We start from the raw sequence: 144,179 nt of genomic DNA, 5'->3' as shown, positions 1-144,179 counted from the left end.
AGTTATTGGCTGATGATAATTATGGCAAAGTGAGGAGTTTTTTTATAAACTACAGTAGATTCCAGTTAATTGGAACAAATTGTGACCAGTACATTTTAGCCCAATTAAGTGGCCGCCCTAATGAGATGGTTTCATGGAAATAGTTAAAAATCTATTTTTTTAAAAAAACAAACTTAGCATTTAACTGAGTAACAAATTATGTCTTTTAGTGAAATACAAAACAAATTAGAACACAACCAATACTACTGCCATACTATCAAACTTCATTATTCTTATCGATGGAGGAATTTATCCAGTGTATGCTGCTGTGTTCTTTTGATTGACTGTAAGAACAAAATCAGTGCAGACACCTAGTGAAGATAATGGACTGCCTTCATATAATGCTTTTGACAATTGCATCCTCCTAATCTTCATATTCATTGTAACATTCAAGATGATTGTCGATACTTCAAATCCTTAGTATTCCTAAATTGTTGAAGTTATGAAATCATTTCACTTTCACTCCGAACTGTTTCTAGCCACAGTGAGCAAAACAGTTCTACATTGTCTAAACTGCTTATTTCTCACTATCAGTGACAAAAATCATTTTGAACACAAATGCACACAACTGACACTATTTAAAAACTGTTTGCCCTAAGTATGATGTAGTGTCTAACAAACTCACAACTTCATGTGATAGTTAGAAACTGTTTGGCAACAGTCTCCTGCCCCCAATTAAGCGGCAAAATGTCCCAAATAAACAAAGAGAATTCCGGCTGTTTTCTTGATTATTTTTTTAAGGGTTAACCCAAATAAGCAGCTGCCCCGACTAACCAAAGACCCAATTAATCAGAATCTACTGTATAGCAAAATACTGTAACCACTGTATAACAAAACAAATAATAAAATAAAATCTCAGCGGACTTCCTTTGTGTGGAGAATGTGCCCCAGAATATTGAAAAGTAATTCATATGCATCCAACCAACCCCCTCCCCACTCCAATCCAAATACATTTTATTAAGTGATAAAATATTGGATATACATAAGCTTTGTTTTCTAAAATATTGCATTATGTAAAACACTGCACTGGGGAGAAATGCCATAAGTTTCCTCACAAAGATATGAAGGAAATGAGCTGTTGAGATGAAGATTTATAGACATCTGAATGGAAAGCTAAAACCTATTTGGAAATATAGATGTGATTTGATGTAGTTTAAAAGCTTCTCAGAAAGCAATAAGAAATTTCAGTAGATGGAATCCTGCCAGTTGAATCTACTGCAAAAGTGTGCGGTGAAACCTCAGAAGGTCAGAAATGGTGTTTTGTGTATGGAATATATGGGTTAAGGAAGACAATTTCTGAGATAGGTAGATGTGAGGACTGTAAAATGTGAAGACACTCAGACCTTTAGTAATGGAAAAATAGGACTTGGAGCTGTGTATGTGAAGTACTGCAACAGGAACAAACCATGGAAGTATTGTTGGTGGTGGACATGGTGTGGAGATGGAGAGCCCCAGGTGGAGCTAAAACGAATTGGATTTCACATCCCTCTCCAGCAAATTTCTAGCTTCTTGTGGTTTATTCTGGAGTTATGGTGGTTGTTAATTAAAATGAGAAACAGTCTGCAGGAAATAAAACATGTTCGCAATTTAACTGATCCTTTAAGTTTATCAAAACCAGTCTTCAGATATGATTCTAAAACCATTGCAACTACACAGACAAACACAACAGATAAAGATTTATAAACAAAAGAGGTTCTGTACTTGCTTGAAATCCAGAGCAAATGCGGGAGAAACTCAGCAGGTCAGGCAGCATCTACAGAGAGAAGTAAATAATTGATGGTTTGGGCTTCAACCCATCATCAGGACTGAAAAGGAAAGAAGGAGCCAGAATCAGAAAGGGCGGGAGGAGTACAGGCTGGCATATTATAGGTAAATCCAGGTGAAGGGTAAGGTGACTGGAGAGGGGGTATGAAGTTGGAAGATGATAGGAGGAATTGGACAGGAGAGGACCATGGACCATGACAGAGAGGGAAGGAGTTGGGGTACCAGAGGAAGGTGAGAAGAGAAAGAGATGAGGTGAGCCAGAGTAGAGAATGGCAAACAGAAGAGGGAGGGGAGAGAAATTACCAGAAGTTAGAGAAGTCCATGTTCAGGCCATCGGGTTGGATGCTACCCAGATGGAATATGAGATGTTGCTGCTCCAAACTGGTCTCATTGTGGCAGTAGAGGAGGCCATGGACATGGATGAAGATTATTTCAAGAGGTGGTTATAGGTGAGTTCATGGAATATGTAAATTAACCATCTCCTATATTAGCATTATTTAAAACATATCCTGCCATTTAACGTGCTATTCAGGACAGGTATGCTGTTTTCACTTAATATTCTGGAAGCCATACCTAAATACAGTAAGAGGTCTATTTTAGGTGAATGGATTTTGCTCAAACTCTTTGGACCACCTATCAGTATTTGAATATTCAAATCACTATCACTGTAAATGTGTAATTCTGTAAAGTTACTTGCCTAGACCGTAAGACAGGAGTAGAATTGGACCATTCAGCCCATTGAGTCTGCTCTGTCATCCCATCATGGTTGATTAATAATAATATTAAGTACATTATTGATCCCAAATGGAAAATTCTTTCATTACAGCAGCAGTATTGAAAAACACACTTAGCATTGTGCAGACTTAACTAATAATAATGTACTGATTAATAATATACACAATAATAATGTACCAAGTCAAGTCAAGTCACTTTTATTGTCATTTTGACCATAACTGCTGGTACAGTGCATAGTAAAAATGAGACAATGTTTTTCAGGACCATGGTGTTACATGACACAGTACAAAAACTAGACTGAACTACATTAATAAAAAAACCAACACAGAGAAAGTTTCACTGGACTACAGACCTACACAGGACTGCATAAAATGGACAAAAACAGTACAGGCATTACAATAAATAATAAACAGGACAATAGGGCCAGGTGTCAGTCCAGGCTCTGGGTATTGAGGAGTCTGATAGCTTGGGGGAAGAAACTGTTACATAGTCTGGTCGTGAGAGCCCGAATGCTTCAGAGCCTTTTCCCAGACGGCAGGAGGGAGAAGAGATTGTATGAGGGGTGTTTGGTGTCCTTCATAATGCTGTTTCCTTTGCAGATGCAGCGTGTAGTGTAAATGTCCATGATGGCGGGAAGAGAGACCCTGATGATCTTCTCAGCTGACCTCACTATCTGCTGCAGGGTCTTGCAATCCGAGAACAAAATAATAAAGCAGAGACTATTATGCCATGTGTGTGTTCTCCTGCCGCACAGAGATGAACTGTTGTATGTGCTTACTGCATTTGGTAGAAAAGATTTTCTGTAATGATCCTTGTGACAATAGAGCTGAATGAGTCTTTTTGAAGAGGTACTCTGCTGCTGATTCAGTAGGTCATGGAGAGGATGTGTCAGATTGTCCATAATCAATAACAGTTTGTTTAGTGACCTCCTCTCCACCACTATCTCAAATGAGTCCAGATTGTAGCAAAGGACGGATCCAGCCTTTTTGATGAGCTTATTTAGTCTTTTTGCATCACCAGCACCAATGCTGCTCCCCCAACTTAAAGCAGCAAAGAAGATTGCACTTGCTACAACAGACTGATAAAAGATCTCCAGCATACCACTGTAGACACTGAAGGATCTCAGCTTCCTTAGAAAATGGTCTGCTCATGTCCTTCTTATAAACAGCCATGGTGTTGGTTTACCTGTCAAATCCGTGGTCAAGATGAACACCCAAGTATTTGTGCTCCTCCACCACCGCAACCTCTTCTCCCAGAATGTGTATGGGACTCGTCACAGCCCTCTTCCTCCTAAATTAATCACCATCTCCCTGGTTTTGGACACGTTCAGGAGCAGGTGATTCCTCCTACACCACTCCACAAATTTGCCCACCAGTCCTCTGTACTCCGACTCCTGCCCATCTGTGATACACCCAATCATTGCAGAACGATGAGAGAACTTCTGCAAGTAACAAGACTCAGATTTGTACTTAAGTCTGAGGTGTACAGTGTGAACAGAAACAGGGACAAGACAGTTCCTTGTGGCGCCCAGTGCCACTCACCACTACCTCATATAGAGAACTACCCAACCATAAAAGCTGGGGTAATCAGTAATCCAGGAGATAGTAGATTTGTCTTCACCCATCCTTTACAGCTTCTCACCCAGAAGAAGTGGCTGGATTGTATGGAAGGCACTAGAGAAATAAAAAATTGTGATTGTCACAATGCCACCTGCATCATCCAGGTGGGAGTGAGCTCTCTTCAAGGGTAGATGATGGCATCATCCACTCCCACAGGAGGCTGGTAGGCAAACTGTAGAGGGTCCAATGAAGATCTCACCTGCGGTCCAAGGTAAGTCAAGACCAGCCTCTCCAGCACATTCACCTCATGAGATGTGAGGGCAATTAGTCTGTAGTCATTAAGTCCAGATGGGGTTGCCCTCTTGGGTACAAGAACCGAGCACCAAGCAGGAACCAAGTCTTCAATAGCACCGGCATCTTTTCCTGACTCAGACTCGGATTGTAAAGGTGCTGTGAAATACCAAACATCTGGCTCGCACAGGCCTTCAGTACCCTGGGACTGAAATTGTCCGGTCCAGCAGCCTTCCCCTGATGTAATCTCTCTAGCTATCTCCTAACCTGACCTGTAGTCACAATCAGGCAAGGGAGGGTGGTCAACCCCATAGAAGCAGGATACTCCAAGGTTGGGGGGTTTGGAGCACAAGCACTCACCAGAGGGAAAGGAGAAGGCTTCAGGGGCAGGGAGGGTGTGGTCTGGGCAAGTAGGGGAGGGGACAGCAGGCTAAATCTGTTGAAAAACAAGTTCACTTTGTTGGCCCTATCCAAGCAGCCCTCAAGCTTATGTTCCTTTAACCTTGAAGCTAGTGATCTGCCTCATGCCCAGCCACATGTCCTTTATGCAATTCTACCAGAGCTTGTACTCCAGCTTCTTCTTGTAAGATTCTTTGCATGCCCTCGGCATTACCTTCAGTTCACTCTGTCCTCACCTCAGTACTTGTCTATTTCCAGACCTGAAAGCTTTCTTCTTATTATTCAAAAGTTCTTTTGGGTCACTGGTGATCTAGGATTATTAACCCTCTCAACCCCATTCTTCTGCCTTCTCTCTGCAGGGTGTTCTGCAAAAGGACTGCCTAGTCCCTTTGCATCTAATATTTTTGGATTTTCTCCCCATTTAGAAAATAGTCTGCACATTTATTTCTACTACCAAAGTTCATGACCATGCATTTTCCAACATTGTATTTTATTTGCCACCTTCTAGTCCATTCTCCCAATCTGTCTAATCCTTTTGCAGCCTACCTGTTTCCTCAACACTACCTCTCTCTCCACCAATCTTTGTATTAGCTGCAAACTTGGCAACAAAGCCATCTATTTCATCATCTAAATCACTGATATACAGAATAAAAAGTGATCCCAAAACCGACCCCTGCGGAACACCACTAATCACTGGCAGCCAACCAGAAATGGATCCTTTTAGTCCCACTCGCTACCTCCTACCAATCAGCCAATGTTCTAACCATGCTAGTAATATCCTGTAATACAATGCATTCTTAACTTGGTTAGCAGCCTCATGTGTGGCACCTTGTTAAAGGCCTTCTGAAAATCCAAAAATACAACATGCACTGCATCCCCTTTAACTATCCTAGTAATCTCCTTGTCTTAACACTCATCTTAGTAAATGTTAGTAAATAGGTTACAACTTGGTGAAAGGAAAACATATACTGTTATTTGTGTGTGATGAGAGAGTTGAGTAAAATTATAAGTTTTTTTACAATATTACAAATAAACTCTTCTCAGATTTCCAGTCAGGTACAGGTATCGATTATAACCAATGGTTTGATGACAAACTCAGCCATCTTCATCAGGGATGATGCCCGGGCATGGCTAGACCTGTGTTATTTATACCCCTGTAGTCTGTCCCTCCTGATTGGTTAGTCCTCATCTAATAAAGTTTCCTATCTCCCACCTTGTTTACAATTGAATTTCAGTTCTTTCTTAGAGCAAGACCTTCGTCTTTGTTAAAATTCTTTTCCTCCAGTTTTATTTCAATGGCTTCCCTTACCAGGCAGTCCCAAAAGCCACTGGCAGACCACAGTAGTTTTGTGCTGTCAAAGTCAATCCTATGGCCATTGCGAATGCAGTGTTCTGCTACTACTGATAACTCTGGGTAACCCAAATGAATACACTTCCTGTGCTCCTTGATGAGGGTTTCCACTGTGTGTCCTGTCTCGCTGATATACGCTGCTTCATATTCACAGAGAATCCTATAAACACCAGCCGACCCGAGTCCCAGGTCATTTTTAACCCACATAAGCTGTGAATTAAACTTCCATACATGTCTGAGGATGGTATTAATCTGGTATTTCTTTAAAGGCCCTATTGACTTCCTTCACCTTGTAGCCATTCTGTAGGAACGTTGTGCATAATCACTTTATTTCCTCAGTGAGACTCTCCGGGTCCGAAATAGTTTTCACACGTAGAAATCAAATTAGAAAGAACCACTCTATTTTGGGAGGCTTGAAAGTGGCTGTTATTATTGAGGTATAAGGCCATGTGAGCGGATTTGCAATAGACACCATGTCCAAGGCTATTGTTCAGTTTCCATTGTATTGAATATCCAAGAACGGGGAGCATCCACTCTTCTCCATCTCCATCGGAAATTGAACGTTTGGAGGTATACTATTCAGATGGTCGTAGAACTGTTAGAGTGCCTAAAGTCCATGAGGTCACACTACGGGAGATGTCATTGATGTATCTGAAGAGGCATTTGGGGTGTAAGGGCGATGAACTCAGAGCTCTCTCCTCAAAGTCCTCCATGTAGAAATTTTACAATATTGCCAAAAGCAATTATAACATCAAGGGATTAAAACTGTCAAGGGGAATAGGGAGAATACTTTGGGTGAGACTTCCTGAGCTGATCTAGTATAGCCTCTAACAATATTGTACATTGTTTTAAAGGTACTGTGATAGCTGCCTTAAACAATTTGAATGTTATTTTAACTTGTAGCTTGTTTTATGTTTAACAAACTGACAGTGACCAAATTTTGGCTAACTATTACCAGATTAACTTCTGCTTGAAATTTCACTGTAAACTTCAGTTTTAACATTACCTGCTTTATACACTAATGGCTCATGTGACCCACTTGTGACTGGTAAATTTTGCTTTGAAAAGTGTACTTTTTTTATAACTTCAAAACATTAAGCTAATTCAAAAGAAGACATGGCATTCCAAAATGTGAGTAACCTTGTGTTTTACTTTTAAGCGAGGAATGCACATATCACATGGAAATGTGGTTGACATGTGCAATTTAATATATTTTTACATTTAACCCATAATGAATTATTTAAACAAACAAGAATGCTTGATCAAACAATATATTTCAATATTGCTCAAATACTTCTGAAACATTAAATACACAACAATCCTCCCTACTTTACTATAAACTCCAACTCAATATATAATGCATCTCATCCATACTTTACAGTCCTTTACAGTCATCATAAATTTTAAATTGTTCTATTCAGGCTTAAAGATTTAGGAGGCTTTCTTACTCATGTGGGATAACAACTTTCCTGACAAAAGAGATCACTCTACTTGGCAGATGAGACTTGTGGCTGTGAAAACAACCTCAGGTTCTGGAGCTCCTCCATGACATTTGCAGGAGCTGACTCTGAGGTTGCAGGAAGTGGTGCTGACAGTTCCAGACACCTTTCTTCTTCCTTTTTCTTCTAGTTTCTGCATCTTGATATTTGGAAGGTGCATTTAGTTCACTGGAGTACTCTCTTGTTAATCCTTCTATTGCTCCCTTTATGATCTGATCTCTCCTTTTGATTTCTTCATCCACAACATCATCTGTTGAATCCTCTGATTTCCTGCCTCCATTGACTCCTTTCTTTCCGGCTTTCCATTCATCCAGCTGCACTTTGGTCTTTACATCAATTTTTACAAACAGCATTTTTTCTCCGACTTGAAATTCATGCAATAACCTTAATGCACACAGAGGCTCTGGTTGTTTATACTTACAAAAGCCAAATGTTTGCAGCTTTCCTAAGGTTCCTTGAACTCTCTTGCAGCTAAAAATCAAGCCACATTTCACAAATGATTAACATATCAGAAGCTCTCTCAGATATATTGCCTACAAAAACTTGTAGTCAGACCACTGCTTTTGTCACTTCCATGATTTCTCTGAGTAGTATGGTCCCGCCTATGTCCAATATGCTTTCCAACCAGAGGCGCAGAAGTTGGCACCAACACCTGGTTGTCCTCTGTTGGACATGGTGTTCAGCGTGGGAATAGTTGTATCATCATCCAATACCTTTCTTAATTCACTTTCAGTTGGCTTCATTGCAGGGGATATGGCATGCAAAGGGTGGTTGGATCTTCCATCCAGTTGTAGCTGTCTCAGCCATATACACCCCCGCAATGCTGTTCCTATTGTTGTATTTCACGATTATGAATGTCATTCCCACAGGAGTTATATTTTCTCCCATACAAGTTCTTAGTTGATGAGTCGGTATGGGCTGATTAAGATCACTGCTCCATGATGTTTACTTGGCTCTGTGCTGAGCCATGGGTCTCGGACTCTCTTTACAGGCTTCAGATCAGAACGCTGTTTGCTTGTGGTTATTGTTTGTGTGATCTTTTTCACTGAACATTGGGTGTTTGATGGTCTTTTATGCGTTATTTTATTATCTTATCTTCTTTTGTGCATGATGCAATCAACAATGGTTTCGGTTCTAAATGTTCCTGTATTACTTCTACAATATCAGCAAAGCTCATTTTTGCTGGATTGTTGGAACAGTTCAAATTTGAAGCAAACTGTATGCCTTTAAACCAACTACATTCAGCAAAAAGTGAGTCCAGTAGCACTCACATCTATGGTGATGAAATGCTTTGAGAGGCTGGTCATGGCTAAAATCAACTCCTGTCTCAGAAATTTACCTATTGCTGCAATAGATCTGTGGCAGACGTGATCTCAATGGCTCTCCATGCGGCCTGGATCACTTGGACAATGCAACTACATATGTCAGGATGCTGTTTATTGACTACAGTTCAGCAGTTCTGATCGAAAAGCCTCTGTAGCTCTCTCTGCAACTGGATCTTTGACTTTCTAACCAGAAGACCACAAACTGTGTGGATTGGTAATAACATCTCCACCTTGTTGACAATCAACACTGGCACACCTCAGTGATGTGTCCTTAGCCCACTGCTCTACTCTCTCTATACCCATGACCGTGTGGCTAGACATAACTCAAATGCCATCTATAAATTTGCTGATGGTAGAACCATTGTCGGCAGAATCTCAGATGGTAACGAGAGGGTGTACAGGAGTAAGATATGCCAGCTAGTTGAGTAGTGTCGTCACATTGATCTAGCACTCAACATCAGTAAGACCAAAGAGTTGATTGTTAACTTTAGAAAGGATAGAACGAGGGGCACAAATCAATCCTCATTGGATCAGAAGTGGAGAGAGTGAGCAATTTCAAGTTCCTTGGTGTCAATATCTCTGAGGACCTAACCTGGTTGCAATGTATTGATGCAGCTGTAAAGAAGGCAAGACATCGGCAATATTTCATTAGGAGTTTGAGGAGATTTGGTTTGTCACCTAAATTACTGGAAAAATTCTACAGATGTAACATGGAGAGCATTATGACGAGGTGCATCGCTGTCTGGGGATGTGGGTGCTACTGCACAAGATCAAAGTAAGTTGTAAAAAGCTGTAAAATTAGTCAGCTCTACCATGAGTACCAACCTGTGTAGTATCCAAGACGTCTTCAAGGAGTGGTGCCTCAGGAAGGTGTCATCCATCATTAAGGACCTCCACACCCAGGTCATGTCCTTTTTTCACTGTTACCATCAGGAAGGAGGTATAGAAGCCTGAAGCCACTCACTCTGCAATTCAGAAACAGCTTCCTCCCCTCTGCCATCCAATTTCTAAATGGACATTGAACCCATGAACACTATCTCAATACTTTTTTTATTCTGTTTTTGCACTACTTAGTTTATCTTAACTATTTAATAGGTATATACTTACTGTAACAGTTTTTTTCTCTTTATCTATCAATCATGTATTTCATTGTATTGTTGCCATAAAGTTAACAAATTGTACGACATATGCTGGTGATATTAAATCTGTTTCTGAAATTGGTACCTGTTTCTCATTGGCTATTTCCTTTGCTCCAAAGTACTGTTGAGTTAATTCAGTATATGAGCCAGTTACCCGTGGAGCGATTGAATGCAACAATCTTTCTGATGTAGCCAACCATTTCTGCATTTTTTGTGATCATTATCACCCAGTACTGACTCTTTATGACCCCATGAATTCCTCCACTTATTGGCTTTTTTTTAAACTTGGACTGCGTTGTTTTACTCGCCATTCCTCACTGTACTTTTTTAAGTTAGTGGGAAATCCTAGTGGATATGCAGTGTGTCCAGCTGATGTGGCACAGCTACCTTCCCCCCTGTTCCACTTAAACAGCTGAACCTTTTTACCTAACAAAAGCCTACAACTTTGCAGCTGGCACTGCTGTAAACATTTACATTGAATCTCGTTATGCCTCAGGAGTAGCACATGACAATGGGCAATAATGAAAACCATATGAGTTTCTCACCTCTCTGTAACTCCACTAAAACATATGAACTATAAACCTTTTCCTGCTTTTCAGTTACTTACTGCAATTGCTCTAATAAACCATGCGAATCAAACTGACAGGAAGGATGGGAGAACTAGAGGGAACATACAAGCTGATTTCTTTGCTAAGGCAGCAACAGCAGATTTTTATGGCCATGAGGTAGCCCAGTGTGATCAGCTTGCCAACACTTTCCAAATTCTTTTGATGAGCTAGAACAATTACATCGTGATGCATCAGAGGCTCAAAGGACTTCATGGACTAAAACTTAAGTGAAAAACTATAAAGGATAATGGGTATAATTGAAAATAAGAGATTCTCAACCGTACAAAGAAAAGTAGCAGCAACTGTCTGATTTGCCAGAGACATAATCTCAAAAGGCACTGCTGGTAGGACACACACATGCTGGAGGAGCTCAGCAGGCCAGGTAGCATCTATGGAAAAGAGTAAACAGTCAACATTTCAGGTAGAGACCTTTCATCAGGACTGGAGAAAAAGTTGAGGTCAGAGTAAGGTGGTCAGGGAGGGAAGGAAGAAACACAAGGTAGTAGATGATAGGTGAAACCGGGAGAGGAGGAGGGGTGAAGTAAAGAGCTGGGAAGTCGATTGGTGAAGGACATAAAGGGATAGAGAAAGGGATTCTGATAGGAAAGCACAGAAGACCATGGAAGAAACCTTTTTTTTCTTTACCTGCCCGTCACCTCCCTCTGGTGCTCCTCCCCCTTCTGTCCTCATATTCCCTTTCTCCAGCACTTTATCTCTTTTACCAATCAACTTCCCAGCTCTTAACTCCACCCCTCCACCTCTCCCAGTTTCACCTATCACCTACTACCTTGTATTTCTTTCTCACTTCCCCCCCCCCCCCACCTTCTTATTCCAAATTCTCATCTTTTTTCTCCAGTCCTGATGAAGATCTCGGCCCGAAACATCAGCTACACTCCTGGCCTGCTATGTTCCTCTCGCACTTTCTGTATATTGCTTGGATTTCCAGGATCTGCAGATTTTCCCTTGTTTGCTATTAGGCACTGCTGCTATCTGCCACTGCTGGGCCCTTCCGTTGTAGGTTATTGATACATCTCCAAATGGACTTTATGCAGTAACCTAAATGTATGGGTTATGATTATGCACTTGTTATCGTGTTTGTTATCTCCATTTGTAAAACTTTATCCAACTCAGAGAAATTATTCTGTAACAGTTGATAATTTTTCATTATGAGCCTGACATAACAATGAAAAGAGTGTGTAACACTTAGCCAAAAGGCTGGTATATGTCTAGGGGAAACAGAGTTCCAGCAACTCACCAACCCACCTCCCATTCACGCAGGTGCTGTGAGAATCGAGTTTATGCCTCGCGCCCGCCAACAGTATCAAACCCACAACAAATACCGTTATGAAATACACTTTAAAGAGTTTACTAAAATTAAAAGAGTGTTAGGCAATACTATATATAAGGAAAAAAACAAAAGGCGCCAACTTATCAAAGTTCAGCCTGTTTAGTGCCCTCGTTGGAGCTCAATCAATGAACCAATCGACCCATCCGACCGCCACACCGTTGCACCTGGGACCACCCCGGTGGTCTTACAAGCAGTCCAGCGCACGTCCACCTTGCTCGGTGTCTTCCTCCCGACTCCCCCCACACCAAAAAACCCGCAAAAACCCCTCCCCCAAGTTCCCAGCATCACAAGACACAATACATTCCCCATTGATTAACAAATGAATACAATTACCATATCAGCCATTCTAAAGCGAAACAACGGCGAGAGAAACACTTTTCCGACAAAGAAGCATTCCTACTTGTAACAAACCAAAGAAGCCATTTTGAGTAACATACACAGGACATTGTACAAGTGTTAAAGCACTGAGAGTGCTGAAGGTCTGCTTCAGAATTTCCTTGAACTGGGGGGGCTGGAAAGTTCAAGACCACCTCATCCAACCGAAATAAATATACTTCTGTCATCACTAGTTCCATCAAGAATGTGTTGATGACTGCGTTCTGAGAGTCTATCCTATTTTGAAACTTCCGATGAAAAGGGAGATCCACTCTCTGCTGGTCCAAATCTGAGACTTTCAGAATGGATGACCCTGTATCGTATAAGTAAGCCAAGTCTGACCTCTGCAAAGCTACATTCAGTGGCCACTTTATTAGGTACACCTGTACATTGTTAATGCAAATATCTAATCAGCCAATTGTGTGGCAGCAACTCAATGCATAAAAGCATGCAGATATGGTCAAGGAGTTCAGTTGTTCAGACTAAATATCAGAATGGAGAAGAAATGTGATCTAAGTGATGGTGACGGTAGAAAGATTGTTGGTGCCAGATGGGGTGGTTTGAGTATCTCAGAAACTGCTTATCTACTCGGATTTTCATGTACAGAGGAATCAAGTGTTCACAGAGGATGGTGTGAATACAAAACAAAATTAGTGAGCAGTGGTTCTGTGGGGAAAAATGCCTTGTTAATGAGAGAGGGCAGAGGAGATTGGCAATTCTGGTTCAAGCTGACAGGAAGGGGATGTTAACTCAAATAATCATGTGTTAATTACAACAGTGATGTGCTGAAGAGCATCCCTGAATTTAGATATTGATCCTTGAAGTAGATGAGCTACAGCTGCAGAAGACCATGAACATGCATTCTGCGGAGATACCTAATAAAGTGGCCACTGACTCTATGAAGGTTACCAAGAGAGAATACCAGATCAAGTGGATGCTAGGTGACTGTGGCAGAGTTTGAAGTTCATTATGATCTACAAGCCAAAATTGGGGATTACTTTTTGTAAGGATGCATCTCTGCCAGATGAGCTCAAAGCCATCATATCTGTTTTGATCAGGCAAATGAAGTCCCATTAAGGCTCATTTTGAGCCTGCTCCACTCCTACCCACCCACCCCATCTCAATTCCTTGCTGGCTCTGTCCATCACATCTCAGTGACAGAAGTCAAATCTGTTTCCATGAAGGTAAGCTCTCAATCTCTGGATAAACTGGGAGATCCACTCCCTTCTGAAGTCTAGATCTGCAGCATTCAATTAGATCACCCTGACCTTTACAAAAAATCAAGACATGACCTCCGTGAAGCTAACAGAGATGCCAAAATACAATACCAGTCCAAAATTAAGTGACAGATCGGTCATAGGCTGTGGTAGTTTTTACGTGCTATAACCAGCTAAAATATAGTTGGCCAGCATCACCAACAACAACACATCCTTTTCCCATGAGCGTAATACATTCTGTGCATGACTGGTATGTCACTATCCACTCTGATATTTTCAAATGCACCTGAAGACAGTCCCCATTACTGACATAAGATCAGTATTTCAGAGAGTGAACCTGCCACAATGCATTTGGCCTAGATGGTGTCCCTGGGTGAGTTCTTAGATCCTCTGCAGATTAGCTGGTTAGGGTACTTGCAGACATTTTTAACTTCTCCTTGCTTCAATGTGAGGTTTTCAACAACTTTAAGACAACCATTATCATTCCAGTACATAAGGAAAACAAGGTAATGTGTTTTAACAACTGCTGCACTGGCTATAACATCTGCCTTGATGAAGTGCTTCGAGAGGCTGGTCATGGCACATACTAACTCCAGCCTCTCCATCAACCCACTTCAATTTGCTTATTATGGAAACATGTCAATGGCAGACATGGTAACCCTGGTTCTGAACTCAACTCTGGAGTAACTAGACAGAAAAGACATCAATGCCTATAACTCCACCATCTATATTATAAATCCAAACAGACTCATCACCAAGCTCTAAAACTTCGGAGTCAATATGTCCCTCTACAACTGATTCATTGACTTCCTGACTAATAGTCTGCAGCCAATAAGGATAGGCAGCAACACCTCCACAATGATTATTCGCCACACTGGTGCTCCACAAGTTTGCATCCTTGGGAAACAGCTTAATGGCATGGTGTCATGACAATAACCATCAACTGAGCAAAACAAAAGAAATGGGCATTGACTTTGGGTGGGGTGATTTGCGCACGCTCCTGTCTTCATCAACGATGAAGTTGAGAGGTACAAGTTCCTCGGAATTGTTGTGTACAATATTTCATATTTCAGAGTATATCTGAGTATACTGTAAATATATTGTTTGCTTAAGCATTCTTTGTTTAAATAATTCATTACGGGTTATAGTTTACCTAATAGTACGTGAATGGCATACATTATCACACTGCCACATCCTGCATTAGTTAAAGTAAAATTGAAACTAAAGTACACATGTTATTTCCTAGACCCAGCATGGTGGAGTTAGTTTTATATTTTGGAGTTGCAAAACATAACAGTGGCAATGAGTAACTTTTAAACAAAACCAAGAAGACTACCTTCCTGTTGATGCACAACAAGATGTTCGAGTAAAAAGGAAAGTGCAGTGAAAAAAGTTGTTTTTCAAAAAAAAAGTACCACAGCACATTGTTCTTTGCAAGAGGGCAGACTGTTGAGTTATAAAAAAAGGCAGAACATGGACAAATTAGAAACATAGAAAACCAACAGCACAATACAGGCCCTTCAGCCCACAAAGCTGTGCTGAATATGTCCTTACCTTAAAACTACCTAACGTAGAAATACTTGGGTTTATAAACAGTGAATAGTGAGTGATAACAATCATAAATAAAAAATGCAGAAATGGCTGACTACATTGGAAAGACAGATGTGTTCAATAACTGGATTTTTGTATACTGAATGGATTGAGCAGTTTTTTAAAGTAAATGGAAGAGCCAATGAGAAATGGGTGCCAGTTTGACTGAGTGCATTGAATTTAAAGGCATACAGTTTCTTTAGAAGTTTAACTGCTAGACCAGCATGGTGGATTTAGCAGTCAAGAATATTGATTTTTTTTTGCATCTGTTGGTTAGAGCTAGACAGTAGGGCGATGTCACCTGCAAACTCTAGGTCATCAAGTTGTCACCACATAGTCCATTGGGTTCCATTTTGTTTTTCACTTGTTGTCTGTTTCATAATCCAATCTATTACCAAGAAAAAGAGGAAAGGAGCCATCAAACATTCTGCTTTTTTCTGACAGTTTTCCCACATGTATGACGACATGTAGTTGTAGGCATTCCTGATGATATTGTTGAATTTCTGCGGTATTCCATAATGTTTCATAAGTTCCCATACGGTGTTTCTGTTTAAGCTATCGAAGACTTTTTCATAGTTGATGAAGTTGACGTAGACAGAAGTATTACATTTAATTGACTGGTTTAAGGTAGCTATCTGGTTTGAGCAGGTGATTTTTCCTAAAGCCTGCTTGCTGGTCCCTCAATGTTGTGTCAATAGCTTGTTGAAGATGTTGCTAATTAATTCCGTTTAGCGCCTTTCTGATCACAGATATTAAGTATATACCTCTGGCAACACGAGTGATTCTGCAGATGCTGGAAATAAATAAAAACACAAAATGCTGGCAGAACTCAGCAGGCCAGACAGCATCTATGGGAGGAGGTAGTGACGACGTTTCGGGCCGAAACCCTTCTTCAGGAGTGCATGTGGATAAAGGGTTTCAGCCTGAAACATCGTCACTACCTCCTCCCATAGATGCTGTCTGGCCTGCTGAGTTCTGCCAGCATTTTGTGTTTTTAAGGATATACCTCTGTAGTTTTTACAGTCTCATAGGTCACCTTTGGAAACTTGATTATGTGAATTTCCTTCCATTCGTGTGCATCTCAAAGTGTATAGGCTCTCTACCGAAAGTTTAGGGTCTGCCATCAACACCCCTGGTGGTACACTGTCTCATTCAGCTGCTTTTCCTGACTTCTCTTGATTGCCTGTATGATTTTCTTCTTTGATGGCTTGGCACAGCTGACATCCAAGTCTGATAGTGCCTCTGGAATTAACGGAGATTCTGGAGGAGATGGTCTGTTCAGAAGCTCATTGAATTACTGCACCCAACATTGGAGCAGTTGACTCCTTTAGTTTGTCACCAGGTTCAGATATGGCCCAAGTGCAGAGTGAGAGACACTGAAACAAGTTGATAGTTCACAGACTTTAATGCGAACAATGTTAAACAGGAGAGAAAGCAATAAACACTAGGCCACACAGGGCCATTAACTAAAACTCTCAAATGGAAAATGAAGCCTACACTGCAGCTGAAAATAACAACTAAGAATAAAATGAATACAGCTAGTGTTTAGAGTCAGTTGACTCGACAGTCCAATTTCGCAGGCAATACGGAATGCAGGCAGTGAAGTGTTTCTGTGTCCAAGTCTCGACAAAATCTATGATGGAATGAATGGAGTTAAATACAATCACAATGAAGTAATAATTAGCTGACACGTGTGTATTCACGAGCGCAATTGCTGAATCTGCTGCGCTGCCGAATCTGTGGTTGTGACATAGGACATTTCCATCTTTATCCTCCAATTGGGTGTTCATCTGGTTGAATTCGCCAGTTAATTTCTTGCTAGTATCATATAGTTCTTTTATATTGCTGTTTGCTGAAGCTTCTTCTGCTTGGGAAATAAGGGCGTTGATATACTGTCTCCTATTCCTCTTGGTGTTTCTCCTTACTTCCTTGTGCACTCTGTCATATTCCCTCTGTGCCTTCACTTTCTCACTCCTAGTTCTGCTTCAACTGCATTTTTTCATATTCTCCTCTTGTTGACTACTTTCATCGTTACTGATGCAATTCACTCCTCATGTTCAAGTGTCCTTTTTCCCAGCACTTTCTAACAAGTTTCATTTATTGCCTCTTTGACAGTAGACCATTCATCTTTGATATCAAGGTCTTCACGTGCCTGGAACCTGTTTGAATGTGTAAGGGCATATCTCTGAGATGTTTCTTTGTATTTCAGGTAGCTCACTTTGTACTTCGGTCACTGATTGGGTGGTGTGTAGCTTCTTTTTAGCTTCATCTGTACTTTGGTGATCAGAACATGATGGTCTGATCCAGCATCTGCACTGCATTTAACTTTTACACATCATGGAGTGATCTTTGAAACTTCTTTGAGATGCATATGTGGTCATGTGAATCCTCCACCAGGCCAATGCAAGCCATTCCCAGAGATGGAGAAGTGCTGCTCTTGGCATCTTCTAGACGTGTTGGCATCTTGAAGAGTGCACAGCAAACTTCTGGATCTGCTCATCTATCCCAGGTTACCAGACAAAATTTTGAGCCAATGCTTTCATTTTCACTGTGCCAAGATGACTGGCATGTAAAGAAGCTCCTCCATTTTAGCTCTCAGCTCAATCCCCACATACGGCAATTCCTGTCAAGGGCAAGTTCATCCTGGCTCTGGTAAAAATGGGGGAATTGTCATTTCTGCTGCACATTCCAGCCATTTTGGATTACTGTGCATACCTGAGACAGTGTGTGGTATTTTCTGGTTTCCCTTTGGATCATCCCTGCCTTAATAGGGAGGCTTTCAAATTGCATTTGGGAGAATACACCAAAATGAGTATCCTCTTCTGTAAATTTTTCAGGCAATTCCTTTTCCAAGGGTAAATGGGACTCTCCATCAGTATTTTCATGATTAATTGTCCTCTTGAATTCCATCTTGTAATTATGTCCTTCAAGAAACAGAATCCATCTCTGTATTCATGCTGCTGCTGTTAGTGGAGCACCCTCCAGTGGATTGAAAATGGATACTAGTGGTTGATGATCAGTAATGAGGGTTCTCCCGTACAATTATTGGTTGCAATATTTTACATCCCAAACCAGGCTCAAGGCATCTCAGTCAACCTGTGCGTACTTTATCTCTGCAGTGATAAGGGAAAATGATGCAAGATGATGGGCTGTTCACTCCCATCACTCGTAACAGGTGACATAACTTCACCTGTAAGGAGAGACATCACAGACAAGCTTTACTGGATGATGTGCCTGACATTACCATTTCCTTTGGTTTTTTGGAAAGCCACCTCATATTGTTTGTCCATTGCTATTTCTTCTTGATCAGTAGTAATGAGTCCAAGGGATGAAGCACAGTAGCCATTTTGGCTGGAGCCTGCTATGGTAATTTACAAGTCCTAAAAAGGATCTTCACAATAACATGTCCTTTGGCCTTAGGGCATCCACCACTGCTTGAATTTTGTAAGAACACTTGTGTAATTCTTGAGCATCAATGGTGTAACCACAGTAAGTGATGTTTGGTTTAAAGAATTCACACTTGTCATGCCATGCTCTGACCCTATAATCCTCTAATCTTTTTAACATTGTCTTCAGATTTTGGAGGTGCTCCTTGTTATTCTCACTGGTATCAATGATGTCATCCAGATAACACTGAGCGCCTGGGCAGCCTTATAGCATCTGATCCATAGCTTTCTGTCAGAGTGCAGGTGCAGATGCAAATCAAAATATAAGCCCATTATAATGATAAAGCTCTTTGTGAATGTATGTGTGTATGTATGTATGTATGTATATATATATATACATTAAAACAGTTAAATAAGTAGTGCAAAAAGAGAAATAAAGTAATGAGGTAGTGCTTATGGGTTCAATATCCATTCAGAAATCTGACAGAGAAAAGGGAAGAAGCCATTTATGAATCATTGAATGAATGCCTTCAGACTTATGTACCTCCCCCCTGATGGTCGCAATGAGAAGAGGGAATGTCCTGGGTGATGGGGTTACTTCACGAAGGATGCCACCATTTTGAGGTATCGCGCCTTGAGGATGTCATGGATACCGGTGAGACTAGTGCTGATGATGGAGCTTACTGAGTTCGCAACTATCTGCAGCTTTTTCTGATCTCCTGCGGTGCCCTCCCCCACCATACCAGACAATGATGCAGCCAGTTAGAATGCTCTTCCAACGAGTTTAAATTGTGCCTTGTGAACAAGAGGACAAGAATAGGTGACTTCACACAGGTCTGCAATTGATGATTTAAAAAAAAACACTTCACAGCAGTTTTTGGAGTTTGAATTGCACTCAATCAGTGTATAGGATTCATTAGCGAAGGTGTATAAAAATAAGGCAGCACAAGCAGTGCGGCCATTGTGTGGGTGGGGAGGCGTTGGCTTTGGCTCATCAGCCTTGGGTAAGGCAAGTTTCTTTTTTTTCTTTATTCTTCAATCCTTGTCTGTTAGGGCACAGTTAGTGCAGCAAAAATGGCTCCAGGGGCTGTGATGTGTCCTTTGTGTGAGATATGGGAATTTTGAGACATCTCCAGCTTCATGGATAGCCACTGAGCTGCAGCTCCTCAGAGAAGGTGTTAAGGAACTGAAACTGCAGCTCGATGATCTTTGGCTCATATGGGAGAATAAGAAAGTGACAGACAGGGGCTACAGGGACGTGGTCACCCCTAGGTTGCAGGAGGCAGGTGACTGGGTTACTGTCAGAAGAAAGGGAAATGGGAAGCCCATTACAGAGTACCCCCTGGTTGTTCCCCTCAATGAAAAGAATACCATTTTGGATACTGTTGGGGATGACCTACCAGGATGAAGCCACAGCCACTGGGTCTTTGGTGCTGAGTTTGGTACTGTGACCCAGAAGAGAAGTTAATAGGTCTGCAATAGTGATAGGAAATACCATAGTTCAGAATAGAGACAAGATTCTGTGGATGTGGATGATATGTTGCCACCCAGGTGCCGGGGTCAGATGTCTCAGATTGGGTCCATGGCATTCTAAAGGGGGAGGGTGTCATAGGTAGGAAAGGTGAGGAGGTCCTGAAGAGAGATTTCAAGGAGCTAGGTAGGAAGTGAAAAGCAGGACTGCCAGGGTAATAATCTATGGATTGGTGCCTGTGCCATGTGCCAGTGAGGGTAAGAATAGGAGCATTTGGCAGATAAATGTGTGGGTGAAGAACTGGTGCAGGAGCAGCATTACAGATTTCTGGATGATTGGAATCTCTTCTGGGGAATGTATGACCTGTACAAAAGGAATGGTTTACACCTGAATCTGAGGGTAGGTTTGCTAGAGCAATTTGGGAGGGTTTAAACTAGTTTGGCAGGGGGATGAAAAGCAGAGTCATAGCCTTAGGATGTGGCAGTTGGCTTGAAACAGAGGCACAGTGCAATCAAACTGCTAGCAAGGACAGGCTAAAGATAGGGCAAAATTGCAATTAATGGGATGAGTAGCAATGTGAAAGTGGGACAAAATTGAAAAGGGAAATGAATACAGGACTGAAGGTATTATAATGAATACATGCAGTATACAGAATAAGGCAGATGAATTTGTAGCAGAGTTAGAAATTATCATGTATGATGTTGTAGGCATCACTGAATCGTGGTTGAATGAAGATTACAGCTGGGAGCTCAACACTGAAGGATGCACATTTTTTTCAAATGGACAGGCAGGTAGGTAGAGGGGGGTGGGGTGGCTCTGTTGGTAAAAACTGAAATCAAATTATTAGAAAGAGATGACAAAAGATGGAAGATATAGAGTCGTTGTGGGTAGAGCTAAGAAAATGCAAGGACAAACAGACCCTTACGGGAGTCATATACAGACCTCAGAACAGTAACAAAGAAGTCTAGGCTACAAATTAAAATGGGAGATGGAAAATGCATGTCATCATCACTGTTATGTTTTGTAACTCCAGAAACAAATGGAAAGAAAAACCAGAAGCCAGATCCTTACCTACCTAGTCATGGTTGCTCATGTGAGTCCATTAACCACTATTTATTTCACCAGTGCAGAAGAATTGCAAACAAGTTCACCAATTAATCTGGTGCAAATTTATCAACTCTACTGGTGATTCAATGAGGCTCAATTTATTGATCATTTCTAACATTTTGTAGTCCTATTTCACTATTCCTGTTTTTGTGATTTTTTTAATATATGTAATTGGGATGAGTTTTTTTAGTGTGAAAATCTAATTGATTACTCAAAACTGTAGTTATCTTTGCTAACTCTAGATGGTGCAGCTTACTTTTAGCCGTATTCAAATCTTTATTATTAATCCACAAACCAATAGATTGCCTCAGTATGTCATTCCAAACAAAGAAATTAGTAAAAGGATTTTCATGATAGAGCAGCATAATGAATAAAATCCAAATGTTAAAAAGACTAAGGATAAATAAAATTAAATGTTGTTTCTTTCTGACCACTGTTTCTTTCTTCCCCTGGGGTGCACACTTTCACAAAAGTAATTAAATGTATTACACGTACTCATTTCATCCTATGAACATCGGATACAATGATGTAGTAGCAAGAAGGCAGCTAGAATGACTACATCCATCGATTCTCACACAACAGCACAGATGCATACTTTGCAAATTGGCCTAAACTTGTGTACAGTAGTTAGTATGACAATACTAACAGAAAATGTATCTGATAGCTATAAAAGCAGTTGTCTATGGTGCTGTGTTTTTTGCTTGTGATTCTGTCAAGTATTTCATTTAATTTAAAATTTATACTTTTCACTCACTTCACCCTAAACATCAATGCAGTTTGTTGCAATAGCAGTTTCCATAGGCATCAGAGTTCATCTTACTAATAATCCTAGAATCTTTCAAATCTTAAAACAAACCTTGGCTTCAGATCCCCAATCCCTACCACCTTAACAGTATCCCAATACCTTACTCTATATATGCAATCCTAACCCTGAAATCCCAGTCTTAACCATGACTCCAATGCCAGTCTTCCCAAGGATGCTTATCCCGAATTTTAATCCTGAATCTCCCAAATCCAAACCCAGTCCCTTATTCCTTACCCTGAAATTGGCCCACTATTTTAATACAATAATAAAGTGAAGTTAAGCAGATACAGTAACAAGGGTTCTTTCAAGTTTGTTGTTAATTGACTTAATGACTTAAATTCAGTGTATTAGTTTAGGGTCCAGACAAGAGGATCCAGCTTTCCTCTGTCTCGTTCAACTCATTAATAATTTTACATTCCTCAACCAAGTCACTTTGTCTTTTTTTTTCTGGAAAATTGGTGCCCAAGCTTTCTGTTAAGTTTATAGATATATTGAGTACATAAAGTTGGCATCTTTTCAGAAATACAATTAACATTATTTAATAATTTTGGATTTTGTAGAGTCTGGGAAATTTATTGAATTTTCTGAAAAGCCTTTGAGTCCTATATTAGACATGATAATGTGCAAAAGATACAGGTCTGATTGACAACTAACAGAAGTGACAATATATTAGGTGCAAAACACAAAACAAAGTATAAGGGAAAGATGAATGAGAAACTATGCTCCATGAGAATTACTATTGGGATCCATATTAAAAATTAGAAAAATTATTTATAATCAATAATATATGTGGAGGGAGCAGGGGGCATAGTTTCCCTGAGTTTCCGGTCTGCTGTAACTTTAGTGCTCCTTCCACTTTCAATAGACAATAGGTGCAGAAGTAGACCATTCGGCCCTTTGAGCCTGCACTGCCATTCTGAGATCATGGCTGATCATCTACTATCAATATCCAGTTCCTGCTTTGCCCCATATCCCTTGATTCCCCTATCCATAAGATACCTATCTAGCTCCTTCTTGAAAGCATCCAGAGAATTGGCCTCCACTGCCTTCCGAGGCAGTGCATTCCAGACCCCCACAACTCTCTGGGAGAAGTTTTTCCTTAACGTTGTCCTAAATGACCTATCCCTTATTCTCAAACCATGCCCTCTGGTACTGGACTCTCCCAGCATCTGGAACATATTTCCTGCCTCTATCTTGTCCAATCCCTTAATAATCTTGTATGTTGCAATCAGATCCCCTCTCAATCTCTTTAATTCCAGCGTGTACAAGCCCAGTCTCTCTAACCTCTCTGCGTAAGACAGTCTGGACATCCCAGGAATTAACCTCGTGAATCTACGCTGCACTTCCTCTATAGCCAGGATGCCCTTCCTTAACCCTGGAGACCAAAACTGTACACAATACTCCAGGTGTGGTCTCACCAGGGCCCTGTACAAATGCAAAAGAATATCCTTGCTCTTGTACTCAATTAAATAAAGGCCAACATTCCATTAGCCTTCTTCACTGCCTGCTGCACTTGCTCATTCACCTTCAGTGACTGATGAACAAGGACTCCTAGATCTCTTTGTATTTCTCCCTTACCTAACTCTACACCGTTCAGATAATAATCTGCCTACCTGTTCTTACTCCCAAAGTGGATAACCTCACACTTATTCACATTGCCAAGTATCTGCCCACTCACTCAGCCTATCCAAGTCACCCTGAATTCTCCTAACATCCTCATCACATGTCACACTGCCACCCAGCTTAGTATCATCAGCAAACTTGCTGATGTTATTCTCAATGCCTTCATCTAAATCGTTGATGTAAATTGTAAACAGCTGTGGTCCCAATACCGAGCCCTGTGGCACCCCACTAGTCACCACCTGCCATTTCGAGAAACACCCATTCACTGCTACCCTTTGCTTTCTATCTGCCAACCAGTTTTCTATCCATGTCAATATTTTCCCCCCAATGCCATGAGCTCTGATTTTACCCACCAATCTCCTATGTGGGACCTTATCAAATGCCTTCTGAAAATCGAGGTACACTACATCCACTGGATCTCCTTTGTCTAACTTCCTGGTTACATCCTTGAAAAACTCCAATAGATTAGTCAACCATGATTTGCCCTTGGTAAATCCATGCTGGCTCAGCCCAATCCTATCACTGCTATCTAGATATGCCACTATTTCATCTTTAATAATGGACTCTAGCATCTTCCCCACTACTGGTTAGGCTGACAGGACGATAGTTCTCTGTTTTCTCCCTCCCTCCTTTCTTAAAAAGTGGGATAACATTAGCCATTCTCCAATCCTCAGGAACTGATCCTGAATCTAAGGAACATTGGAAAATGATTATCAAATGCATCCGCAATTTCCAGAGCCACCTCCTTTAGTACCCTAGGATGCAGACCATCTGGACCTCGGGATTTGTCAGCCTTCAATCCCATCAGTTTACTCATCACCGTTTCCTTCCTAATGTCAATCTGTTTCATTTCCTCTGTTACCCTATGTCCTTGGCCCATCCATACATCTTTCCTTCTCTGCTGCTCCAGGAATGCTCTTTAAAAGCTCAAAGACAATATGTTCATCATTTGACTTGATATGTTATAACACTCTGGTCTTAATGCAGTTTGTTTTGCTCCATATTATAATATCTCCAGTCATTTGTATTTACAGTTATCTTCCCTGCTACTTTCCCAATGGCCTTTTCAACGGCACCCAGCTTAATTTGAACCTGGGGACTCATATGGGGCCCAGCTATGTCTGCCTTTTATTTGGCAATGTGGAACACTCCATGTTCCAAGTCTACACTGGGAATGCTTCTCAACTCTTTCTGTGCTACAGTAATTACTAAATTGATGTTGCTTCATGCACCCATGCTGAGGTTGTCAATTTCATCAATTTTGCCTCCATCTTCCACCGTCTTCAAATTCTGTTTGGTCCATTTCTGACATTTCTCTTCCCTTTCTTGATCTGTCTCCATCTCTCGAGACAGACTGTCTACTAATATTTTTTGTAAACCTACTGGCACTCACAGCTATTTTGCCCATACATCTTCTCATCCTTACAATCGTAAAAATGTTATTCCATTTTCTCAGTTCCTCTGTCTGTTGCATCTGTGCTCGGGACAACTTTCCATTCCAGAACATTTGAGATGTCTTCTTTCTTCAAAAAAAGGGGCTTTTCTTTACCATTGATAATGCCCTCACCCGCATCTCCTCCATTTCCTGGACATTCGTCCACACCCCATCTTCTTGGTGCTATAACAGGGATAAAATGCCCCTTGTCCTTACCCACTACCCACATGCCTCAGCATCGAGCACATTATTTTCTGTAATCTCTGCCACCTTCAACAGGATCCTACCACTAAACACATTACCCCCCCCCCCATGTGACTCCTTTCTCCATTCATCCCTCCCCTCTGATCTCCCTCCTGGTTGTTATCCCTGTAAGCAAGACAAGTGCTACATCTGCCCATTCATCTCCTCCCTCACCTCTATTCAGAGCCCCCAAACAGTTTTTCTAAGTGAGACAACACTTCACCTCAAGTCAAGTCATCACTTTTATTGTCATTTCGACCATAACTGCTGATACAGTACATAGTAAAAATGAGACGTTTTTTCAGGACCATGGTGTTACATGACACAGTACAAAATTGGGGTCATCTACCATATCCAGCACAGCTGGTGTGGCCTCCTCTACATTGGTGAGACCTCATGTAAATTGGAGGACTACTGCGGTCCATCCCAATAAGCGTGATTTCCCAGTGGCCACCTATTCCCATTCTCATTCCAACATGTTGATCCATGGTCTCCTCTACTGCCACAATGAAGCCACTCTTAGGTTGGAGGAGCAATACCTCATATTCTGCCTGGGTAGCCTCCAAACTGCTGGCACGAACACTGATGTCAAACTTTTGGTAATTTCTCTCCCCTCTCTTTTTTCCATACCCCATTCTGGCTCCCCTCTTCTCCTCATCTGCCTACCACCTCCCTTTGGTACTCCTACTCCTTCCCTTTCTCCCATAATCTACTCTCCTCTCATATCAGATTCCTTCTTCAGCCCTTTACCTTTTCCACCTATCACCTCCCAGATTTAGACCATAAGATACAGCAGCAGAATTAGGCCATTTGGCCCATCGAGTCTGCTCTGCCATTCAAACATAGATGATCCTTTTTTCTCCTCGTTGGCTCCACTCCCAGCCTCTCCCCATGACCTTTCATGCCATATCCAATAAGAACCTTTCAAGCTCTGCCTTAAATACACTCAACAACCTGGTCTCCACAGCTGCCTGCGGTAACAAATTCCACAAGTTCACCACCCTCTGGCTAAAGAAATTTCTCCGCATCTGCTTTAGATTCCTAATTCATCCATCTCACCCTCACCTGTTTTCACTTAACAACAGCCAGTTCGTACTCCTTTCCCTTCCCCACTTTCTTATTCGGGTGTCTTCCCCCTTTTTTTCCAGTCCTGATGAAGGATCTCAACCTGAGACATTCTCTCCATTGATGTTGCCTGACCTGCAGAGTCCCTGTGGAATGTTGTGAGCGATGGTCTGAATTTTCAGCATCTGCAGAATCTCTAATGTTTCTTTTAAACCTGTTTCTCCACTCCCTCATCTTGAGGCCTGGAAATTACTTACTTAGGCCTAGGTAGGCTTGTATCAGCTCTGGATGGCTTAGGTAGCATAGAAGTGGAATTTAAGCAGCAGAGGTGTCTCCACCCAGAATCTTATGGGAACCCCCAGTTCAAAAAAGCTGAAGTTGGCACTGGTGGCTTAAGTGAGTGGCATTGCCACTCCAGGATTTCTATATGGATATATGTGGAGTATCTGAAAGAGAAAATCAGCATCATTATATTGATTGGAGCAAAGGATCACAAAAAGCTAGGAAATGTACCTTTAAAAGAAATCATGAGCTAGCTTTAGTCTCCCAACACGTGAGCTGTCTGTGCCTTCCTGTACACATGGGTGCATGCTGAATAAGCAAAGCCACAATCTTCCGGTTCTTCGGGAGCAGATGACTGGAGAAACCCTGTGGTAACAGAGAATTTTAGGCAATTCAGAGGCACAAGCAAGTGGTAGTAGAGAAAACCTACCTCAAAGGACAATCATGATTAAAAAGAGCTCAATGCTTTGTTGGTAGGACAATATAGAGTGGAGCACTGTAGAGAATAAACACTGCCATCAATCTGTTTGGCTGAATGACCAAAGCTTGTGCGGTAAATGCGTTATAAACTGAATTTGAGAAGTTTTAACTGCCTGGAAGGAACTTCATTTATATTCTCTATGATAACACAATCTGAAATCCTGGAACGTGACATCACTCTTGCACCCTGAATACATTTGTGACGTTGAGTCCTTAGGACTTTCTCATTCTTGGCAAACATGCAGACATGAAGACAAAATAGGAGCAGGAAATGGGTTGTGCACATTCTTGAACCTGCTCTTCAGTTCAACATCATGGCCTGAGTTCTCTCCTGTTCAATCACCATCATTTTTACCTCACCAGTACACAGCGTTGAATATATTCTTGTGGGGTGATGGTGGGGGTGAGAGGGCGAGGGAAGAGAGAGAGAGAGCGAGAGAGGCAAGCAGAGGTGGCCGAAGATTGGAATGGGGCAGGGAGATGTGGAGAAGAAAGGATTAGGAAGCAGCCCCTAATCAGGGCTCCGATCTCCACCCCACCATCAATATCAGATCTTTATTCACCCTCTCCCCATTGGGTCTCCAAACCCCTCCCTGCCACCATTCGGATCTCCATCTCCGAGTCGCCAGTGCCCACCCGTCCCGTGAGGTAATGCGGTTCGATCACGTGACCGATGTTTGAGTGACGGTAAAATGGCCGCGTCGCGGTGGAGTTGTCATCCGGACAATAAAAGAAAACGTAACAACACACTGTGAAGAGAGGTTGTTTGTCGACGGTGAGTGGATACCCTTTTCAATTTAGTGCCAGGTAGCCGTCTTGTTCCGTTTGTGAGCAGGTTCAGTGATGATAGCCGGGAGCTCGGGGACCGGAGCAGCACTCTCGGCTGTGGTCGCGTCGCGCCCCTGTTTTTCAGAGCCATCGGGCGGTTGGCCACTCGTTTGAAAGAGGGTACGGCCATTGTGACGTGCGGCAAACCGGGGTCCAGCTGACTGAGGCATTGGGGCTTGGTCAAGCCGGGTACGGCTCTTGCAAGTTAGGGTTCGATTGGCAGTGGAAGGGCATACAGTAAAAAGCTGCTCTGCTGTGTGGATTGCATAGGAGATCTGGGAATGTGTGTATTTTACAATGTAGTGTAGTAGCAGGTGCTTTGGTGTAATTATGTACCTGAAGATTCCTCTAATTGTTACATGTTTAGAATATCCTTTATTCCACTTTTCGTATAATTGCCTCCTTGGAATAAATGATGGTATGGCGTTAAATCATTTTAAAATGAGTGGCATACATTTCTTATGAAGTAATTTTGCAATCCGTTATTCCTAAGAAAATTGTCAGCAAAAAAAGTAAAAAATTGTACTTGGCAACAACCCTGTGAAATAAAATTAATGTTTTTTTTTTGCACAAGCTGAATCATATTGAAAAAGATGGTAATTTAGAATGTAGTGCCAATCCATTGTAGAAATCATAATCTTGCACACACTTGTGTTTGGGTAGACTGAAGTAAATTAGACCTTCCTTTCTTTTGAGAAATTTCTGTTTTGTATGTTTACTGCTTATTAATAATGTTATGGCAATGTTATGGTTGCTGATGTGAAACGTAATTAGTAATTGACTTATTATTGTCAGATGCTTTGTTTGCTTTCAAGAGAGTTTGAACTCTAAGCTTACTCAAATCATGTATTTGATAGTTTAATTGTGACCCTCGGATGAAAGGGGTTTTAAAAAAAAGCAATAGTAGACTGGGCTGAAAAAATTGCAGATTTATTCTGACTCTTAAGTGTAATGTTTGCTGCTTCATGCGACATTTATCTTTTAAAAGATGCCTGCTTTATGTTTGAGACACTATTTTACCACTTTTCCTTGGTGAAAGTTCTGTGTTGATCACCTTTAATTGAGAAATAATTGTTTTAACTACAGTGTTTTGTTGGTTTTTATAGCATCTTATTCCAAATTGGTCACAAGGCAAGAGCAATCAGTGAGTTAATAAGAAAAGAATATTAAAAATTTTGAAAATTCTGAGTACCTAAACTAAAAGTTGAACATGTTGGAAGCACTCTGTATAGGACCAGCAGCAAAAATGGAAAGATAAACTGAATTATTACGATGCGTCTTTGGCCTGAAATGTTTCTCGTCTCACAAATGCTGCCTGACTTGGCTAAGTGTTTCAAGCATTTTCTGTGTTATTTCAAAAAAAAGTAGGCTATTTAATCAAAGTAGAAAATAATTTAGATTTGTTCACTGCTCTCTGTTAAGTAATTGCATGCAAGGTTGGTTCAGCCCCCTTTGATTGGACAAATAAATTTTGTCCTTTATCTGGCTTGATATTTGGCAAGCTTCGTATATGATGAATCACGGGGGGGGGGGGGGGGGGGTGAATGACTGTATCCCGTACATTTGAAAAGCCCTGATGTTATTGTCATTTGAGTAGCAATTTATAAAAAGTACTTAATGGTACTGATAAAATGAGAAAAATGTTAGACGAAATGGAAAATAAATTGCACATTTAATACAGTAAAATAACATTAAGGATGTGGGGCTGATAGCAAAAGAAAATGAAAACCAACAAAATATGAGAGATACGGGTTTTAATTAAAGACAGTCCTTTTAGGATTCCAGTGTAATATCTGAAAAGTAATTTTTCAACATCCTGTCATTAAATGTTTACAGCATTCTTACTTTTAGAAGAATGTGTTCCTTCATTTAGATGTTTAAAGAAAAAAATTCTAGGCGTTTAAATGTGATAGAGAGAGCCAAGTACGTTTTTTATGATGATAATTATCAGTTGGAATGTTGCCAGTATTTTTTCTGCTAATTATTGATTGCTGTAAGAATCGAGTTTAATATTACTAGCATATGTCATGAAATTAGTTATTTTGCAATAGCAGTACATTGCAATACATAGTAGTAAACACTATAAATTACAATAAGTATATATTAAGAAAAATTAGTGTAAAAGAGAGGGGGGATAAATACTGAAAAAATGTTCATGGGTTCATTGTCCATTCAGAAATCTGATGATGGAGGGGAAGAAGCTGTTCCTGAAATGTTGAATATACGTCTTCAGGTTCCTGTACCACCTCCTTGATGGTAGCAGTGAGTAGAAGGCAGACCCTGGGTGATGTGGCTCCTTACTGGGATGCTGCCTTTTTGAGGCATTGCCTTTTGGAGGTGCCCGGATGCTGGGGAAGCTAGTGCTCATGATGAAGCTGGCATCCTGTGCAGTGGTCCCTCCATACCAGTTGGTGATGTAACCAGTCAGAATACTCTCCATGGTACATCTGTAGAAATTCCTGAGTGTCTTTGGTGATATAATAATTCTCCTCAAACTATGTATGTTAGCTGGCTGGTGGCATAGTGGCATCAGCGCCGGATTTTGGAGCGAAGGCTTCCGAATTCGAATCCAGCAGCTCCCTTGCACGCTTTCCATCCATGCTGGGTTGAGCGTTGAGCTAGCAACACAGCCTCACAAAAACAAGAAAGCTTGCTGAAAAAAACGCCATTGTGGCGGCGTGCCGATGACTCCACTTGGAGTTAAGGGCTTTCTTCTTCTGTGTGCATTATTGTTGAAGTTGAGATTAATATGTTGCATTTTCCTTAGCTAATGTGTGCAAAATGTGTTTTGTGTGGCAAGATGAAGGGGTAAAACAGTGAATTAAAATTACATTTTAATGTCCTTCTGAAGGGTCTCTGCCTGAAGTGTCGACTGTACTTTTTTTCATAGATGCTGCTTGGCCTGCTGAGTTCCTTCAGCATTTTCTGTGTGTTGCTTGGATTTCCAGCATCTCCAGATTTTTCTCTTGTTTGGAATTAAAATTATTACTTATTTTGATCCAGATGCATTGTTTTTAGTTGGCTTTAAATTCAGGAATGGAAAGGACTGGAATCAAATCCTTGCACTAGGATAAATGTGGTATAGGGCACCCACTCACTGCTATTATGGTTAAAATATCTAAGTTTAGCTAGCATTGGCCAAGATAACATGTTGGACCTGTCATTGTCGTTTAAACTCGTAGGATGATGCTTGGAAGACGTACAGGATTTTCTTGCTTTACAAATATTTGATCCCACAATGTCTTGTTAGGGCTGGTTTTCATGACGACAATAGTTTGCCACTCTGTGCATAAGAATACATACAATAATACTGATTTTCCTGGACCATGTCAGAATTGCGAATTTTTGTTTCACAAAATGTCTTTCGGGAATGCAATCCCTTTATGAATCAAGGGATCCCTGTATTTGTCTACCTAAAATCAGTTTCTATTATTAGTTGATGGAATAATTAAGACTAAATACTTAATGTGTATTGTTTTGTCACAGTTAATTTGTTCAGTTGTTAAATTATGGGATACTAGCATTATTTAACAGTAGAGTGAATTCAAGAATTGTATCTTTTTTTTTTAGTTGGTCATAGGAGTTTATCATTGTGAATGGGCATGAAGTGCCGTTCTATAAGGCATAAAACAAACTGCTGGGGAAATTCCACATGTCAAGTGGTTACACTGACAAACAGCACATCTTGGGGATAAAGGTGGAAACTGGAGCAGCCAGAGAAAATCAGTGCAGGAGGAGAATATCCACACTCCAGCACTGGAGGAAGGACTGAACCCAGGCTGTTGAGAGGCAGCAGTATTGCCTGCTGCAGTTAGTTTGTTAGCCTTGATTAAAGAAATTTGATAAAAGAGGAAAAAAAAGGAACTTCCATTTGCACTCTCCTAATGGAGAGCAAGAAATGTCATCTGTTTATTTCCCTCTGTGGATGCTACCTAACCTGCTGGGTTCCTCCAGCATTTTGTGTCTGTTGTTCAAGATTTCCAGCATCTGCAGAATGTTTTGTATTTGTACATCACCTCTTGATGTACAAAAATATTCTGAGTTGTTCACAGTATTATCAAATGGAATTATACACTGTACACTTGCTAAACGAGGCCAAGTAGGTAAAACTTTGGAGGAAAGCAAGATAGACTGATGGCGAGGAAGGCTAAGATTTTGTGCCTTTAGGTGAAGACAGCAGGAGTCACCAGTGAAAGGAAAGTTAAATTCAGAGATGATCAGAAAGACTGATCTGGATGATTCCCATTATGGAAGAGATTTACACATGAATTTAAGAGAGGATTTGCAAAAAAAAAGTGAATTTCAAAATTGGGCCTTTGCACAATCAGTAGGTGTGGGTCAATTTTTTTCATTCTTGAATCCACTTTGTTCAGGTTTTGAATTTTATTTCTGAGTAGAATCATCCAAGTATTATATATTCTGTATTGGAATTTACAGTATAGCAGGGTTCCTTTCTGGAGAACTGTTGATAACCCAAAGAGTTCGCAAGGTGGAAATACGGCCATGAACTGTATTCCCACCCAGTAGAAAATGCCCCCAGCACCACATGAGGTGGCAAATCTATTGTAATGGTCTGCCAAGTGTTCACTAGTATGTACAACCTTAGAGACTGATTTTTATTTTATCGATTATTTTTGTGCTTTTAGGGTTATCTGGTATACAAATGTGCTGTTTGTAAGCTGAGGATGATCTATAATGACTTTTAATCCTTACTGATTAATCGTAAATGTCGATGCAAAAATAATCCAGTATTTAGAGATTTTGCTTTCTATTCTATCAAAAATGTTTCATTTTCCACTTTAGTCATTAACTTTGAAAACAAAATGTATTAAGGTTAAATCCATTTTGGGTTGTATGTGTGTTTGGAATGTCACTGCAGTTTTGCATAGTAATGAAAATGGTCTTCAAATCTTTTGTATCTTTATTGATCTAGTTTTGCTCTTTATGATCAATTTGCAGAGTGCAACTGTCAAGATCTCAGAAGCAACAAAATCATAGACATTTAAACTTTAACATAAGTATTATGGTGCCTTGTAAAACTAATCAGCCCCAACTGTTTGTTCACATAATTGAGTGTTACAACTAGGGATTTTGATCAATTTAACTGAGAATTTTTATTTGTGAATCACATGTTCCTTTTTTTTCCACAATAGAACCCAAAAACAGGGAAAATTGTAAAGCATAAGAAACTAAAAATTCAAAAATTGTAATGCCAGCAGTTGAAAAGTATTCATCCTCTTTGCTCAGTACTTGGTTAAACCAGTCTCACAGCTATTATTAGCTTTGCACAACGTGATGGAGCAAGGTTTGCCCATTCCTCCATGCAAAATTGCTCGATTTGTGCTAGGTTAATTGGGGAGTGGTAGTGGACAACAATCTTAAGGTCTTGCCAGAGATATTTGATCTGGTTAAGGTCAGGACTCTGACTGGGCCACTCAAGGACATCAGTTTTTTTTTACTTGAGGCCACTTCATTGTTGCTCAGGCAGTATGCTTTGTGGTGTTGTCCTGCTGAAAGACAAACATCCTCCCCAGTTTTAAGCTTTCTGGCAGAGGCGAGCAGGTTTTTATCCAGGATCTCTCTGTATTATGCAGCATGCAGCTTCCCATCAATCCTGACCTGATTTCCAGTCCTTCTGCTGAAAAGCATTCCCATAGAATGATGCTACATGCACTATACAGTAGGGATAGTGGCTGATGTGCTATATTAGATTTTTGCCATATATACTACCTAGTGTTGAGGACAAAATGTCTCATCTGCTCACAAGACCTTCTTCTGCACCTTTACAGTATCTTTTGAGAGATGTTTTGCAAAGTCCTTTCGGGCAAGGATATGCTTTTTTTTAAGCCAGGGCTTCTTCCTTGCCACTCTTCCATAAATACCCTTTTTGTGCAATGCCTTAGGGATTCTGGAGCCATGAACTTCATTTCCAGTTGCAACCACTGACTTCTGCAGCTAACTAACAGTGACTGTTGGCTTCACAGTAGTACCCTCTCTTACAAGTGCTATTTTTCTCTAGCAACTAAGTTTAGAGGGGCGGTTTGACTTGGGCATTGTGGCTATGGTTTCATATATTATCCACTTTTTCATGGTGGACTGCACTGACCTCTCAGGGATGTTTATTGCCTTTGGGATGGTCTTGTGCCCTTTCCCAGATTTGTGCTTCTCTTTTATCATTACCCTGACTTGTCTGGAATGCTCTTTTGTCTTCATTTTCGTTTGGTCTGTTGAAAATCGACCATACTGTTGGATGAGGGAGATATGTGAATTAGTTGGAAACAGGTGATCTTCCAATTTTCTGCATCAACAAATTGGGCCAGTTAGATAGATGCTTTATTCATCCCAAATGAAATTTACAGTGTCACAGAAGTGCAGATGTACAGATATACAAATTTTAAAAGAGAAAAAAAAGAATTAAAAAATGTTGCCTCTAACAGTCTAGTGGGGGGGGGGGGGTCATCATTTCCCCAAGAAGGTGTTGACTCATTATAGAGCCTAATGGTCGAGGGTAAGAATGGCCTCCTCATATAGCACTCTTTGGAGCAGCGCAGTTGTCTTAGTCTATTACTAAAAGTGCTCCTCTGTTCTGCCAAGGTGGCATGCAGAGGATGAGAAACATTGTTCAGAATTGCCAGGGTTTTCTGTAGGATCCTTTGTTCTACCACAGCCTCCAGTGTGTCTAGTTTGACTCCTGTAACAGAGCCAGCCTTTCTAATCAGTCTACTGAGCCTGTTGGCATCACCTGTGTTGATGCCATTGCCTCAGTACACCACTGCATAGGAGATTGTACTGGCAACAACAGACTGGTAGAACATGTGAAGGAGAAAGCTGCAGATTCCAAAGGACCAGTCTCCTTAAGAAGTAGAGGTGACTCTGGCCTGTCTTGTAAACGGCCTTTTTATACTGGTGCTCCACACAGTCTGTCATCCAGGCGCACCCCCAGGTACTTTAGATCCTCACCACATCCACGTGCTCACCATCAATGGTAACGGAGCAGTTTAGTCTTCCTAAGGTCCATAACTGTCTCCTTTGCCTTACTGATGTTGAGCTGCAGATGATTCAGCTTGCACTATTTGAGAAAGTCCTCCACTAGGGCTCTGTATTGATCCTCTCATCCTCCTCCTTACACTTGAGGAAAGTAATTTCAAAGGGGATGAATATTTTTTTTGCTTCATAATTTTGGTTTTTAATTTTTCGTCAATAGTTGACAGGTTTTGGAATTTTTCATTGAATTTAACACAGTGTTTTCTAGATTAGCTCAAAAATCTTACTTCAATATATTTTAAATTTAGAAAACAAGACAGTAAAATATAAAAATAGTTGTGGGGGCTGAACACCTTTTCAAGGCACTATATAGTTGGGTACAAATAAGACTGAATTCCTTGCTTGATCAATTTTTCTTAGGAATAATTTGCCAGTAAAGTAGATAATGTAAAAGCTGCATTTGTGGTTTTGTCTTTCTTCTATTAGAGAGGAAACCACATGAGCTGCAGGGAAGAATTGAAGTAATTAGTAGGGTATTGCAATCAGCCTTGTTCATATATTATTAATTCCTAGGCTGAATATTGCATTGCAGATTGGTACAATATTAATGATCTGCTTTATTTGTTTTGTCTTTGGACATTGTGTTGTCTTCAATGATTTTCAAGGAGTGGCTTGAATTAATGCAATTTAAGGAGTGCCCATTTTCATATGGTTTGAAAATCAAAATGAATTTTATGTACTATATGTGTTCTAATTTTCTTTTAGATTCTGGGAAACCTTGGTCTATGTATAATCATGCAGTTATCCAGGTTTATTGAAAGGCTTCTCATAATGAAGAGGTTGTTATAACTTGTCCTGACATCCAGTAAGCATGGTTGCACAAAAATAATAGCTTCAGTGGTATATGAAACGGGGAATGTGCTGTTTAAATAATTGTTGTTAGAGCTGTTTATTTCTTTTAATTAATATACAACTTTTTCATAATCATGATTTTATTTGTCTGACATGAAAATGTTTCAATTTCACAATTGCCATAATTCCAATCAAATTTGCAAATTGCAACAAAACACAATGGCAGTGTCAAATTGTAGTGGAGATTGTGTAGTGATATAAAGAGAGTTGCATTCATCTGCTAAAGATGCTTTTTGAGATGCAAATACTAATTTTTAGAAGTTCTTCAGTGCAGTGGTACTCTGGGGCTTATGCTATATTTATTTTTAGCATAATTTATTTATAATTTATTTTTAACGAGTTTCAACAGTGCTGTAGAACAGCCTTTCACTTTGGAATAGTGTTTCAAATTCCCCGATATGACTTGTCTAAAATATTGAGTAATCAATATAGGTACTTGCCAATCCTGTGAGGATCCCTACAGAGAGTCAGAACTTGCTGAAAAATAATAACATATTACTGACTGGCACAGTAATTAATGCACAGATGAAGAGAGCTATTGTGAATTTATAAAATCTTCATGATTCAAAAGTATCTTGCCCTTGGCCTCCAAATTATTTTTAGAACCTGCTGAATTTGCACATTAATTATCCATTAAACTCAACAGAAATTTGAGCTTGGTTGTTAATGCCTAAATTTCTGCACTGATCTTAATGGGCAAATAATGTGCATTAAAAAAGGAGCACATCATGACTCAAAAAGGAGCAGTTTGCAAAGTTCAATACCATAGTTTTTAGCTATATTTAATTTTCTGTATTAATTATTTTGTTACATAATTTTCCTCACCTTCATCCTCCCCCATGTAAGATAAAACTTTATTTAACCTGATGAAAATTATTGAACTTCTCATCTTTTGTTGATTAGAGGCTTGAATGGCCTAATTCCGATGTTGGTTAATACTTAAGTTCTATAACTGTGATGGAAAATTTGTGATTGTGGATGTAATGTTGGCAAATTAAACAATCTTTTGACTTGAAGCAAGTTTTTTTTAAATATGTGAGAAACCTTACACATCTATTTCTTATTTATGCAGTGTTTGGGCTGCTGAGGAGCATCGGGTTAAGGATCTTTACCCTGGAAAAAATAGGCAATCGGGCAAGTATAAATTTACTGTTATGTTTATATAAATTAAATTTTAATATAAGGGATGGTAGAAAGGTGCTAGAGAAAATAAAAAAATGGAATTTGGAAGAAATTATCTTCAGAAAGGGAGATTCAATCTAAACATGGTTGTGCTCATTTAATTGTATCATTTAGCCAGTCAACTTCTTTGATTTAGTTTTTCACCTCCCAGGAACTTCGTCAAGCGTTCACTTACTTTGGTGTCCATTTGCCTCTGAATTAATTAGTCTTTCTTGATCTTGAGATTATAATTGCACAATCCTGAGCAACCATTTGGCCAGTCTTTGTCAAACTTTTTTTGATGTTAATTTCATGGACTCTCTTCATTTTTAAAGCTTTTCATGCACAACAGGCTTTGCCATATCTAGTACAATATTTCAGTATATTTTAGTGCTGTTTTATCACTTGTTCTATTCCCATCCTCTTCCTGGTAACAGATCTACCATTCAATAATTAAATTCTGTTCTTACCTTTGTGCTTTTTGTTAATTCCTTCCCGACATTCTCCATATTGCAACACGAGTGAATCTGCAGATGCTGGAAATAAATAAAAAACACAAAATGCTGGCAGAACTCAGCAGGCCAGACAGCATCTACAGGAGGAGGTAGTGACGATGAAGGGTTTCAGCCCGAAACGTCGTCACTACCTCCTCCTGTAGATGCTGTCTGGCCTGCTGAGTTCTGCCAGCATTTTGTGTTTTTTATTTATTCTTCATATTCCATCTTGCTGTTAAGAGACTGTCTTTATGAGGAGGATATAAATAATGAAGAACGATTGCTGACATTCTGTAATTATCTTTGAGCCCATGCATAGTGATGTGGAGTGGAGTGGGCAGTGTAAACTGTAACAATTAATCATATGTCTCTGCACAATGTTGTCCAAATTGAAATGACAACTCTTGACGGCAGGTCTTGTTGGCTGCTGAATGCCGATGCTCAATATCGTGAAAAGGGATTGCTATATTAAATGCTTTCTGGAATAATTTGTGGTGAGGTATTCCATTTAATAATGAGCATTTGAAAAGTTATTTGCTTTCCACCTATTTAAGGTCAAATCAATCTGATCATAATACTAATTGAGAAGTTTCTCTAAATGAATATAGGTTGAGCACCCCTTATCCAAAATGCTTGGAGCCAGAAGTGTTTTGGATTTTGGATTTTTTTTTGGATTTTGGGATATTTGCCTATATAATGAGATAGTTTAGGGATGGGACCAAAATCTAAACACAGCATACATTTGCAATACATATACCGCTTATAAATATACTCTGAATGTAGTTTCATACAATATTTTGATAATTTTATGGATGAAACAATGTGTACATTGAACCATCTGAAAGGTGAGATATCACTACCTCAGTCTCCCAGGTGGACAGTCAGTGGCTGTTTGGCATCGCCATCATTTCTGACTCTGAATTTGTGCTACCAGTAAGCAGGTCTTTGTCTTACACTTGGTCATCACACGTGCACTTAACAGGAAAAAAAAGTTACATTCCTTTCATATAATATATAGTATTCATTTCAAGAGGTCTAGAATACAAGAGCAGGTATGTGATGCTGAGGCTTTATAAGGCACTGGTGAGGCCTCACCTTGACTGTTGTGAACAGTTTTGGGCTCCTCATCTAAGAAAAGATGTGCTGGCATTGGAGAGGGTTCAGTGGAAGTTTACAAGGGTGGTTCTGGGTATGAAAAGGTTATTATACGAGGAACGTTTGATAGCTCTGGGTCTGTACTCGCTGGAATTTAGAAGAATCGGGGGAATCTCATTGAAACTTTTCAAATGTTGAAAGGTCTAGAAACAGTAGATGTGGAAAGGATGTTTCTCATGGTAGGGAAGTCTAGGACAAGGGGGCACAGCCTCAGGATAGAGGGGTGCCCTTTCTAAACAGAGATGGGGAGAAATTTCTTTAGCCAGAGGGTGGGAAATTTGTGGATTTTGTTACTGCAGGCAACTGTAGAGGCCAGATAGTTGAGTGTATATAAGGCAGAGCTTGAAAGGTTCTTGATTGGACATGGCATCAAAGGTTATGGGAAGAAGGCTGGGGAGTGGGGCTGAGGAGGGGGAAGAAAGGATCAGCAATGATTGAATGGTAGAGCAGACTCGAAGGGGCAAATGGTCTAATTCTGCTCCTATGTCTTATGGTCTTGTATTGAAAGTATAATGTGTGCTGGGTATCAAAAACGGCACCGAGGTATCACAAGAATACCTGAATCAGCTGTTGAAGAACAAGCAATGGCAGGCTTTCATCTCCACCTAGGATGTCGTATTTTGATTAAAAGGTTACTGTACACTGTATTTGTATTTTACTTTTTTAGGTTTTATGTAAGCTGTAAAAACAAAAGATTTCAATGAAAACTGGGAAAAGAAGTCAACGTTTTATTTTTAATGCAAAAATGACGCTGGTCATGTTACACTCCAACATGGGATTTTAGGTGGGGTTGAAATTCAGATTTCATGCAAAAATATGTTTTGTAGTTACAAATAACTATGATCTTTGCTTATCAAAGAAGATAAATGTAGCACCAAACACTACAACTACATCAGGTCTGAGAAACTTGAGCTAGACGGTACATCATTGTTGACATCATTCTGCGGAGGAACACCAGAAGCAGTTGATGGACCTGGAAGCGTATGCTCTTGGGATGTGGAGGCACTGTGCTGAATAACTTCTTAAATGTTTCTTTCAGTATCATCTGTCTCATTAACAAGCGTTTTTGTCATAGCAATCTTTCTTTGATTTTATAAACTGATTTCTGTTCTGTTGTGAATACATGTTGCTCTAGCCCTTCAGTTTTTATGCTGCTTTGTGATCAGCGATGCTTTATCACTACAAATCTTTAAAAATGTAATGCTAAGCCATGCCCTTAAATTTCTGCAACTAGCCTGATGAATATTCAATTCTCGGTTCATCGTGATAGATCTTTGCTTGTTTCATGATTGTATTCTGTTAAGTGGCATACATTCACACCGTTGACAAATCCACTGTTACAGTACACAACTGAGATCTTTGTTTTTCGCTTTATGCAGTGTTTTTCTATTTTTCGTTAACTTCTGCTTCTTACTTTTAGCATGGAACTTTGACAGTTGGTCTTTCTGTTTCTTCAGGTCATAGATGGTGGTCGTTGCAGCACCATTCTCCTCAGCCAGTCTGTCTTCCACTCTGTCTTTTTGTGTCTTCTCACTTGCCTATTACCTTCCCCAGGGTCTCCTCCTCTTTCCCTTTCTCCCGTGGTCCACTCTCCTCTCATATTGGATTCCTTCCTCCTCAGGCCTTTGTCTTTCCTATCCACCTGGTTTCACCTAAAACCTTTGAGCTATCCTCCTTCCCCTCCCCCCACTTTATTATTCAGGTGTCTTTCCCCTTTCTTTCCAATCCCAAAGAGGGGTCTGTCCTGAAATGTCAACTGTTTATTCATTTCCACAGATGCTGTCATACCCACTGAGTTCCTACAGGGTTTCATGCATTCCTCTGTCAGATGCCTCACACTTCCATTGCTGTCAAGCTTTTCCAACAACTTGACTTTGCGTTATACAGTTGCAAGAAAGAGTTTGTGAACCCTTAAAATTATCTACTTTTTTCCAATAATTATAAAATGTGGTCTGAACTTCAACTGAGTCACAGTAATAGACAAACACTATCTGTCTAAACAAATAACACACAAAAGTTTGTACTTTTCATGTCTTTATTGAACTCATTGTTTAGTTATTCACAGTCTGGGCTGGAAAAGGTATGTTAACCCTTGTATTTAATGACTGGTAGAACCTCCTTTAACAGCAATAACCTCCACTAAATGTTTCCTCTAGCTGCCGATCAGATATGCACTATGGAGAGGAGGAATTTTAGACCATTGCTCCATACAAAATTGTTTCAGTTCATCAGTATTTCTGGGAAATCTTACATGAACAGCCCTCTTCAGGCCATGCCAGAGCATCTCAATTGGGTTAAGGTCTGGACTTTAACTTGGCCATTCCGAAACACAAAATTTCTTCTTTTTAAACCATTCTGTTGTTGATTTACTCTTGTGTTTTAGATCATTGTCTAGTTGCATCATTCAGCTATTAAGCTTCAGGTGACAGACCACTACCCTAGCATTCTCCTGTAAAATGTCTTCATGCAACTTTTGAATTCATTGTTCCCTCAACGATTACAAACTGTCCAGGCCCTAAGGCAGCAAAACAGTCAAGCATCCCCAAACCAAGATGTTTCTTCCACCATGCTTCATAGTTAGTTTGAGGTTTCGGTGTTGGTGTGCAGTGCCCTTTTTCCTTCCGACGTAGAGGTGTGCATTTATGCCAAAATGTTCAACTTCAGTCTCATCTGTCCACAGAACATTATCCCAGAAACATTGTGGATCATCCAGGTGGTCTTTTGCAAACTTGAAATGTGCAGCAATGAATTTTTTGGAGAGCAGTGGTCCCTCTGTGGTGTCCTTTCATGAACACCATTCTTGTTCAGTGTTTTTCTTATGGCAGACACTTTAGTGAGTTCTAGAGATTTCTGCAGGTCTTCTGTTGTTTCCGTTGGATTCTTTTTCACCTCCTCCAGCATTCATTGATTGGAAGACCTGCCTCCAAACAGCTTTTGTTGAAGGCATTGCCCACATTTTTTTTGTAACCTAGACTGCAATTGTTTAAGTGTTCTTGGTACTGACTAGAAAAAGTACAATTGTTTGTGTGGTATTAGTTTAGGCAGATTGTCTTTGTTGATTATTGTGACAGATGAAAATCAGACCACATTCTATGAGGAATTAATGCAGAAAACAAGTTAATTGCAAATGGTTCACAAACTTTTTCTTGCAACTGTAGATAGACCTAAATGCTTCCTCTTTTTCTTTTCATTATTACTCATAGGGGTAACTGCAGGCCTTTTCATATATTCAACATATCTTCACAACACGGAGCAGAGGGTAAGTGCAAAAGATACAATACTGAAGAATGTATGAAGATCTGACTATGATGACTGCTGAAAACAGACTGCCACCAAGAGGTCCCCATTCAGGATGTGTGAAGTCACTTCTCAGAACTGTCTGTGTTGAGTAGAGACCTGTGTATTGCCTGGGAAATTTCCCAGCGCCTTGTGAAATTGTCCATTTGTAGCATCATGTCAGTGCTCAAAAATTTGGATTTTGAAGGATTTTGGATATTCAGATAAGGGGTGCTCAATTTGTAGCAAAGTAAATATTTTTGGTAGGTGAAATGTATTGTTGAAAAATCAGGAAAATTTCTTATGAATATAACTATTTGGTGTAGGAATACTTGTTGCTGTCATTGGGTACATGAAATTAAAATTGTACTCCTTTACTCATACTTAACATCTGTTAGTATCTGCTTTTGTTGATTTGAAAGTGAGGTAAACTTGTGTTAATATTGTTAGGTGCGGTCAAAAGGCTGCATTTGTGAGAGATTGTATCACAAATGGCCACTGTCACAGCTCAGAGCTTATTAACCTATATTGAAGAAGAGAATGTCAGTGCTTTCAAGGCATTGCTGGAGAAGTACAAGGATGTCGATGAAAGAAATGAGGTAGGAAGTTGATTATACTTAATTGAATTTGCTGCATGTGCATTTTATTTCATATTTTCAATTAAAAGGTAAAGAATTTGATATTCACAATTGATCTACAAATAAATTAGGGAAGAAAATGCTATTCCTTTTTTGTTATTATTTTAGTAACGCTAATACTAGAAATTGCAGTTACTTTGACTCCCTTAGCTTGACTCCCAACAGTCAAGTGAAGATTTGTCCCAGTTTTGTTTTGTAACTGTTAAATTGAAGATATTTGAAACTTTCAAAGGACATGTTTTCCTCTGATTTTATTTTTTTTCCCCCTCTGCTCTTGCATATATACTGTAAGCACCTTGGCTGCTTGATGACTCCTGAGACCTAAATTGAAATCTACATTTTTTTCTAATTTTGGTTAACGGTACACTTTGAGTTGAAACCTTTGGATTTCTGAGTGATATAATTATCCAGTCATATGGCTGTATCCACAATTATAGTTTGCTTTCGGACTGGAGCCTGAGAGCTATGCCACACATTTGGTTGACTGACCACTTTCAAGGAAAGTGTGGCAAACTATACAGTTTAGTAGGTTAAGAAGAATTTTGAGATCATGTCATTAATTGTTTTCCTTCCTGAACTCCAACTTCCAAGGTTAGGGTGGTATTGAGAAATGCTTTTTTTAAAAAGTGAGCTTTAAATTGACATGGTGCTTTGCATTTTCAAGGGTGCCATTAATCATTCTTAATCAAGTACATGCTCAGCCATGCTCAAAAATGTATTCAAGCTGAGAAAGCAAATCTTAATATCCAAATTCGCTGAAGAGGTAATTGGTTGTTTTGATTACTTTGTTACATGCTCTTAAAAAGTGTAAGATGCCTGCAGAATACAAGGTGGTGCTCTTACCTTATAATAAAAATACTTGAAGTAGCTTAAATCTGTCAGAGTTGTGTTCATTTTTGACAATAAATTGAATGTTGAAAATATTTGATACTGATGAACAATTCTATCTGCAGAGTGGGCAAACTCCATTGATGCTGGCAGCAGAGCAGGGAAATTTGGAGATAGTACAGGAATTGCTCAAGAAAGGAGCCAACTGTAACCTGGAAGATGTTGTAAGCACTTCTTGTATCTAATTTTGATAACCAGTTTTTTTTTTTGCTTAAGTGGTATTTTCAAAATCACTTTCACTTGAGATTGTTTCATTTTTGACAGGATAACTGGACAGCTCTTATTTCAGCTGCAAAAGGAGGTCATCTAGAAATTGTAAGCGAACTTATTAACTTCAGTGCTAACCTGGAGCACAGAGATATGGTGAGTGTAAAATGAAACTCCTTTCCTGTTTTTCAAGTTACATGTTTGATCATGGATTACATTGAACAGTACAGTACTGTTCAAAAGTCTAAAGCACATATATATAGCTAGGGTACCCAAGACTTCTGCACTGTACTTGTCAATGTGGAGTGGAGAGCATGTTTCTCAATCTGGCGTGAGAAAATGATGTTGGTAATGGTGAGTGTGGAATGCTGTTGGAATGTTTGGGACAGGTGGCAGAAAAGGAGTGTTGGGGGGTGGAAATGGCCTGGGTGCATTCACACTAAGCCCTGAGGCACCAGATAAGGTAATTTGTTTCCAAACAATTGGTTTATTGATCATTACAGAATGTCTCTCTGGCATTTTCCCTCTCCCTCCCCACTCCCTGCTGCCTTCCCACTCTCAGTCCACACTAAAGGGATTGGGCAGGCTAGATGCAGGAAGATTGCTTCCGATGTTGGGGAAGTCCGGAACGAGGGGGTCACAGTTTAAAGATAAAGGGGATGCCTTTTAGGACCGAGATGAGGAAAAACTTCTTCACCCAGAGAGTGGTGAATCTGTGGAATTCTCTTCCACAGGAAACAGTTGAGGTCGGTTATTGGCTATATTTAAGAGGAAGTTAGATATGGCCCTTGTGGCTAACAGGATCGGGGTATGAAGAGAAAGCAGGTACAGGGTTCTAGTTGGATGATCAGCCATGATCATACTGAATGGCGGTGCAGGCTTGAAGGGCTGAATGGCCTACTCCTGCACCTATTTTCTATGTTTAGAGACCCATATCAGTTTGTCATCACTCACATAAATCATGAAATTTGGCAGCAGCAGTACAGAGCAATACATAAAATGAATATAGTTCTGTGTAAAAGTCTTGCGCATCCTAGCTATATGTGTGCCTAAGATTTTTGCACAGTATAGTATATGAACATAGCAGTTTGAATAAAGATCAGAATAACTTGTACTGACTGAGGTTAATAAAGCTTATCATTAAACAAAATTGAATGTTGAAATAAATTTGTAATTTCATACTTAATTCAAACTGGCTAGATATTTCAGTAATGAAAAATCTTTCCTTTGTATATAATTCATGATTAGATTGAGAATACATGAGTAGTGCTATCCTTCTCATGCACCTCATAGAAGATGCTTTTAATTTTGTTGTGGAATGTAAACCATGCTTTGGCACCCTATGTTGGATTGCAAATTAACAGTGAGTGGGATACAAATTTATTCAGTGAATCTAGTGTTTTAATCTTGGTTAGCCATTCTGAGGTGATGGTAGGTGGTGATTTGTCCTGATAACTGGCTCTGAAACAGTTATTTGCCTGTTTGCTTCAACTTTATAAATTATGTTGGCAAAAGGAATATAAAAAGAAAATTATGTTTATATTGCAGTCTTAAAATTGAAAATTGATCTTGGGGTAACTTGTGCTAGCTAAATGCACAATGTATAATATTGCTTTGCTTTCAATGTTTGGTTCTGTTTAAGTCAGAGTTTGAATTTCAGAGGTGGAATGAAGAACTGTTGCTTCTGTGTGTAATATTTGTTTTAGCACCTTAGGCTTTGCATAAATTTCTACCCTCGTATTTTTCTGTCAACCCGAACTTAAATATAATGTGTTTTTTGTTTTGGCAAGTTTAACCAGCAGTACTTATTGAAAGAGATGCATAGCTGTTTAATACTCAAAAACAGCATATTATTCAGAAAAAATATATGTAGCTTTAAATTTTGAACCAAACAGATGATTATGGCCATTGTTATAAAAGGTGAGCAGAGGACCAGTGTTTGGATTGAATTTGTTTCATATGCTTCTAATCTTAATAATTAAATGTATATGTGCAAATTTGTTTTCTTCTTGCTGGATGTGTTTTTTAGATGGAGAATAGGAATAGACCTATAAACATTTACAAATTGCTCTGATTTTTACATTATATCTTGTAGGGTGGTTGGACTTCCCTTATGTGGGCAGCATACAAAGGTCATACGGAAATTTCACGACTATTACTTGAGAAAGGTGCAAACCCAAATATTACTGGACAGGTGAGTGATTTTTTTCTGAACAGTGCTGGAGGCAACCACATACATACCTTGATATCAGTTCTCTTTGGTATATTTGACTTGGGCTTCTCCCTGCTATATTACACCTTACGAACTGTGTACCCATAATGGGCATTGGAAAATCAGTGTTTACATGTTATTGATCTAAATGCTGCTATGTATAATCAGTTACAAAACTTTGAGATTTATTACTTTATTTACTGTTGTTCCTAGCCTTGTGATTCTCAATGGCGTTTTTTAAAGTAGTAACTTAGTCATTTTGGTTTTGTCAGTCGCATACAGTTTGAAATGGTATTTTATAGACTTTGGCTATTTTATGTCCTACATTTTGTATACGATAATTTTTTTTGTGTTCTCACATCTCAGCATGTTTCAAAAGCAGTCTTTTAATCTACGTGTTACTTTAATCCACAGTATAGTGTTTACCCTATCATATGGGCAGCTGGACGAGGACATCATGAAATTGTTAAACTTCTACTGCAGCATGGTGCCAAAGTCAACTGTTCTGACAAGGTAAATATGTAATATAGAATTCTTCATATAAGCTTATGCATTGGAGTGTATCAAAAATGTAGTTCTATCAATTTGATCAACAGGAAATCCTATAAGATTTTTGTCTGCATGATTCAAGAGTGACATTTGAGATTTATCGAAATAAACTTGAAAATTACAATCAATTACAAAATTACAGATACCCTTTCCAGCAAGGGGGAAGACTTGATGTTCAAATTAATTCCTCTCTCTAAATGATATGCTAACAATCTGAGTTGTCTGCTTTTTGTATTTCTTATTTTTTGTTTATTTGGAAGGTACATGAATGCAGTTGCAACATTTTTCTTCTGTTTGTTTTACTCTTTGTAAAATGACTTTGTTCTCATCTGGCTTCCTAGCAGAGACTTTTAAAGTGACCTGTTAGCCAGAAACTTAGATCAGTAATATATCCATTTAAAGGAGAAATCGATTTTAGAGGTGCACCCCGGGGAGGGTAAAAGTTAAAGGATGATTTCAGGAACTTAGTTTGTGATATTGACTTATAAGGATAGTGCATGGTCATGAATATTTGTATGAGCGTTCAAATGGTGGGGGGGGGGGGTTGCTCTTGCACTAGCTTTTTTTTAAACCTATGTAAGCTGCTTTTTTCTGGCAGATCCATCATTGTTTGATTTTTCCATTATATGGAATATAAAGCACTGGAGTTGGATCCATTTCAATTTTTTTTTGCTTTTTATCTTAAATTTTATTGTAAAACCCAGCCTGTTTCTGTCTGCCATTCAATACTGGAGTGCTGCAATTTCTAACTTCTAGTAAAAAAGGAGTACAATGCAATAATTAAATTACTCAAAGACATGGGACAAAAATGCAATGTGAGTTTCAACCTTTAAACATATTGATGTTCTACTCCAATATGCACTGGTATATTCTCAAATAGAAATTATTTACAAACTATCAGAAGAAAGAATTCAAGCCCTGTTTTGCACTGTCCCAGAATAATATAGGCTTGGTTGTTATTCTTGATGATTCACAGTCTGAACATTGTCTGCCGCTGAGTAGTAATGTGAGGTTTTGTGTCTCAAGATATGGATTGTGTTTAATTTGTAGACAAGAAGGAAGTAATTCAGTCCATCATGTTGATACTAGTTCTGTGAGAGTGCTGCCATTTATTTATTTTTTCCTGTTTCCTCTTTATTTTTCAATTATTTGCTCAATTATTGTCCTAAATTGCACTACTTGTAACATTTTTATGATCCTTGTGAAAGAAAGTTGATTGTTACTGGGATATTTTCACTTTTTATGAGATGTCTTTTGCTTAGCAATCTGGAATAATTTTGCAATAGCTGAGGTTACTTTTAACTGGAAGAATGAAGAGCAGCTTCCTAAATAAATAGTACAAAGTTTGTAATAAACTTGCATCAAGGTATTAAACAGTTTTTAGTGATAAAATATACTTGGAATTGAAGAATTGTGGTGAAATTTTAGCTTTTTTTTCCCAAAGTAATTTGTTTGATTATTAAATGAAGGGTAAATTATTTTAGGAGGATCTTGATCTAGAATTTTATTTAAAATTTAAGTAGAAAAATAGCAGTTAATAAGTTTTGTTTGTTTATAAAGATGATATAGCATAACTTTATCATTTACAAAGCACTGATTTTCTAAGAACTTATGCCAAAATTGTGTGAAGAATTTAGTAGACTAAGAAAACATAAATTGCTATAACCAATGTATAAATAACAAAAGCAATGATTATCAAAGTGTTTGACTTTTTTTAAAAAAAAATTCAAATGCATGTTTAATTGTTATTTGTCTTTATGTGAATAAGAATTTTATCGTGCCTTCAGGAAGGAATTGCTGTTGGTTCTGAAAATCATTTGGATAGATATTCGTAGATCATGAACAACTTGTTGCTCAATCTGAAATATAAAATCCGTTGAAATAATATTTTTGAGATTTTAGTGTGTTTTCTCAAACGTTTATCTTTCTTAGTATGGGACAACTCCATTAATCTGGGCTGCACGGAAGGGTCATCTCGAGTGTGTGAAACACTTGTTGGAAATGGGTGCGGATGTTGATCAAGAAGGAGCTGTATGTATCTGCAATGGTTTTTGTTTAATGTAAAATGGGATTTTAAACAGGTTTAGTAATTTGAAGTCTAAATAAAGTATGTTAATATTTATAATGCATAGTGAAATGCTGTTGATTTTCCGTTTTAAGATGACGCTGGTGAAGTATAGATCCACAGGGACCTCTGCTGTTTATGATGCATGTAAATGTCTTGGATGAAAATGTAGATGGGTGGGTTAGTAAGTTTGTGAAAGATGCCAAGATTGGTGGAGTTGTGGGCAGGGTAAAAGACTAGCAAAGAATACAGTGAGGTATACACCAGTTGCAGATATGGACAGAGAAATTGGAGATGGGGTTTAACCCAGATTGAGGGTTGCACCTTGGTAGGACAAATGCAAGGAGACGGTACACTAGTGGTCACCAACCTTTTTAAGACCAAGATCCCCTACCTCGGCCTTAGTGAAAGGCAAGGTCCACCCCAGATCGATTAGTTACACGCATGCGCACCGGGGCAGAAAAGACCAGAAGTAAAACCCTGCAACCCAGAAGTAGAAATAATGTATAAACACCAGAGGTACCCACCCTTTTTTTTGCACCGCGGACCTGTTTAATATTGACAATATTGCCAATGGGGGGGGGGGGGGTGGTGTTAAACACGACTGGAATACACTGATACGCGAAGCAGGTTCCTTATGTCCAGTCTATTCTGCAATTTAGTTTTTGTGGCTCTCGGCACTTAGCTTCTGTCCCGCTTGCTCACGTTTTTTCCACTCAAAAAACTCAACTGATTTGTCTTTAAATGCAAGTTGCTTGGACTCAGGGTACTGAAGCAGTTCTGAGGGCTTCATTGCCTCATTAGACAGCCTCCCACCCGCCCGCCGCCAGATGCCTTGGCCAGGTGTGGCTGGTCTTGGGTGGGGTGAGAGGACAAGGTCAGGGAAGGAGGTCCCCGTGCTGGTGCCGCAGCGGTCGCAGTCTGGAGGGAGCGACCGAACAAGTGAGGAGTGCGGCAGGACACGCACCCGTCCCCCCTTGTAGGATCTATTGGCCGACAAAAGTTTGCTTCAATAGATCGCAGTGGGGTAGCTGCTCTGCTACTTACCAAATCCTGATCCAGTCGTCTGCGAATATTTTAGCACCGGCTTCCCCACGAACATTTGGTGTGCTAAACAGGTTTAGAGGCGGCGCCCATCTGTCTGCGCTCCAGGCCAGTAGCAACGGCATTTCCTGCTGGCCGCGTGAGGGCGTCACTGCTTTCAGGAGACTGATGACCTCGTGTGGGTTCAAGTTCAGCAGTGGACGTGACAGGGACTGAGGAAAGGTGCAGCTGACTCGTATCGTTTCCTCATGGCCCGGTGGTTGGGGACCACTGAAGTACACTGTGTAGTGTGGGGGAGCTACATGCATGCACACTGGGCAGAAAGAACGGCACTAAAACCCCACAACCCAGAAACAATCTCTCAACAGTATTTGTGTATTTATTTTTCTTTTTTTTTTGGGATCTGCTGGGAAAGTCAAAGATCGACCAGTCGATCACGATCGACGGGTTGCCAACCACTACGGTACACTTAAAGGCAAGATTGTAAAGTGTTGCAGAGCAGAAAGACTTTGGGATCCACTTTCATAGCTCCTTGAAAGTGGCTACACAGGTCTGTGTAAGGTGGTTAAGAAGGCATATGGAATGCTTGTTTTTATTAGTCTCGGTGTTAAGTTCAAAAGTCAAGAGGTTATGTTGGGATTTTATAAAACTCTGCTGCACTGGAGTATTGCATGTTGTTCTAGTCGCTCCACTGTAGGAAGGATGTTGAGGATTTGGAGTGGGTGCAGAAGAGGATGCTGCCTTGTTTAGAGGGCATTTGCTATCAAGAGAGGCTGGATAAACTTGGGTTCTTTTCTCTGGAGTGCCAGAAGCTGAGGGGAGATCTAATAGAGGTTTATAAGATTGTGAGAGGCATAGATAGAGTAGACAGTAAGTATACTTCCCAGGGTTGAAATGTCTAATACCAGAGGGCATGCATTGAAGGTGAGAGTCGGTAGGTTTAAGGGAGATGTGAGGATTAGGTTTTTTTTACTCCGAGTTGTGGGTGCCTGGAATATGCTGCCTGGTATGGTGGTAGGGGCAAATACATTAGAGGGATTTGAGAGATGTTGGGACAGGCACACAGATGTAAGGAAGATGAAGAGATAAGAACATTGTGTCAGTAGGAGGGATTAGTGTTCAGGTGTTTTTGATTTGCTGCTTAGTTGGTTTGGCACAATATTGTGGGCCAATGGCCTGTTCCTTTGCTGTACTCGTATATGTTCATCACACATTTGTCCTATATATGTGCTATGTAATAGAATTCTTTAGAACCTCAAGAAATTTACTTTGCGGGTTCTTTATTTTTGCAATAGCAGAAGCTTGTGTCGTTGCTCCAAACAATCGAAGAAATAATTTCTTATTAGGGCTAATGTTGCACTAAGCTTTTCACAATTGAATAAACTACCTTTCTATGTTAAATTAATAGTTTTTGTTTAGGGATTGTATTACCTTTCAAGCTTCTGCCTTCTCTAAAGTTCAAAGGTAAAACAAATTCCCTACCTGTTTTTGCCTTTTTTTTAATTTGTGGAACTTTCAAAGCTAACAGCAAGTTGTTTCTTCATTTATTTGTTAACCTTTTAATCTTTTTTAAATATTATCTTATTGTCTTTTGCAAATAAATAAAACTCAATTTGGTCACTTGCTGTGCAAGGAGTTAGATAACTTCCTGATTCACTCTATCAAAATGTGTTGCTTCACCTTTGTAGAATTTTGTTTGTCAATATTTACAGATTTTTGGGACTGTATTATGTCCATCTATACGACGTACATTCTCCTTGTACCCCAAACTCTCCAGAAGTTCATTGTAATGTACAAATATATCTGTTCCATTTTTCTTTTCTCGCTTCACTAATGCTCTTCATTCCCTACATATACTGAGTTTAAAACCTAAATTAATATATATTAGCTATCTCCTCATTAGGGGAATATGAGATTGTAGACAAACTAAAGTTAATAATATTAGAAAAGTATTATTTACGCTTTTTTAAAATTAAACTTTCTTTGCCCATGCCTTTTTGTAGAACTCCATGACAGCTTTAATTGTGGCTGTTAAAGGCGGCTACACCGAAGAAGTGAAAGAATTGTTAAAGCGCAACCCAAATGTCAATTTGACTGATAAAGATGGAAATACAGCTTTGATGATTGCTGCAAAGGAAGGTCACATTGAGATTGTTCAGGATCTGTTAGATGCCGGTACTTATGTCAACATCCCTGACAGGGTTTGTACATTTTTCTTTCTTTTGCAGTGGTATGTTTTAAGAAAATTTTAATTGAAGCTAACCACATCAGTATAAATTTTCTTTTTGGTGTTATAATCTTGGGGAAAAAATGAGAATTTTGCAACTTTAAGCTTCCAGCTGCTTGTAACTAGTAATGTATTATTTGTATACTAGTTGAAATATAACATTTGTTTATGATTTTAATTATAGTTTGATAACAGGATTTTTTATTGTTATTGGAGCTTTCTGTTAAGAGGTATTGCAATCTTAAGTTCATCTTAGACTGTCTTTATTTCCTTCTCATTTTTTAAAATTTTCTGTTCACACTGTCCCTTACCAAACTAACTGCCTGGGCATTTGTATCTTTTATAGTTGCCCCCTCCCAGCACCAACACCCCCCACCCCTTACATGAGTGTGCACAAGTGTAACCATCAAGATTCATAGAGAAATATAGGTGCTTTGGCCTATCAGCCACAAAGCACCCATTTACAATAATTCGAAATTATTTCCATTTTGTTCTATCCTGCATTCACATCAGCTCTTCCCAGAATATACTATACATTCATCTACAAATTTGGAGCAACTTACTGTGGCCAATTAATCTGCCAACCTGCATATTCTTGGCACATGGGAGAAAGAAACCCATGTGGTCACAGAGAGAATGTGCAAACTCCACACAGAGACACCGAGGTCAGGATTGAATCTGGGTCAGTGGAGCTGGGAGGAAGCAGCTCTGGGAGCAATTTCATTATGAACCATCACCATGGTTTGGGGTTTAACTAATTTTTTTTTGCCTGCCAAAGGCTTAAACTGACTTAAGTTTGACCTCTTACAATGGAATTCAATTGCTATGTTCAGTTCTGCTTTTATATTCTAATTCTTATTGATGTGAAATTGTATGTGGGTGAATTCTCCATAAACATTTTTTTTCCAGAGTGGTGATACCGTACTAATTGGTGCCGTTAAAGGGGGCCATGTAGAGATTGTGAGGGCTCTGCTGCAGAAGTACGCTGACATTGATATAAAAGGAACGGTAAGTCGAAACATACCTGTAGGTTGTGATAATTAATTTCAATAATGGTAGAGCAGACAGGTTTTACACAAAATTGGAGATCATGACTGTAAACTGATCACATGCTTTCTGCAACAGCATTGATTCTCTACTCATGGAGAAGGATATTCTGTACAAGGCAATGGGTCAGAGTTATGGAATGTGAACAAAGAAAATATTCTAGATTTTCATCTGCCAATTACTGACTAGAAATTATTTCTACAGTGAATTATCTTGAAGAAATGTACTGTAATACAGCACAGAAATAGGCCCTTTGACCCAGCTAGTCCATGCCTACTAAGATTCCCATCTAAACATTTTCACGTTTGCCCCATATCCGTCTAAGATATCTCATGTACCTAACAAAGTGGCCAGTGAGTGTAGTTTCATGGTCTTCTGGCTGCTATAGCTCATCCACTTCAGGGCTCGATGTGTTGTGTAGTCAGAGATACTCTTCATATGCTTTTTTATTTGAGTCATTGTCACTTTGAATCAGTCTGGCCATTCTCCTCTGACTTCTCTCATTAACAAGGCATTTTTGCTGACTGGACCAGTTGTTTTTTGATCCTCGCAGTATTCTCTAGACTTTACAGACATTTGTGAGTGAAAATCCCAGGAGATCAGCACTTTCTAAGATACTTAAAATCTGCCAAATGGCCTACCTCTGGTCCTATGTCTTATAGGAGGTAAAAAGGGATTCAATCATGATTGAATGGCGCAGTAGACTTGATGGGCCAAAAGGCCTAATTTTGGTCCTATGTCTTGTCTTGTGGTCTTAAACCACCCCATATGGCACCAACAATCATTCAAATGTTAAAGTCACTTAGATCATCATATTTCTTCCCCCATTATGATGTTTGGTCTGAACAGCAACTGAATCTTTTGGCCATGCCATTGAGTTGCTGCCATATAATTGGCTGATTAGATATTTGCATTACCAAGCAGGTGTTCAGGTATACTTAATAAAGTGGCCACTGAGTGTATGTTTAGTTTTCTGAAAGATTTTGTCTTGGCTTGTACCAAAAGAATAGGTACTAGAAGATATTGAAGTAATTTCCTAGTTCAATTTTGAATGGATGCTTTAAGGTGCAATATAAACTAGAATTGTGAGATGGAGCCTGTACTAGGGTATAGCATTTCAGGTTAGTGAAAGGGATTTCAAACTGGAGTCATCATACAACAAAGAGTCTGAGCATGTATTGGCCATCAAGCATCCATTTACGTTCATCCTATGTCGATCTTAATTTTTCCCCTGCATTTTGTTAACTTCACTAAAATTTTACCACTCACTACACTGTGGCAAATTAATGTACCGACGTGCCTGTCTTTAGGATGTGAAAGTAAACTGGAATATCTGGAGGATATTCCAATGACAACATCAAAGGTCAGGATTGGTTCTGGATCATGGAAGCTGAGGTAGCAGCTGAACTAGCTACACTACTGCATAAACACATTTTAAAATAATTATCTGTATTCAACTTTGTTGATTCAGGGAAATCAATGTTTGTTAGAATGCTGGAGGAAAACGTGCAATTTTTATTATTTCCTTAGTTCCTGCCTCAAAATCAATGATATTTGAATCACAGCTACAGCCTTAATGTTTTTAAGGTATTTAATGGCAATAAAGGAGTAAACAAGGCACTTATTACCACTTCGTAACAATAGATTTTATCTGAAAAGTAATTAATGTTAAGGGAAAAAAGTGCTCAAATGGAACACAAGTTCTTCACAATGTTGCAATAATGACCAAATAACATTTTCCAGTAATGACTGGAAAATTCTGACAACAGATAGAATTAGACAATTCACTTTTGAGTGTTATAGAATGATGGATAAATATTCTTTGCTGTAAAGTCAGCCTCTGAGCTAATTTTGACATAGATTTGAATTTTGATTTGCATGGTCCAAAGAAAGTGGAAGCCCTTCTTATGACCCCACTTTCAACAAAGTAAATATTGAGTGATACTGAATTTTAATTAAACTTTTGTTATCATTTCTTCTCACAATGTGTTTAGGATAATAAAACAGCTCTGTACTGGGCTGTAGAGAAAGGAAATGCAACCATAGTAAGAGATATTCTTCAGTGCAACCCTGACACAGAAATCTACATTAAGGTATGACTAATTATTTACCAGAATTGTTACAGTATTAAATAATTTTGATATTTCGGCATTTTTTTTCTTTCAACCTATTCCAAGAAGGAATAGTTCAATTTGCATACATCTTGTCCTGTCTGATGTAGTAAATTTTATTGTGCAATGGATCTTTTTCCCCAATTTGCAGTTCTAACTTGAATGATGACTTGAATGGTATTAGCAAATTTGAGATGCTTGTTTTTGCTTCCCACTTGTGAGACCTTTATTTGTGAGGCTATGTCATTTCTGGTATTAGTCAATTTATTTTTAGGCTTTGATTAACAGATTTTACTTAATGTATATTTACTAATTTGTATAAAAATCATTGCAGTGAGAAATTATTTTGTGAATTATGAACCAGCACTTGTTGCTGGCCAACTTAAGCTGCTGTATAAACAGTTTCATAAAAATGATACTTAATATTGTCTTAGTGAAGTTATTACATTTGCTCATTTATTCTTCATTGAATAACTGACAAGAAATTAAATGACTCATTCTTAAAAGGCAGTGTGCTCCTTTTCCCTCAATGTGATACTGTCTGTAGCTTCCAAACAATCTCTTGTCCAAAAAAAAAGGGTTTGGACTTGCTATGCCGAATTTGCCCATTGTTCTGTAATAATTCAATATTTTTTCAATTTCTTAATTTCTCCTGGCACATTTCATATGCCACTGAATTTATTCTTGCCTACTTCTCCTTTCTACTTCGTACAGCTGTTGTTTATTTCTCAATCCATAAAACTGGATAAAGAGATGTTCTATTTATTTTGTTTACTTCCTCAGAGCTCAGGATTCTTCAATGTACTCTTATAATTTGCAATTCTAATAACACTTTCAGAAATTTAAATATGCATGGAAAACATAATTGACTGGATATATCACAAGATCTGCTGTGTTATTTCATTTGGGTTTGACCGATCTCTTTCTGCTGGTAAAATACTCCATTCTGTGCCATCTTTGATTGTACTGAATTTTTTTAAAAACAACTTATTTAGTTGTTAATAATACTAATTCTGATTCCCTGTCATTTTGATGTTACGTTACACTCAAACCACAGGATAACATATAAGGAAATTGAACAAATGCCTTGCTGCCTTACAGGAATGTCCCATAAATTATGAGAAGTGTAAAGGAAGCTTTACTTGTGCTTAGCTTGTATAATCCCTAGCCTGGTTAGCTCTGGGTATATTAACTGGAATCTTTTATTTTCTTAATATCTCTAAATGATATTTGTCATCGCCATTTTGTTATTTGAATTTTGTCATCTCTAGTATGTGATATTTTGTATTACAATCTTTGTAAATTAAATCTTTAAACTGGAGTTCAATTAGTCTATTATTTCAGTTTTTGATCTCGTAATTGGTGGTTGCTGGGAAGTTACTTAGAATAAGATCCTTGACAATTGCCATAAAAACTTGCTTTATGGCCATATTCTCAACAAATAGAGTGGCGTTATTTGTTAGGTTATAGAATTCTTCTGGTACTGAACTTAAAATTAACGGGTTATTTGCTTCACTTTCAGGACGGTGAAACACCGCTCATTAAAGCAACTAAAATGCGAAATATTGAAATAGTTGAACTTTTATTGGACAAGGGTGCTAAAGTTTCTGCAGTAGATAAGGTAACAATTGTTCTCTGCAATTGATAAGTAAAATTAATACTGTACCGTATAGCCTACATTATAACAAGGAACTACTTTGTTGTTGTAACACATCATTGCATGAGCTATTAGGTGCATATGGATCTGTATATGTGTGTGTTGAAGTTTGGACTCTACCAGTAAAGAACCATCAAATTTAGTTCCCATCTCCAGTGTTGTTATTAATAATATAGTTGTGTTAACAGGCCACATGCACAACAAATTGGCGACGAGAATTATGAGCCTACATCTTATCAGAACGCTGTGTCTTAGTTAATAACGACACTTGGAGGAGATGGGAGATGAAAAGGAGTGACATGTGCACCTAGATGGAGTGCACTTGTTGCGCTAGCAAAAAGGCCACGTGAGTCAAGTGAAACGTGTAAAGTGTTTGACATCACGGTAAAGGGATGACCAGTGCATGGTAACACACTGCTTACAGTCTTCTCAGCGAGGAAAGAGCAGTTGTTAGTGTGTCAGGGAACACTAATGTGTGGTTCACTAACTGTGGATCCTCCCAAGCTACGCACCAGAGTGCTGGAGGAACTACATAAGGGGCACCTAGGTACTGTGAAGATGAAAAGTCTTGCCCGTGCCTATGTGTGGTGGCCAGAAATCAATAAACAAATTGAGGACTTGACCAAGAACTGCTCTGGATGTCAAAAGATCCAGAACACACCACCACAAGCCCCTCTCCATCTATGGGAGTGGCCCTCATCACTATGACGAATGCACATCTACTTTGCTGGACTATTCATGGACTCTATCTTCTTAATCGCCATCAATGCACATTCCAAATGGCCAGAGGTCATCAAAATGAAGACCGCCACAATGGAAAAGACCATTACAGTTCTGAGGGCCATGTTCGCCAGGAATGGCATACCAGAATAAATCTGCACAGACAATGGACAACAATTTGTCTCTGAAGACTTCCAAAGTTTTGTGAAGAACATGGAATCAAGCACTTCCAAATGAAATTTCATTCCAAAGGAAATGAACGCTGCCTTGTATTTAATTGTGTTTTATTATTTATGTAACCTAGCTGCATTTGCTGTTCTTAACTTAATTTTTTTTCTAAAATTAAATCCCAAAAATAGAATTTTTTTTACATTGTTTCATTTTTATAATCAGGTAGGTGAATTAATTCATAGTAGAATGTTATCTTTGAATTTTATTATGAATGAGACAACTATATAAAACACTTAAAAAGGATTTAGATCAAACCTTGCAGACACTCAAGCAAAGTGTGATTGCAGATTTTCCATAAATGGGTACAGAACAGAGATTGGGTAGAAAAATAGGGCCCTGAACCTGTCAAGATTTTGAGTGTGCTTGAGTATTATTTGGGAAAGAATAGGAAAGTTCAGTTGGCAGTATATGGAGATTTCCTAAATGAATGGGGACAGATTACTGCTGCTTTGATGCTTTGTTTGAGAGAGTTAATTGTGATTGATACACAGTATATACTAGTAATTCAATCTCTATTAAGACCAGCAAGTCCTCATGGAAGTGGCAGTTTCTCTGCAGCAGCAAAGAAATTTGTCAGGCTTCTCATTCAGTCTTAATGTAGCCTATTAGTCATTCCCTTTGGGGTTATTTGAGGAAAATATTATTTAAAGATCAATTCCTCAGACCTTGCACAAAACTCATGCGTTGCCAGGAAGTGGAGATTCCTGCTCTCCTGACTTGCTTACAAGATTTTTAAAGTAAATCCATATCAATTAGAGAAGAATTTTGAAATCATCTGCATATAACTTTTGCATGACTGGCATTGAACTTCTATTTAGTGAGAACTGAGTAGCCTCACAGCTCAAGGACCCTGTGCTAAACCCTGACCTTAGGTACTGTCTATGTAGAAAGTGTACATTCTTGCTGTGACTAGATTAGTTTTCTCTGGTTTCCTCACACATCCCAGCGACATGCTTATAGATTAATTTTCCACTGTGAAGTACCCCTTATTATCAAAAAAAGAGTGGATGGATGTGTGTGTGTGATGATGATTTTCAAAAGATGCAAAAGAATGGGTCTTGTGGTATTGCTCCACATTTTTCAAGAGAGTTGGAAATTCAAACCAGGTGAGTTTAAAAGGGAGTGGTAAAAGATCATGGTGAGTTTCCAATTTTAAGTTTCAGTTTGTGCTGCACTTACAGTCCACACTTCTGGCTTTTGTTCTGGAACAACAAGGGTGCCAGATGCCAAACCATCAGGATTTTCAACCAATTGAATACTGGATTATTTGAGTTATTGTATTTTGAATGTCTTTAATGCAGCCTTCTTTAAATGAAAACATATGATTAGAAAAAGATTTATCATCAATGCTTTCAGAAAGGGGACACTCCACTTCATATAGCAATCCGTGGACGAAGCAGGAAATTGGCTGAATTGCTCTTGAGAAATCCTAAAGATGGACGTCTTCTATATCGACCTAACAAGGCAGGCGAAACACCATACAACATAGATTGCAGCCATCAGAAAAGCATTTTGACCCAGATATTTGGAGCAAGTAAGAACATTTCTTGTGTGTATATATAGTTATTAAATTAATATGTCACATGTACAGTACCAATGTAAAGCACTTGCCTTCATACCATTCTTACAGATCATTTCATTACAATAATGCATTGAGATAGCCCAGGTAAAAGAATAACAGTATGTAGAATGAAATGTTGTAGTTACAGAAAAAGTAGGGTGAAAGGCTGTAACAAGATAGATTGAGGTCAAGAGTCCGTTTTAACATGTTAGGGAATTGATCAGGAGTGTTGCCACAGTAGGATAGAAACTGTCCTTGAGCCTAGTGGTATGTGCTTCCAAGCTTTTGTACTTTCTGCCCAGTGAGATGGGAAAAGGGAGAATGCTTGGGTAGGGTGCAGTCTTTAAATACGTTAACTGTACATAGAGGGGAAGTTCATTTCTGTGATGTGCTGAGCTGTAACCGTAACTTTCTGTAGTTACTTGCAGTTGCCATACCAAACTTTGATAAATCCAGATAGAATGTTTCCTATGGTGTGTTGATAAAAATTGATGAGGGTTAAAGGAGATGTGCCAAATTTCTTTATAGTTTCATGAGGACACAAAAACACTGAATTCTCTTGGCTGTGGCATCTTGTGGTAATATATGTGTATGTAGGAAAAATGTCAGAGTTGGGTAATTAAAATTATATGGCTTCTCTAATGGTATTGGCCTGTTAGAGCTCTTTGCTGTACGGATAAAATTGGTCAGTGCTATGTAAGGCATCTGAAACACAATTCTACAAAATTATTTGGTTTAGTTAAGGTCATGTAGAAGGAAAAGAAGCAGTTCCTCTTCCTGATTGCTATTAAAGGGAGTTTATTCCTTTATTATTAAATAATAAAAAGACGAGTCAAGAAAGACACAGAAAGGCGTCCGCTCCTGCTCCAACAGGCGGTGCTCCTTGCCCCACCTGCGACCATATCTGCGCTTCGGACTTCGGCCTCAGAAGTCATATTCGTGCCCACAGACATTGATTGCGCAACACATGCATCTTCCTCAGACTTCAAGAGACTACTACTACTTCTATTAAATATACTCTCTCTGGTCATGGCTTATCAACAATTCTAAAAAGTTACATTTTATGATGCAGACATTGGGTGGTACCATTATACCTGCAACAGTCTGTGGATTAAAGGAGAAGGAAAAACAGACAGGGGCTACGCCTTTTGAGGATATTTCCTTACTTTAGGTGCATTCTGAGAATCTACCCAATCTAATGAGGTATGGAAGCTTGAAGGGTTAACTTGGCTGTTCATGTTGTAAGTGTTCACGGAGATGAGGCTGCCAGAATATATTGGTAAGCTTGACCTTTGAATTTGACATATTCTGGTTAGTTCTCCATGGATTTAGCTCCCTGTAAATTAGACCACCAATTTGGGTAACTGTAGGTGACCTAAACACAACTACAAGTAAGCTCAGAGTTTGCTAGGCTTTGCAGAATGCCTTTGTCTGTTTTGTTTATCTCAGATCAGATCAATGTGGTGAAAAATATCAATTTTCTGTTGTTCCATTAATCCATAACAATTTGTTTATGGATTGACAGATTAAGCCTGAAGTAAAAATGCCATTGTTTTATTTAGCTAGTCAGCATACCTGCAGTCAAACTAGCATCAATATTGGTTACAGTGGGAAGTGCAAAAATAAAAGAATGCATCTGTAAAATTGAATATATTGTAGTTTCCTCATTTCAAGACTATCATGATTCTGATCTTAATATCAAAAGTCTCTTCTGGCAGATGGGGCTCATCAGCCATGGTTAGCAGCTCATTTAGGAGAAGGAAAACTCTGATCTTAAAACTCCTCTGCTTTGTAGCTACAGCCATTCATGGGGAATGCTTTGGGAGTAAACCCCGGCGGGGGGGGGGGGGGGGCGGTGGAGGGAATCTCAAGCTGGAGTCGCATTGTAACTCCATTGAGTTAAATGCTGATGGGCAGTTCCTGCGACGGTGCTGATGCCAAACTGTATCAGTTTCTGCAGTTCCTTTAGACTTAGCAGCTGCATGGAGAGCTTCCTGCTTAATTGAGCAACAGCTTGCTTTGCATATGGTAACACCTTGGCTTTCATATCACAGACAGCTAAGATGCAATATCCATGGTTGGTTGACTCCGGCAAATGGAGGGCCTCATTGGTGACAAGAAATGGATAAATCTCAGTTGGTAATATCTAAATTAAATTTAATAAGTATTATAGTCCCTATGATCATTGACATTTTGAATCTTTTAAAACAACATCCAAGGTTAAAGTTATCTTGGACTGTGCCATGCTTTAGAAACAGAACCACTGTTCACCACTCTTCATCAGTCACCTTTGTTACCTTCTCCGAACTCAATCACGTTAATAAGATATGGCATGCCCCACACAAAACAATGCTGATTATCCCTAATTTTTGCCAAGGTTTTCCAAAAGCTGGGAAGTGTTATCTCTGTAAGAATCCTCGCCAATAGCTGCTTTGCCACTGACATAGACTCACTTGTCAATGGTTTCCAGGACCTTCTCTATTTTATTGTCTTTTGAATTATGGACTAGCTACATGACAGTTTTTGGACCTTGCCTATTGCTAGAGAGGGCAGGAAAATTTTGGTCAAGGCCTCAACAATCTCATCTCTTGCTTTTCGCAATACCTTGGATATTCCCATCCATTTAATGTTCTTTAAGAGATGCAATACTACTTTGTTTATCTCAAAATGTGTTACCATATTAGCATGCTCCATACTGACCTTGCTATCCTTCACACCATTCTCCTTAGAAGATATAGTCTGGAGCCTTTTCTCTCCACGACACTAGGGCTGTGAGACTGCCCCTGGCTGCTGTGCTTCATGTCTGCGAGCTTTGCAGCAATTTGCCCCACTAATATGATAAACTGAATACAGGCAGTCCCTGAGTTACGAAAATCCAACTTATGAACAACTCGTACTTACGAACGGAGAGAGAAGAACTCCGTCCGCCATTTTAAGTCTTTGTCATTAACACTGTTGAGTGTGTAACTTTATATTTGGCTTAAGTATTTCTTAGCAAGATTCACCCTGAACCCCCTTTTCCAGTCAGCACTGCCCCTACTTGTCCTAATTAATCTGGCTCAGTGTGGGTTGAATTTAGGACCCAGGGGAGCAGAGAACTTGCTGCCTGCGGCTGCTGCTGAATCTGCAGTTTTCTGTTCCCTTGACGGAAAACGATCGCGATTGAAAAAGTGGAAATAATAAAGTGATCGGAAAGAGCTGAAACGCCATCAGTCATTGGAAAAGCGTTAGGCAGCAGTCGGTCAATGATCGGAACAATTTTAAAGGATAACAGATAAAGTGAGAATGGAGCATGTGAAAGGCCCTGCCCTGATGAAAGCTACAATTATTACTAAGCAATGTAGTGGTTTATTTATTGAAATACATATGTTTCTTAAGTGTTTTATATGCATAGAAAGGTAATATATACTCTATATACTAAGGAAAAACGTTTGACTGACGCTGAATAATACCAGATGTACCTGTTCTGACTTAAGTGCAAATCCGACTTAAAGACGGACTCAGGAACGGAACTCATCTGTAACATGGGACAGCCTTTTTCTGAGGCTTTGGGCCTACTCCAGGCTGCGCCAGGGATTTGGATCGAGGGACTTAATTTGGTTGAAATGCTGCTGTTGCTTGCTTCTATTATTTATATATTGTGCTATTTTATTCTCTTTCTCTGTGGACACTGGGGGATTGGTCTTTTTTTAAATGGGGTAAGCAAACAAATCTCAAGATTGTATAATTTGTACACTCTTTGATAATAAATGCACTTTGAGACTTGAAACTTTGAAATATCAATGCAAAGTACCTTGCCCACATCCTCATTTTCAAGCACATGTTCTCTCGTTTATCCTTGAGTGCCCTACCTCTCCCTAGTTATTGTCTTCAGCTTTGTGTGTATAGAATGCCTTGGGATTTTCATTCATCCTATTTGTTGAGGACTTTCCATGGCCCTCTAAGGCTTTCCTAATTCCCATCTTGAGTTCTTTTCTAGCTTCTTTATAACCCTCAAGGACTCCATGTGATTTTAACTTCCTAAACCTTGTGCATTCTTTTCTTTCTTGACTAAGAACACCATCTCTGTCATCATCCAAGGTTCCCTTGTCCTTCTTACTAGAACATAGTACCTGTTCTATACTCTGCACAGTTGGTCTTTAAGTACCCTCCACATTTCAGATGCAGATTTGGACAAAAACAGCTGTTCCCTATTAACTCTCCCTAGTTCCTGTCTAACACTTTTGCAATGTACCTTGCTCCTATTTAACACTCTCCCACAATGTCTATGCTTAACTATACTCAGCTTCAAATTTAAGGAGTGTCTACAGGTTCTCTCTCTGTTAGTCAATTGGCCAGGCTCTTTCCCAACAAAGGGTCAAGTATGGCTACTACGGTCAGTGAACTATCTACATACTAATTCTTGGATGCACAAAACAAATTCTGCTCCATCTGGATCTCTAGCAGTAAGGAAGACCCAGTCTGCATTAGGAATGTTGAATTATCTGCAGTAACAATCCTGTTGCTTTTAGACGTTTCTCTAATAATTCTGCATTTCTGTACCTCAAGTGACCTGGTGGCTGTTGTGGATGGGGTGTCCATAGTAATATCCTAACAGAGTGAGCACTTTTTTTGAGTTGTACTCGTATATAGATCCATATGTTGATGAATAGCCATTGTGTCCCCTCTGAATGAAGTTGTGATATTTTACCCCCTCCCCTTCCCCCTTCTTTCATTCCCACTCTGGCTCCCCTCTTACCTATCCTCATCTATACTTATCATCTCCCCCTGGTGTCCCCCCTCCTATTTCTCCCATGATCCATTCTCCTCTCCTATTAGATTCCCTCCTCTCAAGTACTTACCTTTTCCACCTATTACCTCCCTGCTTCATCCCCCCTGCCCTATGCACCTGGCTTTACCTATCATTTTCTATTTGTACTCCTCCCCACCTCCTTATTCCGGATTCTTTCCTGTTCCTTTCTAGTTCTGATGAAGGTTCTTGGCCTGTCGTCCATTTGTTCACTTTTATTGATGATTCCTGACCTGTTGAGTTCTTCCAGCATTTTGTGTGTGTTGTTGCTCTGGATTTCCAGCATCTGCAGAATCTCTTGTGTTTATGATTTACTTCCCTCTCTACCTTTTGAAAAACCTCAAAACCCTAAAACATTAAGCATTTTGAGTGGTAAGACTGGAATCAGAGCAAAATATAAAACAAACTTTTCTCAAAATCACAAACAAGAGAAAATCTGCAGATGCTGCAAATCCAAGCAACACACACACTTTGCTGGAGGAACTCAACAGGCCAGGCAGCACCTATGGGGAAAAATAGTACAGTCAGTGTTTTGGGCCAAAGCCCTTCGGCAGGACTGAGGGGAATAAAAAAGAAGATACGAGTAGATTTAAAAGGTAGGGGACGGGTGAGAGAAACACAAGGTGATGGGTGAAACTGTGATGGGGAGGGATGAAGTGAAGAGCTGCGAATCTGATTGGTGAAAGAGATACAGGCTGGAGAAGGGGGAGTCCAATAGGAGAGAACAGAAGGCCATGGAACAAAGAAGAGGGGAGAGGAGCAGCAGAACTTGGTGATGGGCAGGCAAAGAGATGAGGTGAGAGAGGGAAAGGGGGATGGCCCATTACTGGAAGTTCAAGAAATCGATGTTCATGCCATCAGGTTGGAGGCTACCCAGATGGAATATAGGGTGTTGTTCCTCCAATAGTGTGGCCTTATCACAACAGTAGAAGAGGTCATGGATTGACATATGGGAATGAGAAGTGGAATTAAAATGGGTGGCTGCTGGGAGGTCCCGCTGCTTCTGGCAGACGGCGCGTAGGTGCTTGGCGAAACAGACTCCCAATCTATGTCGAGTCTCACTGATATACAGGAGGCCGCACCAGGAGCACCGGACACAGTATATGACCCTAACAGACTCACAGGTGAAGTGTCGCCTCACCTGGAAGGACTGTTTGGATCCCTGAATAGTAGTGTAGAGGCAGTTGTAGCACTTGTTCTGCTTGCAAAGGTAAGTGCCAGGAGGGAGATCAGTGTGGAGGGACGAATGGACAAGGGAGTTGCATAGGGAGTGATCCCTGCAGAAAGTGGGGGGGGGGGGAGGGAAAGGTGTGCTTGGTGGTGGGATTCAGTGAGAGATGGTGGAAGTTCCAGAGAATTATGTGTTGGATGTGGAGGCTGGTGGGGTGGTAGGTGAGGACAATAGGAAAGTCCCTTTCTTTGAAAAAAGAGGACATCCCCTTCATCCTAGAATGAAGAGCCTCATCATGAGAGCACACGTGGCAGAAAAGGAGGAATTCTGAGAAGGGGATGACATTTCTACAAGTAACAGGGTGGGAAGAGGTATAGTCCAGGCAACTGAGAGTCTGTGGGTTTATAATAGAAATCAGTAGATAAACTGTCTCCAGAGATAGACAGTGAGATCAAGAAAAGGGAGGAAGTTGTTGGAAATGGATCAGGTAAATTTGAGGGCAGGGTGGAAGTTGGAGGCAAAGTTGATGAAGTCGATGAACTTGGCATGGGTGTAAGAAGCATTACCAATGCAGTCATCGGTGTAGCGTAGGAAAAGTGGGGCGGCAGACACCATTGTAGGCTTGAAACAAGGCTGTTCCATGTAGCTGATAAAAAGGCGGGCATAGCTGGGACTCATGCAAGTGCCCATGGCTACACCTTTTGTTTGAAAGAAAGAGGAGCCAAAGGAGAAATTATTAAGAGTGCAGACAAGTTCCACTAGACAGGGAAGAGTGGTGGTGGAAGGGAACTGGTTGGGTCTGGTGTCCAAAAAGAAGCGGAGTGCTTTTAGGCCTTCCTAGCAGGGTATGAAGGTGAAGGGACTGGACATCCATATTGAAAATATGATAGGGGCCAGGGAACTTGAAATCATTTTTTAAAAATCTAGAACATGTGGAGTGTCACAGATGTAGGTAGGAAGGGACTGTACTTGGAGGGGGATAAGACAGAGTCGAGGTTTGCAGTTATGAGTTTAGTGGGGAAGGAGCAAGCTGAAACAATGGGTCTACTTGATCAAGCAAATTTGTGGATCTTGTGTAGGAGGTACAGTAGAAACAGGATGTGTGGGGTGTGGTAACTATGAGGTTGGTGGCTGTGGATGGGAGATCCCCAGAGCTAATGAGGTCAGTGATGGTGTGGGAGGCAGTGGCCTGGTGTTCCTTCATCTCAAAATCAGCTCTGTTACTTACTAACAGTGAATAAAGCATTGAGAATGCAATAGTTATCTGTATAACCCCCGTCTCTCCATTGTGTCCATAGAGTTGCATATTATGAATTAAAATGGTTTCTTCCTTATTGACATTTCTAAATGCTTCTGGTATTTCAGCATTTTGTACATTTATCAGTTTATTGTAGTTTCATTTCCATTCAAATAAATGAACGGGTTTAATGCTTTTGTTGTTATATGCAGTATTAACCCAAAATGGCAGAAACATGGAAGAAAAATTCTTAAAGCTAGCTTATTGCAAATTCTCTATTCCCATCCCCCTGAAATTGTAATTCCCTTTTAAGTGCATAATAGAAATGCATTTGAGAGTGCAGTTAAATATACTTATATCTTTAGTGTATAATTTTTCATTGGCTTTGTATTTTAAAAATTCTTTTGGTTTTATAATTTTCAGCAAATAAACAGAGTACTGCAAGATCACTAACCAGGTCAGAACAGGAAGATTAAACAGAATAAATAAACAACAGAGCTATGAAATGTTTTTTATGTTCCCCCCTCCCAACAAAAAAAAAGTACAGGCAATGAAGCATGTAGTTCTGAATGTATAATAAAGAGAATTAATCAAATCTCCCAGTTGAGTGATTTGTTATTAGTTATGCAAGATATCTAAGAAAACAGGGTGGTCTGTCAAACATTCACTTAAACCAGTCAGAGAAAGAAGAAAAGAGGGTGGACAGCAGTAGCCGTAACAGAAAGGGGAATGAGAAACTGATGATTTTACTTGCAGTAGTAAAAACTGCAGTAGGCACCAGCTACTCTTCCAACCCAAAAAACATTTTGTATGTATTTGTACAATTATACATTTACAAAAATTTGCCAACAACACTGGGGCTTTGTCTTGATTTGGCTAGAACAAAATTTTCATTGATGACCTGCACTTTTATAAGGGCAACTGGTTCCAGAACACATTAAAGCCATTGAGTAGGTGTGAATTCCAGAGATGCCTTTGACATTAACACTACATCCACACTAAACTGGATAAATCCTTAACCAAAGCTTTTTCTCTTTGTTTTGACCCTCCATCCACACTGAAATGGCATTTTCCTCCAACAAAAACAGAGCTTTTCTAAAACGCCCTCCAGAGTGCATAATTTGAAAATGCCAATTGGGCGGAGTAGTGTGGATGAGGGAACCAGAGATTTTTAAAAATGCTGTCGTGATGCGCCGGAACAGATGATGGCAGCAGTGCGGCATTTCATTGTTTTCTTGAACGCAACCCCCCCCCCCATGCAGAAGAAGCCAGAAGAATTAGAAATGTACTCACCAAATACTTTGACCCATAACTTACTGAATAAATAAATATACTCACTTTGCCCTGTTTTCTGTCCTTGCTTGTATGAAGGTGGTCTGCCTATTTATGCAAGTACTTCTCTGACAACAGATGTGTAACAGCCTAACGTAACATTGTATGGAAATACAAGATTACACTGATGCAGGCATGTTTTATACATTTAACAAGGTGCTTTGTTAATGCAACAGAGTTGGTCAGTTTTTCAATGTTCATCGTCAGCCAGGTCATACTGTTCATGAACTCCCTGTCGGTTGCCTCCATATGCTCCAGTATTTGTGCTTTTTTTAAAGTTTTAAGTCCTCCTGCGCGAGAGCCAACAGCTGTCCGTCATTTGGCAATTTCCTTTTAAGTTTTTCTAGTCTGTATCTGCACCAACGCGCACTTTCACAGCGAGATTCAACACCAAGCATGTCGCTTGTTTTCTGTTGATGTGTCCTGCGCGTGCCCAGTAGGAGGAGATTCGCCCAAATACCCATTTTAATGTGGATGGAGGTATTTTCAAAAACGCTCGGTGTGGATGTCTATAGTTTTTACACGAAACCGGTGTTTTCAAAATTATCTGGTCTAGTGTGGATGTAGCCTAAGACAGCATTTGATCTTTTGTTGAATTAAGGGTATCAGTAGAATTGAAATCAATAAGAAACATTAAAAAAAACTCTGCACTGGATAACTCCATTTGCATCTCAGATGGTTGAATTTCTAGCATCTGCAGATTTTCTCATTTGTGCCAGGGTATTGCTGCCTGTGTTTCCCAGGGCAGTGTTTTCAGTGTTTCCATTTCAATTGCCTCTCACTTTATCAGAAGAAAAGTGGACATAGTCAGTCAGTCATTGCATGGAGTTTGGTTCCATTTGTAGTTTCTCAGCCAATGAAAGCAGTAGTGTTGCATGCAACAAGGTCTGATCACTCTTGGGCAAATCAAATGGCAAGTAATGTTCACACTGTACAATGCTAAGCAATGACAACTGTTAATAAAAGTGTAACCTCCACCTTCTCTCTCATAATAAGTAGCATTATCATCAAATCTGCCATCAATCTCATTAGGTTCACCAGTAACCAGAAATTTAGCCAGACCAGCCAGAGAAATATTGTGAGCAGGTCAGAGTGCTGTATCTTTTGATTTTCCTCTGCTTTTGCACCACCTGCAACCTGCGTGTTAGGTGTGTGCTCAATTGCCTGGATAGGTAGTTCCATTGATGCCTGTAAAGATCAACATCATCCAAGATAACTAGGATACTAAAGTACCTCATCCATCTCCGTAAATGTACCATCCTTTCATCACTAACCCACTAAGGCTGAAGGATATGCAACTGAAACATATTGCTGGATTACATTTGTTTAGACAGTTACCTGTTTACATTTCATAAGCAGAACAGGTTTGTGTTGTGCTGGAAAACAAATTCTTTACACTTGGGTTTAGAAAGCAGCTATAATTTTGTTACTTCTATCCTATATGGAAAATAAGATATAGAATGTTTAAATAGAATGGAACGTGTGGTTCTAAGTTTCCTGACCCAAGTTCAAAAGTAGCATGTAACCATCATGCTATGTATTTCCCTGAGAAGCAGAAGTTTGAACAGAAAAATAACTATCTTTTGAAAAAGCAGTGAAAGGGAAGCAAAGAGCAGTATAGAATGTAGCATACAAAACATTGTGTCTGGATTTCTTGGCTGTTGAGTGTGTGAGTATCCGTCCAAGGGTATGTCAGAATCTTGCACAAGTAATTTAAAAATTATTTTAAGATTTGTTGCTTTGATTAAATATGGCCAACTGCAACATTTGTGCTGGTTATGAAACTAAGGAACTATGAGATAGTAAAATTTGCATTGTCTTGCTCTTGCTAACATACAAACTTATATGGATTAGGAATAGGCATAAGATAATTGATCCTACATAATTTCACTTGATGGGATGTTTTGCTCAACTTCACATTCTTGGAAAGTTTCTGCTCTTTTCTCATCAAAAATATATTTTTGCCTGAAAAATGTTCAAGCACTACTTCCAATTCCCTTTAAGGAAGATAATTCTATAGAATTCACTGAGAGAGTGAAAATGACTATCACAAGTGATTAATTTTTATATTTTTAACAGATCTTTTAGTTTTATATTTATCTTTGCATAGAATGCTTGGTATTGCTTTCACTGAACTAACATTTAATGTGCTGTTTATGGTGGCCTTCAAGTAATGTCAAAATGGAGCTATTTAGGTTGCTCAGTGTGATGGTCCATAATCCTCAAGCAAAGATCAATGCATCTACTACTTGAGGGTCATAAGAGTTCCAGATTCCCACCACGCTTAAGTGATTTTTTTAAAATTTTGCCTTCTGGTCTCTTCTAATCCAGCTACCAATCAACTTTAATCTCTGCCCCATAGTTAATAATTTTTGTCATGGAAAATAACAGCCTGTTCTCTCTGTTACTGCCTCTCATAATTTTGCACACCCTGATAAAATATGTATATGGCATAATTTGAGGGTTAAGTTTGATCTCCTTGTTCTTATATTCTGTTTGTTTATGCCTACCTTTGGCATACACACCAAGATTCCTCATCTCTTCAGTTCTTACTTTCCTACCATTTATCATGTAATTCCTTGCCTTATTTGCATTCTCCCTAATATATTGCCATTTAATTGGCACCTTTGTGTTTGCCTATCTGTACCATTGAAATTTTCCTGCAGTTATTCTTCCTCACCATCAACCACTTGGATAACTTTGGTGAACTGCAGTGTATTAAGTCAAGGTCAATATAACAAAAAAGGACCTAATATTGAGCCATGAGGAACCCATGGGGTTCCAGTCTTCTCTTAGTTCTTTCCTCATGGAACCAGTTTTAATTTTTCATGCCTCTTGGATCTCATAAGCTTTTTATTTTAATCTGAGAAATTGTCAAATACTTTGCTGAAATCTGTATAGACTAAGTCATTGTGCTATCTCATTCCTCCTCCTTGTTATCTCTGCAAGATTCATTCATTTCTGTTTAATGTGACCTTGCCTTAATAAACTCATGCTGACTAATCTTAATTAATTTGTACATGTTCGGCACAGCATTGTGGGCCAAAGGGCTGTAGGTTTTCTATGTTCTACATTCTTACATCTTTATTTGTCTTTTGGAATTTTTATCCCTTTTAGCGTCTCTGGGCTATAGATAATTGGGCCGTTAATTTTCTAACCAGCTGTGTTATATTTGTCATGTTTCTCCATACTTTTAGCCAGAGATTTTAAAAAAACTACGATCAGAGCTAGCAAGTTTTTCTCCTGTGGAATGAATTTTTATGGTCTGGCAACTTAACAATTTTAAGATGCTGAATCATTCTCCCTTCTTGCTTATTATTTCTGATACTTCACATTTTTTCCTTTATTTGTGTGTCAGTATTTTTGCCACCACCCACTCCACACTCAACTATTCCTCCTTTTGAAAGCATATGCAAAGCTACCAACAACAAGCTCCCATATTGTGCTTCATAGAGGCTACTCATTCCTTTTGTTATCATGCATTTTTATACTACTTTGGATTCTTCCTGTCCACATTTTCTCATGCACCTTTGTTGCTTAAGAACCCTTGTGAGCTAAAGAATGGACTTGGGAGAGCTTGAAGGGGGCATGAGAAGGCCTTGGCCTGTAGGATTATGGAGAACCCCAAGGCGTTCTATGCGTATGTGAAGAACAGAAGGATGACAAGAATGAAGGTGGGGCTGCTAAAGGATAAAGAAGGCAGCATGTTCCTGGAGGCGGAGGAAGTTGGGGGGGGTCCTAAATGAATACTTCACTTCAGTATTCACAAGTAAAAAGGACCTTGATCAGGGTGAGGTCAAAATAGAACAGGCCTGTGTGCTGGACAGTATGGAGATTAAGGAAGAAGTAGTGTTGGATCTTCTTAAAAACATCAAGGTTGATAAATCCCCAGGGCCGGATGTGATATATACAAATACTTTATTGTCACCAAACAATTGATACTAGAGCATACAATCATCACAGTGATATTTGTTTCTGTGCTTCACACTCCCTGAAGTACAAATCAAAGTAAATATAATAAAAATTTAAATTATAAATCATAATTAGAAAATAGGAAAGGGAAAGTACGGTAGTGCAAGTCAGGTTGCTGTGGGAAGTGAGAGAAGAGATCACTGGAATAGTAGCTATGATCTTTAAATCCTGTTTGGCTGCAGGGGAGATGCCGGAGGATTAGAGAATGGCAAATGTAATTCTCTTGTTTTAAAAAGGTAATAGGGAGAATCCTGGGAGCTATAGACCGGTGAGTCTTATGTCGGTGGTCTGCAAAATATTGGAAAGAATTCTTAAGGATAGGATCTATGAGCATTTGGAGAAATACAGTCTACTCAAGACTACAGTCAACATGGCTTTGTTGAATGGAGGGTCATGCCTCACGAACCTAATTGAGTTTTTTGAAGAGGTAACAAAAGAAATTGATGAGGGTAGAGTGGTAAATGTGGTCTACATGGACTTTAGCAAGGCATTTGACAAGGTCCCCACGAGAGACTCATCCAGAAAGTCATGAGGCATGGGATTAGTGGAACCTTGTCTGTTTGGATAAAAAAATTGGCTTACAGAAAGAAAGAGGGTAGTAGTGAAAGAAAAGTATTCTGGCTGGAGTTCGGTGACCAGTGGAGTGCCGCAAGGATCTGTCCTGGGACCCCTGCTATTTGTGATTTTTATAAATGACCTGGATGTAGAGGCGGAAGGATGAGTGAGTAAGTTTGCGGATGACACAAAGATTGGAGGAATTGTGGATGGAGCTGTAGGTTGTTGAAGGTTACAAGAGGATATAGACAGGGTGCAGAGTTGGGCAGAAAAGTGGCAAATGGAGTTCAATCTGGAAAAGTGTGGGGTGATGCATTTAGGAAGGACAAACCAGAAGGCTGAGTACAGGGTTAATGGTCATTTACTTAAGAGTGTGGATGAACAGAGGGACCTTGGGGTTCAAATCCATACATCTCCCAAGGTCGCTACACAGGTTGATAGGATAGTTAAGAAGGTGTATGGGATGTTAGGCTTCATTAACAGAGGGATTGAGTTCAAGAATAGCAGGGGTCATGTTGCAACTCTACAAATCTCTGATGAGACCACACTTAAGAGTATTGTGTTCAGTTCTGGTCACCTCATTATAGGAAGGATGTGGAAGCTGTGGAGAGGGTGCAGAGGAGATTTACCAGGATGTTGCCTGGATTGGAAAACAAGTCTTATGGGGCAAGGTTAGCAGAGCTGGGACTTTTCTCTTTGGAGCGTAGAAGGATGAGAGGGGACTTGATAGAGGTCTACAAGATTATGAGAGGTATAAATAGGGTGGATAGCCAGTACCTGTTTCCCAGGACACGAATAGCAAACGCCAGAGGGCACATGTACGGAGTAAAGGGAGAGAAGTTTGTGGGAGACATCGGGGTAAGTTTTTTTTTACACAGAGGGTTGTGGGTGCCTGGAGTGTCTTGCCTGGGATGGTGGTGGAGTATTAAAAACATTAGGGGTATTTAAGAGCCTCTTGGACAGGCACATGGATGATAAAACTAGAGAGTTACGGGGTAGTGTGGGTTTTAAGGAATATATGGGTCAGCAAAACATCGAGGGCTGAAGGACCTGTACTGTATTCTAGAGCTCTAGTGCTTTCCTCTTTTCAAGCCAGCTTGTTTCAAGCTGAAGATGGTTGGCTATTGCCCTGGGAAACTCCTTATGCAATGTCTGGGGGTGCACATGATTTGCCCTTATTTGTCTGGCTGCAATTTATCTAGTAGAATTCTAAAAGATGTCCTGCTGACTTCTTAATACAAAACAAGATCCAAGTATGGCTCAATATCCAAGAGCAGTTGCTTGCTTCCCCCTGACTAGAGTGCAGCCAGCTCTAAAGGAACTGAAGTGATCTCTGCCCCCAAGTCATCTTGATCTAAAGTGAGTGTGATTGTACTGGCCTCCTAGTGAGTAATGGATGCTTGCAATACTTCCCATCATTTTGGTAACTGGGGTTAGACTGACAAGACAGATTTGTCTATGTGACATGCTTGGTAAATCCCTTTGTGTTAATTGGATATTTGTGTTTACTGGATTAGCTTGGTTAATTCTTGTACATTAGTTTTATACACTCAAACTGGGTGTTATTTCTGCTACAGTGAGCTATTTTTGGATGATTTATGTAATTTTCTTTTGTGATCTTAAGACCTCTTAACTATTTATTTACTCCTCTCTTCTAACCCATTCCTTTTCCTTCCATCTCTCTTGCTATTGTAACTGTTCCTTTCCACTGAAATCAATCTTTTATTTGTAAATTGTGGAAGACTAACTGACATTGTTCACTGATCCCTGCCTTTACTTTTGGTATTTATATGATAAAACTAATTTAATTGATGGTAAATGTTCTGGTTTATAACCCCCTTTTTAAAAATGATCATAGGACATCTCTCACCTTCTGAGACGGATGGGGATATGCTTGGTTATGACCTATATAGCAGTGCACTGGCTGACATCTTAAGTGAACCAACTATGCAGCCACCTATTTGTGTTGGACTTTATGCACAATGGGGAAGTGGAAAATCATTTCTTCTGAAAAAGCTTGAAGGTAAATGATGATGATACTTCTATAGAAGGTTGGTGATTTATTAGTTCTGGATTTTTGACTTTCACAAATGTGATTTCTGCCCACCATTGAAACAGTATGTTTTTTAATTTCTTTGTTCCTGTCTCAACAAGTTGGTTTGATTTTTTTTCTTGTATTGTCTGGAGCTGAATAGCATGTTTTTCTATTTCTCTGTATGCAGCTTCGTTAGTTATATTCCCTTCAGCCTGATTATTCAAATATTGTGTGAGGTCAAGAAAGTCTAGAAATATTTAACCCAAGTTAAACTATGCAGGGCATAAACAAAGGTTGTGTTACAAGAATGCATGACCACTTCTGCAGTATTATGTGCATCTCTGAGTACACTATACTTTTATCATTATGATTTCACTTCAAGGGAAAAATTAAACGACAAAAGCAAAATTAGATAAATGTTATTTGTATTTGCTGGAATTTGAAAGTTAAGGGGTGAAATTATTTAATATGTATAATAGTTTTGAGCATCTGATCGGGTGGATAAAGCATATATCCAAAGGTTGAGGTACTCCACACCATGTGATGTTAGTGTAAACAAAATTAAATCCAAGCTTTTCAGGAATGAAGTTTTAAAATATTTTGATATGCATAAATTTGGAGAAATTTAATTTGTCCACAGTGCCAGTGACCCAGGTACAATTCTGCTGAAGTCTTTAAAGATTGTGTATGTTCTCCCTGTTACTGCATGGGTTTCATCTGGCTGCTTTGGTTTCTACCGACATTCCATTGACGTATGGGTTAGGTTAATTGATCAGATGGTGTGACTGGGCTGTGTGCGCTCATTGGGCCGGAAGGGCCTGTTACCGTGCTAAAATTCAAAACAGGAAAAAAGTGATGAAGGGTCTTGGCTTGAAAATTGATTGTTTATTCCATTCCATTAAAGCTGCCTGACCTGCTGTGCTCCTCCAACATTTTGTATGTATTACTCTAGACTTCCAGTATCTGCACAATCTTTTGTGTAAATACTTTTAAAGCTGATATTAGTGTATTTTTGAAAATCCAGAAGTGTTGTGGGATAGAAAGAAAAGGCATATATGTAGAGTTAAATCATAGTTCAGCTGAAATGGTGGAAGCACTTGAAATAAGTATTCTACTTTCATGTTTTTATGTCCCAGAGAATTCCAGTAATCAACGAAGTTTAATTGGGTAAATCATTTTATCTGTATTAGGACTTTTTGCAAGCAGTACACTTTTACACTCTTATTCTCATTCTTGCCTTTAGATGAAATGAAGACTTTTGCTGGGCAGCAAGTGGAACCACTTTTCCAGTTCTCTTGGCTGGTGGTATTCATTACTGTCCTGATCTCTGTGGGGACAGGTGTATTACTTGGCTTTGTAGTTGATCTGAAGCTCGGTGTAGCAGTTGGATTGAGTCTGCTGGCACTTATTTACATCTTCTTTGGTATGTTTAACTCTGCATAAAAGCACATCTGTTGGCTATTATTGCTACCTATAATGAAATACAGTTGTGTTGCCTTGCAGCACATTTAATGGGGAAGGAGGGGATTGTGGTAGCAAGTCTGAATATTCAAGTCTTCCCCTACAGCCACACTCAGCATTTGTCCTTGCTTCTGATGGTTGTTCATCGTGTCCTGTGATGACAGGTAACCTGTGAGGGAGAGTTTTAAAAGTGGAAAAGCCATTGATTGCAACAGTTTCACTCTCTTGACCTCAGAAGTCAAGTAGTATGAACAAGTGTCACAAATTAGGATCTTGCTTGGTTGCAGTGGATGACCTGATGTCTTCTATGCCTTGTTATGCCCTTTGCTGTCCATGGAGCGTTGCAGTACTGCTTTCTTAGCCATTGGATCTCACAGTAGATCTCATCCGGCCAGTCCACTGGAGATTACTATGCATGCTATGGCAGGCATGTCCCTATCTCACCACGGTATGAGTCTACTGGCTACCCTCACCTGGTTTAGCCCCCCCCACCAAAAAAAAGTGGTGTGCCAGGGTGTGGCTGCTGTCACATACAGTTACTTCGAGCCACAGGTGAGAGCTGAGTGTCTGGTAGAGTCCAAATGTGAATGAGATGCCTGGAATGGACATGACATGCCCCTTCACCAGAGGAGCTACTCCTCCCTTATCACCCCACACACCTCACCTTGCCTCTATAGCTGCCTTTTCTGCAGCTTCTTTATGGCTACTGGAGAAAGCCCTATTAAGGCTCCGACTTGCTTCCACTCTGTTCATAATGGCAGTGGTTCCACAGTTCTGATCTTTGTGGGAAGCCACCATTGGAAACAATTCAGGTAAAGTGTTAACATATAACTTTGGGTGGAAAGTATTCTAAAGATGTCTTTTTAAATTGGGCTTACTTTGCCAATTACCTGAGTTATTTTGTGGGCTGACACAGATTTACCTACTTCTGGGCAAATTTGGCAATGCAGCAAGATTGTATAAACTAGAAATTTAATAAATTGCCAAATAATCTGTTCGAACATGATGCTTATGTCCCCATAACAGGGAGATCAGGTCTTGGTTCAGCAGCTCTGTTGAATCACAGTTATTCGAATAGTATAGCATTTGAAGCAGTAGGGCAATTTGCTGCTTCAAATTTATGGTGATGTCTTAAATCCACTGTTTTCTGAGTTTAGAACTGAGGATGCCACCACATTAGGAAGCTGACACAAATGTTCAAACAGTAGCAAACCAAAGCAGGTCTGATTTAACCAAACAATTTTGAAAGCCTTTGTATTATTTCCCCCCCTCAGACTTGGGAGCAGTGAAAACTCTTACCAGATATTGTTTTTATCCTGAAATTAGCAAAGTTCCTCTGTGAGCCTTCCATGAAACCATTCATAGAATACAGCATAGAATCAGACCCTTCATCCCATCTACTTCATGTTGATCTGATCTGCGACTTAGTCACATCTACTTGCACCTGGACCATATCCATCCAAATTCCTCTCATCCATGTACCTATCCAAACTTCTCTTTAAGTTACAATTGAATCCACATCTCCACTGCGGCTGGCAGCTTATTCCACACTTGCACTGCCCTCTGAGTGAAGAAGTTTCCCTTCAGATTCCCCAAAACATTTCACTTTTCACTCTAAGCCTGTGACCTCCAGTTCTAGCTTTATCCACTCCAAAGGGGGAAAAAAAAGCCTGCTTTCATTCACCCTATCAATACTTATAGTTTTGTATGCCACAGGAAATTGTTTCTGCCCTGATGATTCTATAAGATAACATCTATTCAAGAAATCTATCCATTTCTCTCCTAAAGGAATTTTGTGGTTGCATGAATTTGCATTATGTCGTAGAATTTAGAAAAGTGACATCATAGACCTCGTCTAACCTTATAAAACTTAACATTGTGGCCTCTAGTCATTCCTAAACTATTTAATTAAAACACTGTCAATTCAAATACATCTACTACTCCGTATTTGTTGGATCATTCCAACATTTATGGTTCTGTAAAGTGTTCCCCAAATGACAATCATGCATAAGAGTCCAAACACTTAATTTAGCTTAGAAATTCTGAAGAAAGTACTACCTTCTAAATACCTTCTAGTGTTTGGGCTCATATGTTTCGTGAGAATTGGAAGAAATATTTGGTAGGAATGTTGATATATTTAATATTTCCCAGTAAATGCTGAATCACTGCACCTTATAATTCAGGTTCTGTCTTCTCTGTTGGTTCGTCATGTTGAAGGACAACAAGTTAATATTTTTTTTAATATTTTAATGTTCAAAGCAATTATTTACTTCGGTGGTCGGCAAGAAGGAGAAAATTGGAGTTGGGCCTGGGTTTTGAGTACTAAGCTTGCACGGCAAATTAGCTATTTGGAACTGCTGCTTAAACTGATGTTTGTGAACCCACCAGAACTACCAGAGCAAACCTCCAGAGCATTGCCTGTCAGGTAAAGATCAATTTTTAAATCACCTGATATTGATTTCTATCACTTCAGTCTTGATGTTCTATAAAATTTTCAAACTTCTTTGTTTGCTGTCAACATGGACCTCCAACCCTGGGTCCTGCCAGGCTCAGGGTTTGTTGGCCTTTGTGCTCTGGGTCTGCAGACCTCAGACCCTGTCCTCTGGCCTAGGGAGTGCTCTATCTGGAACATTGACCACTGGCTCCTTCTCCTAGCTCTTTATTTACTGCCTCTGACTGCTCTTTCCTGTCCATAAACCTTAATCCAACACCTAACTTCCCATGCTATCTCCAAAAGCAATCCCTGTGAACCTAAAAATTCTTAAGTCTGAGCCACAGACCCACAACCATCTGCAGCTTGGCGCCATCTTGAATCTTTCAGGTCCATATGTATTCTAGTCCAGGACCCTTCTGACCTTTTAAATGTTTCCTGCATTTTCTGTTTTGAGTTCAAGTTTTCAACGTGCTGTTTTTAGATTTTCTTTCTTTGAATAGAATGAAATGCTTACAAATTACAATACCATTCAAAAGTCTTGGGCACATATATCTAACTAGGGTGCCTAAGATTTTTGCACAGGACTGTGCTTGTTGACATGGAGTAGAGAGCAAGTTTGTAAATCTGGCAGGAGTAAAGAATGTTGGGAATAGTGAGGATGGAGTGCCACAGGAGGGGTGTGGGATAGGTGGCAAAGAAGTGCCAGGGGCAGGGGGATGGTGTGGGTGCAGTCACACCCCTGACACACCAGGTAAGGTAATTGGAATCCAAACAGTTGGTTTACTGATTATTGCAGAGCTTCCCGTTCCCTCCCCTCTCCCTTCCCCTTTTTCCAACAGTGATTCCACTCTCCCTATACTCTTCCCGCTCTTAATCCACAATAGAGACCCATAACAGAATTGGGTTTCTTGTCATTCACATATATCATGAGATTTTTTTTTTGCGGCAGCAGGACAATGGAATACATAAAATCACAATAGTACTGTGCAAAAGTCTTAGGTACACTGTCTATATTTATATGTGTGTGTACCTGAGACTTTACCACAGGACTGTAAATGCATAGAAATAAAAACTGGTCTAAGGAAACTGTCCAATTTCTCTCCCAACTTCCAGTTTTAGTTTATAAATAATTTAGATCAGTTCATATTTCATTTTGACTTGTCTACCATGTAGTATGAATAAAGTCTTATGTCAGGCTATTTTTACTGATGGATATTTTATGAACATCATTTTGCTTTGAAAATGATCAACAAAAGGTCTTTTGACAACATATATAATATCTGAAATCAGTTGAAGGGCCAAATGTGTCACACTAAAATCATTTTCTATAATTGTCTTTATAATTATTGTCCTTTGAATCACTTTAATGCACTTTTTTGGATTTTGTTTTTCTAATTTTCCAATTTAAGAAATGCATATTAAACATTCAAATACACTACACGCTGTCTTCAATGATTTAATAAGCTTAATTCATTTAAAACTTTTCCTTTTCTGTTTAAAAGATTTATGTTTACAGATTACAATAGATTGTCTAGTGTTGGTGGGGAAACGTCTATGGCTGAGATGATTGCAACTCTTTCTGATGCTTGTGAAAAAGAATTTGGTTTTCTGGCAACAAGACTTTTCAGAGTCTTCAAGACTGAAGATACACAAGGTATGAATCAGCAGTGAAAACATTGCTAAAGCAAACAAGATTGTTGGGTTACTTTCATATTATATTTGATCTCAGTGAGTTTTGGTCTGCACAGAGTGTTACCACCTCGATAACATTACCTAGTTCTTGCCTGCCCCAACTCATCTGTTCTTGAAATCCCTAAACTTCATTATTTCTAATTTTGATTATTCCAGTGCACTGGTTATTTCAGGCCAAATTCCGCTGAAACAAGATCTTCTAAGACTTTGCTGCTCCTATTCTAACCTACTTGAAATTCCATTCACCCAATAATTCTACCCGACAATTCTACCCAACGCTACATTGGTTCCTGACTCCTTTTCACTGAATAGACTACTTTTGTGTCACATGGAAATAAAATTGCCTTCACCTTCTGAACTCCAAGAACATAGGATTAATTGTTCAATCTTTCCTCATAAAACAATCCCTCCATACCCAGGATCAACCAAGTGAACTTTCTCTGAATTGCCTCTAATGATGGCACAATATCTTTTAAGTAAGGGAACCAAATCAGCTCACAGTACTTAAATTACAACAGTTGCAAAATGTATAAGGCACTGATAAGTTTTGAAATGAACTAAATACTATGAATTTTCTGTTGTATATATTTTCTGTAATGTGCTACCCTCTAAAAGGAGCAGTAACATTAATACTGTTGATTTGCATATCTACAGGAAAGAAGGGAGTGAAGAAATGGAAAAAGACCTGCTGTATCCCATCATTTGCCATCTTTATTTTTATTTTGGGTTGCTTTGTTGCTGGCGTCTTGCTTCTGGCAGTTTTCAAGGCAGATGAGGAACAGCTGACAGTTAATGCTATTCTGATATCTATTGTTTGCATCATTGGTTTAGCAGTAGTTTTGAACTGCCATACATGGTGGCAAGTGCTAGATTCTGTCCTTCACTCTCAGAGAAACCGAGTTTTACATGCAGCTTCTAAACTTCACAAGCTAAAGCCTGAAGGTTTTATGAAAGTAAGTGTTTTGCATTTATGAAACAAAAGGGAAAAAAATTGTCTTCAACTTTGGGTGTATGAATGCAAAATAAATATATAAACTTTTAAAAACATTAATGAGTTGAATAAGAAATGGATCTGTTTATGTATCAAAGCATTGATTGAAAATAATTCCTTACATTATATTCAGAAGTGTCAAATCAGAATCAGGTTCGTTATCACCGGCATATGTTGTGAAATTTGTTAACTTAGCAGCAGCAGTTCAATGCAATACATAATACAGAAAGTGAAAAAATAATTGAGTAAATCAATTACAGTATACGTATATTGAATAAATTAAAAATCGTGCGAAAAACAAATAATTTTTTTTTAAAGTTAGTGTTCACGAGTTCAATATCCATTTAGAAATCAGATGGCAGGGGATAAGAAGCTGTTCCTGAATCACTGAGAGAGTGCCTTCAGGCTTCTGTACCTCCTACCTGATGGTAATAGTGAGAAAGGGCATGCCCTGGGTGCTGGAGGTCCTTAATAATGGATGCTGCCTTTCTGAGACACCGCTCCTTGAAAATTTCCTGCGTACATTGTACACTAGTACCCAAGATGGGAACCGACTAAATTTACCACCCTTTGCAGCTTCTTTTGGTCATGTGAAGTAGCTCCCAACCCCACCAATATCAGACCGTACTGCAGCCTGTCAGAATGCTCTCCACAGTACATCAGTAGAAGTTTTTGAGTGTATTTGTTGATATAAACTCCTCAAACTCCTAATGAAGTATAGTCGTCGTCTTGCCTTCCTTATAACTGCATCAATATGTTGGGACCAGGTTAGGTCCTCAGAGATCACGACACCCAGGAACTTGAAACTACTTGCTCTCTCCACCTCTGAACCCTCTGAGGATTGGTATGTGTTTCTTCATCTTGCCCTTTCTGAAGTCCACAATCAGCTCTTTTGTTTTATTGATGTTGAGTGCAAGGCAACACCAATCCACTAGTTGGCATATCTTGCTCCTGTACGCCCTCTCATCTCCATCTGGTATATCATCAGCAAATTTAGAAATGGTATTTGAGCTATGCCTAGCCAAACAGTCATGGGTATAGAGAGAATAGAGCAGTGGGCTAAGCACACATTCCTAAGGTGCACCAGTGTTGATTGTCAGCGTGGAGAGAGATGTTATCACCAATTTGCACAGTTAGGAAGTCGAGGATCCAATTGCAGAGGGCGATACAGAAGCCCAGGTTCTGTAGCTTCTCAATCAGGATTGTGGGAATGATGGTGTTTAAGTGCTGAGCGATAGTTGATGAACAGCATCCTGAGATAGGTTATGTTGTCCGTGTGGTCTAAGGCTGTGTGAAGAGGCATTGAATTGTCCTTCGTATTCTTTGTAATGGATAGGACGAGCGTTGTAATGGATATAATTCATGTACTAGAACACCTAGATTAATCTGACCTTCATTCACTTGCAGTCTTTCTACAATTAAATAATCTACCTTCTTGATTTCTTTTACCAAAGTTCACAACCTCATATTTTCTACATTAAATTCCAGTTGCTAGTCTTTTGCTCACTCACTCTTTCTATATCTGGTTTCAGAATCACAGTACCTTTATCATTTATGCCCTTCCATCTATTTTTATATCATTGGGAAATATGGAATATGCTGTTCCTTTGTTCAGGTCAAGAGCAAACCCTGCAATATTCCACTAGTTACCTCCTCCCTGTCTGAAAAATAGCCATTTATTCCAATTTTTGTTGGCGGACAATTTGCAATCCATTCTAATAAACTTAGTGTTATACCATGAGCTTTTAATTTATGCCTCTCATGTAGCACCTTGTCAAATGTTTATTGGGAAGGAACATACACTACATCTAAAGGTTCCCCTCTTGTCAACTCTCCCAGTTATGTCCTCAAAAAGAATTTGAGCAAATTTGTCAAGCATAATTTCAGTTTTCATAATATCTTGTTGGATGGGTTTAAATCTACTCAGCTTTCCTGAATATTTTGCTATTCCTCTTTGATGGTTGGGGTGGCATCTTGGCAACAAGAGCTGCTAAACTTAGTGGCCTGTAGTCCCTGCTTTCTGTCGTTTTCCTTCTTTAAACAATGGAGTCACTTTGGCTGTTTTCCAATCTCTTGGTGCCCTCCCAAAGTTCAGCAAGTTATGAAAAATGTCAACCAATAGGTCTGCTGTCTGTGCAGCCACTTTCTTTAAACCCCTGATGACCATCTCCATTAGACTCTGGAGTTTCTCCAGTATTTTATCCCTTTGTAATTGGGACTTGTAAGTTCTTACATTTTTTTAACATTAACCTTTCTGATATCTTGCATATGTCTTACCTGGTGAGAAGTTTCAGGGAAAAATATTGATTGTGTCTGCCATTTTAAAATTTTCTGTTATTAATTCACCAGCCTCATTCTCTATAGGCCCTACATTTGACTTGGCTTCCCTCCTCCTATTTATGTAACCATAGAAATTTTTACTGTTTGTTTTTTATATGACATATATGTTTTCTCTCAAAATTCTTTTCTCCTTCCTATGAGGTCTTTTGTCTTTAGCTTATTTTTCCAGAAGTTGTTTGAAATTGAACTTAAGAACCTCTGTGTGAAATTAAATGAACTTGAGCAGAGCCAACAGAGCAGCTTCATATCAGCCAAAGATCTCTGGAGTGGCCGTGTCTGCCAGTTATTCCATCATCTTGAGAGATTCACAGTCAAATCAGTGCTCCAGAACCAAGTTCAGACATTTTACCGAACTCCAATTATTATCCATTGATTATTGGCAGAATGTGTCCATTAATGTTAGATGAAAACCTTAAAAGCTGTTATGTCTTCCAACATAAACAGTTTGGTACTTGCTGTCTAAACTCTGATGAAGATTAAAAGTAATTGAAGGCTGTCGGGAGGAAAAGTAAAATTTCATAGACTAAACATAACATTGTGAATTGTAACTAAGAGAATGGGAAAAAAATAAGTACACTATTCCCATGTAATCAATTTTGATTTTGAGTAGGTCTATAGTTTTAATTTTTTTCTGTTCAGAAAGTTTTGAACAGTATTTATTTCTCAGTAAGAGTTAATTTAAAATAGAGCATTTCTTTGGTGACAAAAAAGTGTATTTACTTTGAAAGGTTCTAAAAAACGAAGTGGAACTCATGGCCCGGATGGCCAAATCAATTGATGGCTTTACTCAGAATCAAACGCGACTTGTGGTTGTTATTGATGGCTTGGATGCATGTGAGCAAGATAAAGTCTTGCAGATGTTAGATACGGTAAGAATTATCTCCACAGTTTGTACATTGATTCATTTGTTATTAATCAACAGTTGCAAGACAGGGTGATGAGTACATTGTTCTGCAGACTATCATATTATTGGAAGAGTATAATAAATACAGGCATCCCTTTGCATTAAATTAAAAATGAAATTGTATGTTATTCATTAGTCATAGAAAGTACAGCACAGGAACAGACCTTTTGGCTCTTCTAGTCCCTGCCAAAACAATTTAAACCGCCTACTTCCATTGACCCTCACTGGGCCCATAGTCCTCCATACCCCTACCATCTATGTACCTATACAAACATCTCTTGAGCGTTGAAATTGAATTTGCATGTACCACATGTGCTGGCAGTTCATGCCACGCTCTCACAACCTTCTCAGTGTGGAAGTTTCCCCACCTGTTCGCCTTAAACTTTTCACCTTTCACCCTTAACCCATAACCTCTGGTTGTAGTCCCACCAAACTTCAGTGGAAAAAGCCTGCTTGCATTTACCTTTTATATAATAATTTAATTATATAATTTTATATACCTCTATCAAATTTCTCCTCATTCTTCCATGTTTCAAGGAATAAAGACCTAACCTATTCAATCTTTACTACAAACCAGAGTAGCCTTTCTCACTGTTCACTACACCCCCAGTCTTACTGTTATCCAGAAATTTGCTGATCCAGTTAACCACATTATCATCCAGATTATTGGTATAAATGATAAACAATAATGGACTGAGCTCAGAACCCCTGCAGCATTCACCTAGTCACAGACCCCCAGTCAGAGACAACCGTCTACTACTACTCTCACGAAACCAATGTCTGAATCAATTTTCTACCTTATCTTGAACGCTGAGCGATTGAACTTTCTTGACCAACCTCCCCTCTGAGCTCTTGTCAAATGCCTTACTGAAGTCCATGTAGACAACATGCACTGCCTTGCCTTCATCAACCTTTCTGGTAACTTCCTCACAGAATTCTATATGATTGGATTGGTTGGACATTACCTACCATGCATGAAGCCATCAGAATAACTTTCCCATTACTGATGCCATGCTCACCAGCCTGTAACAAATGCAATTGTTTCTTTTATTTAAGTACCTTTTTAAAAAAAAAAGATTTTTTTTTAATTTTCTGCTACTATTGTTCAAAATAATGCTTGCAGTTAGATTGCAAATGAATTTGTGCTAAATCCTTAAAGGTTACAGTACAGGTAATATCATGGCTACCAGCGCTGATTTGTTATTTGGAGAAAATTGAGCTGTATCTTTTTGCCATTCTTAAATGTGTTTTTGAATATGAAATTTGGAAAGTTGTTGTCCTTTGTTTACCTGGTGCTTCGTAAGTTTCATTACGCAACTACCTCAATATGAATTCTGTATTCGTAGATATGTACATGTCTGTAGCTATGTGAAGTTTGTGTAATTGTTCGCTAGTTAAACACAAAACTTTGCGGAAGAGGTTAGGGTTGTCCATTTGAAGTGTAAGCAAATTTTAACCATGTGTTAATTACTGCCAATTGAGCTATGATCTCCAGATATATGTATCCAAGAGTAAAGTCTAATTTTTTTTTTGAATTTTAATCATGAGAGTTTTCAAATAAATGTACAAATAGCTACTTCTTTAGTCTTCATCTTTCTGTTCTTTATTTTACATAGAATTTGATTTTTGCTTTGATTTTCACTTCTTTGGGTGGAAGAAGTACAACTACAAAAACAACTTCTGCTGGAATCTGAAGTAAAAGATGCTGCTGGAAATGATTAGTGGGTCACACCAACCTGAAATGCTAACTTCATTAACATACGCAAAATTGAAAAAAGCATGTATTCTAATGCACATTCGTTCCCATATTACATCCTATATTTGCAGCTCTGCAAAGATAACTCTTTGTTAAACATTAGTGAGATTGCAGATGGAGTACACTGAGGAGTTTGTGCTCCATAATACAAAGTTGGTTGAAGCATTAGGAATTGTGTTGATTCAAAGAGGTTGGTTGCTATGGGAATTAAATATATAATAGGAAAATTAATCTGCTTTTGCTTTAAATTATCAGGAGATGGGTATGCTTCAGTATCTGTGAAATACTTGAGATACTATCAATTTTTCTTCCAGGTGAGAGTTCTATTTTCAAAAGGTCCCTTCATCGCTATTTTTGCTAGTGATCCTCATATCATCATAAAAGCTATCAATCAAAATCTGAACAGTGTTTTAAGAGACTCTAATATAAATGGACATGACTATATGAGGAATATAGTCCATCTGCCTGTGTATCTTAACAGCCGTGGGCTTAGTGCAAAGAAAGTTTATGCTGCAGCGCCATCTAATGGAGATGTTGGAAACTCAGATTATACAAGTAAGATTTTTATCATTGACTAAAATTTGCATTGGGTTATTGGCTGTCGCCCTGGGAGTTTAAAAGATTTAACAGACTTGTTTTTTTTATTGAAGGCTGGCATGAAGATAATGATAGAAAACTTTCACAGCACAGCTTGGGAGAATTGACCAAACTTGGCAGTAAAACAGCACTGAATCGAAGAGTAAGGAACTGTTTTAAATCAGCTTTCCTTTCATCAGAAAATTCCATGCTGCAATTTTAGTGGTAATCTGCAAAGCGTATTGGCTGAAGTTATCAACTTTCAATAGTCACCTCAAGAAGAGAGAAAAATTATCTAGTCAGGAATATTATTTTGTGGCCATGGACTCTATTGAATATTAAGTCACTATTTATAAAAGATGAGGACTGGAAATCTTTGGAAGGTAGTAACTTTTAAAGAATAAAACCAGGGTCTTTGTTTACATTTACTTAAGTACAATTGATAATGATGGTACACAATTTCCTTCTTCCAATCTTAATGAAATGTGTGTATATTTTAAAAGAGTTCTTTGTTATTCCACAGAGTAAATAGAAAAACAGCAATAATAATAATAATAATGCCTTCTATAAATTACTAACTGTCAATAATAATGTTTTATATACCAATCAGGTTAATTAAAAATAGTTGTCTTTTGTCAGAGTGCACCTTGGATCAACTGTGGCTCTCAAGGTGTTGCTGCATGTTATATTTGATATATTGACTGAGTTCAGTAGTTAGTTATAGAAATAGAACATAGAAAATCTACAGAACAATACAGGCCCTTCAGCCCACAAAGTTGTGCTGAACATGTCCTTACCTTAGAACTACCAAGGCTTACCCATAGCTCTCTATTTTTCTGAGCTTCATGTACCTATCCAGGAGCCTCTTAAAAGACCCTATCGTTTCTGCCTCCACCACCACGGCTGACGGCCCATTCCACGCACTCACCACTCTCTGCGTTTTTTAAAAAAACATCTTACCCCTGACATCTCCTCTGTACCTACTTCCAAGCACCTTAAAACTATGCCCTCTCATGCTAGCCATTTCTGCCCTGGGAAAAAGCCTCTGACTATCCACACAATCAATGCCTCACATTATCTTGTACACCTCTATCAGGTCACCTCTCATCCTCCATCTCTCCAGGGAGAAAAGGCCGAGTTATGGAGACATCAGGTGCTTGCTGATAGGGATGAGTTAAACCAATCATTCTTTTATCCATACTTTGACCAAATTGATGGCAGAGGCGAAAGCCAAGAATATCTTTATTGGCTGTACATTCTGCATGTCACAGTGGCACCATTAGAATTTTGTAATGAATTTAGTATTGAATTTGCCTGGATGAGAAATTATTTAGGTGTCCCAAGTGTGAAGAAGATTCAAGTGTTAGTGATTGGTAAGACTATGTGTATGCTGCCATTGTTGTCATTTTAAAGGTACCAATAATTTCTGTAGGAAATTCTAGCCTGACAGCAAACTGCAGTTATCTTTTGGCACAAGATATCAATGATTCTGTTTTTCCAAGTAGATATTAAAGTAGCCTCATCTATTTGCTCTGGTGGTAATGAAAGAACCTGCAGCAATATTTCAATAAAGGAAAATTTGATTGTTCTCTGTGTGAACAGGATACATATCGTCGTCGACAGATGCAGCGTCAAGTTACAAGGCAAATGTCTTTTGATCTTACAAAGCTTTTGGTTACAGAAGACTGGTTCAGTGACATTAGTCCACAGACTATGAGGCGATTGCTCAACATTGTTTCAGTAACAGGTGAGTAACAATTATAATTCAAACAGGTATGTAGTTTCCATGTAAATGTACTTTCAATTATGTTTCTGAGTTCATATCTGCTTCATAAAAGGTACTTTGTTAACACATGTATATTCACTTTAAAATAGATGCTTGATAGGTTGTATATTGCATCGGTATGTTATCGTACCTTATTGTTCAGTGGTCTTTGCGTTCATCGTGTATTAATATTTAGTCTTGCAGTGTAGGTGGTGGTGTTATTCAGCTGCCAGGTGCTTAATGAGATGGAGTAGTGATAGAATTAGTCACACGTTCATAGATTATTGGTTTGCTGTTATTTCTGTACTTCCTGGTCATTAGTTTCTTTTTCCTTTGATTATCTTCTGGTAGTATCATCACACATCAACTATTTAAGTGCTAGCCTCCTGAGGAAATAGTTGCAGGTGCGCTTTCTTGCCTGTGGCATCAATGTGGTTGGATTAGGACAAGCCATTGGTGATGTTCGCTCCTAGGAAGCTGAAGTTCTCAACCCTCTCAATTTCAGCATTGTTGATGTAAACAGAAGCATGTGCACCATGACAGCACCCCTTCCCCCACCTTCTAGAAGTCAGTGACGAAGTCTTTTGTTTTGCTGGTGGTGAAAGTGAAATGCATTTAAATAAATTGACAATTTCATCAGCAGTTTAATAGTAAAATAAGTCACTTCCTGCTATATAAATATGATTGTGCTGTGGAATAGAGACAGGTAATTTCCTCCCGAAGAGTAGTTGAGAACAGCTGCAGTTTTCAGTTAAAGTGGGGTTCAAGATGGCTACTTGAACTCAAGGGATGCCAACAAACCAGATCCTTCATAATTTTAAATCATATATTTGTTGCAGAGCTTTTTCTGTGGTCAAGCTTGCCCCGTGCTGATTTGCAGTTCTCACTGAGCTCAGGACTTGCCTGTCACTGTCCTATCACAAAGTGAAACTGGGGGTGAGGTGCTGACTGGGCCCTCTGCTCATGGATCCTGGGGCTCCATCACAACTCTTAAAAAGTTCAGATTAATTTAAGTAATATAGACATTTATTTTAATAAAATTATTTTACTGGAAGATAGTTTAAAACATTTCCATAAAATTAGCCACATTTGAACTGATCTTCAGTTTAATCCAGGCTGACAGCCATATTTAAGTGATCAGCTTTGGTCATCCTTTGCATGAAGCTGAAGTGCTAGAATTTTGTGTTGTGCCCTGGACTCTGCTGAGTTCAGCTGTGGAATGCCAGCTCAGATATGCAAGTGCTTGACCTTCAGCTGTTCTCTCACTTCCAAGGTATATGACTAGACACAGATGTCAGACAAGCTGAGGATATTGCTAGGGACTTTTTCTGGAAATATCAGCCAGAAGTGAGTACTGGGGACCATAACAGTAATAGAGGGCTGGCCCACAGCCAACATGAAAAGCCACGATGGGCAAGAACAGGACTATTTCCAACAGAAGCTGTTGAAACGGCTGCTTTATTTTCCAGCTGTGTGACAGGATTGGGGAACAATATTTTTAATAGTGAAAAAAGGAAGAACAGTGATACCATATTTAACATTGAATTTCAAATAATAAAAATTAAATTTCAAATTTGAAACGGTGTCATTATTTTAAGGAGAATCCATCTGTTGTCCATGCTGGAATACGTTTTCCATATTAATATCTTTGCAAAAATAAATCTTTGTAGCTCTGAACTGGAGAAAAATACTATTGGCGTCCAGTAAAAATATTATTAGCACCAATGTGTGACAAACACAGATGGTAATAAAAAGGCAGTTAAGTTTTGTAGGAAGGAGCTACATATCAACATACAGTAAGAATTTTAAGTTAATGTGGATTAATTGTGACTTTCCTATACAATAGTAGCCCTTTTTTTCATTCAGAAATGGTTGTAAAACTCAGGTGGGCTTTGTATCAAAGCACTTTTACAGTTATTGGCACGTTTTTATAATATCATTCCCTTGAGAAAATATGCTTGTTATTGTTTGCTTTAGCATAATGTTTAAAAGTAATTTGAAGATGGAGAAATGAAAGAAAAAAAAGCTTGTAGAATTTTAAAAATTGTAATTAATTTATATAAATTATAGCAACAAACATTTGCTGGGGGAAGTCAGTGGGCTGATAAGCATCTTCCGGGAGGAGATGTGGGTGTGTGGTGGGGTGGGGAAGGAAGAAATTGTTGACATTTTATGTTAGTACCCTGTGCCAAGACTTGTAATAAATTTTAAAATGTAATTACATTTAATTAAGGACGTCTACTAAGAGCAAACCAAATTAGTTTCAACTGGGATCGGCTTGCCTCTTGGATAAACCTCACAGAACAATGGCCGTACAGGACATCTTGGCTTATTCTATACCTGGAAGAGACTGAGAATGTTCCAGATCATCTCACCTTGAAAAACATTTATGAAAGGTATACAGAAATATAATCAAAATTCATTCCTGCATTTCTGATGTCCTTGACATAAAGTTACATATGGTACCATTATGAAATGATTTTTTTGTAATCCTTAGTTCTCTACGCAGTTTTTATAGAACATTACAGCACAGTACGGTCTCTTAAGCACATGACATTGTGCCTACCCTTTAACCTGCTCTAAGATCAATCAAACCCTTTCCTGCTAACAAAAACCTCCGTTTTTCTGAAAGTCTAAAGAAAAGCTTTTAACAGACTGCTGCTAATGTTGAATTTAAGATTTATCTTGTGATTCATTGCTATTTTTGAGGAATCTCTTCTGATTGTACAGTAACATCTTAAGATTAGATCTATATTGTAGTTGTTAGCACAGCGTATAATTGTATGCCAAAACATGGGTGACACAATGACGCTACAAAGTACTACCAGTGATGCCTTCAAGTACTTTGTATACTATCCAGCACCTTGTTCTTCATAACTTCTGCCATCACCAACAGAAGCCTACCACTAAGCACATCTTTACCTTCCCCCACTCCACCCCTGCTATCTGTAGGGATTGGTCTATGTGATTCCCTCGTCTACTCATCTCTCTTTACTGATCTACCTCTTGGCATTTAGTGCAAGCATGGCAAATGCTTCAGCATTCAGCCTCAAACAGTCCTTCCAGGTGAGGAAACATTTCAGCTGTGAGTCTATCAGACTTGTCTACTGAATCTGGTGCTCCCAGGGCAGTTTTTACCTTGGTGAGACCCAACGCACATTGCAGGACTGGTTTGTTAAGCACCTTCGTTCTGTCACCTGCAAAAGGCAGAATTTTCTGGTAGTTACCATTTCCTTTCATCTTGCCATTCCCATTCTGACATGTCTGTCAACATCCATAATTGCCCTTTACTGCCACGATGAGGTCAAACTTGGGTTTCAAGGAGCAACACCTCATATTCTGAAGGATAGCCTCCAATCTGATGGTGTGAGCATTGATATCTCTGGCTTCCAATAATTTCTCCCTTCTCTCTTTTTCCATTCCCCATTCTGGTTCCCCTATCACCCTTTCTCTTCCCCTCACCTGACCATCACCTCCCTTTGGTTCTCCTACTGCTTACCTTTCTTCCATGGTCTATTGTCTTCTATTAGATTCTCTCTCTTCTGCTCTTGACTCTTCCACCAATCATTCCCCCCACCCCCAAACATATTATTCTTGCTTCTTCTCATCTCCTTTCCAGTGCCGATGAAGAATCTTGGCTCTAAATGTCAACTGTTTATTCTCCTCCATAAATGCTGCTTGACTTACTCTGTTCCTCTAAAATTTTGTGTGTGTTCCAACATCTGCAGAATCTCTTGTGTTCAAGAAAATACATGTAGCCATCACAGATTGGGAGAATCGGGCAATTGTTTGGCTTTAACATCAGTCACTGGACTGCTTTGAGGTGGTACTCACTACTCTTGAAGTTGAAAAGAGTGAGAGAAGAGATAGAACCCTTTGTCCTCAGGTAGCTGGCTCGAGGGAAAATGTCTGCATTTTTGGAGGTAGATCTGTCATATAGGGATCAAATCACAGTCATCTCAGGATCTACGTGTATGTAGATCATTGGTAGAGATCATCCTTTAATCGAAGGTTTACTGATAGTAAGCAGGGGTATTAGTGTAACCCATTTTCTCGTTTTTATGTCTGCAATTTTTTTTAATCGGGGTCAAAGGTGAGGGGCAGAAAATGATTTCTCACTAGGTGCTCCTGCTTTAATTTGAAAATCATCCAACCTGTTTTGTAGACCACCTACTGTAATCAGACTGCAGGAATAACCTCCAATTTCCAGTTGCCTGCACTTTAATTCTCTGTTCTACTTCCATTTTGTTCTGTCTGTGGTGTGCTCCACTGATAGAAGACCTGAAGTGTCTCACCATGCTTCATTTGTCAGAATATTGAATTCTTTAACTAGATAACATGCTCACTTTTCCTGTCTTTATGGGAGCCATTTCTGCCTGCAATCTTTTTTGTTTTAGTGTGTAGTTTGGCCTACTGGACATGTCCCAGTATTTTGGAATCACATTAGATGCATAGTGGACAGTCAAAGTAGTTCAACCAGATTCTATATGTTATGTGGCTTATTGCTGCTTAGAGAAATTCCCTTCGTTTCACCCACATTTATGTTACCTAGACTAATTTGTATAAGTCTAGCCTGTCAGGAAGGTCCCACTGCCTTACTGCTAATCAACTCACTACACAGAATAAAAAAGCTTTATGTCTTGATAAGTACTGCCATTAAGCCACTTCGGCATTTCTTTGCAGACATTCTTTGTTCTGCATAATACTCCTCCAACATGCCTTTTGAAAACTAACTTGCAACTCTTCGTTTTCAGTTCTGACAAGATTGCAGACCCAAGACATTGACTGTTTCTTTCTCTGCAGATGCTGCTGATCTGTTGTGGTTTTCTATCTTTGTTTCAGATTTCCTGCATTTAAAAAAAAATTTTAATAAGATGCAAGGCAATTTGGGGGTTAAATTTGATAATTTTCCTCAATGCTTTGTGTCTTATTGTCATAATAATATTGAAAAATTAAACACAAATAGTAACTTCTAGATTTTATTATTGGGATAACTCATTGCTGAGAGGGGAGGTAGGTAGAAGCTTTCAGATTATGGAAGTTTTATGTAAACATGCCATCTCCAGGAAACTTTACAGTTATGAATAGAAGACACTCTTACAGTAATTGTATTTTTGCTCTATACAATAGAAATGATGTGTCAGTTGCTAACATTAACTGAACAAATAAAGCTATTGCATTTGATACTAGGCTAAGTGAAAGATGTTTTTGGATGATCTGGTCAGTGCTTTCATTTTATAATAATGCCCATACAATTTATAATCCAATTTTGTATTGGATACGTGGTAGAGCTGTTCAAGCTGTATGTGAATACAGAACTGCAAAGCTTCTTGCAGATGGAAGACATTTATTGACATCCTATATCGCTATGGAGATTGAGCTTCGGGATTTAGCTGACAAAATTATTTTTGTCAGTTTCATATAATGTGGCAGTTGACAAGAAATTTTAAGTCTGCTGAGCGAACCCTGTTAACTGCCTAACCGCACACGGTTCTTAGACTTTTATACATTTTCTTTGTGCATTGGACAATTGTTATCATTGAAAAGATGCTTTCAATTTTGTTTTTATTTCCAGTTTGACTTTTGTTTTCTGTGTTCAATGAATATAATGTTTGATGGATCATTTGTAGAGATGATATTTTAATTTTATGCTTTCAAAAAATTTGATCTATTATATGCATTACTGTTCTGATTTTGTTTGAATTTGATTTGTGATTTCATTATGACTGATTAATAGTGTTTGGAAAATTATTTTTCTTTTGCTTTAAACTTAGTCTTTTTTGATCCTTTGAAAGTGTCTCTGAAGTTGGTTTAAATAGCATTCTTGGAAACTATTTTGAACATAAAATAGTAAAATATTCTGTTTTTCTTTTTGCTAGCACCAGAAGCAAGTAATATTTTAATTTATGTAATATTATTTCCTTTGGTTCATATTAAGGCTTTCCAAAAACATACCAACTACCAAAGATGTGGAACCACTTCTAGAAATTGATAGTGATATTCGTAGCTTTGAAATATTCCTCTCTTCGAGAATGCCTATTCTTTCAGCACGAGACGTGAAGACATTTCTACCATGCACAGTGAATCTGGATCCTAAGCTGCGTGAAATTATTGCAGGTCTGTATTGCTAATATGTCAATCAAACAAAATCTTTGACAGCCACATATGTTGGCATTTCCTTGTTCCCTAGTATATTTCCTTTTTTCTATTTATAATGGAACCCACTTAACCTTTTGATCATTGCAATTCCACATATAGAGTCATAGAAAATTTCAGCACACAAACAGGCCCTTCAGCCCATCTAGCCCATGCTAAACTATTTAAACTGCTTACTGCCATCAGTCTGCACTAGGACTATAGCCCTCCATACCCTTACCATCCATGTACCTATCCAAACTTCTCTTGCATGTTGAAATCGAGTTTGCATGCATCGCTTCTACTGGCATCTCGTTCCACACTCTCACTACCTTATGTGTGACAAAGTTTCCCCTTGTGTTCCCCTTAAACTATCACGTTTCAACCTTAATCCATGACCTCTGGTTGTAGTCCCAGCTAACCTCAGTGGAAAAAACCTGCTTGCATTTACCCTATCTATACCCCTCATAATTTTGTAAATCTCTATCAAATCTCCTCTCGTTCTTCTATATTCTAAGGAATAAAGTTCTAATCTATTCAATCTTTCCTTATAACTTGGGTCCTCCAGACCCAGCAACATCCTTGAGTTTTCTCTGTACTCTTTCAAGCTTATTTATATCTTTCCTGTAGGTAAGTGACCAAAACTACACATAATATTCCAAATTAGGCATCACCAATGTCTTGTACAACTTCAGCATAATATCCCATCTTCTGTACTCAATACTTTGATTTAAGAAGGCCAGTGTGCCAAAAGCTTTCTTTACGACTGTATCTACCTGTGATGCCACTTTCAATGAATTATGGACCTGTATTCCCAGATCCCTTTGTTCTTCCACACTCCTCAGTGCGCTACCGTTCACTGTGTAAGACCTACCCTGGTTGGTCCTACCAAAGTGCAACACCTCACAATTGTCTACATTAAATTTCATCTGCCATTTTTCCAGCTGGTCCAGATCCCGCTACAAGCCATGATAGCCTTCTTAACTGTCTACTACACCCCAAATCTTGATACATCTGCAAATTTGCTGATCCAGTTAACCATATTATCATCCAGATTATTGATACAGATGACAAACAACAATGGACCCAGCACCGATCCCAGCAGCACTTCATGAGTCACAGGACTCCAGTCAGAGAGGCAACCATTTACTACCTCATCTTGGATGCTGAGTGGCTGTACCTTTTTGACCAACCTCCCATACAGGACCTTGTCAAGTGACTCAAAAGTCAGTGTAGACAACGTCCACAGCCTTGCCTTCATCAACTTTCTTGGTAACTTCCTCAAAAAATTCTATACGATTGGTATAGAAAATTATCCAAAGAAACCTTTTCAATATAACCTATTCTCATTCTACTTTCCCTTTCCCCTTTCTTTATGTGCACACAAAAGTGCCTTCCCTTATCATAGCACTGTGTTCAACTTGCTCATCCGCTCTGCAGTTTCTGGTCTCATTGATACATGCTGGAAAACCTCAAAACTGTTGAACACATACATGGTTGAGGCTTCTCCTGACCTTGTCTCCTTGATCTTTGTAATCATTTCACTCATGGTCACATACTCCAGTTCCTCTGGGATTGATCATTTTTGATCAATCTAAATTGACCTGAGGATTGTGAGTACCCTCTAGAACAACTATTTGGGTAATCTTCCCTCCTAATGTGTGGCAGTATCCGAATCTTGGACAATTGATGATCAGTTCCGAGCTGAAGTTCCTTGTTGTAAATCTTCATATGGGGTTACCATGAATCCCAGTTGTTTCCATCAACTCCTACATGCTGCAAATCCAGCATATCAGTTGCTCTTCCATGCAACTGTTTTGTTTAATTCTGTTTTTGTAATCCTAACATCAGTGATGTTCTTTTCACACTAAAGTTCTTACTTATTGGTGCTGCATTCTGAAGACGGTGTGCTTTCAGCTAGTCCCACAGATAGGCTTTTTTGTATTACCCATTTTCAGTTAACAGCTTGGGAGACTGAAGGCTACTTGTTTACACACTTTGTATCTCTGTAGTTTAAAATTGCAAGATTAATAGAAGTTGGTTGTAAACAAATGTTTCAAAATGAAGACATTCCTTTACTCACCAACGTACATGCCATGAATGCTGCAAATAAAAAAAAGATGCAATTTGCCCAGGATTAAAATTGGGGAAAGTATTTTTCTCTGAAAATGTATTTGGGAACATTACTGTCTTTATATATTAGGTCCTCGAATATGCTTTTTCTTTGTGCCTGCAGATATCCGAGCAGCCAGGGACCAGATGTCCACAGTGAATATTCCTTTTCCTTCACTACCTTTGCCAGAAGCTCCACCTCGGACTGTGTTTAGTCAGGCACCATCGGTCTGCTCGTCCACTTCATTCAATGGTAATGTTATGTCACCACAGCATCCTAGCAACTTCTATAGTGGCATGGTTGGCCAACAGCATCCATTTTATAACCGGGTAAGCAAACTACTGCATTATTTAACTGGACTAGATCTAGAGTGAACACAGACTTTTTAAGATTATCTTTCATGACACCAACATTCCATATTGCCATTCCGTCATTTTTAATTTGTAACCAAGTTGTGTCTTGTTTTAAGTTTAGTTTATTGTGAAGCAAGGTTTGGGAAGCAGTCATATTGTTGACAATTTGCTGTCATGTCATATGTTTTGTGTTTTTTTTCCTTTATGACCATTTAATTTTCATAATTTTTTTTCACCTGTTCCTTTTCCATAGCCATATTTTGCCCCTCATATTTGTTATCTGCCAAGGCAATGTTTTGGCAGTTTGCAGCATCCCATCTCACGTTCATCAACCAAATCCAGTTTCTCAAGGGAACAGAACAGTTATCTAGTAAGTATTACAAAAGGGGAAGAATGAATATTGTTGTATTGATATATGGAACATATTTTGTAAATCATTTAAATTTATTATCAAACTTTATTACTCTGGTATGTGATAGAACTGTATTATTTCCAAATATTAAGAAAGTAGTAATTTTAAAGTTATTGCTTAGACTCTTTATTAATTCCTGCCAGTGCAGTATCTCAGCAATACCAGCTTGCTTTGCTTCTTGGAAATTTCTCACTACCTCCTGAATTTTAAGTTTGCATGTAAACTTATTGTGATATTTTTTTCTAAATCCAGGTAGAATTTTGTATTTTTGTGTCTCCTCTTGGACACCCCACTCTGATTCTGCCTGCTGTGCATCTTTTCATTTCTAATTGCCAGTGAGACGTCAACCAACTTTTGTACTTAGCTCTCCTTCTGAACACACAGCCCTCCACTCTCTCTGCACCAATCCTAACCTTGCCATCAAACCTGCAGACACAGGGGAATACTATTGTAGTGTGGCAGACTGAGCTGTACCTTGCTGAAGCCAGGCAGGAACACTCGACACCTCCTCTTATCCCTTGAAAATGATCCCACTCTGGGCTATCAGAAAATTGTCTCCGACACCATCACTAACCTTGTCAACTCTGGAGAACTGCCATTGGACTCAGTTCCCTTACCTTGCACTGCCTGTTTCTACCTCCTTCCCAAGATGTACAAACCTTACTGTCCAGGTAGGCCCATTGTTTCTGCCTGTTCCTGTCCCACTGAACTTTTGTCCGCATACCTCAACTCCATTCTATCCTTCTTGGTTCAGTCAGTTCCCATCTACATCTGTGACACTTAACATGCTCTCTGTCTCCTCAACAATTTTCAATTTCTTCAGCCTGACTGCCCCATTTTCTCCATAGATGTCCAGTCCCTATACACTTTTATCCCCCTTTAAGAAGGCGTTAAAGCTCTTTCTCAACAAAACACCCAACTAGTTCTGTTTCACCACCACCACCACCTTCCATCTGGCAGAACTGGTCCTCACCCTCAACTCCTCTCACTTTCTCCAAACTCGAGGGGTAGCCGGGGCAACACATGGGTCCAAGCTGGGCCTGCCTTTTCATTGACTATGTAGAACAGTCCAAGTTCCAAGCCTTCCCTGATAATGCTCCCCGACTCTTCCTACACTACCTTGACGACTGCATTGATGCTGCATCACGCACCCATGCTGAGCTTGTCAATTTCATCAACTTTGCCTCCAAATTCTACCCTGTCTTTAAATTCACATTTCATTTCTGACACCTCACTCCCCTTTCTTGACCTTTGTCTCCATCTCTGGAGACAAACTGTCTTCTGATATCTTTTATAAACTTACTGATTTCTATGGCTATTTGACTGTACCCCTTGCCACCCTGTCTTCCGCAAAAATGCTATTTCCTCTTCTCAGTTTCTTCATCTCTGCCACATCTATACCCAGGATTAGGTTTTCTTTTCCAGGATTTCAGAGATGTCCTCCTTCTTCAAAGAATGGGTTTCCTATCCTCTGCCATTGATTTTTACCCTCCCCCACATCTCCAATTCCCAGACATGCGCGCTCATTCCACCTCTCCACCGTCTTAAAAGGGATCGTTCCTCTTGTTCTCACCTACCACTTCATGAGCCTCCACATCCAACACATCATTCTTCATCCTCCCATCAAATGCATCTTTACCTTTCTCCTCCCCTCCATCCCTCTCTCAGCTTTCCACAGGAATTGCTCCCTCCATGATTCCTTTGTCCATTTTTCCTCCGTACTAATCTCCCCCTGGCATAAATCCTTGCAATGCAGAGGACAGAAATACTGCACCTCCCCTCCTCTCATACCTCTATTCAGGTCCCTAAACAGTCCTTCCAGGTAAGGTAACACTTCAACTGCAAATCTTTTGAGATAATCTGTGTTATCACGTGCACCAGATACAGCCTCCTCTACCTTGGTGAGACCTGACATAAGTTGGGGGAACCACTTTCTCGAGCACCTTCAATCCATCTGCAAAAAGTGGGATTTTCCAGTGACCAACCATTATAATTCCTATCCTCATTCCTGTCCTGACACGTTGGTCCACGACCTCCTCTTTTGCCATGATAAGGCCACCCTCAGGGTGGAAGAGCAACATCTCATATTCTATTTAGGTAGCCACCAACCTGATAGCATGAACAACTAATTTCTCCAACTTCCAGTAATTTATTTTCCCTCCCTCTTATATTCCCCACTCTGGCCTTGCTGGCACTCTTCTCCTTGCCTGTCTGTCACTTCCTCCTTCTCTAACCCTTCACCTTTCCCACCCACCTGACTTTACCTATCACCTTCAAACTTGTCCTCCTTCCCTCCCTCTACCTTTTTATACTGGCAGCTTCCTCCTTCCTTTCCAGTCCTGAAGAAGAGTCTCTGTTCGAAACAACATCAACTGTTTATTCATTTCCATAGATGCTGCCTGACCTACTGAGTTCCTCCAGCATTTTGTGTGTGTTGCTCTGGATTTCTAGCATCTGCAGAGTCTTGTGTTTTGTGTTTTTATTCGGTGCTGAAGTTGTTCCCTCCTTTATACTTAAGCTAAAACGGTTTACCTTTATCAAACAGTACAATATGTTTCTTTTTTTAAACTTAAATTTTTTTGTTTAGGCAACATAAATTACATCTGTTTAAAAATCTGAAGTGGATTGTCAATGATAATGCTGAACTTTTGGTTTGTGATTTGCTGTATCCCTTTGTAAACTAACATTTCAAGCACATCCAGGTCATGCAATAGGACCCCAATTACTCTTTGTGAAACAAGGAGTACCAAATTTGAATGGAATATATAAATTGAATAAGAGTCAAGTGGCAAGGTGTAGCCACCAAAGATTAACTTTCAGTGATCGGAACAACAAGTCATTGTGGGTCATTAAGATTCCAAAAATCAGAATGCATGGCCACTACAGTGTCATCTTGATCACTTCAAAATCTGTGTTGGGATTTTGTGTTTTCCTTCATTTGTGACCATGGTTTTATCATGCAATAGCCATATGTGAATTTATTATTTTAGGAGAATTTGTACCCTTTTTTTTCCCAATGTGTTGCACGAAAAGCAATTGCAAGGGTGTGTGGAACAGAAATATTCAGTTTACTGATCAGGGTATAATGTACGAGGTGTACGTATTTTGTTTTTGATTTGTGTGTATACCCAAAATGATTTTCTTCTTGTCAGAAAGTGATCAAGGAGGCTGCTGATGAGGGGCTTCCTTCCCCTACAGATACCTCACTGGTAATGAGTAGTTAGATGGTGTGGAGTTGTAGCATATTAATGCTTTTCCACTATGAAATATCAGACTAATTAGAAAAAGTCACTTTGAACAATATTTTCCTCTCTTCTTTTGACTGTATCTGGTATGATGTATGTGGTTGCAGTGTTGGCCATATGTAGTTAAGTAGTTGATCAGTTTTGAGTTGCTTCAAGTTAGCTCATAGAACTAGACATCATTTAAAATAGCTTTTTAATAAAAATACAATTGTGTTGTAGTTATTGATTAATTATTACTTGGTTAGAATTTAATTTGATTTTCTTTTGTTCATTTGTGAGTATCAATTACATAAGTATTAACCTTGTGGATTACAATACAGAAAATTGCAAAATACCACATTAACGACATCTGTGGCGAAAGAAACATTGTTAACATTTTAGAGGATTGATAGACTTTTGTCAGAACTGGGGAAAGTTTGAAATAAAATGAGGGTCATGTTGCAGAGGAAGTAGGTGAATAGCAGATAAGGCTGGGAGTAGTGAATGACTTGAAACTGTTGCTGTTAGACCACTCTCTCCCAACAGCTCTCTGCTCCCCGCTCCACCAAGGAAAGACAGTGTTGCTTCCTAGTGACTTATTTAGCTTCATTGGAATAGAGTTGTGTGCCCCAGAAATTGTCCTTCAGCTCTCCCCATTTTACTGACCTTTCTGCCCATCTATACTAATCCCATTTGCTCACATTTGGATTGTATCCTTCTATGCCTTGCCTAGTTAAGTGTCTGTTTAAATGCCTTTAAATGTGATTTTCATATCTGATTCGATCACCTCCTCTGAAACTGTATTCCAGCTATCAACAACTCTCTGTGTAGATAGGTAAATTACCCTTCAAATCTTCAAATTCATTTTCAAAGTAAATTTATTATCAAAGTACGTGTAAGGTTGTTATAACCAGGGGTGGTAATGGGAACAGGCTCCCACTACTTATTGGCAACACGAGTGAATCTGTAGATGCTGGAAATAAAAGAAAACACAAAATGCTGGCAGAACTCAGCAGGCCAGACAGCATCTATGGGAGAGAAGATCTGAACTTCTTCAGTGTAGGTATCACTGGAAGAGGCTTGAGAGAACCCATTACTTATTAAATGCTCCCGATAGCATGCGCCTCTTTATAGCCTATGAAATCCGGCTTAGCTACTAAACCCGGCAGAACCATTTCTACTGACAGGAGAAGGGACAAAGGCAGGTTACTGGCACCTTAAAAACCAGTCGCTTTGGGTAGATGAGGCCCGTCAGCCGTGGCTGGCAGCTCATCTAGGAGAAGGAAATCTTTGATCTCAAACCTTTACTACCTTGTGGCTACACCCACTTGGGGGGTGGGGGGTGGGCGCTTCAGAAGTAACCCTGAGGGAAGTTCTGGAGCTGGAGTCCCTAAGGCATACATTTGAGTACAATAATGACTGGCAACTCCTGAAACTATATTGATCTGTGCTGTTCCTTTGGGTTCATCAGATGTGTGGAGAGGGAGAGCTTGCGAGATGGGCAACAGTTCACTCTCCATATTGTACTGCGCAGGTTTGCATATCTAGGCAGTTAGGACGCAATATCCATGGTCAACTCTGATAATATTGTGCATATTATTCTGTACTTTATTATATTTACTATTATTATTGCTAAGTGTGTTTTTAAATTTTGCTGCTGTAAGGAAATAATTTCTCACTCGGGATCAGTAAAGTACTTACTATTATTATTATTTTATAATGTATATAGAAATGAGACATTTCTTCAAACCAGAGTGTCAAGCAAAGTAGTACACTTAACACACATTATACACTATAACTTATGAAGGTGAGGATAAAATCTACTGATGAGTCACACATAAGTAAGGAACTGCGCTAATATAAATAAACGTCCGGAACAAATTAACCAGTAGCATTCGAATACGATGCAGCCACAAACTGGACTGCACTGACAGTCATTGATTCATCCTGCTGTTATCTCCCTGAACTTATTTCTTCTGACATTGATTCTATCTTTTCTCCTCCGGTCCAGACTCTTCCTACCCTATACACATGACACTTGTGATGTCTGCCACCACTTCGACTGTTTCAAATCCACTGGTTCCAGCAGACCCATCTTTACCATGGATGTTCAATTCTTATACACCTCTGTTCTCTTTGTTACTCCCTGGTTTACGTTTCTGTTCCCATCAACCATTCCCAATCATGTTGCTCTTTTCCCTTACAGCTTTAGGCAATGAATATTTATTATTTTACCTTTTTCTTTCCTACCATCCAGGAACTCGAGCTGTCCTTCCACGTGAAACAGCAGTTCACTTATACTTCCACTATGGTGTTGTGCATTCTGTGTTTACATTGGGTGACCACTTTGCATTCGTTCCACAGGAACAACCCTGACCTTCCTATTGCTTTCCACTATTTCTTCAAATTCTCAATCTGACCTAATTGGTCTGTGGCCACTTGTACTGTAGGTACAAGTTCCTTCCCAGTTCTGACAGAGACTTTAACTTGAAGCATTAACTTTCTTTCTCTTCCCACAGATGTAGCTTGATCTGTTGAGTATTACCAGCATTTTTTGTTTTTATTTCAGATCTCCAGCATCTGCATTTTTTTAAATTTTCATTGAAATGTTACCTTGTCCCCATTAAAACCACTCTGCCTTTTGCTCCATGTATGTCTGATCTCTTGCATTAAGTCATTGTATCACTTACAGCTGCTGGCTGAGGACACCAATTCAGTCTTAAATCTTTTTTGGTTTCTTAATTTTACCCATAAGGTTCCAACTGTCTGGTTATCACTCCTCACATCTGTAAAGTTCTTACAGATTCTTTTTCCTTATTGTGGATCCTGTATTCTGGTATATTCAGTTTCCAGTTTTGACTATTGAACTCGTAATGCAGTGTTTGGTAATTTATTATCAATTGATTTTGTTTTCAAAATAAGCTCGGGGTCACAGTTGCTTGCTTTTATGGGGTTTTAAATAATTTGTGCACATTGGCTTAATTATTTTTGAATATTGATATATTATGAATTCGGAGTGTGGCAATGGTGTGTTCAAAATCTTTATTAGGATACATTTTATGGACATTGAAAGGAAAATATTGAACTACAGTAGTTACAAGAGCTGGGAAGTTAGCATTATTGTAGCATCCGATTGTGATTAGGATGTATTACCAATGCTTGGGTGAGGTAAATAAAGCACTGTAATAGATAATTTGATGTTATTCAAAAACAAATCATTACATCTATAGCTAATGTATGCCCAGTAATGCAAGAAAATTTGTGAATATTAGGGTAAGAGCAGGATAACCTATTAAGATTAATCAGCAATCATAATGCAGTTTCACACTGTAAGACCAAGCTGGTGACAAATGTACCAAGAGGTCAACATTATTTGTGTAGTGCTCTAGTACAAATTCCTGACTTTAGGAATGTTGAGTGTGAAAATTCTGTAATAGGTATTAAAATTGTCCGTTTAAGTATATTGAAATATATTGCCATTATTTATATAGCTCTGCAAGTCAAGGTTAAAGCTTTAATTTTTCCAAAAATCCATTGACATTGGCTGAAATTTTTGCATCTTCCTTCCTTTTTCTGATTTTGATCTCCCTCCTTTTAACAAATGATTTAGCATGTTATTTTGTCCACATAATGGAATATTCCACTTGCTGACTGGAATAATACTTATAATAAGAACAGATATTTTTCTTCTATTCCTCCAATGTAATTCTGTTTGTCAGCAACAGAATTGGGAAGTTTGTGAAGGCTCCCTTATTCCTTGCATCTGCTTCTATCAGAGTTGTTGGTCACTTTCATCCAACTGATAGTCTGCTCTTGTGTCTATGCAACTACTGAAGGGTTTGCAAAAGATGGATACACTGTCCAACTATCTGCCCCTCTGGACGTACTTGGTCCACACCCATGATGATCCTGTCTCTGCTGCCTCAGCTACTGCCCTGCTGGGTGTCTTGATCTCTCTTCTATAAAATGGCATAGTACTTGCGTATAACCTACTCACATCCTCCCGTCTACTTTAAATCATCTCTAGATTACTTATAATACCTAATACAATGTAAATGCTATTTAAATAGTTTTTATGCTGCATTGTTAGGGAATAATAGCAAGAAAAAATGTCTGTACATGTTCAGTACAGATGGAACCATCGTAGCTCTTCTGGGAATGCTGATGCCGCCTCGGCATTAGCCGATCCCGATTCTCCTGTGATCCTCAAGCTCTTGAGGCACATAGCTAGCCAGCCATCCCTTACAAGCCTTAAGCTCCTTCCTCTTGCTCACAACACAAGTAAGGAACGAATGAGACACGAGGCGAACAATGCTCGACCTCCGGGTTTTCCCGATCCGTGGTTGGTTGAATCCACTCATGCGGAACCCGCGGATAAGGAGGGCCGACTCTACATATTTATTTGCTTATATAGAGCTTCTTAATTATTATTTTCTGTCTGTTCAAATTGGTTTCCAAAGACATGAATTCTTTCATACTCTGTCAAATCAAGATTTTGTGATTTTAAAAGTGGCCTGAAAATTTTGTAGGAAAGTTACTTCAAATGTAGTAAATCATCTTAAGGAAGGATGATAGAGATCTTAATGTCTGTAAATATAATATAATAATTAAATATTTTGTTGGTCAGCAGTTGTTTACTATTATTATTGTACAGGTTCTACTTGGATTAATTTCCACATGTATTAGTGCTTGTGAATGTACTTTGTTCATTGAACTACTCCATCTTTCAGACATGAACTTAATGTACAACCACTTCAGTAAATCTGTAATTTCTTGGGCATTTTTGTTTTTAATTTACATTTGGCATTATTCTTTTGCTGTACATTAGTAAAGTTAAGTGCTAAGGGGGCTGACTCTTAACAAAGCCATAGTATTTTGATATCTTTCAGAAATTGACTTTTCTTAACTCTTTTTTGTTTAGTGATTTAAAGAAATAAGTTTGAAGTGCTTTTCATATACCCAAAGCACATTTTTCTGTAGAATGACAGGCAGTATGTCACTAGATGTTACAGAATGAAATGATAATTAATTGCAAACTTCCATGTTGAATGAATTAGCAAGCCAATGCTGAATGAAAATCATTTGGATTATCTTGTAGTCAATTTCTTCTTCTCTTGTGTAGTTTTTTTTACAGATTTTACCTTTTACTTTTTGTTTTCTCCTACGCAGCTTAAATTAGAACAGGTACAAAAACAACCCTGTGTACTCTTGGAATGAATGATTCATGAAGCTGCTACCTTTGTTACTGAATTATTAACAATTTGTGTTATGCTGCCTTACTAACTATAAGACTGCTTGCAGATCAGATTAACAAGCATTTTGCATGTTATGTGATTTTTTTTTTCTTTTTGTTAGTGCTTCAACATGTTGGTAATTCACAATTGTAATTTAAAACAAATGAATTGAAAACATTAACTATAAACTACAAATTTTCACAATATAGATTTGAATGATCTATATGATCTACAGCACAATAGAATGATCTATTTCATTCTGTAATATACATTTCAACAAAGGACACAAAAATCTCAAACCATAAGTGCTCTATTATCTGTATGTTGTACACATTGTTGGTCATTATTGACTTGTGATATTGCTTATTATGCTATTTTTGATGATTAAAGTATATTCAGTCTAGTGGATATGGGCTGTCTCTCCTAATTCAAACCAAATTGCTAATTGGAGCTGTTCAAAGATGGCAGTTGATTGATTTTTTTTTGGAAGAATTTGGGGAATTAGAAGACTTGATTGGGTGCTTTTATTTCATGTTGTGGTAGCACAAGTAATATAGATTGCAGAGAGTAAGCCACTCATTTCTCGGCTTTATATGTGCATGGCTGGAGAAAATGAATTTGGCAAGGGATGTTGATGTGTGTATTTGTCAAGAAAAAATAGCTTACTGTTATATATTATGCATATGCTTGGGCATGAGATTGGCCAGTTTTTTTTTTGCTTGGAGCTTGATGACCATAAAGACCAGCATTTTTTTGTGCGTGCGTGTGCATTTGCAAAACAGACATTTTCTAAATGTCTTGCTATGATGATTGTTAGAGCTGTATAGTGTTCTTTCAAATACTGCTGGACATCTGAATGGATGAAACAGGTAAGTGTAGCAGTTTTTAAAAAAAAAGACATAGAGCACAAAATTATGCTAGTATTGTGTATTTCTGTTGTGTTGAATTAGTTTGTACTCTTGCCACTTCAGTGAAAAGTATTATCAATGTTGCCATTCTTCAAACACAGTTGAAGCATGAAATTATGGAAAATATCTTTCATATTTATCAAGATGTAGTTAGTATATCAAGACAAGTGGAGACCAGCACTAAGAAACTGATACTTTTTGGTTTTCAAGTAGTTAATGTCAGCTTTGAGAATCTGAGATAATTTGGACATTAATCCAAAAGCAAAATATCACAGATGTCAGAAATCAGAAAATGAAGTAGAAAATTAAAAACACTGAGGACATTATAATTCTCTGTATATTTCACAAAAGAGTAACAGTATGAACTTTCTCAATACCTGACTAATTTTGTTCTTTGCAAATCTAAAATATGAGCAGTTTGCTGATGTTTACTACTTGGTAATGAGAGCTTTCTCAGCACTGTTAAAATTGAAAGAAGCTAGAAGTGTTCGAAAGGAAACTTTCAGTGTGCTTTGCTGATGGATTTTGAGTACCGATTAGGGAATAGTGGTAAAGCATTTATTTTAATACACTTAATTTACTGTCCTTCAGGCATTCACACATTAATTTGGTCTAATGAAAGCTATGTTGTTTTAATGCATTTTATTCATTATAATTTTAGGTTAAATGAGTATTCTTATCAAAAGGTTTATAAAACTTAGTTAAGAAATTTCAAGTAATTAAAATTCTTTTCATTATTCATACTTACTGAGCTGTTTAGAAATTTGACAGTTTACAGAGTTCACCCTTTAAACATGTTTCACTATCTGAGCCTTTCTAAGGACTCGCCTCCAGATTTGGTTTTCATTTCCTCCCGTATGCAAATCTGTACTTAGAATTAGGGAGGAAACTTGAAACTTCAACCTGGAAATGCACAGCTGATAACTAAAGCAATACTGTATTGTACTCTTGTCAGATAAAAAGAGATTGTTTAAAACTGCTGTAAACGTTAAATTGCACATTTTGATGTTTTCTTTTCCAATAGGTGGCAAATTCTATTGTAGCAGCTTGTTCTGCTGCTCCACTCAGTTCAATGAATGTGGATGCTATTTGTGAAAAACTTCGACAATTGGAAGGAATTGACCAAGCCATGCTCCTTCAGTACATTTGCACTATCAAAAAGGTAGGAATTGTATATTGTTCAATGTCCTTGAAGTTAGATTCAGCTTCTCATTGGGCTGAGTCTCCTTCTCATGTCTTTATCAGAGATAAGTGTTTAAACCTCATTGCAGATGATTCCATTTAATGGTATTTGTGCTTGTAATTGAGGAATCTGTTATACAAACTTCCTCATAGTATTGCATTCACTTGAATGAGTATTTGGATTTTTCCATGTGTTGTGTACCCGTGGGTATCTTGTACTTGTCACGTGACTGGGGTTGAAGCTATACTGGACTTAAGGTAGTGGTCTTGTGATGGTGGAGTGATGTCATTTTCCCGCCAGTAGAGGTCATGTGACAGGTTTTTTTTACAGGGTATAAAAGGAGGACCCCCCCCCCCCCCCGTGAGGAGGGGCAGTTCATGGCTGGATTTGCCATTTCAACTCCATGCTACTGCGTGGTCCAATATTATGACACAGTTTGGTTGAAAGATGGAGTTTTATTTAATGCCTAAAGTTTAAAAGGTCATTGCCGTCAGTTTCTTTATAATACTGCCAGTTAAAAATCAGTGGAGAGTGAAGATCAGAGTTAGGGAGCTAAAAGATCGAGGAAAGTCGATTTCGATGGTGAAACAGGTTGGACCTTGTTTGATCCTCATTTGGAAGGAATTCGTTGGCTGTCCCCATGTTAATCCCTGCGAAATATAGCAGAAAGGATTGGGTACAGTGTTGTAAAGGAAAGGTCAGCGCCTTTAAGCTGTTTCATTTTCATCTTCGTAAATTCTCCGGGAAAAGTATAGTTCGACTGGGAACCACAGCAACACAACGTGAAAGAGAAGAATTTAAATCGTCTAAAAAGTCTCTCCTTTAATGGACTGTAAGCATTTTGAACTTTTGCAGTACTATGAAGAACTGTTTTTGTAACATCGCTTTAAGAACTGTTTTCACTTTATTCCTTTAAGAACTGTTTAAGCTGCCGCACAGCAGCTGATTTCCGGTTACGTTATTGGTTTGTTTACTTTTGGGGGATCGTTTTTCAGTGTTTAATAAATGTTCTATTTGTTAGAAAAACCCCTTCCTCACTTATATATTTATTGTTGCTGAATCCGTAACACATGACACTCATCATTCATTGCCTAACTGATTTCATTGGAAGTTACAGACCTGGTAAGGTGTAGATCTTTCAAATCCAAAGATTTTCCATAGGTTCAAATGAAGAATGCTAACAAAAGCAACTTGATCTTTGTTTCATATAAGAAAGCCGAAAACTTTTCAGCTAGTGACCAAAATAATATTTTGCGCTTGATTTCACATTGTGAGTGCTTTTTAATATTGTTTATTTTACATGTTTAACAGTGCTAGAATGCTGAATGCTTGAACTAATGCATTCCTTTCTAGAAATTTCCTCACAATTTAAGATCTAATGTAATCTTTTACTTAATATTCTGTTCTCTAATGGTATATTCCTCTATCAATACTTTGTATATATTTGATGGTATATCAACATGAAATTGTCTGTCTTATTGTGAATTGTGCCATGAGAATTAGTTAAAATTATTAATTAAAGTTAAGTTTTCATCCTTTTAATCATTTTATATTTGCAATTGTGTAGAATCATTTTATAAGTTATGAATGTATGCAGAAGGAGGAGGGTGTGGAAATATTATTGTCTGCTTAACCTGCACACTTTGAATGCCAGGCTCATAAGTCAGCCATGTAATCTCAGGACAGAAGAGTTCAAAAGAAGTTGAGAATCAGGACCGCAAAGGTAGTAATCTCGGAATTACTGCCTGTGCCACGTGACAGTGAGAATAGGAATAGAATGACGTGGAGGATAAATGTGTGGCTGAGGGATTGGAGCAGGAAGCAGGGATTCATATTTCTGGATCATTGGGACCTCTTTTGGGGCAGATATGACCTGTACAAAAAGGACGGGTTGCATTTGAATCTCAGGGGGACCAATATCCTGGCAGGGAGGTTTGCTAAGACTACTCGGGAGGGTTTAAACTAGAATTGTTGGGGGGTGGGAACAGAACTGAAGAGACTGGGGAAGAGGAGGTTGGCTCACAAATACAGAAAGCTTGTAGACAGTCCGAGAGCAAGGATAGACAGGTGATAGAGAAGGGACGCGCTCAGTCCGACGGTTTGAGATTTGTCTATTTTAACGCAAGGAGTGTTGTGAACAAAGCGAATGATTTTAGAGTGTGGATCAGTACTTGGAGCTATGATGTGGTGGCCATTATAGAGACTTGGATGGATCAGGGACAGGAATGGTTACTTCAAGTGCTGGGTTTTAGATGTTTCAGAAGGGACAGGGAGAGAGGCAAAAGAGGTGGGGGTGTGGCACTTTTCATCAGTTAGTGTCACGGTTGCAGAGAATGTGAATGCCACTGAAGGATTGTTACGGAGTCTCTGTGGGTGGAGGTTAGGAACAGGAGGGGGTCAATAACTTGACTGGGTGTTTTTTTATAGGCCACTTGATAGTAATAGGGATATTGAGGAGCAGATAGGGAAACAGATCCTGGACAGGTGTAATAATAACAGAGTTGTCGTGATGGGAGATTTTAATTTCCCAAATATCAATTGTCATCTCCCTAAAGCAAAGGGTTTAGATGGAATGGGGTTTATTAGGTGTGTGCAAGAAGGTTTCTTGACACAATATGTAGATAAGCGGACAAGAGGAGAGGCTGTACTTGATTTGGTATTGGGAAATTAACCTGGTCAGTATCTGATCTCTCAGTGGGAGAGCATTTTGGAGATGGTGATCATAATTCTATCTCCTTTACAATAGCATTGGAGAGAGATAGGAACAGACAAGTTAGAAAAGTGTTTAATTGAAGTAAAGGGAATTATGAGGCTGTCAGGCAGGAAATTGGAAGCTTAAATTAGAAACAGATGTTCTCAGGGAAAAGTATGGCAGAAATGTGGCAAACGTTCAGGGGGTATTTGTGTGGAGTTCTGCGTAGGTAGGTTTCAATGAGACAGAGAAGTTATGGTAGGGTACAGGAACCATAGTGTACACAGGCTGTAATAAATCTAGTCAAGAAAAAAAGAAAAGGTTCAGAGATCTAGAAGATTATAAGGCTAATAAGAAGGAGCTTAAGAAGGAAATTAGGAGGGCCAGAAAGGGCCATGAGAAGGCCTTGGTAGGCAGGATTAAGGAAAGCCCCAAGGCAATCTACAAGTATGTGAAGAGCAAGAGGATAAGGTGTGAAAGAATAGGACCTATCAAGTGTGACAGTGGGAAAGTGTGTATGGAACCGGAGGAAATAGCAGGGATATTAATGAATACTTTGCTTCAGTATTCACTATAGAAAAGGATCTTGGTGATTGTATTGATGACTTGCAGCCGATTGAAAAGCTTGAGCAGATGGATATTAAGAAAGAGGATGTGCTGGAGTTTTTGGAAAGCATCAAGTTGGATAAGTTGCCAGGTCCGGATGAGATGTACCCCAGGCTACTGTAGGAGGCGAAGGAGGAGATTGCTGAGCCTCTGGCGATAATCTTTGCATCATCAGTGGGGATGGGAGAGGTTCCAGAGGATTGGAGGGTTGAGGTTGTTGTTCCTTTATTCAAAAAAGGGAGTAGAGATAGCCCAGGAAATTATAGACCAGTGAGTCTTACTTCAGTGGTTGGTAAGTTGATGGAGAAGATCCTGTGAGGCAGGATTTATGAACATTTGGAGAGGTATAATATGATTAGGAATAGTCAGCATGACTTTGTCAAGAACAGGTCGTGCCTTACGAGCCTGATTGAATTTTTTCAGGATGTGACTAAACACATTGATGAAGGAAGAGCCGTAGATGTAGTGTATATGGATTTCAGCAATGTATTTGATAAGGTACCCCATGCAAGGCTTACTGAGAAAGTAAGGAGGCATGAGATCCAAGGGGACGTTGCTTTGTGGATCCAGAACGAGCTTGCCCACAGAAGGCAAAGAGTGGTTGTAGATGGGTCATATTCTGCATGGAGGTCAGTCACCAGTGGAGTGTCTCAGGGATCTGTTCTGGGATCTTTAGTCTTTGTGATTTTTATAAATGACCTAGATGAGGAAGTGGAGGAATGGGTTATTAAGTTAGCTGATGACACAAAGGTTTGGGTGTTGTGGAAAGTGTGGAGGGCTGTCAGAGGTTATAGCGGGACATTGATAGGATGCAAAACTGGGCTGAGAAGCGGCAGATTATAGTATTAATGGTAAGATTCTTGGTGGTGTAGGGGATCAGAGGGATATTGGGGTCTGAGTCCATAGGACACTCAAAGCAGCTGCGCAGGTGGACTGTGCCTTCAACAACTGTGGAATTGAATTTAGGAGCTGAGAGATAACGTTGCAGCTACATAGGACCCTGGTCAGACCTCACTTTGAGTACTGTGCTCAGTTCTGGTCGCCTCACTACAGGAAAGATATGGAAGCCAGAGAGAGGGTGCAGAGGAGATTTACAACTATGTTCCCTGGATTGGGGAGCATGCCTTATGAGAATAGGTTGAGTGAACTTGGCCTTTTCTCCTTGGAGCGATGGAGGATGAGAGGTGACCTGATAGAGGTGTCTGAGATGATGAGAGGCATTGATCGTGTGGGTAATCAGCGGCTTTTTCTCAGGGCTGAAATGGTTGCCACAAGAGAACACAGGTTTAAGGTGCTGGAGAGTAGGTACAGAGGGGATGTCAGGGGTAAGATTTTTACTCAGAGTGGTGAGTGCATGGACTGGGCTGCCAGCAACGGTGGTGGAGGCAGATATGATAGGGTCTTTTAAGAGACTTTTAGATAGGTACATGGAGCTTAGTAAAATAGAGGGCTATAGGTAAGCCTAGTAATTTCTAAGGTAGGGACATGTTTGGCACAACTTTGTGGGCTGAAGAGCCTGTATTGTGGTGTAGGTTTTCTATGTTTCTATAGGCAGGACCATTCCCAAACGATATTTCTATATTTTGATGCTCTTATAGTCTGGTCAGCTGATGCAATGTATAACATTTAGTTTTTGCAAGGACACATTGTCCATGATTCATTTTAAATGAAAAATCAATTTTTGCTGATGTAAGCTTTATTTTTAATTCCATTGTTCTTTCTTTGTTCAGGCAAACATTAATGGAAGAGTGTTAGTTCAGTGCAATCTGGATGAATTGAAGAAAGAATTAAGCATGAATTTTGGTGATTGGCAGCTTTTTAGAAATATGGTATGATAACTTTATTTCAATGGTGTCAACTGTTCAAACCTGATTACACCATTACTTTGAAATCTCACATATAAAGTTGTCATTTTGTTTAATATGTTTAAAAGCTTGATAAGATAGATAGATAGATACTTTATTCATCCCCAAGGGGAAATTCAACATTTTTCCAGTGTCCCATACACTTATTGTAGCAAAACTAATTTATTAACAGTATAAATATGATACGCATCTAAAATCACCCTCCCAAAAAGCATTAATAAATAGCTTTTAAAAAGTTCTTAAATAGTTTACTAAAGTGCATTGAGTGGTAACTTAAGCTCAGTCCTAACCCCGGCACTTAACATGTCTTGCCCCTGGTGATTGAATTGTAGAGCCGAATGGCGTTTGGGAGTAATGATCTCTTCATCCTGTCCGAGGAGCATTGCATTGACAGCAACCTGCCGCTGAAGCTGCTTCTCTGTCCCTGGATGGTGCTGTGCAGAGGATGTTCAGGGTTTTCCATGATTGACTGTAGCCTACTCAGTGCCCTCTGCTCTGCCACCGATGTCATACTCTCCAGTTCTGTGCCCACAACAGAGCCCATCTTCCTTACCAGCTTATTAAGACGTGAGACGTCCCTCTTCTTAATGCTGCCTCCCCAGCACGCCACCACAAAGAAGAGGGCGCTCTCCACAACCGATAGAACATCTTCAGCATCTCACTACAAACATTGAATGACGCCAGCCTTCTGAGGAAGTACAGTCGACTCTGTGCTTTCCTGCACAGGGCATCTGTGTTGGCAGTCCAGTCTAGCTTCTCGTCTAACTGCACTCCCAGATACTTGTAGGTCTTAACCTGCTCCAAAAAGCCTGTGTTTTTAACTCCTAATCAATTCTCCCTCTTTTCACCCTATCTAGGTTTCAGTCACCCAGCTCTCTGTTGCTCATTTCCTCACTTGTATTAATCTAGCAGATACACAGGAGATTTTGCAGATGTTGAAAACCCAGTGTAACACATAAAATGCTGGAGGAACTCAGCACATCAGGTCAGATGCTGCTTAACCTGCAGGGTTCCTCCGGCATTTTGTGTCACTCTATCAGCAATGCCACTATCTTACAGCTCTTATTTTTGGTTATCACCTCTACATTGATTCCTGTAACTTTCTGAGATACCGCATTCCTGCAGTTCTGAACTCTTGCTAGTCTCCAGTTTTATTCATACCACTATTGGCAGCAGGGGCCTTAACTGTCAAAGGCCTGAGCTCTGAAATGCTGTTGCTTTAGCCCTTGCCCTCTCCCTCTCCATTCACTTTTCACCTGAAAATCCTTGTATTTGTCCAGGTTCTGTAGTATTATCTCCTATGTAATGTGATAGCAATTTTTCCTTGACATTACTGTGAATTGCCTAGGATGACTTAATATTTAAAAGTGCTGTATAGATTCACACCACTGCTCTGGCCTTCTGTTGAGTGTGTTTTAAAAACTGTGTTCTCATCTGGTATCAATTGATTTTGAGGTATTGCTCAAGATTGATAGTGGTGTTGATGGTGAAGAGGGTAATCTTTTCGATGAGATTTAATCCTAAAAAGATATGTAAGTGATATACATTGCAAGGACCTATAAGGTTAGGATATGCACAGTGAATCTTAAAACTTACTGAGAATAGAGAGAGCTTGAAGGCAGCAGCACCCATAGATAAGATGGTCAATAAAGCACTTCCGCAAACTGGAGTAGAATATAGACAATAGGTGCAGAAGTAGACCATTCGGCCCTTCGAGCCTGCACCACCATTCTGAGATCATGGCTGATCATCTACTATCAATACCCAGTTTCTGCCTTGTCCCCATATTCCTTAATTCCCCTATCCATAAGATACCTATCTAGCTCCTTCTTGAAAGTATCCAGAATTGGCCTCCACTGCCTTCTGAGGCACTGCATTCCACACCCCCACAACTCTCTGGGAAAAGAAGTTTTTCCTTAATGACCTACCCCTTATTCTTAAACCATGTCCTCTGGTACTGGACTCTTAGAGCATCTGGAACATATTTCCTGCCTCTATCTTGTCCAATCCCTTAATAATCTTATATGTTGCAATCAGATCCCCTCTCAATCTCTTTAATTCCAGCGTGTACAAGCCCAGTCTCTCTAACCTCTCTGCATAAGACAGTCTGGACATCCCAGGAATTAACCTTGTGAATCTACACTGCACTTCCTCTACAGCCAGGATGTCCTTCCTTAACCCTAAAGACCAAAACTGTACACAATACTCCAGGTGTGGTCTCACCAGGGCCCTGTACAAATGCAAAAGGACTTCCTTGCTCTTGTACTCAATTCCCTTTGTAATAAAGGCCAACATTCCATTAGCCTTCTTCACTGCCTGCTGCACTTGCTCATTCACCTTCAGTGACTGATGAACAAGGACTCCTAGATCTCTTTGTATATCTCCTTTACCTAACTCTACACCGTTCAGATAATAATCTGCCTTCCTGTTCTTACTCCCAAAGTGGATAACCTCACACTTATTCACATTAAACATCATCTGCCAAGTATCTGCCCACTCACCCAGCCTATCCAAGTCACCCTGAATTCTCCTAACATCCTCATCACATGTCTCACTGCCACCCAGCTTAGTATCATCAGCAAACTTGCTGATGTTGTTCTCAATGCCTTCATCTAAATTGTTGATGTAAATCGTAAACAGCTGTAGTCGCAATACCGAGCCCTGTGGCACTCCACTAGTCATCACCTGCCATTCCGAGAAACACCCGTTCACTGCTACCCTTTGCTTTCTATCTGCCAACCAGTTTTCTATCCATGTCAATATTTTCCCCCCAATGCCATGAGCTCTGATTTTACCCACCAATCTCCTATGTGGGACCTTATCAAATGCCTTCTGAAAATCGAGGTACACTACATCCACTGGATCTCCCTTGTCTAACTTCCTGGTTACATCCTTGAAAAACTCCAATAGATTAGTAAAGCATGATTTGCCCTTGGTAAATCCATGCTGGCTTGGCCCAATCCTATCACTGCTATCTAGATATGCCACTATTTCATCTTTAATAATGGACTCTAGCATCTTCCCCACTACTAATGTTAGGCTGACAGGACGATAGTTCTCTGTTTTCTCCCTCCCTCCTTTCTTAAAAAGTGGGATAACATAAAGTGAAAAGTAAAAATAAATTTATTATCAAAGTACATGTACATAGGTACTGTGTATATCACCATATGCTGCCCTGAGATTAATTTTCTTGTGGATATTCACAGTAAGTACTAAGAAAACAATATTGCTGTTTGTGTGCAGTTTTTCCATTAACAGCGACAGACAAACAACCAATATACAAAAGACAGCAAACTGTTGTACAGTCCTTGAAAGTGAGTCCATCGGTTGTGAAATGAGTTCAGTGTTGGGATGAGTGAAGGTATCCACTATGGTTCAGGAGCCTGATGGGTGAGAGGTAATAACTCTTGCTGAACCTGGGCCCTAAGGCTCCAGTACCTCCTTTCTGATTGCAGCAGCAAGAAGAGAGCATGGCCTAGATGGTGGAAGTCCTTCATGGATGCTGCTTTCTTGTGGCAGCACTCCTTTATAGATGTGTTCAAAGGTGAGGAGGGCTTAATCCATGATGAACTGGGCTGTATCCACTGCCTTTTGTAGGCTTTTCAAAGTTTGTCAGAGCATTAGATGATATGCCCAATCTTCATAAGCTTCTAAGAGTATAGAGGCACTGTCATGCCGCCTTTGTAATGGCATTTGCGTGCTGGACCCAGGACAGATCCTCTGAAATGATAATGCTGAGGAGTTTAAAGTTACTGAGTTTCTCCACCTTTGATGCCCTGACGAGCACTGGCTCATGGACATTTAGTTTCCTCCTCCTGTAGTCAAAATTCAGCTCTTTGGTGTTGCTGATGTTGAGTGAGAGATTGTTGTGGCAACGTTCAGCCAAATTTCAATCTCCCTCTCACCACCTTTTGATTCAGTCAACAATTGGTATCATCAAACTTAAATATGGCATTGAAACTGTACTTGGCCTCATAGTCCTAAGTATAAAGCGAGTAGAAAAGGGGGCTAAGTATACAACTTTGTGGTATCCTGTGCTGTTGGTGATTTTGGAGGAGGTGTTGCCAATCTGAACTGACTAGGGCCTGCAAGTAAGGAAATCAAGGTTTTGGTTGCACAAGGAGGTACAGTACAATATATTGTATTCCAGTAATTAAATAATTAATTGGCCTCCATTTGTTTAATCTTTTCCAAGGTGTTTGAGATGCGACATTTGGATACACAGGTACTTCAGGAGGAAATGAGAGCTGCTGGTGAAAATGTTCCAGCGCAACCTGATCGCTCTAATCTTCATGCAACCAACAGTGATTTTGCAGGAAACTCTGAAGCTCCTGGCCATTCCCCACAGGAAACCTTCAGCTTAAGTTTCAGCTTTGAGGAACTGAGAGCTGTTGATGTTGAAGAACCAGTAAGACACTCCAATTCTGGTTGGCAGGTTGGTAACAGATCAACTGTCCCTAAACTCTTGTTTTCTGATAGGAAGCAGAACAAGGCCATTTGGCGCTTTATGCCTACGTCACAGATATGTGGGCAAGAGCAAATTAGCCATGGGCGAGAGCAAATATTGTGCCTTACTTTGAGATTGGTGGCAAAGAAAAACCTGGGAACTAGATGCCAGTAAGTCTAACATCTGTGGTAAGTGGAGAGATAAGATATATGTACACCTGGAAAAACTAGTTTATTGGGGTAGTAAGCATGACTTTGTTCATGGAAGATCATGTTCTTACGAATATGATTGATTTTCTGGTCACATAATATATTTTTAAAAACTGAAGGCAGGGCTGTTGACAGAGGTTACATGGACTTCAGTAAGGTCTTTGATAAAGTTCCACGTGTTGGGCTATTTGGAAGGTTAGTTCACATAGAATCCAGGAAAAGCTGGCGAACAGACTAATTGGATACACAAATAATTTGTATAGAGCAAAAGGTGATGGTGAAAGATTGTTTCTCAGACTGGAAGCCAGGGACTAGTGGTGCACCTCAGAGTTCAGTGTGGGCCCTTTGGTTTTCATTTACCCCAACAATTTGGATAAGAATGTACAAGGCACACTAAAGTAAGTGGTATAGTGGACAATGAAACTGATTGTAAGGCAATTGGGAGATCATAATTGACTGAGTAAGTGGGCCAAGGAATGGGAAATAGAGTTTAATTTGGAGAAGTGTGTGTGGTGTTGCATTTAGGAAAGTGAAATCTGGTTAGAACTTTCACAGTGAATGGCAAGGCCTTGGGGAATGTTGTAGAGCAGGCACCTTGGAGTACATGGTTTCACTGAAAGTGGTGTTGCAGGTGGACAGGATGGTGAAGGCTTTTGGCATACCAGCTTTCAAAATCTGAGCCTTGTGTATAAAAGTTGGGAGGTCATAGTGTCATTGTACAGGAGGCTGGTGAGGCTGCATTTGGAATATTATGTATAGTTCTGGTTACTCTGCTGTATGAAAGATGTTAAACTGTAAAGAGTCATGTTCTTATTTTCTGGCAACATTGTCATAAATCTTTACTGCGCAGAATTAAAGGGAGAGGTTGGGCAGGCTAGGACTTTATTCCTTGGAGAATAGAAGACTGAGGGTGAACTTATAGAGGTGCATAAAATCATGAAAGACATAGATGCAGTGAATACAACCATCATTTTCCCAGGGCTGGAGAAACTAAACCTAGAGAGCATATGTTTGAGGTGAGAGTGATAAGATTTTATAGGAACTTGAGGGACAGTGATTTGACACAACAGGTGTTATCTATGTGGAATGAGTTGCCAGAGGAACAAAAAAGACATTTGGATAGTTACATGGTTTGGAAGGTTATGTGCTGAAGATTGGCAAATCGGACTTGCTTGGATGGGCAGCTTAGTCGGTGTGGATCAGTTGAGTTGCAAGGTCTGATTCCGTGCTGTATAATTCTCTGACCGCTGTTAGTTAAGTTATAGTTGGTTGTTTGTCTTTTGGCCAAATAATTAACTGTAATCAGTCCCTCTTGCCTAAACCTCTCATTCTTGTGAATTCCAGAGAGTACAGGGCCAGTCTGCTTTATTCATCTTCATAAGGCAATCGTTCCATTCCAAAAATTAATCTGACGAACCTTTGCAGCACTCCCTTATCACAAACATATCCTCCCTTCCTTGGGTTCAGAAGCACTAGACAAAATACCAACTGTGCTTTCACCGAAATTAAGTTTGCAATTGATGTCTACATATAGCTTCTCTTCCCAATTGTATGCTGCACCTCCTTGTCATTTTGCAGTGAGTCACGTACTAGGAACCCTTGTCACTCTTAATGTCAACACTGTTCAATCTCTTGTTATTTCAAAAGTATTCTGCCTTCTATTTTCTACCAAAATATGTGACCTCATATTTTCCACATTATACCCTTTCCCATTCACTGATCCTGTCCATATCCTCCTGAAGACTCTGTACATTCTCTTCACAATCCATTACTGGCATTGCATACTTGGATATATACCGAAGACGCAAACTGATTTAAGTTGCAAAACAAAACTATAGTGGGTGGATTTTTATGTATTGAAGTCTGATGTAATTTACATTGGTTTAATAACATTACTCGAACAGTTTCCTCCGTGGCAAAAGCTGGGAGGAGTGAATAGATTTGAGTGTCCAGGTACAGATCTTTCTAAAAGCTGGAACACAAATTTAAACAAACAAGCAAGTGAACTTTATTTACCCTAATACAAAAACATATCGTACTCTACATTCTGTAATACATTTTAATAGTTAAACATGGTGATAAATGCCCATTTGAAGATGTTTATTTCTGTAAAGTTTGAAAGAAGCTACATTGAAAGGAATAGCTTAATGCAATTATGCTGATTGGGTGGAAGTTTCGATATGCAAATAAATAATGGGCCAGGTGTTGAAGTTATGGATCTGCAGACTGCAACTCCATTTAGTGGTCACCACATTCCCTTACTTGCTGGCTTTGAATGTGGAGACCTATCTTACTGACCCAAAACACCCTGTTCTCTGGTAGCCGAGGCTTCCTGAAGCATCCCTAACAACTGAGGAACCTTGAAGCCCCATGCCTAGTTGCCGACTGTCCAGACTCTCATGGCTGAACGCAGACATGCACAATCTGTAAGAGGTGTGTATGAGACAAACCTACATTTGTTGGGTCTAATTCCTGATTGAAGGAGATTGATTATAGCTGAGTAGAAATTGGTAGGCTCTTCAGGAAAGCAACACATTGGATAAACCTCCCTTTGTTATGTCTGGAAATGAGGATTATGGTCTTAAATTAGAGGGTAAGCTATTCAGATCTGAGATGAGCAATTTTTTCACTCGGAGGACAGTAAGTATTTGGAATTCTTGACCCAAGAAGATCGTGGAGGGTGAATTGTTGGGGAAAACGCGTAGTAATGATGGACATATTCTTGAACATTAAGGGATTTTGAAGATACAGTAATGGCGCAGGAAATTGGAACTGGGGTGAATGCACACATTAAAAAGTCAACTTTGGTTGTCTCTAAATGCGCACTTTAGTTGCATTTTGTATGGTGTTCTCTGCATCTGAAATTATCTGTTTGCAGTGAAAGGATGAATTTGTACTTAACATTTTCCAGTACAGTGGATTCAGGTCAGTTAGGACAGTTCAGGACCAATTTTGGCCCAATTAAGCATTTGTCCCAATTAGCCAAAGATTCATGGAATTAGTTAAAAGGGTATAAAAAAAACCAACTAATTTTAACTAAGAAATTATGTACTTAAATGGAATACAGCACAAATTAGAACACTATCAATACTGCTAGAGTGTTATAAAGCTGTCTGTTAGTTCCTAATAGTTATTGGCGGAGGAATTCATCTAGTGTACATCTTCTTTTGACTGACTGTAAACAAACAAAATCAGCATGGTCACCTACTGTAGATAATAGACTGCCTTCATACAATACTTTCACAATGGCATCTTCCAAATCTTCTTTTTCATTATAATTTAATTTTTTGTGGTTCCCAATTTGTTGAAGTAGTGAAATTGTTTCATTTTCACTCTGGCCGTTTCTGGCATCTCTAAGCCTGACTTCTTGAAATTGCAGTGAGCAAAACCGTTCCAAATTATCTTGCTGTTTATTTCTCGTCAACTATTGGTGACAAAATCATTGAATTGGAATATATAAGTGCATGCAATTGAAACTATTTAAAAACTCCATATGGTGTAGTATCTAATGGACACTCAGGTATATACATCTGACACTAGTAATAAACTGTTTAACAACAATCTCCTGCTCCAATTAAGGAGCAGACTGTCCCAAATAAGCAAACTAATTCTGGCTATGCTCTCAGTTAGTTTTTGTTCTTTAAGAGTTTCCCTAAATAAGCAGCTGCCCTGATTAACTGATGGCTCAGTTAATCAGAATTACTCTATATGATTAAAAGTTTAAAAATGTATTTTAAATTGATATGATTATTACCATATATATATATATATATATATATTACATATTTAAACAAATGTTGATAATGAGTCTTTTTCTCTTAACTACAGCCTCAAAGGACGCCAAGTGTTTCAAGTATCAACTCTCTGGAATCTAATGGTCTCTCCAGGCTCACAGATAAGCAGCAGGCGGAGTACAGAGATGCCTACAAAGAATACATTGCACAGATGGCACAGCTAGATGGTCCATCCTGCTCCACAGCTGCCATCACTGAAGAATCTCATCTCTCTACTTCGCATAGTGCTGGTCAGTTTTTTATGGGGCAAAGCATAACAACCTTTCAGTCTAGTTCAGAACAAGATGGTGAACAGAAAGAAAACAATGACAAAAAATCCTTTACAGGAAAAAGAGAAACGATTTTGCGTGCAGGTAAGTCTTCTACAGGCGATCATGGTGATTATCCGTCTTCCACTGTTTCTACAGCTGATCCATCTCTGTTGGATCCCATTACTGAAGAAGATGAAAGGCCAGATGCCTCAACAACTAAGCTGCTGTCTAGAAAGGAATCTTCAGACAAAGTGAATATCTTCCAAGGAAACGATTTAACAATTAAGGGCTTACAGTATCGGAAACTACCCAGTGAAGAGGATGAATCAGGCCAAGAAGCAGATTACATGCCACTTCTTAAAGATGGAACAACAAAGGAGAAGAATGAAAAACAAACTAATTCTACTGATCATGCAAATGCTGCTGTTAAATCCCTGATCAAATCAAAGGAATATCTGTCTGATGCTATGCTTGACAAAAAGGATTCATCAGACTCTGGGGTTAGATCCAGTGAGAGTTCACCAAATCACTCACTCCGTGATGAAACAGAAGACAGCCAGTTGGAGAAAACAAATTTGATTGAATTGGAGGATGATCCATCCAAAGATAAGCGAGGTATTCCAAACAGTCTAAGTGGCCTACAAGACCCAAGTGTTGCTCGTATGTCTATCTGTTCTGAGGATAAGAAGAGCCCCACTGGTTCAACCTCTGAATGCAGTCTGTTAGCCAGCAGTCCTGAGGAAAACTGGCCTGTATCTCACAAAGCATATAATGTAACCAACCTGAACAGAACAGCAAGCACAGAGACCCTGAATAACAACAGCAATGCTTCTAGGTTGCAGAATGCAGATGAAAATGAGACAAAAGAATATTTGGAAACGGCTGGTGACCCTGAGCACTTGGGTAAAAATGCATCGCAAGTTGTCCATCCTACACCAGGCTCTGCAATGAATAAAGCACCAGTCCAGAATGATATGTATTCAGCTTCATTCAAGAATGACAACCTGCGAGGGCTAGGTATGAAGCGGTGCCTTGCTTCCAAAGTTCCTTCAAATTTTATTAAGCACACAAAGAGTAGCACCTCATCTGAGCTACATGTAGTTAGTCCCAGTGATTCCTATGGAGAAGAACGGGAGAGCATCCTGTAAAAGAAACGGTGATCTGTCAAAACCTCAAGTTTGATAAATGGAAAGCATTTTGTTGCATTGTCAAGTATTCCATGTTTGGCTTTTATTTTTCATAATGCACTTTTCTTAGTTTGTTTTAGAACATACCTCAAATCAAGTACTAGATTAATTCTATCAAGGGAGTATTATGTGTAGTGGTAATATATTGAATAATATTGTTTACTGTTTTGTGTGTGTGTGTGTGTATATGAGTATTGTGATTCGGAGTTAAACTATTCTTGTGAATGTAAAGCTGGTATATCTTAATGTCATTTCAGAGTGTAAAATGTGGTCAGTATTTATTGCCATGTGTATTCAAATATATATGAAAATTTACTGCTGTAACTTGTGCTTGTGTTGCTTGTATGAATCCTCTTGATTTTAGATGTATGTATCTCACAGTTGAATAGTATCTGGTTTGTGCCTTTTGACAGTGGAGGCTTTTGTATTTTCAATAAAGATGGTAATGTTAATATTTAATGGCTTAGTGACAAAGTTGCCTATTATATTGAATTGCTATTGGTTGATCTTCTAAAAGCTTTTGTCTTTTGTGTATATGTTGAAATAAACAGTTAAGGTGGTAATATTTTGTCTAGTTTATTTTGGCTCTCCAATAAATGAGCTATGAATTTTCCAGTATATTCTGACGCCTGTTGGAATGATAGACAGGCTATCAACCACCAATTTACACTATTTTGGTTTTATTCTCCTCTTATCCTCATTAATGTACACCCCCCCCCCCACACCCCCTGATTCTGCCACTCACCAGTGCACTAGTGGCAATTTACAGCAAGCAATTAACCTAGCAAACTGTACACCTTTGCATGTGGGAAGAAAGCTAAGTACCCAGAAGAAATCCACACAGTGCTCCACACCACAGCCTTTTCTCTCTAGGGCAATGTTACCATATTTCATTGCCCTGGTGAGACATTTTTGACCATAATGGAACTGAGGCAATTGTCAGGCCAATTTGGGTAACAGTTAACTGATTCAGCTCTAGAGTCAGTTTATAAATCAGGATGGTAAAGATGACAGACTTCCCTGAAGATCATTAGTTAACAATATGGACTTTTACAGTATCTGTGGTAGTTTATTAATTGCCATTTCTGAAACTGGTCTATATTCAACAGCTGTCGTGGGACTTGAACTTTTTGGATTGTTAGGGTAGAAATTTGGCCATTGGATTGTTAGTGTGGTAACTTGTATGCGTTCTTTGTACAATGGGGGGTTGAATGTTGTTAAGAACATAAAGCCAACAAATGTTTTTAGAGGTTATTTGTACACTATGATGTTTTAACACTCTTGAGGCAAGCAGCTGGAATAAATGTCACAGACAAATGGATATTTCTGCAAAGGTCTTCTTGTAGTAACTTCACATTAGTTATACTGTTGTGGAACACTGCCTTAAATAAACGTCGGAATCACAGGGAGATGGTAGACCGTAAGATAATAGTTAATCAGAGTTTTACTATAGTTAGTGTGAGAATCTGCATCTTAAGTACACTCAAGTACTGATGTTCTTTTTAACTACCTGATGTCTCAAGTCCTAAAGCATTGGAATTTTCTTATTCCCAAATTTAAAATGAACTGTTCAACTTTGGAAATACTACTAGAAGTAACCTGGGCAAACAAGCAAATTATCATGAAGTTGACCATAGAAAAGAAGACAAGGATGATCATGTTACAGGATGCATAGTAGATTGCCCAAGAGAATCCGTTAACTGGTGTGGGTAGGTGAGATTTCCGTGCTTGGTATTCCATAAATAACTTACAGAATATGAGAATAAATAGGCATAAAGTTAAAGCTGCTGCTCAACTGGAAATTTGCTAATTAGATTTTTGGAGCTTTTCATCTATGGTGGAAGTTTTTGAAATGATTTAAAGGGATCTGTATAAAAGCCCTTGCTTTTGTGTCTTTGTTTACTGTTCAGCAGAACTCGGCTTTTCTGGGATGGTTGGACACGTGATGGGAGGAAGATGAATTACTCCATCAGCTTGGAAACGTGAGAGACTGCAGAACTGGACACAACCATCATCCTTATTTTAAATTATTAGCCATGCAAGAGAAGTGCAAATACAAGTGGTTTTAGTGTGCATAAGCACACAACCCATTTAGTATTTAAGCCTCTAAGTTTGATGCACATCAGCTTAGGTTATCACTTATATTTTTGATTCAACTTCAGCCTATCTAATACTTTGAAATTTGACCTCTAAAATTTGAACCTTGATTTGTTCTCTGTGAGTACAGATTGGTTTTAGTTGATGCTTAACCACTAAGCACCAGAAATTATTTATAAATTAGTTCCAAATGTAAATCATTAGCAAGAATCAGTGTCATGAAACAGTCTTTGGCATTGTGACAAAAAAGCCTTTTTTCCTTTTAAGACTTCTGATTTAAAACTTCAGGATTTGGGGGAATTTCAGGACTTTGGGTCTTCATTATTGCTGAGTCGAAGATGTATGAATCATATCTAACATCGCTTGTGACTTGGAAGAGATACATCCCCATTATATTACTGAGCTTGTCCTTGTAGGTATAGAATTTAGGTTTGGGGGATCCTGCCAACGTTAAATCGATAAATTGGTGAATTTTGCCTTGTAACTTTAATGTATTCTGTCACTGGGGCTAACAGTAATGGGATGACACATAGCACAGATCATACAGAAAGCTAGATGGTATGCAGTTTTCTTTGTCAATTTCTGGCTGCAACTTTTGAAGCAATTAATAGATGTGCTGTATCATCTTGAGCCTTGCAAAAATTATTTGTAATTAACCCGGTCAGTGCTAGCCCCTCAAGGAGCATAACCTTATCTCTTCAAGGGTACAGCTTTACAGCATGGAATGAAGTTTAATGATAAAGTAGATATCATCACATTCTTCTCATTTCTCAGGAAATGCCAGAAATCTTCAACATTTATTAGTAAGATCTTAAAATCCATTTAACTTATGAGCAGCTCCTAAGAATATTTGCCTATTAGTCCTGATGAAGGGTCTCAGACAGAAACATTCACTGCTCACTTCCCTATATAGATGTTGCCTGGCCTGCTGAGTTCTTCTAGCATTTTGTGTGTGTTTTTGGATAAAAACAATTGTTTTAAATTTGTTTCAGCCCACCAACTGCTGAGCCTTTCACCTTATACGTACTTCTCACAACCTCTTTCAAAGTTTCCTTTCTTAATCTCAAATATTTCCCCATTTTCTCCTCCCAATCTCTAAAACGTTCTTCTGTCCTACAATTCACAATGTTTCTCTGACTTTAGGCTGTCATGTGTCCTCATACCCTTCATTTCTCCAGTGTTATGTGTTGGAAGCATCTTTGCAAAGTGCTTTAGTATACCCTCTTCTATGTCAAAGACTCAAGGTAAATGCAATCTGTTCTTGAATCAGTCTAAGCTGGTGCTCTTACATGTGTTTTACAAGAACTAAAATATATTTTATTGTATATGACTATCATAAGGCCACATAAATGTGAGGATTGAGGTTACTGCCATTAGATTCATAGAGGTAAGTTGTGTAGGCAGACTTGTAAAACTGAGCACGTGTTTAGTAGTGAAAAAAAGTAAGTGTAATGCAGCCCTTTAATTTGAAACAGCATCTCCTGATAATCAAATTAAAAGTATTTCCTTATTGCCTCAGCAGGTAATATGAAGCAGTTGGGGAAGGACATTATCAGGAAAGGCAATAAAACTGTTTTGATTAGCTATGTTGAAATTGGAGAAGAGCAGGAGAAATGTTTAAAGATAGCAGCAGGTGTAAAATATTTGACACTCACACCTGCTGCACTATTCAATGAGAAATTTACCTGAATCATGTTCTTGCATAAATCCTGTATCATTTGCTTCACAACTCTCTTGGGTGAAGAGTTCCAAAGATTCTTAAGTGCCATGTGAAGGAATTTCCCATTTTAATCTTGAACAGCTGATCATTTATTTAAAGTATGACCTTGGTTGCCTCAAATCCAATAAATATTCTTAACAGCATTCCTACCGTTACTTAAATCTAGACCTGTCCCTTGATGGTTATAGTAACATTCAGTCGTGCACCCCTCTCCCCATGAAGCAGTTTCAGAGCAGAAGGGTTAAGCAATTGTTGCAAATACCATCCCTCAAAACTGTTGCATTGACAAGAATCATTCCTAGTGCAGTCCTGTGCTCCCCTTACAGTTCTAACTTCATTATCAAAGTAAAACATGGGATCAAACTCACTATGATCTACATGTATAAATGCATTGGCAATCCACCTTCTGAATACATAGGCCTTCTTTAGAACACACCCAACAACCTGACCTGTTAGAATGCAACACATATTCATAACTGACATGAAGAGAAGTATTAGTGTCATGAGATTCTTCTGCATTTAAAAAGAAAATAGATATCCAGATTAATCAAAACTTATAATGTATGATGATTACTTAGGGTGACAGATAATAAAGATAAAAAGTTCAATGCATCAAAGTTCTTCTGGCCCTGGTACGGTGGTACCACTGGCTTGTGCAAGGCATGTATCTATGTTGGCTTTCCTTCCACCTTGAAAGTATATGTAGACAGCAACACTTGGAATAGACCTTCCCCCCTCCTTTAATCCCTCCCACTCTGTTGCATCTAAAACAATAGGACCCCAGAATATTTAGCTGCCCCTCCTGCAACCATGTCTCACTAATAGCTACAATATCATAATTCCTGGTGTTGACCCATGCCCAGAGCTCATCTGCCTTTCCTACAATACTTGTGTTGAAACATACACACCTCAGAACATTAGTCCCACCATGCTCAAACTTTTGATTCCCGACTTTGAAGTCTTCACAACCTTTCCACTATCTGTTCTGGTACTCTAGTTGATCTTGGACAGGGTGTTTTAGTCTATAAGGTTTGTTCAGCCACTGACGCATCATGCTATAATTGTCCTACTTCATTAAAGATTTTAAAAGAAAACTATATGCTAAAATAGCATTCAAATTGTATAGGACAGCTATTGCAATACTTCTGAAGCAGTGTACAGTACAATATTGCTCAGTCTCTACAGTGGAACATCTGGGAAGCCTCACACAGTACTGTCCCCATTCTTCTTAATATCTTTAATCTTATGATGTTTAATTGCTTCTGGCAATATTTTAAAACACTCACAATTTTACTTAAGACTTCTTGTAATGGATATTCACTGTCTTTGGACCGGGGTTCTTGGTTTTTTTTTGCCAACAAAGTGTTGTTTTTGAATAAAGTAAACTCAGCATTCTGTGGTTACCCTCTTGTTGCAAGGGGGAACCACTCTTAAGTTCTTGATTTAAGTTAAGTAAATGATCACAGTAATAAGTTTGAAGTTTAAAATAAGTTTTGAACATAAGCACTATCTATAGAGCAGACTGCCAGCTCACAGCACTTGGTCCAACTAGTCAAGAGATGCAGTATAAGTCAAAGGTTTATTTAATTTGGTTTGTTTCAAACAGACAATGCTGGCTAAGTAGCTTAGATCAAGGAAGCTTGCAAACCAAATTGATATAAATCAATAGCTGATCTGTTAATAGTTGGAACACTATACTCAGAAAGTCACCTTCAAAGCATGAATTGTGGGTACCTGTGAACTCTGTCTCCAAAAACTTTTATACCAACTGTGTTAAAAGGAATCTGAAGAAAAATATCACGTGTGTTAAGTCACCCAAGAGACAGAAGAAATGTATTAATTTAGAAAGCAGTTTAGATTTATTAGGAGTAGTCCAGGAACATTAAGATGTATGACAGAAACATGGGGTAAACTAGAATCCATTCCTTTGCCTTCGATTTCTATGACAGACTGTTCATCTGTACCTTGTTGGTATGTCTATCTAGCTTAAAGGAATTGTATATGTGTTTTGGAAATCCTTTGTTCTAGAAATGGTTTCTAATTTGGAAGGTATCTGAGTTTTAAAAGTGTTTTAAAAAAGTTGTTTGAATTTAAGTGTACCACTGAATATTAACAGTGTTTAAACAACTTTGTTAGCTGGAAATATCTCATCCTTGGTAGGGTGGGGACCTACCACTCAAAGAGTGGGTATTGGTAGCTAAATTAACTATGGAGGATGAACAGAGAAGTGAACTAGTCTTTGAAGATTGGGCAGGGGTACTGCAGGTTACAGTCATCTAGTTCATCCTCAAACTGTGGTGCCAATTGTTTCTTTTTTGAAAAACATTGAGAAAGACACTATTATCCCTTGCCTGTTCTTTCTGTGTCTTTTCCTCTTCAATTTTTGTTCACTTCCTCTGCTTATTTTTTACAGCATTCATCTAACCATTTTTGTATTTCTATCTACCTTGAACAATCACAGACCACCCTACAGACTGCTCGCATTTTCCTTTCTCTGACAATAAGTTTGCAGGCACTCACTTAGTCCATTCCACCCATGCAATTTACCTCTCAACATATTTTATACTTATTTGTCCGTAATCTAAAAACCTGCACACTACCAGGATCCTTTATAGATATCTATCTTTGGAATTCCTTTTTTTTAAACCACACACTTACTGAATTCCTGAAGGGTCCACTTCCAACCAGGGCAACTTCTTTTCTCTTATTTTTTTGTTTAATGTCTTTGCATGGGACCTGACTCAGACAGTGACAACTTCTTCCTGCACTTCCTGCAGGACCCAACCCAGACCAGAACACCCCTTTTTCAATGTGCTCCCTACCTGGACCATGGCTTTTTTTTTGATGTTGCAGCTTTCCTCAGTCAGCGACTAAGGTATTGCTTGACCACTCTACATGGGAGGAAATTTTTGTTCCAGCAGGAGACTCAGTCAGCTGCTCAAATATAAGCAGTCCAGGATTTAGGATTGATCAGCTACTGGAGATGAATTCCTTTCTCGCATATAACAAAGTCAATGATTAGCCATCTCAGTGGAGCCTCTGCATAACTGTCTACGCTGATAACTGGACTCAGAACACATGCACCCTTACTGCTCAATCCTACTTTATTTTACTTGTGCACAAGGAGAACAGCATAGCCCCTGTCAACACACTGTTCTGAAGCCAGGACATAAAAACGTAATTTTTATACAGTTACGTTATCAGTTACAGATATTGACCATTTGGTAAAGTGTGTATGTCTGAAATCCTTACCTGCAAGATCAATTGTCATTCACAATATAGGTGTTAAACGTCAAAAGAGATTAGAAGGAAACAACCAATTAAAGTTAGTCAAGTAATTGTCCTTAATTGGTGTGTATGTTTTGCATCCTTCTGTTACTTTCTTATCTCTTCTCTGCAAGTGAAATGTCTCCAGCAACCTGCTATGCAAAGGGAAGCTATGCTCTACAAAGACCTTTCTTACCCAGATTATCTACAATCCATCCCTACCTGGACATTATTTCAACCCTTGCTTTGCCACAACACCTCGCTGTTAACATCTCAGCTCAACACTCTGGTCATTAAACCAATCACAGGGATTCCTTTTCTTCTCCACAACCTTCCCCCAGTTTCTCACCTATTGAAAACCAACCTGTAACTCTCCCTTTCCCAGTTCTGGTGAAGGGTCATAGACCCAAAACATCGACTCTCTTTCCACAGATGTTCCCCAACCTGCTGAGTTTTCCGAACACTTTCTGATTCCAAGCCTCGTAAATAGCACAGCTAAAAGACCAGGGCACAGGCTGCATCCTGCAGCAACTCCTCAGCTACTGTCACCTGGCAACCACAAGGCACAGACAGGTCTGAGACTGAATATTTTCCACTTGCCTAAATGAGTGCAGCAGAGACAATTGTCAAGAAGCTCAACACCATTTGAGAGAAAGCAAACCATCCATTGCCCGCAACATTCACCCTTCACTCATCTGAGCACTGTAGCTGGAGAGGGAGCCATCCGGAAAAGACAGTGCACCTGACAAGAATTCCTGGAGCCATGACCTCTACTACCGAGGACAAGGGCTTCAAGTGATGGTAATATTTCCACATTATTCACTCAAAAACACACGCTGATGCTTATAACTTTCCCAATAGGAATAACCTCTTTTTGGGCTTCCAGCCGAGTATAGGTATCAATTTTAACCAACGTTTCAATGGCAAACTCTGTCATTTCCATCAGGAAGTTGTTGAAAAGAAAAGCCATCACTCCACCACTCCCACACATAAAAGAAAAAGAAACAAAAGTTGTAAACACCCCCAAACCCCCCCACCCTCTCACCCTCTCCCTCGCAAAAAAAGCGACAATAGCATTAAATCGCCAGTCCCCTCTCTCACAGCGACAATAGTATCAAACCCCTCTCTCTCACACACATAAACTAATAAATTTACCTACACAGAAAAACACAAACAAGACATCAAACATCAGACCCCAAATCCCCAACTGACCCTTTGCATAAAATGTTACTTATCATCTACCCAGCAATTGGCAACAAGAAAGAAAAATATCAAAAACTGAAGGAGACCAATAGAAAGTGCATTACAGGTCATGTAACTTTTCATTCAAGCTTAAAAGGGTGGAGTTTAATATTTCCATTGTTTCATATGTGATCGTGTGCTTTCTGCATCACTTAGAATTGTGTTATTGTAATTGTTGCTCTCTGTGGTATCATAGTATCCAACACATTTCATTAATAAGAACTTTCAGTTTCTGCACCCATTTGCACTCATCCTTTATCAATTCAACTTCTTTATAATCCTGTATACATCCTCATCATTGCCACCACATCCCAGATTCTACTCACTCACCTATACACTGGGAGCAGTTTACAACAGGCAATGAACCAACCAAACCATACATCTATAGTCAGGGTGTCAGACAGGCGATTCTGTGGATGCAGGAAAGAACTTGGATGGTAGTTTGCCTCCCAGGTGTCAGGGTCTGGAATGTTTCAGATCGTGTCCAAGATATCCTGAAATGGGAAGGTGAACAGCCAGAGGTCGTGGTACATATTGGTACCAATGACATAGGTTGGAAAAGGGAAGAGGTCCCGAAAAAAGACTACAGGGAGTTAGGAAGGAAGTTCAGAAGCAGGACCTCAAAGGTAGTAATCTCGGGGATTACTGCCTGTGCCACGTGACAGTGAGTATAGGAATAGAATGAGGTGGAGGATAAATGCGTGGCTGAGGGATTGGAGCAGAGGGCAGAGATTCAGATTTCTAGATCAATGGGACCTCTTTTGGGGCAGGTGTGACATGTACAAAAAGGACAGGTTGCACTTGAATCCCAAGGGGACCAGTATCCTGGCGGGGAGGTTTGCTAAGGCTACTGGGGAGAGTTTAAACTAGATTTGTTGGATGGTGGGAACCGAACTGAAGAGGCTGGGGAAGAGGCGGTTGGCTCACAAAAAGTGAAAGCTTGTAGACAGTGCGAGAGGGAGGATAGGCAGGTGATAGGGAAAGGACGTGCTGAAACTGAAGGTTTGAGATGTGTCTAATTTAATGCAAGGAGTGTTGTGAATAAAGCAGATAAGCTTAGAGCATGGATCGGAGATGTGATGTGGTGGCCATTACAGAGACTCGGATGGCTCAGGGACAGGAATGGTTACTTCAGTTGCTGGGTTTTAGATGTTTCAGAAAGGACAGGGAGGGAGGCAAAAGAGGTGGGGGTGTGGCACTGTTCATCAGAGATAGTGTCACAGTTGCAGAAAAGGTGGACACCAATGAGGGATTGTCTACGGAGTCTCTGTGGGTGGAGATTAGGCACAGGAAGGGGTCAATAACTTTACTGTGTGTTTTCTATAGGCTGCCCAATAGTAACAGGGATATTGAGGTGCAGATAGGGAAACAGATCCTGGAAAGGTGTAATAATAACAGAGTTGTCATGATGGGAGATTTTAATTTCCCAATATATCAATCAGCATCTCCCTGGAGCAAGGGGTTTAGATGGGGTGGAGTTTTTTAGGTGTGTTCAGGAAGGTTTCTTGACACAGTATGTAGATAAGCCTACAAGAGAAGAGGCTGTACTTGATTGGAAATGAACCTGGTCAGGTGTCAGATCTCTCAGTGGGAAAGTATTTTGGAGATAGTGATCATAATTCTATCTCCTTTACAATAGCATTGGAGAGAGATAGGAGCAGACAAGTTAGAGAAGTGTTTAATTGGAGTAAGGGGAATTATGAGGCTATCAGGCAGGAAATTGGAGGCTTAAATTGGAAACAGATGTTCTCAGGGGAAAGTACAGAATAAATGTGGCAAATATTCAGGGGATATTTATGTAGAGTTCTGTATAAGTAAGTTCCAATGAGACAGGGAAGTTATGCTAGGATACAGGAACCATGGTGTACAAAGGCTGTAATAAATCTAGTCAAGAAGACAAGAAAAGCTTACAAAAGGTTCAGAGATCCAGAAGATTATAAAGCTACTAGGAAGGAGCTTAAGAAGGAAATTAGGAGGGCCAGAAGGGGCCATGGGAAGGCCTTGGTAGGCAGGATTAAGGAAAACCCCAATGCATTCTACAAGTATGTGAAGAACAAGAGGATAAGACTTGAAAGAATAGGACCTAGCAAATGTGACAGTGGGAAAGTGTGTATGGAACCGGAGGAAATAGCAGGGATATTAATGAATACTTTACTTCAGTATTCACTATGGAAAAAGATCTTAGTGATTGTAGTGATGATTTGCAGCAGACTGAAAAGCTTGAGCATGTAGATATTAAGAAAGAGGATGTGCTAGAGCTTTTGGAAAGTATCAAATTGGGTAAGTCGCCTGGACAGGATGAAATGTATCCCAGGCTACTGTGGGAGGTGAGGGAGGAGATTGCTGAGCCTCTGGCGATGATCTTTGCATCATCAGTGGTGATGGGAGAGGTTCCGGAGGACTGGAGGATTGTGGCTGTTGTTCCTTTATTCAAGAAGGGGAGTAGAGATAGCTCAGGAAATTATAGACCAGTGAGTCTTACCTCAGTGGTTGGTAAGTTGATGGAGAAGATCCTGAGAGGCAGGAGTTATGTACATTTGGAGAGGTATAATATGATTAGGAGTAGTCAGCATGGCTTTGTCAAAGACAGGTCGTGCCTTACGAGCCTCATTGAATTTTTTGAGGATGTGACTAAACACATTGATGAAGGAAGAGCTGTAGATGTAGTGTATATGGATTTCAGCAAAGCATTTGATAAGGTAGCCTGTGCAAGGCTTACTGAGAAAGTAAGGAGGCATGGGATCCAAGGGGACATTGCTTTGTGGATCCAGAACTGGCTTACCCACAGAAGACAAAGAGTGGTTGCAGACGGGTCATATTCTGCATGGAGGTCGGTCACCAGTGGTGTGCCTCAGGAAAATGTTCTGCAACCCCTACTCGTCATGATTTTTATAAATGACCTGGATGAGGAAGTGGAGGGATGGGTTAGTGAGTTTGCTGATGACACAAAGGTTGGGGGTGTTGTGGATAATGTGGAGGGCTGTCAGAGGTTACAGCAGGACATTGATAGGATGCAAAACTGGGCTGAGAAGTGGCAGATGGAGCTCAACCCAGATAAATGTGAGGTGGTTCATTTTGGTAGGTCAAGTATGATGGCAGAATATAGTATTAACGGTAAGACTCTTGGCAATGTGGAGAATCAGAGGGATCTTGGGGTTCGAGTCCATAGGACACTCAAAGCAGCTGCACAGGTTGACTCTGTCTTTAAGAAGGCATATGGTGTATTGGCCTTCATCAATCATGGTATTGAATTCAGGAGCTGTGAGGTAATTTTGCAGGAGCCTGGTCAGACCCCACTTGGAGTACTGTGCTCAGTTCTGGTCACCTCCCTAGAGGAAGGATGTGGAAGCCATAGAAAGGGTGCAGAGGAGATTTACAAGGATGTTGTGTGGATTGAGGAGCATGCCCTACGAGAATAGCTGAGTGAACTTGGAGTGAATCTTTGGAGCGAAGGAGGATGGGAGGGGTGATAGAGGTGTATAAGATGATGAGAGGCATTGATCATGTGGATAGTCAGAGGCTTTTTCCCAGGGCTGAAATGGTTGCCACAAGAGGACACATGTTTAAGGTGCTGGGGACTAGATACAGAGGGGATGTCAGGGGTAAGTTTTTTACTCAGAGAGTGGTGAGTGTGTGGAATGGGCTGCTGGCAACGGTGGTGGAGGCGGAGACGATAGGGTCTTTTAAGAGAATTTTAGATAGGTACATAGAGGGCTATAGGTAAGCCTAGTAATTTCTAAGGTAGGGACATGTTTGGCACAGCTTTGTGGGCCAAAGGGCCTGTATTTTGCTGTAGGTTTTCTGTGTTTCTATGTCTTTTGGATGTGGAGGGAAACTGGAGGAAACTATCGTAGTCACAGCAGGAACTTGCAGGCTCCACACTGACAGCACTGGAGGTGGTAGTTGAGCATGGCTCTTCTGTACTGTGAGGGTATAGCTCTACACCACTTTTGTCAAAGAGCTTAGAAAGACTTTAGCACAACTCTGAATGCTTGTTATTGGCCAATTAAAATCACTCTGCTTTTGGCTATTTTGCATCCATCATTACAGGTAGTGGTAGTGGATTATAGCTATTAACTTAAACATTATTCTTCATTTTTTTACAAAAGTGAGTTAGTTTTTTAATGTTAAGGTTTCCTCTCATGAGGCAATCTAAAACTAGGGGGCAGCATTTAAGCCAAAGGAGCTGTCTACATGGGGCAGGTATGAGGTGATCCTTTTTCTCTCAGGGGAATGTGAAACTTTGGAACTTCCCAAGGTGGTGAAAGCAGAGTTTCCGAATATACTTAATGCAGAGGTAGACGGTAGTGGATAAGTGTGTAAGATCACTGTATGTAAGTGGGAATGTGATGGTGACGTTGCAGTCAGATCAGTTCTGAATTCATTAAATGGTGGACCACGCTCAAGGGATAAGTGACCTCCTCCTGCTTCCAATTTGATTGTTCCTATATTTGGAGTTTTGTAAATGCAATCTTCTTTCTTCATGATGATTAGCATCAATAGACTGGGGAGAGGTTAAACCTAGACAGCTGTGGAGCCAGTGAATGGTATCAACGTCTGAAAGGGCCATGGAAAATTAAGCTTTCCTGACCAAGTTTAAGTGTAGAACTTTTACTATATTGATGTCCATAAATCCTGTGTAAAGTGAGGCAAAGAAATTACAGAATGCAGTCTGGAAGAAGACCTTTACACTTTCCACTTTTTTTTTTGGTTTAATTTCAGTTAATTTTACCACCAAGTATCCATCGACTTCTCTGATACATGTCCAGCTGACGGTTAGAGAATGGGCAAAGAAAGGGCTGATGGAATATAATGCTGGGAAGTGAGTGGTCATGCACTTTGGTAGAAAGAGAAAAGTCATAGACTATTTTCCAGAAATCAGAGGTGCAAAGGGACTTGGAAGTCCTAGTGCAGGATTCCCTAAAGGTTAACCAGCAGGTTGAGTTGGTTGTAGGGAAGTAAATTCATTTTGTAGGGAAGTTAGCATTCATTTCAAGATTACTAGAATATAAAAGCAAGGATGTAATGCTGAGACTTTATAAGGCGTTGGTCAGACCACATTTTGGAGTATTGTGAGCTATGTTCCCTCTAAGCTGTGCGCGTGTGCGCACGCACCCACGTTTTTCAACCAGCGCACATAGGAAATCAATGTGCGCATAAAAGGTTAGTTACCTAAAATAATGTAGTACTGTAATTAATGATAATTATTGAAAGTAATCTTTTAGCTAAGTGTTTCTGTTAACTAGTTAGTTGGTGTTTCAAATACTACAATGCACGTCACCTCACCTTTCCTGTTCCGGTTTGTACAATTGCATCACGGCGGCAGCCATCTTTGGCAGACAGTGTTCATATTGTAAACTTCACATTTGGCGATGAACAAATTAATGCCTTGTGTCTAAAATATCATGATTTTCTAGCTGAAAATACTGTAATAGTTAAACAGTTTAATGATTTCATATTTTCCATGCAAGAAAAAATTAAATCAAAATTGATTTCAAATTTTGCTCAACTGGTAGCATTTGTACTTCAAAATGAACAGTTTTGCAACCTTGCACATGGATATCAGGGGAATCTTTTTGCGTCTAGTGCGGACCGAACGCAAGGATTTAGCCTAATGCATCAGCTCAAAAACAAGCTGAGAAACCGTTTAGGTGAATATCATTTGGATATGTTAATGAGAATCAAAAGCTATCAATTGGATGGAAGTTCTATTAGTCTTGATAGAGTTTACAGAGAATGGGTAAATGCCAAAGACAGGAGAGAGAAAAAATAACTGAGTGACTTAAATATGTATGTTATTTTGTTGTTACTCTGTGCAGTTCTATGTCAAATATTTTGTAAACCTACATAAACTGTGCCATTTGTGCATTCAGTGCGCACATACTTTCGTCACAGGAAAAAAAATTGTACAAGATTTTTGCACACACTGACTACTAAAAATTAGAGGGAACATTGATTGTGAGCAGTTTTGGACCATTCATCTAAGAAAGAATATGCAGGCATTGTAGAGGATCAGAGGAGGATTATGACAATGATCCCAGGAATGAAAGGATTGACATATGAGGAACGTATGATGGCTCTGGTCCTGTACTCACTGTAGTTTAGAAGGATGAGGTAAGACCTAATTGAAATCTGCTGAATATTGAAAGGTCCAGATAGAATGGATGTGGAAAGGATACTTCCAAGAGGGGGAGAACCTAAGAACAGAAGGCTCAGACTTAGAGGATGTCCCTTAGAGATGAGGAGGAATTTCTTTAGCTAGAGCAGGGGTCAGCAACCTTTACCACTGAAAGAGCCACTTGGACCCGTTTCCCACAGAAAAGAAAACACTGGGAGCCGCAAAACCCGTTTGACATTTAAAATGAAATAACACTGCATACAATGTTTTTTTTGCCTTTATGCTATGTATAAACAAACTATAATGTGTTGCATTTATGAAATTGATGAACTCCTGCAGAGAAAACGAAATTACATTTCTGCATGCAACAAAAACATTTTGAACTCCGAAAAAAAGACGTTGGGTTGAAAGTTACTTTTAAGTAAAATACTCAATGTCTATTTGAGTCCTTCTTGTATTTATGAAAAACGCCGAACTTAAATTTTCCGCCAGCAGCAAACCAAAAATATCATCAGCCAGCTGTCAGCCTGAAAAATAAAAGGACTATTTCACTGAACAATGAAAAAATATGAATATACATAAAATAATAGGCAATTAAAATATTTATCATACTTGGTTAATGGGATTTCTGCTCCTGGACCTCAGCACACAGCGTCTGCACATCAGGGCTGTATGACGTCACCTTCATCTTTACACAGGATCGCAAGCTGTCATCTGTGAGGCGTGCGCGATGTTTGTTTTTAATAAAGTTCATGTTGGAGAACACCTGCTCACTTACATATGTGGATCCAAAGATCGACAGGACTCAAAGCGCATACTTTTTAATGTTTACATAAATGTCGGGCATAGCATTCCATGTTTCGAACACAAGTTTGTCCGGTTTTGGAAGGTTTTCAATATCACTCCATTTGTGTTTCTGAGCAAGAACGGCCTTCTGACGGGCAACATCTTCAAGGTCTGCTGTCAAGCGTCTAAACTTGGACACCCATATGTCTTTGTCGGCTAAGTCGGCCAGTTCCATCTCAAGATCAGGTTGACTCACACCTGCCAATGCAGTCGTATTCAGTAGGGAAGGATCGATGCTTAAGGGAGTGACCGGGAAGGATAATGTGTTTTTTTCCTCTCTGAACTCACAGAAGCGTTTCCCAAACAATGTTTGCATTGCAATGATTGCAGAATGTAAATACTCCGAATTTATCATGTCGTGACCTTGTTTGAACTCTCTCAAATTGGGGAAGTGAGACAAAGTGCCTTTCTGTAAATCTCTGGCAAGCACTGTCAACTTGCGCTCGAATGCCAAGACATCCTCCAACATGTGCAGGGCTGTGCGTCCTTTCCCCTGAAGAGCTGTGTTCAGCGTGTTCAGGTGCGCTGTCATGTCTACCATGAAGTGTAGCTTTTCCAGCCACTCTGGCTGTTCCAGCTCAGGAAAGGTGAGCCCTTTGCTGCCCAGGAAAGTTTTCACTTCTTCCAGACACGCGACAAAGCGTTTCAGCACCTTCCGTCTGGACAGCCAGCGATAAAAACACGTTGTAGCGGTGTCAGTAAACTGCAGTCAAAGATAGCTTTATTCGAACTAAACAGCCTTGCTTTTAAGCCTCCCTCAACCCAGCCCCCATGGACGCAGATGCTGCAAAAGACGCGTACTCACAAACCCCCGTAGGCTATCTCCCTTAGCCGGAATGCTGGCTAATTGTGAGCCGTTTCGGATGTGCCAGGAAATGTGTCGCCACACTTAGATTGTACAAGATCACCATAATCTTCAAATTTAGAATTACATTTCAAAAGCTAACAAACTAACATAAAATACATTTTAATTAAATACTGACCCAATTATTTCCCAAAGCCACAGGGAGCCGCAGCACAGAGGTGAAAGAGCCACAAATGGCTCGGGAGCCGCAGGTTGCCGACCCCCGAGCTAGAGGATGGTAAATCTGCAGAATTCATTGCTATAGGTGGCTATGAAAGCCAAGTCATTGGGTGTATTTAAAGAGGAGGTTGATAGGTTACATGGCAAAGGCAGGAGAATGAGATTGAGAGGGATAATAAATCAGCCGTGGTCAAATGCTGGAGCAGACTCAGTGGGTTGAATGGCCTCATTCTGCTCTCAAATCTTACAGTTTTATGGTCCCTGATGACTAAAATGGAGTAGAATGAAATTCAAATGTAACTATGGCTACCATGATAGTGTAGTGGTTAGCGTGATGTGATTACCACCGGGGTCGTTGGAGCTTGGAGTTCATTGTCTGTGTCCTCTGTAGGGAACCTGTACATCCTCCTGTGGAATGCATGGGTGTCTCTGGATGTTCCGATTTCCTCCCACAGTCCAAAGACATGGTACTGTAAACTTATCCCACAAGAAGTTAGTGTTAAATCCGGGGTGTCGGGTGGTGCAGCTTTAAGGGCCGCATTGTATTTCTAAATAAAATAAATTTTAGAAGGGGTTTGGGTAAATACTTGGGGAAAAAAAGTCAGGGCAGGGTATGAAGCTGACTGGATGTGTCAAGGAACCGGAAGAGACACGTGGGTCTGCATTACATGAGTACATGAGTTACACGATTGTGAGAAAACTGCTTTCAAGCTGGTGGGGTTGGTTTTCAACCTTTGGCCAGCAGAGGGCATCATCGCCCTACTAATTCAAATAAATGTGACAAATCACAAGGTTTAATGTTACAAAGGTGATAACTACAAGAAAATGTATTGTGATATTGGCGAGGAAAAATAAAATGTACCCATCTGCATAATGACACTGTACAGTTCAAAATCATTCCTAAATAAATGGACTTATGTACACAGTAATTTTATTGGAATTTCCCAAAAAAAAAGCATGAACTGGTTTGCATCCCTGCAAGTGAGTCAATTAACATCCTGGTTTCAACAGAGACAGGGCTTATGGCTTATGATTATTCTTTCTCAGTGAAGCTTCCCTGACAGGCTGTACTTTTCACTCTGTGTTTGATCCAAACTGCAATTGCTGGAAAATGGCTCCAGTACAACATCTAGTTCAAACTCTTCCCCGCTCCTTGACTTATTTTCCTTATTCAAACATCTCACACATCTTTACGTTTCTGTGAAATCTCTTCTAGTGAAGTTCTTCCCATTAGTCAACTTGAAATCTCATTGTAGAATTATTGCTCTGTCTTGAATGCATCCAAAGACTCTGCCAAAACCAACTCTCTGTACAATCACTGAATCAATCCTGACGTGCATGCTGACAAGTTCCAGCCCTCCATCTACTCGCTCTGTCCTATGTGCTGCCAAACAATCAGTCTGACGGTGAAGGACGATTCCAAGCAACTGATCCTATATGTTTTCTTGTTAGCTGGAAGCACACTGGACCCTAAGTCAAAAGACAGTCTTCTTCCACCCCAGATCTGAGTGAGTGTTAGAGATGAGATGAGGCCCTGTCTCTATTCACGTGGCACTGTGTTGAAGGGGTGGGGAACCTACTCTGGTTAGCATTGATTGAAGCAGATTTAAAAAAAATTTCACTCACATGAAGTATATCAACTACTGCTCATCCTATACACAACAACGGCCACACTTCAGGTACTTAAAAATTCGTTTAGAGACTTGTGGGATCAAGGTAAGTGCTTTGTAAGTATAATTTTTCAGTTGTTTCTGACTCCCAGTCAATGATTTTGAGCTGAACTGCAAACGACCCAACAAGTCACCCAACCTTTAATCACTCAATTTCCAAAGTGCCTATTGCCACATCTCAGTCAGTATATTCTCTCCATTTCCCTGCATGGATTTTCCAAAACTTCTGCTCCCAGTGCTGTCTGTTCTGTGTGTTTCATGCCAGCAATGAATGTCATTGCACCCTGGTCTATATGACAATAATAAACAAATTAGAGTTTGGCTTTACTCCCAAACCCAGCTGTGAAAGACCCAATATGATCTTCACATCCAGAATCAACTGTTTGGGACTTCTTTTCTGATTTCCTCCCTTTGGTAAACAGTTGTCTTCCAACGAGCTTCTGGTCATCTTGTCCACTCCATGTCCTGTCAAGAAATTTGTTTTTACATATGTACTGTGGAGTGCACTCTCACAGGCAGCATCACCAATCTGGAGATCAAAATAAACCGCTGTCGGCTCCATTATGGCCATTAGCCTCCGTAATATCCAGGACATCTTCAAGGCAGCATCCATTGTTAAGGACTGCCATGACCCTGTTCTCATTGCTGCCATCAGGAAGGAGGTACAGGAGCCTGAAGGCACTCACTCAACGATTCAGAGACAGCTTCTGCCATCTGATTTCCAAATGGACATTGAACCCATGAACAGTACTATTTTAAAAAAAATTTTTGCACCACTTATTTAACTACTTAATGAATATACTTATTGTAATTCAGTTTGTTTTCTCTATTGCATTGTACTGTTGCAGCAAGGACAACAAATTTCACGATATATGCTGGTGATAACTAAATCTGGTTCCAAACAACACACACACGCAATGCTGGAGGAACTCGGCAGAGCAGGCGGCATCTGTGGCAAAGAGTGGTCGAGGTTTCGGGTTCGGCTGCACTCTTTCCCACAGATGTTGCCTGGTCTGCCGAGTTCCTCCAGCATTTTGAGTGACTTGCTCGGATTTTCTCCCGTTTCTGATGATTCTGAAGTTGCCTTTGCCTCCAATGCCGACAGATGGCGCGGCGCCCCCACTAACCGGCAGGCCAGGGCCCCAGGGGGCTTGTACACTCATTTCGAGAACTTGTCAGTACTTCCCGAATGTAAACACCGGCTTCAGAAAGAAGGGGACAGTTTATTGAAATATGGTCATGATGGTAGGTTTCAGCACCGAGGGTGATTTCCCTGGGGTCCTGGCGCAGTGCGGTGGTGGAGGGTGTGAGCTGCGGAATCAGTGTCACTTTGCACTTTTGGGTCCCGGGAAATCATTGCACCAAGTTTATTGCATGAAAAAAATGTGAGAATGCACCGCTATAAATGTCAAGTACAGGCTCAGTTTATCTGTGCAAAGGCGAGAGGTTCATATCATGGCATAAGTAGAATCAGACGGGCGTAATTCGCCTTTTTCTCGTGTGGTGAAGTATCATAGTAAATCCCCTCCCCGGCGTATTAGTGTAAACACAGTAAAGTATATGTAGAGAGGGTGGTACCCAATTAGACCGTACCAATGTTGCTAGGCGATGCCGCTCGGTATTAAACACAACCCACGTGGTCGTGTGGCCATCATGCTTCTGTCCCACAGTCCTGTTCCTTTGCCGTGTCCAGCATACACTTAACAGCTGTTGTACTTGTGTGCTAACAAGCAAACTTACTTATCGGCGTAGCAATGTATCCCCGAAGCGGCGGGGAATATGCAGGGAACTTCCCGGAACCCGGGAGTTTTCCTGGTCCAAGAACACTGGGACTCGTTCCTAGCGCCTGTGTCGGTACATTGCAACGAGCCGGAGACGCTGCTCCGGAATGCGCGCTGAGGTGGGGTGGGGGGGGCACTTTGTCAAGGGCAGGGAAGGGCACCAACTCGAGACTCGCTGGCGCCTCCCGCACACCTGTTTAACCCAGGTTAATGTCTCTTTGCAGACAGGTGAGAGGTTTCGCAAGAGTTCCGGCACCGTGGAGCAAGCTAGCGACTGGATAGCCCAGTGAACTGCGGCGCGGCACTGAACAGCAGCTCTCAGTTCTTAGAAATAGCGAGCGGGTTCAGTACAGGGCAGTCCTGACAAACTGGAATTAAAGGCATAACACTTCTGACAATCAAATTGTTGCGAAGCATTTACAGGTTTAATAAAAACGTTCTTTTTTTCTGTAATAGATAATTCGTAATTTATTAATATTTTAATTTTGAAACGGTCTTGAACCCACTTCATTCTCGGTTCCATTTGTGAAAAAAAATGTCATCTTGTAGAATCTTATGAATTTTCAGTTGATCAGCGTTGGGTAAGTGGCAAATTTCAGATATTTGAAAATAGATTTTGCTGCTGTAGCCAAAACAGCTGTCCATCCTAACAAAAATCTTCAACAATTAAGATACACCTGCACTGACCTTTCGCTATTTTAAACGCAAAACACGCTTAGCAGAGATGCTCGCAAATTATTGGTCTTCGCTTTATAATCGATACTGTTGGCCTACTGGCTCAGACCAGCCACATTCCCTTGCTTGTAAAACAGTGAACACATTGACAGTGACTAAAAGCAGCGATTCAGTTGTCCAACAGGCCAGTTACCTTTCTCATTAACTCCAAGAGCAACGAAGTAATTTCACATTCAGTAAGCAACGATTTATTTTGTATAAAAAGTACGATTTACAATATTAACTTTTATAAAAAGTTTCAGAATAATTAAGTACAGCATTACAACGTTGCAGAAATGCACATCTCTGCTACTATACACGGTACTCTGATTAGAGTTCACAAGGTTGTGTATCTCACAAAATCAGCCAGTAGTCTGCCAGAAAATAAAGTCTGGCAAAAAAAAATGTCTGCTTGTTGCTTAGATCTCTTCTGGCTACGCTCCACCATCATAAGATGAAGTTCATCCCTTCGACGATATTCCTTGTGTGTAAGTGTGAGAGTGTGTGTGCGTGCTTCCCTCATCTGGGATATATTAATAATGAAACTAGAAAAAAAAACAACTGCGAGCCTTCCAAATGAAGAAAGGGCATTCAGTCCGTTTATAAATAACCGATCAGGCCGGGTGAAAAGGGAGTTTGGAGGATCATTTAGAAAGTCATTCAGTCAATGATTGTTGTTGGGCCACTTGGCTACGATCGCTCCAGGGGCTGCATCAGCTCAGGCCTCGTGATGTGCGAACACCTGCAAAACATTGAATAGAAAGAGGGGCGTGTTAGTAACAAAACACACACACACAGCTTGGGCCTTCGGACAGACTGGCGCCACAGAGGAAGTCACACAAACATCATTTTGCAAGACTCCAGCCGCCCTTAAACCGGGACTGTACAAAGCGCCTCTTAAAACAAACTCACGTGCATCCACCCGGGGCTACGCTGTTTGCTGGACTACATTTATTTTAAATTTGAGATTCCTT

At 39.5% G+C, this 144,179-nt stretch overlaps 2 protein-coding genes across 3 annotated transcripts in view; one reads left to right on the top strand and one right to left on the bottom strand.

Annotated features, from left to right (window-relative positions):
* The first annotated feature begins 27,797 nt into the window (after nucleotides 1–27,797).
* Nucleotides 27,798–123,289, top strand: LOC132400696 (kinase D-interacting substrate of 220 kDa-like). Of its 2 annotated transcripts, XM_059981928.1 has the most exons (31): nucleotides 27,798–27,911; nucleotides 36,933–36,994; nucleotides 42,397–42,545; nucleotides 43,538–43,636; nucleotides 43,737–43,835; nucleotides 45,775–45,873; nucleotides 46,306–46,404; nucleotides 48,373–48,471; nucleotides 51,553–51,750; nucleotides 52,686–52,784; nucleotides 54,818–54,916; nucleotides 56,457–56,555; nucleotides 58,899–59,076; nucleotides 74,018–74,182; nucleotides 75,438–75,617; nucleotides 77,915–78,080; nucleotides 79,592–79,743; nucleotides 80,436–80,734; nucleotides 83,841–83,981; nucleotides 86,087–86,327; nucleotides 86,423–86,511; nucleotides 87,951–88,095; nucleotides 90,347–90,509; nucleotides 94,052–94,230; nucleotides 96,485–96,690; nucleotides 96,968–97,084; nucleotides 107,517–107,654; nucleotides 112,704–112,802; nucleotides 117,034–117,273; nucleotides 121,323–121,518; nucleotides 121,696–123,289. In XM_059981928.1, the coding sequence occupies exons 3-31, from the start codon at nucleotides 42,438–42,440 to the stop codon at nucleotides 122,685–122,687; spliced, it is 5,184 nt and encodes a 1,727-aa protein (XP_059837911.1). In that variant the 5' UTR covers nucleotides 27,798–27,911; nucleotides 36,933–36,994; nucleotides 42,397–42,437; the 3' UTR covers nucleotides 122,688–123,289. The 2 variants fall into 2 exon arrangements, with proteins under 2 accessions (XP_059837911.1, XP_059837910.1); XM_059981927.1 differs by having other exon boundaries at nucleotides 121,323–123,289.
* Nucleotides 123,290–143,733: 20,444 nt separating this feature from the next.
* The window catches only part of id2a (inhibitor of DNA binding 2a), a 1,646-nt gene continuing 1,200 nt past the window's right edge, over nucleotides 143,734–144,179 (bottom strand). Inside the window, exon 3 of the mRNA XM_059981926.1 lies at nucleotides 143,734–143,947. The gene's annotated coding sequence lies outside the window, so the exon portion shown is untranslated. The remainder of the gene's footprint in view (nucleotides 143,948–144,179) is intronic.

This window comes from Hypanus sabinus, chromosome 10 (genome assembly GCF_030144855.1).
Source record: "Hypanus sabinus isolate sHypSab1 chromosome 10, sHypSab1.hap1, whole genome shotgun sequence".
In the NCBI taxonomy this organism is placed as follows: Eukaryota; Metazoa; Chordata; class Chondrichthyes; order Myliobatiformes; family Dasyatidae; genus Hypanus; species Hypanus sabinus.
Note: the sequence above shows the minus strand (reverse complement) of the source record. Positions and strands in the feature narration are given on the sequence as shown.

Coding starts and splice junctions, on each gene's coding strand:
- LOC132400696 (XM_059981927.1), top strand. CDS start 42,438: ATGGCCACTGTCACAGCTCAGAGCTTATTAACCTATATTGAAGAAGAG. Junction 51,751..52,685: donor ATGTCAACATCCCTGACAGG/GTTTGTACATTT, acceptor TTTTTTTTCCAG/AGTGGTGATACCGTACTAAT. Junction 52,785..54,817: donor ACATTGATATAAAAGGAACG/GTAAGTCGAAAC, acceptor CAATGTGTTTAG/GATAATAAAACAGCTCTGTA.